Source organism: Crinia signifera, chromosome 8 (genome assembly GCF_055691185.1).
Source record: "Crinia signifera chromosome 8, ASM5569118v1, whole genome shotgun sequence".
NCBI lineage: Eukaryota > Metazoa > Chordata > Amphibia > Anura > Myobatrachidae > Crinia > Crinia signifera.
Window position 1 is genome coordinate 18,194,188 of NC_139224.1, and position 126,601 is coordinate 18,320,788.

General features: G+C 50.4%; 3 protein-coding genes across 3 annotated transcripts; 2 read left to right on the top strand and 1 right to left on the bottom strand.

The window, feature by feature from the left end:
* The first annotated feature begins 37,151 nt into the window (after positions 1 to 37,151).
* On the top strand, positions 37,152 to 67,769 carry USP4 (ubiquitin specific peptidase 4). The gene is made up of 22 exons (XM_083155871.1): positions 37,152 to 37,392; positions 39,728 to 39,855; positions 42,570 to 42,700; positions 42,783 to 42,909; positions 43,118 to 43,263; positions 43,624 to 43,682; positions 44,138 to 44,290; positions 44,629 to 44,740; positions 46,856 to 47,029; positions 47,386 to 47,544; positions 47,629 to 47,853; positions 47,939 to 48,022; positions 48,103 to 48,197; positions 49,132 to 49,320; positions 49,924 to 50,012; positions 50,090 to 50,329; positions 52,216 to 52,286; positions 53,178 to 53,293; positions 53,369 to 53,518; positions 66,791 to 66,894; positions 66,970 to 67,058; positions 67,459 to 67,769. Exons 1-22 carry the CDS (start codon positions 37,235 to 37,237, stop codon positions 67,609 to 67,611), a joined length of 2,952 nt encoding a protein of 983 aa, XP_083011997.1. The 5' UTR covers positions 37,152 to 37,234; the 3' UTR covers positions 67,612 to 67,769.
* Positions 67,770 to 80,290: 12,521 nt separating this feature from the next.
* Positions 80,291 to 92,853, top strand: C8H3orf62 (chromosome 8 C3orf62 homolog). Its single transcript, XM_083157982.1, has 4 exons — positions 80,291 to 80,405; positions 82,602 to 83,562; positions 89,215 to 89,300; positions 91,675 to 92,853. The coding sequence occupies exons 2-4, from the start codon at positions 82,607 to 82,609 to the stop codon at positions 91,899 to 91,901; spliced, it is 1,269 nt and encodes a 422-aa protein (XP_083014108.1). The 5' UTR covers positions 80,291 to 80,405; positions 82,602 to 82,606; the 3' UTR covers positions 91,902 to 92,853.
* Positions 92,854 to 114,951: 22,098 nt separating this feature from the next.
* Positions 114,952 to 116,761, bottom strand: GPX1 (glutathione peroxidase 1). Its single transcript, XM_083155873.1, has 2 exons — positions 116,503 to 116,761; positions 114,952 to 115,680 (listed from the first exon to the last, which is right to left on the bottom strand). Exons 1-2 carry the CDS (start codon positions 116,725 to 116,727, stop codon positions 115,315 to 115,317), a joined length of 591 nt encoding a protein of 196 aa, XP_083011999.1. The 5' UTR covers positions 116,728 to 116,761; the 3' UTR covers positions 114,952 to 115,314.
* Between the last annotated feature and the right edge of the window lie 9,840 nt (positions 116,762 to 126,601).

The window sequence follows — 126,601 nt, forward strand, 5'->3', positions numbered from 1 at the left end:
CACCTCTTCCTGTACTCACACTGCCACTGCTCCTCTCCATGCTCCTTACTTCCTATCAAAGAGTGAAATGGCGCCAATGCCCCTTTATATAGGGGGTGTGATGCATAATGGAGGGGACAGAGGTGGGCCAATAGGTTGGGGGGTTCTTAGTGATGCGGAGACAGTTTTGTAAATCGCACTCCGGTTGGTCCAAAACTCGCACATGACCGGCGGAAGAACTCGCACTTTTTTGTGACTTAAAATCGCACCACTTCGTTAGCTCTGAGGCAGTTAGCAACCAATCTATGCGCGATAGCCAAGCTTATAATTGCACGCTCATGGATGGCGCATAAGGGGCCTGGTAATAAAGAGTGGATAAATGTGGTTAATTCCACTATGGAGCACGAAATACACATGTTTATTTTAAGAAGGCAAGGTGCCAAATTTTATGATATTTGGAGGGAATGGTACTATTCTCAGTATCACACGATAAAGTAAGGGTATAAGCACTAATGATAAAGGTAATGACGGATGAGGGATATCCTCAAGGAAACTTAAAAAAAAAAAAAAAACCCTCACGGTATGGGGGACAGCTTTAACACTAGAAGACAAACTATATGGTATTGCACTAATGAATTAAAACAATAGATAAATGTATTGAAAGGAATGGATGTGTGTGGTGATAAGTACCGATAGGCTGCACAAAAGAATGTACAAAGGATAACACGATAGATAGATCCTACAGGTCTTAATAAATTGCAAAAAGGTGATAGGTAGATTATTAGATAAAGTAAAGTACTATGTTTAGATAGACTGCACACATATCACTAGAATGAAAACGTATATGGCTATATTATGCACTAAATAAAGTAAAGTAGGAGGCCTAGGTAGTTAAACTATAAGATACTGGGCAAAATGAGTCTGTTCAGGGTAGACGACGGATGGGAAAAATGGAGGAATACCCTATAGAACCTAAAAGAGCACCGCGCACGTTAAATAATGAATCTAAGAAAATGACTAAGGAGAGAAATGACTGGATGCTTTTAATATGTCTAGTTTGTTAGTTTGTAAGTTTCAACGGTAAATAACAAGATGAAGAAATGTTAAAGGTCTATGTTGATGTTTGTCGTATGTATATGTTATAAATACCAATAAAGAAGATTAAAAAAAAAAAATCGCACCACTTCGCCGCAAATCGCACCTCTTTGCACTTTTCAGGCTCCAAAGCGCATCACATTAAATAATCGAATTATGACTGAAAAGTGCGATTTGAAAAAGGGCGAATAGCGGCGATGTGGTGCGCTAAAAAAACATGCGCATTTATCTCAAAGCATAGAATGTCACCCATTATCTCCCATCTCGACCACTACGCTCTACACAAGATCTGCGTCTCTCTTCTGCAAGGATCACTAGCTCCCATTCATTATTACAGGACTTCCATCGGGCTGCTCCCATCCTATGGAACTCCCTTCCACGCGCTGGGTTCTCACAAAACCTTTCTCTCTGTGAATTCACTACACGCACATTAAGACTCTCCACCAGTCTCCAAACTTTCAAGCGTTCCCTGAAAACTCACCTCTTTAGGCAAGCCTATCATATTTAAGTTCTACATGCATAACCCTCCGAGGCACTTATGTATTATATAGCTTCCCTTCTGGATTTGTAACTGCTATGCTATTACTGGTGCCTGTCCTTATGTTTCCCCCCTATATCCCTATAGATTGTAAGCTTGCAGCAGGGCCCTCCTACCTCCAAGTCTGTCTGTTGTTACCCAGTTTGTCTTATCACTGTCTACTATTGTAAAGCGCAACGGAATCTGCTGCGCTCTATAAGAAACTGTAAATAAATAAATAAATATATATATATATATACAGGGGTCACAGGTGAACACTTCAGTGCTTTATACATACATACAGTGATGGTCTCCTATATACATACATGCACCCACCTCCACTCTCATCCATATATATGGAAACATACACTGCCTCAGATTTATCCATCCAATCAGTGCTGGAAGTGGGCCGGTATACAACGATATAGCATACCGGCACTTCCTTCGAGCACTGTTTTTTGGTGGTTTTTTTAACTGCAGCTTCCCTGCTTCCCCACAAGGGGGAGCTGTCACTAGCTGCCACACTGTGTTTTATTGGGGAGGGGAGGCAGGGGGAGGCGGAAGACAGAGTAATATTGTCTTTCGCTATCACATGCCTGCCCGCTCGCCCTCCGCCGGGAGGGAGGGGGGCCAGACAGTACCTGGAGCGATGCGGGTGATGCAGCAGACGTGCGCTTACTCCAGGCGCCGTCCCCGTGAAGCAGAGCCCCGGGACCGAAAGTGAGCGCAGCGCCGGGCAAGCAGCAGCTCCCTCTCGGCTCAAAGCGCGCAGGAGGAGTGTCCGAGCCACGGTCGGCAGTGTCCCCGTTTGGAGGTGCAGATGAGATCTAAGTGGAGCAGCAGGCACCGTCCGGCGATGCCCGCACACCGCCGCAGGTCTCTGTGAAATTTAGTCCCCTGCCTATACGGCGTGTCAGGCCGCAACCTGCAGGAGAGTGATGAGACTCTTCCCGGCTCCGCAGTCGACACCACCGGGCACTAGGGGGGATCCGGAGGCAGGACAGGCAGGGATGGGAGAGAATGGGGTCCAGTTAGGGGTGTTAATTGCTCCAAGAGTGGGAGCCCCACACATAATTACAAACACCAACTCCCCCCATGACAAATTTAGTGCAGGTGCATATGAATATAGTAATCCCCATACCTCCCAACTGTCACGATTACAGCGGGACAGTCCCGATTTTCGGGTCCTGTCCTGCTGTCCCACCCGCGGCAGGCATTGTCCCGCTGCGGGGGGTGGCAGTTGGGAGACCCCCCCAATCTAATAGAAAAGACGCTGTGCGCATGCGCACAGCATCTATTCTCGTAGGAAAATGAGGTTGTGGCTAATTAGCATAAGCCGCACCCTCATTTGCATACGCCCCGTCCCCTTTTCGGGCGCTTGCGCGTCCCTATTTCACCAACACAGAAGTTGGGAGGTATGAATCCCCACTCCACATTCACAGTGTGACTGACACCACCTTCCCCCGGGAGGTGACTTCAATCAGCCACTACTCCGGGGCGGGCCTCAGTTTGCAGAAAGGGTACATTACCTCCCTGCTTATGGCACTGCCGCTGCTGCTTCTGTCGATGGGACACTGCTTCCCAATCCTGCCGGCTCCCTAGTCCCTGGTCTGTTCGGCACCTTGGTGGTTGTGCTGCAGGGGCGGGGGGGGGGGGGGGGGCAGTGGCAACTGCATAGTGCACACAGGAACCTGCGTCAATTGTCACCCTGCATCCCAGCCCAGCACACCTCCTCCCGCACACTGTTCTCTGTCAAAGCAGCGCTGCGGTCCACTGCCCCGCCTCCTCGAGTCCTCTCCAGGACCATGTTGCATAAAATGAAATCCATGTATAAAATAAAAATATGAGTCCCCGGCCGTCATCCCCACACCGCATCCAGTGCACCCTGCTGCTAGATGCGGTCCCGCCTCCTCCTGCCCGCTGTTCTCCGAGTCCCAGAGAACAGAGGCAGGAGGAGGCAGGCCACATACAGTAGCAGGGCACTGTGTGCGGCGTTGCCGCCGCCGATCGGGGACAGGACTCATATTTTTATTTTATACATGATGGTTTATGGAACTATGGGGCAGATGTATAAAGCTTTAACAAGAGATAAATGCAAGGGTGATAAGGAGAGATAAACGTCCAGCCAATCAGCTCCTTACTGACTTTTTTCAAACACAGCCTGTAACATGGCAGTTAGCAGGTGATTGGCTGGATGTTTATCTCTCCTTATCACCCTTGCATTTATCTCTTGTTAAAGCTTAATACATCTGCCCCTATGGGCCTTATTCTAGTTCACTCTTTCTAACAAAAAAAACCTTCTTAGATGGACAAAACCATGTGCACTGCAGGGGGCAGATGTAAAATGTGCAGAGAGAATTAGATTTGGGTGAGTTATTTTGTTTCTGTGCAGGGTTAATACTGGCTGCTTTATTTTTACACTGCAATATAGATCTCACTTTGAAGTAAAACCCCACCCAAATCTAACTCTCTCTACACAAGTTACATCTACCCCACCTGCAGTGCACATGGTTTTGTCCATCTAAGAAGGATTTTGTCAGAAAGAGTGAACTAGAATAAGGCCCATGGTGCTGGAGAGGACTCGAGGAGGCGGGGCAGTGAACTGCAGCGCTGCTTTTCATCAGGAGATGAAGTCCAGCCTGGAATAAAGGGGCACGAGCGACGAAACGCGTAGAGAGGCCTCTACCACATCACTTTTTCACGCACTTCTGTTGATTAATGTAAGCAATTTTTTATTGTTTATTTGTTTATTTCTTTATTTTATTTTTGTACACTTTAATAAACTCCTTATTTAATTTTAATTGGAGTTTTTTTTTCCCTTTTGGTTATACACCACTGTAACATTGGAGCGACACCGTGGGAATTCGTGTTGAGGACCAATTCTGAAGGTTCATTTGACAACATCCGGGGAGATCCTGGTAAATCGAGTCCTTAAAAGGTGCGCATATTAAACACTATTATGCGGTGATGTCACATACCTTCTACACCAGAGAGCGGTGTCTCTCATTATCTTCCGGTACTTTTCGAGATATAGAGATAGATATATATATATATATAATGTCACAGCGCCCCCCTCCTGTGTAAGCACGAATGCCCTCAGCAGCATCACCCCTACCAGGTCAGTGCTGCCCTTTACCAGCACTGGGGGAGGGGGAGTCACACATGCTCTGGAACATTCCAAATACTTTCAGTAAATAGGAATCTGCAGCACAGGAGATTCTGCATTGTGCCAACAATCGGACGGAGCGGCGACCTGTTGTGTCTGCTCTGCATTCCCTAAATGTCAAATATTTACATGGCACATAGCAGTGTGATGTGTACCCAGACGTAGGTGGCAGAGGGGGGTGAGAGCAAACATTCCGGCAGCTGGAGGAGAGAGGACGAGATAACAGCAAGGACACTGATAGTGTGTGTGGTGAGACCTGACTGCGGGCACCTGTGATAGTGTGTGGTGAGACCTGACTGCGGGCACCTGTATTGGTGTGTGGTGAGACCTGACTGCGGGCACCTGTATTGGTGTGTGGTGAGACCTGACTGTGTGCACCTGTGATAGTGTGTGGTGAGACCTGACTGCGGGCACCTGTGATAGTGTGTGGTGAGACCTGACTGCGGGCACCTGTGATAGTGTGTGGTGAGACCTGACTGCGGGCACCTGTGATAGTGTGTGGTGAGACCTGACTGCGGGCACCTGTGATAGTGTGTGGTGAGACCTGACTGCGGGCACCTGTATTGGTGTGTGGTGAGACCTGACTGCGGGCACCTGTATTGGTGTGTGGTGAGACCTGACTGCGGGCACCTGTATTAGTGTGTGGTGAGACCTGACTGCGGGCACCTGTATTGGTGTGTGGTGAGACCTGACTGCGGGCACCTGTGATAGTCTGTGGTGAGACCTGCGATTGGGGCTCAGGCGCAGGTTTCGGCATTGAGGCTCGGGCGCAGGTGTCAGCCATTGGGGCTCGGTCGCAAGTGACAGCAGTTGGGGCTCGGGCCCAGGTGACAGCCATTGGAGCTCGGGTGCAGGTGTCGGATACTTGCCCAACCTACCCAGGGAATCACAAGGGAACGGCAGTGCTCGCTGGAATCTTCCAGGCTGCCATCTTGTCTTGTGGTCATACCTCCTGCCACACTCCCTAGTCCTAATCTGACTCCTATACTGTGGGCAAGGCCAGTGTAAGGGATTTAGGCAAAACATCAGCTCCCCCAGCCCCACAATGCCACCTATGCCCACTTCCCAGACCCTCAGGGGCACACGTGGAGGTGGTGTCTTAGGGCAGGCAGGGCCAAACTATGGCCCTCCAGCTGTTGTTAAACTACAAGTTCCAGCATGCCTTGCCACAGTTTTGCTATTAGAGAATGCTAAACTATGGCAAGGCATGCTGGGATGTGTAGTTTACCAACAGCGGGAGGGCCATAGTTTGGCCATGGCTGTCTTAGGGGTTCAGCACGTGCTGTTTGCATTCAGTTCAGGAAGGGAGCCTCTCTCAGAGACAACCTTCATTTGGTGTCCCCAGGTTGTAGAGCCCCTAGACAGCTGCCTCATGGCTACAGGACAAAGCTAGGGATGGTTCTCTACCACAATAAGGCGCCCTGATCTTTGCACAGTATAACTAGACGCATACTGCTACAGAGCCGCCAGGGAACCACACAATGACCCTGTCAGATACAACGTATCAGCATACAGCCCATGTGTCCCTGTGGCACGATGTGTGTAAGGGGTTCCTGTTCCTGTCTCCGGCTGAGTAGTGATCGCCTATCACCAAGTTTGTTCTACAATTGATTAACCTCTAATTTGCTTTATGTACTGCAAGACTAGAACCCTATCAGACACCCACCACATGAGCATGCACTGTGGCCCCTCGCTATTAGTGCAATTTGTTGCCCTCAGCTACACAAGTCAGAGAGGGCAGAGGAGGAACCAGAAGCAGAACTGCCAGCCTTCTGCCACCCAGTACACTGGGAGGAGGGGGCGGGACTGGGGGGGATGCGTGTATTGATTGACTTCTTCATTACCCCCAACCATCTCTCATCCTAACCTTCAGATTCTGCTCACTTCGACCCCTGCTGTGTCTGCCTGCCCCGCGCCTTCTGTGTCTCCCCTGTCTGTCTGCCCCTCCCCTTCTGTGTCACCCCTGTCTGTCTGCCCCTCCCCTTCTGTGTCACCCCAGTCTGTCTGCCCCGCACCTTCTGTGTCTTCCCTGTCTGTCTGCCCCGCACCTTCTGTGTCTCCCCTGTCTGTCTGCCACTCCCCTTCTGTGTCTCCCATGTCTGTCTGCCCCGCACCTTCTGTGTCTCCCCTGTCTGTCTGCCCCGCACCTTCTGTGTCTCCCCTGTCTGTCTGCCCCGCACCTTCTGTGTCTCCCCTGTCTGTCTGACCCGCACCTTCTGTGTCTCCCCTGTCTGTCTGCCCTTCCCCTTCTGTGTCACCCCTGTCTGTCCCTCATCTTCTGTGCCCCTAATCTGTCTGCCCCTCCCCTTTTGTGTCACCCCTGTCTGTCCCTCATCTTCTGTGCCCCCCAACTGTCTGCCCCTCCCCTTCTGTGTCACCCCTGTCTGTCTATCCCATTCTGTGTCACCCCTGTCTGTCTGCCCCTCCCCTTCTGTGTCACCCCTGTCTGTCTGCCACTCACCTTCTGTGTCACCCCTGACTGTCTGCCCCTCCCCTTCTGTGTCACCCCTGTCTGTCTATCCCCTTCTGTGTGCCCCCCATCTGTCTGCCCCTCCCCTTTTGTGTCACCCCTGTCTGTCTGCCCCGCACCTTCTGTATCTCCCCTGTCTGTCTGCCCCTCCCCTTCTGTGTCACCCTGGTCTGTCCCTCATCTTCTGTGCCCCCCATCTGTCTGCCCCTCCTCTTCTGTGTCACCCCTGTCTGTCCCTCATCTTTGCACAGCAAACCAAAAACAAATTCCTAGTATACGCAAGTATACCTGGCCAATAAAGCTGATTCTGATTCTAAAATAAGGATAATTAGTACAATACAAACATAATAACTGTGTAAAGCCCAATCATACTATCAGTATTCCCTGACATGGGAGTGGTGGGGCTCTAGTGCCACCCAGTGGTCACACTGGGCTTTATTTTGTAAAGTCTAGTCAATGGCAGCTTCTGCACTGTGCTTTTACTTTGACCAAGGCAGGGCCGGATTAAGGTGGGGGCTCAGGGGGTCAGTACCCTTGGCCCCCCTCTATGTAGGGCCCCCCTGTGGATGGCATGTATTTTTTTTTTACGTTTTTTTATTTACTTTTTAGCTAAAGATTTTGTGCATGGGAGTTGTTGCAGCTTAACCTATCTGCCAATGTGACAATGAGCATCTGGAGCGGAGGCACACTGAGTGCACAATTGTGCAGTGCATTACTGGGAGTTGACTAAGTCCCATGAGACTTTGCACAAGACTTTACACAAGAGGCTGAAAGGCTTGTGCTGAGCTCTGATTGGTCGAGCTTATCACATGCTTTTTAGGCTCATGGAGGACAGCAGCAGCAGCCTCGTTATGGGAGGGTTTTTTGAAATGCTGAGCCTGTGAGGTTTTCTACAGAGCAAGGTACAGAGGGACAAAATCGGGGTTTCCTTGTGGTGTATATATATTTTTTTCTCCCCTCCCACTGCAGTTACCCTTATGGGCACTTCCCCATTAGAGCTTTCAGATTATTCTAGATTATAGATCCCACAAGACATCTAATACCAGAAAATTTGTACGTACTCTCCCACGTCATTTTTTACCATTCTTTCTGACAACCGCCAGTTGTAGACCACATATATTATGGGTACAACTCTCAGATAATTCAGATGCCATGTCTAGCATGCTTACCCATGGGGTTACATGTACTCTCCTAACAAATTTAGAGTTTACATGTACTCTCATATCTCAATGTTTCTACCTTTGCTTTATAACATGTCCATACATTTGAACTTGCCTCCTAGTTTATAGGAACTAGTCAGTGACATTATACCAGGGTTGCCTACCCTCCTGGAATGGCCGGGAGGGTCCCGAAAATCTGGTCCCCCTCCCGGCCCTCCGGAAAAGTGGGCAATCCTCCCGGAATCCTGGGCACCCCCGCTTAGCCCCCGATTGACGCTACCTCCATTCTGCCCGTAGCAATTAAATAACCCTATCTGCCGATCTCCGCTGAGGGGGCGGGGCTAACGCATCACAAACGTGTCATTATAGCCTCGCCCCCTCCACAGAGATAGACAAAACAGGTTATTTCCCATCCTGGGGCGGGGCTTAATGATGTCACACTCAACCCCGCCCCCCGAAGTCATGCTGAAAGTCTCCTCACCGGGCTTCTCCCGGAGAGGCAACTTCAAAAGTCGGCAGACTCGGCAACCCTGCATTATACATATCTATGATCTACATCCAAGGCTTTGCTGCTAATATTGCCACTACTATCTGCTATTTTCGCGACTCTATGGACTTGAAGTTTATACTGACTGCCGTTACTCTGTGTTCTGACAGTGTAATTATCTCCCGTGCAGTTTGCAGCCAGTAATGACAAGAGGGAGAGGGCCCCCTGTGTAAAGTGACCTGGACCAAGGAGTTATTTGGTCCGTGCAGTGACCTCTAGTGGTCATGGTAGATACTTCAACTCTACACAGATAGCAGCCTGGTCAGAGCCAGGCCAGTCACATTGGGCGGTATTCAATGAGAATACCTGCAAGGTGCAGCGATTCCTTTTTAGGATTCGCTGCACATTCGCCACGTTCCGGAGCCTCGCCGGCTCCGGTATTCAACGAGTCAGGGGCTCGCTGCCCCTGACCGGCGAATATGAGCTCCTGCGGCGAACGCCGCAGGGAGCCTGAGGACTGTGGCAGGCAGAGAGATGGAAGTCTCTCTGCCTGCCCCAGAACGTTTGTGGGGGGGAGGTGGGCTCCTCGGGTGCCAGGCAGCACAGGCTGCCCCCCGGGGGTGCCAGCAGGGGAGCGTATATTCATTACACCCGATCGTAACGATCGGGTGCAGTGAATATATGAATATGTAATGAGCGGCTCGGCTCCGGCGCCCCCTGCTGGCTGCTGTGTAAAAAAAAGAATATATATTTTTTTAAATTAAATATATATTCATGTGCTTACAGCACATGAATAAAAATAGCATGCCCCTCCTCAGAATAAAATTCCTGATTTTTTTACACCAAATGTAAAAAACACAACACTTTATTTTAAAAGTTCACATTCCACTTCTCCATATAAAAATAGCGATTGCTACTCGGTGAATCATGGCGAAAAAAACCTTCAAATGTATTCGCCATGTGGTCATTGAATAGGGTGATTCACCGGTTTAGTCAAAAATTCGCCAAACAGCACAAATTCGCCATAAAAACATGGCGAATCAGGCTCATTGAATACCGCTATCTGTATTACTGTGTCATTATAATATATTCATTATTATTATTTATTAACAGTTTCTTATATAGCACACATAGTTTCCACAGCGCTTTACAGAGAATATTTGAACATTCACATCAGTCCCTGCCCCAGTGGAGCTTACAATCAGGGCAGGTGTAAGGCACCGGAGAGCCCCAGGCAGAGCCAGATTAAGGTCTAAATGGGCCTGGAGCTGAAAATGATAAAGGGCCTATTATGCGCAATAATAGGGGTTGCGGCCAGCACCTAATAATGTGGGGGCGTGACCAGTGTTCTGTATGGGTGGTCTGCTCATGGGTGTGTCTCTATTTGTGTAAATACTTTCAACTAATTATATATGCCTGGAAAAGGCAGGGGGCTGGCATAGGAAAAATGCAGGGAGATATATTGGCGGGTGCACTCCAAAGGTGCACCTGCAGTACCCCGATGTCCTAACATACTTGCAGGGTGAGGTGGCACTTCAGTCATAAAAAAAATACTGAAAGCCGAAACTTTGTAGACAACATTTTAGCACCTTTTATGTGGTCACCTAAATTTACCACACCATATACCCCCGTACAAATCATGCAACACAATAGTAACCCCCTTATACCGTACTTGCCTCTTACACATTATGCCACATGGAATGAGCCAAAATTCACACCGATTGAGCCAAAATTCACACCGATTGAGCCAAACTTCACACTATGGCACACAGATTGAGTCAAAATTCACGTTATGCCACACAGATTAAGGCAAAATTCACATTTTGCCACATGGATTGAGCCATAATACACACTATACCAGGCATGTCCAAACAGTGGCCCTCCAGCTGTTGTGAATCTACACGTCCCAGCATGCCTTGACATAGGTTTAGCACTCTCTAATACAGAGGCGTAACTAAAATTGTGGCGCCCCCCCCGCCAAAAAATTACCTTACCCCTCCGCATGCCGCCGCCGGCCCCGCATTCAGTCCGGCACCGCAGATAGCCTCCGGGCTCCGTCTCCTGCAGTAATGAAAAATGACACGACAAAATGGCTGCCCCCGTACAGCAGATGTAGGGATGTTAGAGGAGGCGGCGACCTCCTCTAGCATCCTTAAAAACTGTCTGCTATTTGGGGGCAGCCATTTTGTCGTGTCATTTTTCATTACTGCAGGAGACGGAGCCCGGAGGCTATCTGCGGTGCCGGACTGAATGCGGTGGCAGCGGCATGCGGAGGGGTAAGGGGGGGGGTCTGACCAGAGTGCCCAGGCACCGGGGGCGCCCCGCTGGCGCTTGCTCCCCCAAGCAGCCGCGGTGGCTGCCTTACGGTAGCTACGCCTCTGCTCTAATAGCAAAACTGTGTAAATGCATGATGGGACTTGTAGTTTCACAACAGCTGGAGGGCCATAGTTTGGACATGCCTGCACTATACCAAACAGATTGAGCAATAATACACAATATGCTTCATAAATAGGGGCAACGGCGCACATTAAAAATTTACACCATAATGCCCATTACATGTTAAGCCACACACCATAATCTCCATTCGGATTATACCAAACAACATAATGCCTATTAGAAATTATGCTACATAAGTGTTGCTTTCCTACATGTTCATTGTCAGGGGTTCCATGTTTATTGCCAGGGGTTACATGCTCATTGCCAGGGGTTCCATGCTCGTTGCCATGTGGAATTACATGCTCATTGCCAAGGGGGAATACATGCTCACGGTAACTGGGGGACAGCCACCGCCGGGCAGAAATTACAACCATTGACAACCAGGCAGAGAGCAGGGGGCTGCCCGGCTGTATTCAGAGCACGGCTATTTGAAATAATACCCCTTTCACACCAGAAAATGCAGGGATTTACCCGGGAATATGGTCCCAGGATCATGCAGGGACATTCTCGGACTGGCCCCTTTTACACCAGCCTAGTCTCTGCATTTTCTGGGGTGAGGGGGGAGAAAACCACACCCGCCCCCCTTTAAACAACCAGCTATATCTTCGGAACCAACTAACCCATTTACATGTAGGCTTTGAATGATTTTCATCCCGTGAAACTGGGCCGTTTGGTTCCAGAGAAATCTGTCCTCAAACAACATGAACAGCCATGAAATTACATTTCAGAAAGGAAAAAAAAAAATGGTTTACCCGCAATATCTCAAGAACCAATGAACCCATATGGACCAGGTATCAGATTGAAGGCCCAGCGATTTGGGTTCAACTGAGATCAACCTCGAGCTTCTGTGATGCCGGAGGGGGAACTGGCAGCCATTGGAACCAGGTGGAGGTAGGAATTAGTGGGTCCCATGTTATCCTATGCTCCAGCTTTGCCTGGCGGTATCTCCGGTTCCCGGGGGGCTAGAGACGCGGGGCTGGGCCTCAGCTACAAAATGGGCCTATTTGGAGAGTGGGCCTGGAGCTGTAGCTTCATCAGGCCCATTGTTAATCCGGCCCTGGCCCCAGGTGAGTCGGGTGGGGGCTCCCGATGCCTGGGGGTGGGGGGTACCTGTTGCGCCGTCTGGGGAGCGGGCAGGGGGGTCCATGCTGACGTCTGACAGGACCCTGTAGTGGTGTCCTTGCCGCGCGGGTACCTGCGGCGCTGTGTATAAAGCTGGCGGCGGCGGGCAGTCCCTGCAGTGAATAAGAAATAACTAGCGCTATGCGGCACCGCGGGAAGCGCTTCTGTTTTGAAAACACTGGCCCCACGTTGATTGGCTGAATCTCAGCCAATCAGCGTGCGGCCAGTGTTTTCAAACCCGGCAGCGCTTCCCGCGCCGCTGCATAGCCCGGTGGCTAGCGCTAGTTATTTCTTATTCGCTGCAGGGACCCCACACCGCCACCAGCTTTATACACAGCGCCGCAGGTACCCGCGCGGCAAGGACACCACTGCAGGCTCCTGTCAGAAGCCGGCATGGACCCACTGCCGGCTCCCCAGACTGCGCAGCAGGTACCCCCTTTGCACGGGGGTGAGGGGCGAACTGCCGCCCTCCAGTGGCCGGCACCCTAGGTAAATGCCTAGACCTGCCTAGTGGTGGCGCCTAGTGGTGGCCCTGCTTACAATCTATAATCATACCACATGTACACGCACATAGACATTCTAGGGTTAATTTTTGTTGGGAACCAATTAGCCTACCAGTATATTTTAAGATTATGGGAGGAAACCGGAGTACCCGGAGGAAACCCACGCAAGTACGGGGAGAATATACAAACTCTGCACAGTTAGAGCCATGGTGGGAATTGAACCCATGACCTCAGCGCTGTGAGGCAGTAATGCTAACCATTACACCTTCCCCCACAGGCTCCTGCCATATTTACCCAGCTCTGGAGGAAGACATTGCATAGCACCATGAAGAGGACATTGCACAACTCCATGAGAAGGATACTACAAAGCACCACAGGTTGACATTACACAGCACCACAAGGAGAACATTACACAGCAGCACAAGAGAACATTACACAGCACCACAACGAAGACATTACACAGCATCACATTACACAGAATCACAAGGAGGATATCACACAGCAGCACGAGGAGGATATTGCACAGGCACAACGAGGAAGACATTGCACAGCACCATGAGGAGGACATTGCACAGCACCAAAGGCTTCTATTCTACAGCATCATGAGGACATTACACAGCACCACAGGATGACACTACATAGCGCCACTCGATGGCATTACACAGCACCACAGGATGACAATACACAGCACCATGAGGAGGAAATTACACAGCACCACAGGATGGCATTCTATAGCATCATGAGGAGGACATTACACAGCACCACAGGATGGCATTCTATAGCATCATGAGGAGGACATTACACAGCACCACAGAATGGCATTACACAGCACCATAATGATAACATGGTTCAGTACTAGATTTCCCGGTGACACTATAATTAATTATATAATAAATAATATAATAACATGATAATTCTATAATGCCCCTCACCCATACTGACACTGCCCGTACTGATAATAAGAAACGTCTCTTTCCTTCCCTAATGTCATTAGTGCACCAAAGTTTCACAGTACTAGGCTCCAGCATCCAGATGTCACAGACCATCACACTTCCATAGCAGCCTGTCACTCCAGGGTAACATCTGAGAGTTCTTACTTTTGCATGCACAAGTCATTGGGCCTTATCCTGACTGACTCGCAACCTTGCAAGTCCATCAGATGCCGCCCCCCTCGCACGCAGTAACACCCCCCGCACGGCTGCGAATGGATGATTGACATAATTATCCATTCGCAGACGGGGAAGTCATGCGATGGTCGCAGTTCAGAGTGACCTATATAATCACTCTAAATTGCAGGCGTCCCTGTCCAAGGACAGGGGGGCAGCTGATATGCGGTGATGTCAGCTGCCCGCCCCCTGCATGTCCGTCATGACCTCATTAGCCTGGGAACGCCCAGCATTCTCATGGGAATGCCCATGGAACGCTGGGTGTTCCCATATGCTAATGGTGCTGGCCGGCGCCCCCCCCCCCCCCCCCCCCTTCCCGCTCTGTGTTTGGGTGCGTGCACCCGGGAAACCGACAGTTTGCCATGAGTGCACGCACCCTGTGTCTGCACATGTGCAGAAACACGCATGCGCATGTGCAGACACAAAACATCGGTCCTCCCTGCAAATTAATCAGAATAAGGCAGGGTTGCCGACTTTGAAAAAATCCTCTCCGGGAGAAGCCCGGAGAGGAATCTCTTGCGTTACTCGTTTTGGGGGCGGGGCTTAACGGTGACGTCATTAAGCCCCGCCCCATTACAAGAAATAACCGTTATCCATGGAGGGGGCGGGGCTAAAACGTCACGATTGTGCCGTTTTAGCTCCGCCCCCTCCCCTGAGACCCGCGGATTGCGGCATATAACTACCGCGATCGGGGGGCTCAGTGGGGGTCCCCCTGATTCCGGGAGGGTTGCCCACCCTTCCGGGGGCCGGGAGGAAGGACCCGATTTTCGGGAGACTCCCGCAAATTCCGGGAGGGTCGGCAACCCTGGAATAAGGTCCATTAGCCCCAATGTCGCAATTTGAACCCACTGGTTTGAACTGTCCATTCAGGTCCAACACTCTATCGTGCTTTGTTACCTAAAGGTAAGTCACAACAGGGTTTCCTCCGGGTACTCCGGTTTCCTCCCACAATCTAAAAAAATACTGGTAGGCTAATTGGCTAAAAAAAAAAAAAATAACCCTAGAATGTGTGTGTGTGTATATATGTAGTAGGGAATATACTGTGAATTGTAAGCTCCACTGGGGCAGGGACTGATGTGAATCTCTTATATATTTGGCTACATCTGTCACTCAAAGTGTGTCTGGAGCTATAACGCTGGGTGGAGCCTCTGACTCACATGACAGAGAACCAGCCCAGTGAGCCCACAGACAGTGCCAGACACCCTCTGCCTCTCCATGTTACACAGCAAAGACACAGCTGCTCACTAGACACACCAGGTGAGTGCCCCACACCTCCATACCTCCCAACATGACCCTCTCCAGGAGGGACAGAATGCACTGTTTGTGGACTTCCATCTTAATTTATGATTGTCATCACCTGTCATTTTAAACAGGGTAATTGATAAGAAAGGTGTTTAAGCACAGGTGATGGTAATCCATAAATTAAGAAGAAAGTCCAGAAACAGAGCAATGTGTCCCTCCTGGAGAGGGTCATGTTAGGAGGTATGCACCTCCCCCCCCCCCCCCCCCCCCCATTCATGGCATCCCCACGATTAAATGGCACATGCAAAACACTGACATGGCTATGGTCGACAATGAAAAAGGTTGACGAGATTTATTTTTCACTTTTTCAATGTTTTCATATTCATTCTCATGTGTCGACATGGACACCAATGAAGTGCCACACTTATGTCAACATTTACATGTGTTGACCTTTCTGTGTTGATTTTTTTCTTGTGGCGATGCTGCACCCCCCCCCCCGCGACCCCCCTCCCGCGATTTGCAGCACACCCCCCGCAATTCGCGGCACCCCCGGTGACTCCCGCGATTCGCGGCCCCACCCCCCCTCCTGCAATTCGCGGCACCCCACGACCCCCCCTCCCACGATTCACACCAACCCCCCGGGCCCCCCCTCCCACGGTTCACGGTGCCCCCCACGACCCCCCCTACCGCGATTCCCCACCCCTGACCCCCCCATCTGTCATTGCGGCAACCCCCCCGCTCCCGCGACCCAGCCTCCTGCGATTCACTGCAACCCCCTGCGCCCCCCCTCCCGCGATTCGCAACCCCCCCTCGCGCAATTCACGCCCCCTCTCACGCTTTGCAGACCCCCGCCCTCTCCCGCGATTCGCCAACACCTGCGCCCCCTCCCTCCCTTGATTCACGCCCCCCCCCGCGCCCCTACCGCTATTCACGGCACCCCTAAGCCCCTCTTTAGTCCCCCGTATACTCACACACCCCTATCACTACCCAGCTTCCTGCTCTCCTGAACCGTAACTTCCACCACTGGGGAGTCGCTGACGCTGTTTTGCCCACATGCCCCTATCATGCCTCATATCCCAGCCTCCTGCTCTCATGCACCCGAACTCCCACCCAGTAGGAGGAGACACTGACTAAGGGCCACCATCCTGTACTCTTGTACTGCCACCATCCTGTACTCTTGTACTGCCAAGCTGGACCCTCACCCACTGGCAGAAGCTGCACAGTATCTCCCACCCTCCTCTTTAGTCCCCCTTATGCCCACACACCCCTATCACTACCCAGCCTCCTGTTTTCTTGTGTCGTGACCTCCGCCAGTGGGGAGCCGCTGACTCAAAAACACCCTACTATACTATTGCACGCACACACCTAAACAACATGCACACACAGCCCCCCACACCCACACCCACAAATGTCACTGTACCCTCCACACTATCAATGTACATCTTACTCTGTAACCGCTTTTTAATTAAACAAAACAATACACACCCCTTCCAAATCATATGCTCTCTATTTAACACATTTCACCTATAACTCAAGTTGCAATACAGGCATCTTTCATACAATTCTAACCATCTTTCTCATATACAAATGTTCACAAATTAAGGGGGCGCAGCCCCTTACGACGGTGTGAAGAGCGCCCGTAGGGTGCGATGAATCACCTAGTATATATATACACACTGTGTCACCTCCATACACTAATATACACCGTGTCACCCCCATACACTAATATATACACTGTGTCACCTCCCCATACACTAATATATACAGTGTCACCCCCATACACTAATATACACCGTGTCACCTCCATACACATATATATACACTGTGTCACCCCCATACACTAATATATAGAGTGTCACCCCCATATACTAATATGTACACTGTGTCACCTCCATACACTAGGCAGCATCCCAATACAGCGCTGTTCGGCAATGACCGGGAGCAGCTGCAGTCAGTGGGGATCCCAGCTCAGCCTCTCTGGACTCGTAGCGGGCGGCAGGGGAGTCGTGGACACGTGAGGCATCATGGCGGCGACCAGATCAGCGGTGGATGGGAGACGGCGCGCGGTTCTGCAGGCTCTGCATATGACGTCGGTCAGTGGAGGCAGGGCAGGCTTGCAGCGCGGTGGCGGGCCGCGGGCAGTCAGTTACTGACTGGGGAGTGGGGAGAGAGGCTAATGGAGGGCAGGAGGCTTTTTTAGACACCCGGATTCCGGGAGAATCCCAGAATCCGGGAGACTGGGAAAGCCTCCTGGAGGGTTGCCACCAAAAACGGGAGAATCCCGGAAATCCGGGAGAGGTGGCAACCCCACCTGTGGACCATCCTCTCCTTCTCCAAATCCTTCAATCCCTTGGTCTGCATGATACTGCCATCTCCTGGTTGTCCTCCTACTTCTTTGACTGCTCCTTCTCTGTCATCCTATATTGACTCTACCTCACCCCCTCACTAACAGTAGGTGTCCCCCAAGATTCTGTTTCTGGTCCTCTCTTTTTCTCTCTCTACACCTCCTCTCTAGAACTCAATCACCTTTCAATATCACCTCTATACTGATAATGCTACAAATCTACCTCTCCTTTCCTAACCTAAAGTTGTGTCTCCAACTATCTCATATGATATATCACATGTGATCCCAGCCAAGCCAGCCCAGCTCAGATACAACCCAACAGATTGCTTCTGCAGCAGGTGCAACCCAGTAACTCCGATGTAATGTGCACAGGACCGCAATCGCATGAAAAAGGATCAACTTGCATCCAAATCGCCCTGGTGTATGGGCAGCTATAGGCCCCACATAGTTGTAGCTGTCCCTGGGAATAGGTACACCAACAGCGCAGATGGCAGTGTGCAGGGATGGGCATCAGCCACTAATGATTTCACATCATCAGTGGTCCAAGACCACTGGTGAAAACTTTTATCATCGATGGGGAAAACCAGAAGGTTTCCTGCTGTTGATGATAATTAACAACCAACTTGTAGTTCTCTTCAAGTGTTGGATACAGATGTTAGCTCCGCCCACAAGATCCACAAATGCAGGGGTGACCATTGGTGGGTAAAACCATTGATAAATTCCTTTCAGATGGTTTGACACCATTAAGGTTATGCATTACTGGTACCATCGATGGTGCCGAATCCGATTTCGATCCCTAGCAGTGTGGTGCACAAGATGCAGTAATGAATGCACAGGAGGCAGCCACATAACACCATACCTCCTAACTTTCTGAAGCCACAAGTAGGTTCAGCCGCATGCGTCCCAAAAGGGGGTGGACTTGCAGAATGTCCACGATCATCAAGCCATGATCCTATTTTCGGTACTTATATGTTAGTTGGGCGCCCACTAGTTTTACGCGTCCGCTCGCCGGGCTTTGGGCTCAGTGGCTCTGTGCACTCGCCACACTATATATATAATCAACTCCATGCCGACATGGATAGTGGGGGTATGAGCGTTCTGCAGATAAGAACCACTTGGCCCATCTAGTCTGCCCCTTTGTTAAACATGTTACCTCAAACCAAATTTGATCCTTATTTTTTTGATATCCTTACAAAAAATAAGGATCAAATATGGTTTGAGGTAACATGTTTAACAAAGGGGCAGACTAGATGGGCCAAGTGGTTCTTATCTGCCGTCACATTCTATGCTTCTATGACTTAAGGTAGGAAGGTCAACATGACTGAAGGTTGACATGTGTTTAGTCGACAATGTCATTAGGTCAACACACGCATTAGGTCGACATGGGGAAGGTCGACAGTCAAAACTTTGACGTGGGGTTTTTCACCTTTTATTTTTGAACCGACATGTGCCGACAGGCGGTATTTCATACCCTACCGTCCACTGGGGCATGGTGGGAGAATATAATAGTGAGGCACCATACCCGAAGCAATCAGTGCTATGTTTCAGTGTCCATGTCGCATGTGTCGACATTCGGGACAAAAAAACATGAGAAACCCTATGTCGACCTTTTGCCTGTCAACCTTCCCCATGTTGACCTAATGCTTGTGTTGATCGATCAGGGGCATCGGCATCGTCCTATTGCATACATTACGTATATAACCCAGGAGACAGTGGGGCCCATTTATCATGATCGCATTTACAATGCGATCTGGGCGGAATATTACCGCCCAGGATCGCATTGTAAAATGCGATCACATCGGGGGAATGTATAAATTTTAAGGGCGCAGGGACAGGGCTCCGACAGGAGGTCGTCCCTGCGAAGTCCTAACCCGGAAGCCGGGAGGTCAGCGCATGCGCGGTTATGCGCTGACCCCCGCTGACCCCTTTTACCGCACTGTCCTGCTCGGGCAGTGCGATGTGTAGCCATAGGCTACAATGGGCTATCGCCATATCAGAATGTGCGTTTTCGGGGACTTAGACACAAATATGGTTTGATAAATGGGCCCCAACGACTTACAGCTGAATACAATAGAGGACATGCTGGGATGTGTAGTGCCGGGAATGCAGAGAAGTGTACTGCAGGCATGCTGGGACATGTAATGCAGAGCATGCTGGGACATGTAGTGCAGGTGTGCTGGGGAGTGTAGTGCAGGGCATGCTGGGAAGTGAAGTGTAGTGCAAGCATGCTGCATCGTGGAAGGATGTTCTGGGAAATGTAGTGCAGGCATGCTGCTGTGTGGAAGGGCATGCTGGGAAGTGTAGTGCAGGTGTGCTGGGACATGTAGTGCAGGGCATGCTGGGAAATGTAGTGCAGCCATGCTCCATCATAAAAAGGCGTGCTCAGAAGTTTGGCTGTGTTGTAGCAGGAAAACTGGAAATTTGTTCCATGGCAGGGCATGCTGGGAAGTGTAATGCAGGTGTGCTGGGAAGTGTAGTACAGGCGTGCTGGGACGTGTATTGCAGACATGCTGGGAAGTGTAGTGCAGGCATGCTGAGACAGGTAGTGCAGGCTGCTGGGAAGTGTAGCGCAGGCGTCCTGGGACGTGTAGTGCAGGGTGTGCTGGAATGTGTAATGTAGGTGTACCGGCAAGTGTAGTGCAGGACATGATGGGACGTGTAGTGCAGATGTGCTGGGATGTTTAGTGCAGGCGTGCTGGGACGTGTAGTGCAGGCATGCTGCATTGTGGAAGGGCGTGCTGGGAAATGTAGTGCAGGCATGCTGCATTGTCGAAGGGCGTGCTGGGAAATGTAGTGCAGGTGTGCTGGGAAGTGTAGCACAGGCGATCTAGGAAGTGTAGTGCATGCATGCTGGGAAGTGTATTGCAGGCTAGCAGGGAAGTGTAGAGCAGGCTAGCGGGGAAGTGTAGTGCAGGTGTGCTGGGAAGTGTATTGCAGGTGTGCTGGGAAGTGTATTGCAGGACACACTGGGACATGTAGTGCAGGTGTGCTGGGACGTGTAGTGCAGGCGTGCTGGAACGTGTAGTGTAGGGCATGCTGGGACGTGTAGTGTAGGGCATGCTGGGACGTGTAGCGCAGGCGTGCTGGTACGTGTAGTGCAGGGCATGCTGGGAAGTGTAGTGCAGGCATGCTATGACGTGTAGTGCAGAGCATTCTAAGAAGTAGAGTGCAAGAATGCTGCGTTGTGGAAGGGTGTTCTGGGAACTGTAGTGCAGGCATGCTGCGTTATGGAAGGGCGTGCTCGGAAGTTCGGTGCGGGCAGGACAAGCTAAAAAAAGTTCTTCTGTTGAAGGGTGTGCTTGGACCTGTAGTGCAGGACATGCTGGGACGTGTAGTTCAGGCATGCTGGGAAGTGTAGTGCAGGCATTCTGGGTCATGTAGCACAGGTATGCTGGGAAGTGTAATGCAGGCATGCTGGGACATGTAGTGCAGGCATGGTGGGATGTGTAGTGCAGGTGTGCTGGGAAGTGTAGTGCAGGCGTGCTGGGATGTGTTGTGTAGTGCAGGGCATTCTGGGATGTGTAGTGCAGGGGTGCTCATATGTGTAGTGCAGGGCATGCTGGGAAGTGTAGTGCAAGCATGCTGCGTCATGGAAGGGTGTGCTGTGAAATGTAGTGCAGGCATGCTGAGTTGTGGAAGGGCATACTCGGAAGTTCAGTGTGGGCTGTTTCGCAGCAGGACAAGATGTGTTTCGTACCAGGGCGTGCTGGGACGTGTAGTGCAGGGAAAGCTAAGAAGTGTAGTGCAGGCGTGCTGGGACATGTAGCATAGGCGTGCTGGGAAGTGTAGTGCAGGGCATGCTGGGACATGTAGTGCAGGGCATGCTGGGAAGTGTAGTGCAGGCGTGCTGGAACGTGTATTGCAGACATGCTGGGAAATGTAGTGCAGGCATGCTGGGAAGTGTAGTGCAGGCATGCTGAGACGGATAGTGCAGGCTGCTGGGAAGTGTAGCGCAGGCATGCTGGGAAGTGTAGTGCAGGCGCGCTGGGACATGTAGTGCAGGGCGTGCTGGGAAGTGTAGTGCAGGCGTGCTGGGACATGTATTGCAGACATGCTGGGAAATGTAGAAATGTAGTGCAGGCATGCTAGGAAGTGTAGTGCAGGCATGCTGAGACGGGTAGTGCAGGCTGCTGGGAAGTGTAGCGCAGGCATGCTGGGATGTGTAGTGCAGGGCATGCTTGACATGTAATGCAGGTGTGCTGGGATGTTTAGTGCAGGCGTGCTAAGATGTGTAGTGCAGGCATGCTGCATTGTGGAAGGGCATGCTGGGAAATGTAGTGCAGTTGGTAGTAGAATTTTGCACAGCGCCCCATTGAGGGGGCGTGTCATGCTCCACCCAAAGTGCGTGTCTAGTTCCATATATGGAGAGATTGTGAAAAGAGATTGTGAACTTAGCACCTAGAAATGTAGGTGTGTACTGTTCAGTACTATTTTTCTGGGAAAGTACGTCCGGGAACTCCAGGTCTGGGGGTGGATCACTTAAATAAAAAAAATATATATATATATAATAGATGGAGGGAGCGAGAGATTGATGTACATATTGTATTTAGAAACAAAGGCACTCACAGATTACTTTCAAATAATACTTATCTTATGGAAAGTAGATTTTGAGTTCCTGATGATGTCATATTTAATTAGAGGTTCAGGAACTGAGTTCCTGCTGGTTCCTGCTGAAAAATAGCACTGGTACTGTTACATCTGAGAGGAATCTTCTAAAATGACTTAAGGTGCCCATACACGCTATACAATGCGCGTTCCCGCGGGCATCGCATCGCACAGTACAAAAAGTATGTGCTGCACACGCATCGCAACGCACGCAAATCACATGCAAAACGCATGCAATGCGATGCGATCCAGCCCATAAAGGGTGTGGGCACCTTTATATCCAAATGTAGAGGAGTCCCAAAGCAGTTGATTTATTAAGCTCAGTGAAGTGATAAACTGTCTGGTTTTTATCACCGGCCAATCAGCTCCTACCTGTGAAGTTACAGACATGGTTTGAAAAATGACAGGTAGGAGCTGATTGGCCGGTGATAAAAACCAGACAGTTTATCACTTCACCGAGCTTAATAAATCTACCCCTATATTTGTTAAACAAAAGTTACATACCCTCCAACATTTGAAGTTAAGAAATCGGTACACATTCAGGAAGGGGGCGTGGCCATGAACAAAGGGGCGTAGCCATGGGCAAAAAGGGTGTAACCACATCCCCTTTCCGAATGTGTACTGTGCACCAACTACTACACGTTAGGGATGGCCATCGGCACATCCCCCATCGATGGTTGCCATCGATGGCTTCTAGAGCAGGAACCATCGATGGCTATAAACCATTCTATCTCACACCATCGATGGTTCCTGCCATCGATTAGCCACGCATGCGCAGAGCAACGGGAAGGGTCGCTGCGGGCAGCCTGCTCGGCCGGGATCCGCGCGCATGCGCAGAAGAAACTTTAGCCATCAATCCAGTTTAAGTTTCTTTTGCGCATAGACGCACCTCCCGGCGGGGCGGGCCGCCTGCATCGATGCCTCTGGACGCAATGACGCTGCGCACGCAGTGCGCATGCGCCCACAACTTTTACCACCGGAAGCCATCCATCGATGGCATAAAACTATTCGACCATCCACTTTCGATGCCCAAAACATCGAGCACTAGGTTCCAACCATCGATTTTTTTGGGAACATCGATAGTCGATGGCCATCCCTACTACACGTATCATGCAGCTCATGTCACATGGCGGCTTGGTGGGCTGCTGGCATATTAAATAAATATATTTAACCCCTTCCTGACAGAGCCAGTTTTTGCGTTCCTGACAGAGCCCTTTTTTTCAAATCTGACATGTCTCACTTAAGTGGGGATAACTTTTTTTTGCTTTTACTTATCCCAGTGATTTTGAGAATGTTTTTTCGTGACACATTGTACTTCAAATTAGTGGTAAATTTGGGTCGATACAGTCTGTGTTTTTTTGTGAAAAATACCAAAATGTCGTAAAAAAATGGAAAATTTAGCAATTTGCAAAATGTTAAATTTTCTGCTTGTGAGACAAATAATCATACCACTCAAAATAGTTAATAACTAACATAGACCATATGTCTACTTTATGTTGACATCATTATTTCAACTTCCTTTTAATTTTTTTGGACACTAGGAGGCTTACAATATGAATAGCAAATTCTCAAATTTTCAAGAAAATTTCAAACACTGATTTTTTTAGGGACCAGTTCAGTTCTGATGTGACTTTGAGGGACTTGTATGTGAGACACCCCCATAAATGATACCATTTCAAAAACTGCACCCCTCACAGTATTCAAAACAGCATTTTGGAAGTTTGTTAACCCTTTAGGTGTTTCACAGGAATTAAAACAAAGTGTAGGTGAAATTTCAAAATTTCATTTTTTTTGCAGATTTGCAATTTTAATACATTTATCTAAGGAACACAGTACATTTTACTAGAGAAATGTGACTAAAAATTGATTCCCCCAATTCTTTTGTTTTCATAAATATCCTATATGTGGCCCTAGTGTGCACGTTGACCAAACCACAGGCTTCATAATAGAAGGAGCACCTACTTGATTTTGGAGCCTCCTTTTTATGAGATTATTTTTTTAGGCACCATGTAGGTTTCTAGGCACCATAAGATGCTAAAAGTTAGGAACCCCCCCACAAGTGACCCCATTTTGCAAACTACACCCCTCAGGGAATTCATCTAGGGGTATAGTGTACATTTCAAACCCCCAGGGGTTTCACCAATTGTGGTACAACTGGGCAGTGAAAATGAAAAATTATTTTTTTTACACAAAAATGCAGTTCTGGCTCCAAATTTGTCATTTTCAGAAGGTATGAAGGAGACAAAGCACCCCAAAATCTGTGCCCCAATTTCTCCCGAGTACAGCAATGCCTCACATGTGACCAAAAAATACCATTTGGGTGCATGGCAGGACTCAGAAGGGAAGGAGTGATTTTTGGATTTTGCAGCTCAGATTCTGGTGGAATTTTGGTGGGTGCTATGTCGCATTAGCAAGACCCCCCAAGCACCAATACAGTGGAACCCCCCCACAAGTGACCCCATTTTGCAAACTACACCCCTCAGGGAATTCATCTAGGGGTATAGTGTACATTTCAAACCCCCAGGGGTTTCACCAATTTTGATACAAGTGGGCAGTGAAAATGAAAAATTACATTTTTTTACACAAAAATGCAGTTCTGGCTCAAAATTTTTCATTTTCAGAAGGTATGAAGGAGAAAAAGCACCCCAAAATCTGTGCCCCAATTTCTCCCGAGTACGGCAATGCCTCACATGTGACCAAAAAATACCAGTTGGGTGCATGGCAGGACTCAGAAGGGAAGGAGTGATTTTTGGATTTTGCAGCACAGATTTTGGTGGAATGAATGGTGGGTGCTATGTTGCACCAATACAGTGGAACCCCCCCACAAGTCACCCCATTTTGCAAAGTACACCCCTCAGGGAATTCATCTAGGGGTATAGTGTACATTTCAAACCCCCAGGGGTTTCACCAATTTTGATACAAGTGGGCAGTGAAAATGAAAAATTACATTTTTTTACACAAAAATGCAGTTCTGGCTCAAAATTTTTCATTTTCAGAAGGTATGAAGGAGAAAAAGCACCCCAAAATATGTGCCCCAATTTCTCCCAAGTACGGCAATGCCTCACATGTGACCAAAAAATACCAGTTGGGTGCATTGCAGGACTCAGAAGGGAAGGAGTGATTTTTGGATTTTGCAGCTCAGATTCTGGTGGAATTTTGGTGGGTGCTATGTCGCATTAGCAAGACCCCCCAAGCACCAATACAGTGGAACCCCCCCACAAGTGACCCCATTTTGCAAACTACACCCCTCAGGGAATTCATCTAGGGGTATAGTGTACATTTCAAACCCCCAGGGGTTTCACCAATTTTGATACAAGTGGGCAGTGAAAATGAAAAATTACATTTTTTACACAAAAATGCAGTTCTGGCTCAAAATTTTTCATTTTCAGAAGGTATGAAGGAGAAAAAGCACCCCAAAATCTGTGCCCCAATTTCTCCCGAGTACGGCAATGCCTCACATGTGACCAAAAAATACCATTTGGGTGCATGGCAGGACTCAGAAGGGAAGGAGTGATTTTTGGATTTTGCAGCTCAGATTCTGGTGGAATTTTGGTGGGTGCTATGTCGCATTAGCAAGACCCCCCAAGCACCAATACAGTGGAACCCCCCCACAAGTGACCCCATTTTGCAAACTACACCCCTCAGGGAATTCATCTAGGGGTATAGTGTACATTTCAAACCCCCAGGGGTTTCACCAATTTTGATACAACTGGGCAGTGAAAATGAAAAATTACATTTTTTTACACAAAAATGCAGTTCTGGCTCAAAATTTTTCATTTTCAGAAGGTATGAAGGAGAAAAAGCACCCCAAAATCTGTGCCCCAATTTCTCCCGAGTACGGCAATGCCTCACATGTGACCAAAAAATACCAGTTGGGTGCATGGCAGGACTCAGAAGGGAAGGAGTGATTTTTGGATTTTGCAGCACAGATTTTGGTGGAATGAATGGTGGGTGCTATGTTGCACCAATACAGTGGAACCCCCCCACAAGTCACCCCATTTTGCAAAGTACACCCCTCAGGGAATTCATCTAGGGGTATAGTGTACATTTCAAACCCCCAGGGGTTTCACCAATTTTGATACAAGTGGGCAGTGAAAATGAAAAATTACATTTTTTTACACAAAAATGCAGTTCTGGCTCAAAATTTTTCATTTTCAGAAGGTATGAAGGAGAAAAAGCACCCCAAAATATGTGCCCCAATTTCTCCCGAGTACGGCAATGCCTCACATGTGACCAAAAAATACCAGTTGGGTGCATGGCAGGACTCAGAAGGGAAGGAGTGATTTTTGGATTTTGCAGCTCAGATTCTGGTGGAATTTTGGTGGGTGCTATGTCGCATTAGCAAGACCCCCCAAGCACCAATACAGTGGAACCCCCCCACAAGTGACCCCATTTTGCAAACTACACCCCTCAGGGAATTTATCTAGGGGTATAGTGTACATTTCAAACCCCCAGGGGTTTCACCAATTTTGATACAAGTGGGCAGTGAAAATGAAAAATTACATTTTTTACACAAAAATGCAGTTCTGGCTCAAAATTTTTCATTTTCAGAAGGTATGAAGGAGAAAAAGCACCCCAAAATCTGTGCCCCAATTTCTCCCGAGTACGGCAATGCCTCACATGTGACCAAAAAATACCATTTGGGTGCATGGCAGGACTCAGAAAGGAAGGAGTGTTTTTTGTATTTTGCAGCTCAGATTCTGGTGGAATTTTGGTGGGTGCTATGTCGCATTAGCAAGACCCCCCAAGCACCAATACAGTGGAACCCCCCCACAAGTGACCCCATTTTGCAAACTACACCCCTCAGGGAATTCATCTAGGGGTATAGTGTACATTTCAAACCCCCAGGGGTTTCACCAATTTTGATACAACTGGGCAGTGAAAATGAAAAATTACATTTTTTTACACAAAAATGCAGTTCTGGCTCAAAATTTTTCATTTTCAGAAGGTATGAAGGAGAAAAAGCACCCCAAAATCTGTGCCCCAATTTCTCCCGAGTACGGCAATGCCTCACATGTGACCAAAAAATACCAGTTGGGTGCATGGCAGGACTCAGAAGGGAAGGAGTGATTTTTGGATTTTGCAGCACAGATTTTGGTGGAATGAATGGTGGGTGCTATGTTGCACCAATACAGTGGAACCCCCCCACAAGTCACCCCATTTTGCAAAGTACACCCCTCAGGGAATTCATCTAGGGGTATAGTGTACATTTCAAACCCCCAGGGGTTTCACCAATTTTGATACAAGTGGGCAGTGAAAATGAAAAATTACATTTTTTTACACAAAAATGCAGTTCTGGCTCAAAATTTTTCATTTTCAGAAGGAATGAAGGAGACAAAGCACCCCAAAATATGTGCCCCAATTTCTCCCGAGTACGGCAATGCCTCATGTGTGACCAAAAAGTGGCAGGACTCAGAAGGGATGGAGTGATATTTGGATTTTGCAGCACAAATTCTGGTGGAATGATGGTGGGTGCTATGTCGCATTAGCAAGACCCCCAAAGCACCAATACAGTGGAACCCCCCCACAAGTGACCCCATTTTGCAAACTACACCCCTCAGGGAATTCATCTAGGGGTATAGTGTACATTTCAAACCCCCAGGGGTTTCACCAATTTTGATACAAGTGGGCAGTGAAAATGAAAAATTACATTTTTTTACACAAAAATGCAGTTCTGGCTCAAAATTTTTCATTTTCAGAAGGTATGAAGGAGAAAAAGCACCCCAAAATCTGTGCCCCAATTTCTCCCGAGTACGGCAATGCCTCACATGTGACCAAAAAATACCAGTTGGGTGCATGGCAGGACTCAGAAGGGAAGGAGTGATTTTTGGATTTTGCAGCACAGATTTTGGTGGAATGAATGGTGGGTGCTATGTTGCACCAATACAGTGGAACCCCCCCACAAGTCACCCCATTTTGCAAAGTACACCCCTCAGGGAATTCATCTAGGGGTATAGTGTAAATTTCAAACCCCCAGGGGTTTCACCAATTTTGATACAAGTGGGCAGTGAAAATGAAAAATTACATTTTTTTACACAAAAATGCAGTTCTGGCTCAAAATTTTTCATTTTCAGAAGGTATGAAGGAAACAAAAACCCCCAAAATATGTGCCCCAATTTCTCCCGAGTACGGCAATGCCTCACATGTGACCAAAAAATACCAGTTGGGTGCATGGCAGGACTCAGAAGGGAAGGAGTGATTTTTGGATTTTGCAGCTCAGATTCTGGTGGAATTTTGGTGGGTGCTATGTCGCATTAGCAAGACCCCCCAAGCACCAATACAGTGGAACCCCCCCACAAGTGACCCCATTTTGCAAACTACACCCCTCAGGGAATTCATCTAGGGGTATAGTGTACATTTCAAACCCCCAGGGGTTTCACCAATTTTGATACAAGTGGGCAGTGAAAATGAAAAATTACATTTTTTACACAAAAATGCAGTTCTGGCTCAAAATTTTTCATTTTCAGAAGGTATGAAGGAGAAAAAGCACCCCAAAATCTGTGCCCCAATTTCTCCCGAGTACGGCAATGCCTCACATGTGACCAAAAAATACCATTTGGGTGCATGGCAGGACTCAGAAGGGAAGGAGTGATTTTTGGATTTTGCAGCTCAGATTCTGGTGGAATTTTGGTGGGTGCTATGTCGCATTAGCAAGACCCCCCAAGCACCAATACAGTGGAACCCCCCCACAAGTGACCCCATTTTGCAAACTACACCCCTCAGGGAATTCATCTAGGGGTATAGTGTACATTTCAAACCCCCAGGGGTTTCACCAATTTTGATACAACTGGGCAGTGAAAATGAAAAATTACATTTTTTTACACAAAAATGCAGTTCTGGCTCAAAATTTTTCATTTTCAGAAGGTATGAAGGAGAAAAAGCACCCCAAAATCTGTGCCCCAATTTCTCCCGAGTACGGCAATGCCTCACATGTGACCAAAAAATACCAGTTGGGTGCATGGCAGGACTCAGAAGGGAAGGAGTGATTTTTGGATTTTGCAGCACAGATTTTGGTGGAATGAATGGTGGGTGCTATGTTGCACCAATACAGTGGAACCCCCCCACAAGTCACCCCATTTTGCAAAGTACACCCCTCAGGGAATTCATCTAGGGGTATAGTGTACATTTCAAACCCCCAGGGGTTTCACCAATTTTGATACAAGTGGGCAGTGAAAATGAAAAATTACATTTTTTTACACAAAAATGCAGTTCTGGCTCAAAATTTTTCATTTTCAGAAGGTATGAAGGAGAAAAAGCACCCCAAACTATGTGCCCCAATTTCTCCCGAGTACGGCAATGCCTCACATGTGACCAAAAAATACCAGTTGGGTGCATGGCAGGACTCAGAAGGGAAGGAGTGATTTTTGGATTTTGCAGCTCAGATTCTGGTGGAATTTTGGTGGGTGCTATGTCGCATTAGCAAGACCCCCCAAGCACCAATACAGTGGAACCCCCCCACAAGTGACCCCATTTTGCAAACTACACCCCTCAGGGAATTCATCTAGGGGTATAGTGTACATTTCAAACCCCCAGGGGTTTCACCAATTTTGATACAAGTGGGCAGTGAAAATGAAAAATTAAATTTTTTACACAAAAATGCAGTTCTGGCTCAAAATTTTTCATTTTCAGAAGGTATGAAGGAGAAAAAGCACCCCAAAATCTGTGCCCCAATTTCTCCCGAGTACGGCAATGCCTCACATGTGACCAAAAAATACCATTTGGGTGCATGGCAGGACTCAGAAGGGAAGGAGTGATTTTTGGATTTTGCAGCTCAGATTCTGGTGGAATTTTGGTGGGTGCTATGTCGCATTAGCAAGACCCCCCAAGCACCAATACAGTGGAACCCCCCCACAAGTGACTCCATTTTGCAAACTACACCCCTCAGGGAATTCATCTAGGGGTATAGTGTACATTTCAAACCCCCAGGGGTTTCACCAATTTTGATACAACTGGGCAGTGAAAATGAAAAATTACATTTTTTTACACAAAAATGCAGTTCTGGCTCAAAATTTTTCATTTTCAGAAGGTATGAAGGAGAAAAAGCACCCCAAAATCTGTGCCCCAATTTCTTCCGAGTACGGCAATGCCTCACATGTGACCAAAAAATACCAGTTGGGTGCATGGCAGGACTCAGAAGGGAAGGAGTGATTTTTGGATTTTGCAGCACAGATTTTGGTGGAATGAATGGTGGGTGCTATGTTGCACCAATACAGTGGAACCCCCCCACAAGTCACCCCATTTTGCAAAGTACACCCCTCAGGGAATTCATCTAGGGGTATAGTGTACATTTCAAACCCCCAGGGGTTTCACCAATTTTGATACAAGTGGGCAGTGAAAATGAAAAATTACATTTTTTTACACAAAAATGCAGTTCTGGCTCAAAATTTTTCATTTTCAGAAGGAATGAAGGAGACAAAGCACCCCAAAATATGTGCCCCAATTTCTCCCGAGTACGGCAATGCCTCATGTGTGACCAAAAAGTGGCAGGACTCAGAAGGGATGGAGTGATATTTGGATTTTGCAGCACAAATTCTGGTGGAATGATGGTGGGTGCTATGTCGCATTAGCAAGACCCCCAAAGCACCAATACAGTGGAACCCCCCCACAAGTGACCCCATTTTGCAAACTACACCCCTCAGGGAATTCATCTAGGGGTATAGTGTACATTTCAAACCCCCAGGGGTTTCACCAATTTTGATACAAGTGGGCAGTGAAAATGAAAAATTACATTTTTTTACACAAAAATGCAGTTCTGGCTCAAAATTTTTCATTTTCAGAAGGTATGAAGGAGAAAAAGCACCCCAAAATCTGTGCCCCAATTTCTCCCGAGTACGGCAATGCCTCACATGTGACCAAAAAATACCAGTTGGGTGCATGGCAGGACTCAGAAGGGAAGGAGTGATTTTTGGATTTTGCGGCTCAGATTCTGGTGGAATGAATGGTGGGTGCTATGTGGCATTAGCAAGACCCCCGAAGCACGGTGAAATTATGAACCTAATAATCCATAGATGTGTGGTATATTTTAAAACACTCCTTTATACATAGGCCGGGTTTGTCGGGGCAAGTGTCACACTGGAAAATAGTTTGCTTTCTTATTCCCTTTTTATAGCAAACTTTGCACCTTTTTTGTGTCCTGCCCTTTTTTCCAGTGGAGGGGATTTCATCAGGAAAATGCTGCCCTGGTACAATACGGGGGCCAGTACTAGAAGTACTGGGGCCCTCTGCCTGCTGGTTCCCAAATATTAGGCCCTTTATGACTTCCTCTTGAAAGTGCATAAATGTCCCCCTCTGGCCGGTAGAACGGAATAGCACGTAAGCGTTATACAGTGCCATCTGGATGATATACACGGCCAGCTTCTTGTACCAGATTTTTGTTTCCCGCAGGGCACTGTACGGCTTCAGTACCTGATCTGAAAGATCCACTCCGCCCATGTACCTATTGTAATCCAGGATACAATTAGGTTTTGAGGTGTGGGTACTGGTACCTCGTACAGGGACGGAGGTGGTACTGTCTCCGTGAATTGTTGTCAGTATAAGGACATCCCTCTTGTCCTTATATTTGACCAACAACATATTTTCGGTGCATATTCCCCTGCTTTCACCCCTTCTCATTACTTGGGCAATGTGCATTTTTGGGAGGCCTCTTTGGTTCTTGCGCACAGTACCGCAAGCTGCTGTACCTCTTGAACCAAGGGCCTTAAACAGGGGGATGCTGGTGTAAAAGTTATCCACATAGAGGTGATAACCTTTATCCAGGAAGGGGTGCACTAAATCCCAGACAATTTTTCCACTAACACCTACGAGGGAGGGGGGGCATTCTGGCGGTTCAATTCTTGAATCCTTCCCTTCATATACCCTAAACCTGTGAGTGTACCCTGAGGTGCTTTCACACAGCTTATACATTTTTATGCCATACCTTGCCCTCTTACTGGGAAGGTACTGGCGGAATTTAACCCTTCCTTTAAAATGTATAAGGGACTCGTCTATGCAAATGAATTTATCTGGGATGTACATGTCTTCAAATTTGGCACTGAAATGATCAATGACCGGCCTGACTTTGAATAGGCGGTCAAAGGTGGGATCATCTCTGGGTGGGCACTGTGCATTATCGTTGTAATGCAAAAATTTAAGGATCGTCTCAAATCGAGCCCGGGGCATGGCCATACGGTAAAATGGGGTGCTGTACAGAACATCTGTACTCCAATATTGCCTAATTTCTGGCTTTTTTACTATGCCCATATGAAACACCAGACCCCAAAACGTCATCATCTCTACTGCATCTACAGGGGTCCACCTAGCAAATGATGACGTGGGGTTTTGAGCAATAAACTGCTGGGCATATAAATTAGTTTGGTCCACCATTAAATTTATAAAATCATCAGAGAAAAATAATTTGAAAAAGTCAATTTCTCTGAGACCTGTGGAATCAAATTGGATTCCTGGCATGGCCAAAAACTCAGGAACCTGGGGCTCAAAATTGTCTGGTGGTGGGGTCCATACGAGATCAATTATTGGGGGGGGGGGTCTCAGCTGCTCTACGGGGGCGTCTTTGAGGGGGTCCCTCATCACCAGAGGAGGAAGAGGAGCTTAAGGCGAATCCTTCAAATTCCCCGCTTGCATCACTGGCTGTGTCAGAGTCAGAAGCAAGCATGGCATATGCCTCCTCCGCTGAATACATTCTTCTGGATGACTGGGATGACATTTGGGATGACATTTGGGATGCCATTTTTATTTTTGTGTTACTGGTAGTGAAATGTTTCAACACGTGTATAGTGTAGGGGGGGGTACAAACTTTATTTCAACCCGGGGGGTATGTAGTGTGTAGTGTGTATGTAGTGCAGAAAAAAAAAAATACTTTATACAAAAAAAAAAAATTGAAGGGGTTAAAAAAAAAAAAATTGAAGGGGTTAAAAAAAAAAATTTGAAGGGGTTAAAAAAAAAAAATTGAAGGGGTTAAAAAAAAAAAAAAAAGGTCCTGCGCCAAAAATTGAGCACAGATGTTGGTCAGTAACGTCCGTCACTGAACAGCGCTCAAAGGCAACAGGAATTTGATCAAAAAAAAAAATAGATCAACCCTGTGCCGAAAAAGATGAACAGTGATGTACGTCACTGATCAGCGCACAGCGGCCACAGGACACCCACAAAATCACAGTGTGTGTAAAAAAAAAATTAAAAAAAGACCCCACAGCACACACAAAAAAAAAAAAGGTGATCAGTGATGCGACACTGATTACCAGTGAGGGGCAGCAGGTGCACAACCTTTGGTGCAACTGACAGTGCAACTGGCAGGTATATATAAAAAAAAAAAAAAACCTCTGCACCCCCAAAAAGTTGCTGATCACCTCAGATATAGTGATCAGCACAAAAGGCGGGGGCAGCAGACACAAAATTTAGCACTCTCTATCACTCTCTGTCACTATCTCTCTCTATCTCTCTATCTCTCACTATCTAACACTCTATGACACTGCAGCAGCAGCAGTGACAGGTATATATATATATAAAAAAAAACCTGCGCCCCCAAAAAGTTGCTGATCAGTTAATTTATACTGATCAGCACAAAAGGGGGGGCAGCAGTCAGTTATATAAAAAATATATAGCACAATCTGTCACTATCTCTATCTCTCTCTCTCTATCTCTCTCTATCTCTCTATCTATAACTATCACACTGCAGCAGCACAAAATATAGCACTCTCTGTCACTAGGCCTCTCTATCTCTCTCTCTCTCTATCTCTCTCTATCTCTCTCTATCTCTCTCTCTATAACTATATCACACTGCAGCAGAAATATCACAAAATATAGCACTCTCTGACACTATCTCTCTCTATCTCTCTCTATCTAACTAACGCTATTACACTGCAGCAGCACAAGTTCACAACACAGGAAGTCACAAGTAGCAGGATCCAGGAAGCATCCAGCACACTACAAGCAGTGATGAAGCAGGCAAGATATTTGCAAGGATCAGGTAAGTATTTTGCAAGGTTCTGGTCAGTATATCGCGGCAGCTAGGCACGGTGACCGCACTGCACGCAATTCCAGACCGGAATGGCGTCTGCAGTGCAGTCACCGTTAGTTTAAACCCCCCTCCATGGCTGTGATTGGTCCGTCGGTCCGACGGACCAATCACGGCCTTTGGGGGCGGGCGGGGTGAGGTGGGGTGACACCAGTGTCACCCTTACACCCCGCGGTGATTGGTGCTGTACTTTACAGCACCAATCACCTCCGATCGCGTGTCACCGGCGAACGTTATTCGCCGGTGACACAGAAAACGCTGTAATTGGCTGTTCACACTGAACAGCCAATCACAGCGATCGCCGACGGGGGGGCGGCATCGCAGCCCCCCCTGGGCATGCACGGACATGTCTGCTGTCAGGGACAGCAGACATGTTGAAACTGTCACCGCGTCTATAGACGCGGTGACAGTTAAATGCCATGACGTACATTTACGCCATGTGTCGGGAAGTACTTCCCGACCATGACGTAAATGTACGTCAATTGTCGGGAAGGGGTTAATATACTTATTCAATAAATAAGTATATTAAATATGCTTACTTAATATGCCAGCAGCCCACCAAGCCGCCATGTGACATGAGCTGCAGGCAAAGTTGAGCAGGTGCGACAAGATGCTGGATAGAAGACACAGCGAGCTGGAGAGATTATTTAGTGCCGCCTGGCTGAGCCCATGCACTCTGGATGAGGTCAGTGATGTGCTTTGCTGTTACATTCAAACGCAGCCACACGCAGGCTCCGGCCGGCGACCTGTAGATGTCCTCCTGGAGATCATCCCCCATGCGCGCCGGGGCTGGCCACCGCACCCCTCGCTCCCTCACAGAGATTTGCGCCCTCAGTTCTCTGCCAGCGCATGCGCAGTTAGTGAGGGCACAGAGACATCCTTCCCCTGAGTGCACAGGGTGCGGTGCCGGCGCGTGACGTCATGACGCCATGCCCGCAATGCACTCATGGGAACGAAGGGGGACAGGGGAGAGCCAGTGCAGGGCAGCAAGCACAGGGATACCGCTTTCAGACCGCACTCTAGACCCGGGTTATTGCCGTGTTCTTGCGGCCCCAACACGGGTCAAGCTGCGGTCTGAAAAGGCCACCACGGGTCGAGCAACACAGGTGTTCAACCCTGGTATTGACCAGGGTTGAACACGGCTATGACCCGTGTCAAGTGCAGTGTGAACGGGTGCCTGGGTCGAGCGACACCACTGTCAGCTCCAAGTACTGCCTCCTCCCGAGCCCCCGATGACGCGCCGCCGCCGCCCAGCTCAGCCCCATGTGACGTCACCGACTTGGCAATATGCCGAGTCGGTGTCGGAACTTTCAGAACGCAATGCCGTGTTGCTCTGGGGATGGGACCCGTGTCCTAATCCCGTGTGCGACACGGCATTTGCGGTCTGAAAGTAGTATTACTCTGACAGCCAGGAGCAGAGGAGGAATGATTTTTCTGAGTTACACAAAAACGGTACATTCGGTACAAACTGACTTTGCAGGTACAGACTGTTAAAAAACGGTACTGTACAGGCAAAATCGGTACAGTTGGAGGGTATGAAGTTACTGATACGTTTCAGGGATTGTTCATCTATTATAATGTACACGTGGTTTCATATAAATGCCACAAGACCATTGTGCTTTATCTCCAATGCTGGGAAATGGGGGACTAAGTAAAAACCGGACCCGGATAAGACACCGGAACGCCGGACCAGACATCAAACTCTGCATTCCGGAGCTTATAGTGTCTGGTCCGAGGGGTGTCCCATGCGGGGGGTGTCTTGTCCGGGGGGATGCCTGTGATTGCTCACACCAGGGACATGGGGAAGGGGAGATTACAGCCTCCCCGTGTGGTCTGGAACATTCCAGTTTTTATTACACCCCCGGACCATGCGGTTAAGCTGTATTCTCCCCCCTCTCCTCTCCCAGGTGACAGGTGCAAGAGCAGCCTCATCAGATGGAGCACCCCCGGACAGGACACCCCCGGACCGGATACTACAAGCTCCGGAATGCAGAGTTTGATGTCCAGTCCGGCATTCCGGTGTCTTATCCGATTCCGGATTTTACCCATACCCGGGAAATGGTGCTGATGATTCAATGTAAATGTATCTATCTCTCATTCCTTTTTTCCCAAAAGTGTAATTCCGCCCATGCATACTGCGATTCCCGGCGGTGCGATGTGTGCTTTGAGGTGCGCGCTCCCGCGGCACCTCATCGCACAGTACAAAAAGTATGTGCTGCATATACTTTTTGTACTTGCTTTTCATCACATCGCATCACATTGCATGCACAAGGCATGCAATGCGATGTGATGGATGCAATTTAAGCCCACAACGCACCCCGGGATCGCAGCGTATATGGGCAGCTTAACAGCTACATAATATGGGCTGGGTCAGGGGTTCTCAAACTCGGTCCTCACGACCCCACACAGTTCACGTTTTCCAGGTCAACCGGCAGGTGCAAAGGTGCATTCATTACTCACTGACACATTTTAAAAGACCCACAGGTGGAGCTAATTATTTCACTTGTGATTCTGTGAAGACACCTGCAAAACATGCACTGCGTGGGGTCCTAAGGAACCGAGTTTGAGAACCTGTGGGCAAGGTGATATGAGGGAGATTGCTGTTGTTTCAGGGAGAGGGTAGGCAACTATCCACTGCAGGGCATGCTGGGAAGTTAGTGCAGGCGTGCTGGCTGGGACGTGTAGTGTAGGGCATGCTGGGAAATGTAGTGCGAGCTGTCCACGTGCCTGTACCTCAGCATCAGGTTGGGGGCGGTGTCTTTGCCGTCACGTGGCGCCTTACGACAAACGTCCTCTCCTGCGCATGCGCGCCGTCTCCCACCAACCGCCAGCAGGTGGCGCGCACCTTCTCCGCTGCCCCGTGCCCGCGCACGCAGCGTATTGCGTCAGGGCGGCTCTGAAGACGCGCGCGCTCCCGGAGTTTAGCGCAGCCATGGCGGAGGGGGGAGGCGGAGGAGAACCGGGACCGGCACCGCTGCACCGAGCAGCCCGTGTACCGGCACCGGAGTCCGCCAGCCGCCCGGAGCCCGAGGAGCAGAAGAGTGAGATGGGGGAGCTGCTTAAGGCGCCGCTAAAGAAGGGAGACGAGTGGTGAGCTGGTCCCGGAGGGGAGGCAGGGGACACCGGGGGAGGGTGCTGGGAGGTCGTTGTCTGGGGTGTGGGGGCCGGTGACCCCGGCGCGGGGCCTCTGGGAGCCACTCTGCTGTGTCATGGGTCTGGGCCTGTCATGGAAGGAGAGGGCGGAGCCCACATGGGCCCCTGGCCATCTGCAACTCCGCCCGCCGGGGGCCTTTCGCCATACCAGGGGCATCTCCCCTTACCTGCAGCCCCACCAGGGGCCCCCCTCCTTACCTGCAGCTCCACCAGGGGCCCCCCTCCTTACCTGCAGCCCCGCCAAAGGCCCCCCTGCCTTACCTGCAGCCCCGCCAGGGGCCCCCCTGCCTTACCTGCAGCCCCGCCAGGGGCCCCCCTGCCTTACCTGCAGCCCCGCCAGGGGCCCCCCCTGCCTTACCTGCAGCCCCGCCAGGGGCCCCCCCTGCCTTACCTGCAGCCCCGCCAGGGGCCCCCCCTGCCTTACCTGCAGCCCCGCCAGGGGCCCCCCCTGCCTTACCTGCAGCCCCGCCAGGAGCCCCCCCTGCCTTACCTGCAGCCCCGCCAGGGGCCCCCCCTGCCTTACCTGCAGCCCCGCCAGGGGCCCCCCCTGCCTTACCTGCAGCCCCGCCAGGGGCCCCCCCTGCCTTACCTGCAGCCCCGCCAGGGGCCCCCCCTGCCTTACCTGCAGCCCCGCCAGGGGCCCCCCCCTGCCTTACCTGCAGCCCCGCCAGGGGCCCCCCCTGCCTTACCTGCAGCCCCGCCAGGGGCCCCCCCTGCCTTACATGCAGCCCCACCAGGGGCCCCCCCTGCCTTACCTGCAGCCCCGCCTTAGTCCCCACTCATTGCCGGAAGCCCCACCAGGGCACCCCTCGTTACCAACTGTGACACGGGAGGCCCCCCTAATCCCTGGAGACACGTTATGTCACTATGCTGTGTAATAAACTGTGACCCTTTGGAATGGGTCAGTGTTTTTAACACCCCATGACCAACTGCGCGGTGTCACTGCCAGTGACTATCGGCACAGGGGGAAGGTCAGCATTGTGAAATGTTTCAGGGATTTTATCCGGCCATGGGCACTGTATAACCCTCCTTCCTTACAGGTAATACCCCTTTCACACCAGAAGCAAATTCCCGGGTTAAAGCTTTTCAAGCATTGGCCGGAAAAACCTGGGTTTTTCTTTGGTGTAAAAGGGTCAACACCCAGCAATGCAGACACCTGTACTCTGTTTTTTTTGCAGCTGGCACTGCATAATAGGGGAGGTGGTGCTGCTCCGGGCAGGATAGGGTTAAATTGTATTACATCTGGTGATCACCCCCATATTTTACAGTGATGGGGAAATCTTAATATAAGGTGAGACAATGAGGAATGTACAGCAGAGGGATAGAACTGCTGGTGTATGTAGCAGGAAGCACTGTGGTGTGTACCAGGCGGAGCTGTGATTGCAGACAGCGGAAGTCAGTGCTGTGTGATGAGACCCTGTACAGCTACTGCGGGAGGTGTCCTTGTGTGGTGTAAGATACAGCTGAGGAGAGCAGGGTGTGTGCTGGTCCCTGTGTACAGGCTGTAATCATTATTATCCTGCTGCAGAACTGCCAGTACAGGCACCAGATGGCTCATCAGGCGTAGGCGGAAGCCTTACTCCCATCATTGTGTAAGCCTATGAAGAAACACGCAGGGGCTGCTGTACTTGCATATAATTATTGTCCATGTCCGAACGCCACTATTACATATAGAACTCCCAATATATAATGCTAAGTAATACACCTGCCAACAACAGTGATATATTTCTACCCAGCTGAACATGTTCGTAAGGTATCAGCGTTTGTGTCCTCTAATGTGATCATTCCTACACAGGGCAGGGCTATGATGTCACAGCAGCTCAAATTCCTGCATCATATAGTTATTCACATGGTCCTAAAGCCCTGCGGTGTGTATAATCCTTCAGCTGGGGCCAGGGTGACAAGGAGCACTGTATGTGGCGCGCAAGGCTTTTATAGAGGTGCTCTTGGTTCAGCTGCCGTGTGTATGGGCACCAGAGAGAGGGAGGCATGGTGCCACCACCATGCTGGATGTTGTACATGGGACTTTACGCAGCAGATTAGTCCTTATACAGTGTGTCAGACAAGTTAAACCTGAAACACGCGGATAGTGGCCTTGCCTCTTCTGGTGTCATTACCCGCAGACCGAGATTCTTTATATGCAGGTGTGTTTCCCTTAATACCACATTCTATCTGCTGGCCTCTGAGATTAGAGTACTACCTTCTGGCCGAACCTCTAGTCGTGGCTCCCAGGATCCTCCAGTTAATAGTTGCACATTTTAATGTTTTTCAGGTATCTCGTTGACAGCCGATGGTTCAAGCAGTGGAAGAAATATGTGGGCTTTGACTCGTGGGACTTGTACAATGTAGGAGAGAGCAACTTCTTTCCGGGGCCTGTGGATAATTCGGGCTTGTTTACAGGTACAGTATTATAGACGGGGATGGGGGGTGTGGGCGCTATCGCTGATCATTAGTCTGGCGATTGTACATATAGAGCTTTGTATTCTCTCTGCTTTGTGTGTGCGGACCCTGTGTAACTGATGCATAGTCGTAGCACTGAATTCTGGATGAGCAGGAATCCTGAGATCATGCCGCGGTAGTTGGTGCACACACCCGGCATACATACAGCCGCACACTGAGGTAATTGGGGGACACAGACGCCTGCGTACATATACGGTGACACACTGGGGTAATTGGGTCACACAGATGCCTGGCATATATACAGCAACACTCTGGGGTAATTGGGGCACACAGACGTTCGGTATACATACAGCAACACACTGGGGTAATTGGGTCACACAGACGCGCGGTATACATACAGTGACACACTGGGGTAATTGGGGCACACAGACGCGCGGTATACATACAGTGACACACTGGGGTAATTGGGTCACACAGATGCCCGCGTACACATGCGGTGACACACTGAGGGGATTTGGGTGCACAGACGCCTGGCATATATACAGCAACACTCTGGGGTAATTGGGGCACACAGACGCGCGGTATACATACAGTGACACACTGGGGTAATTGGGGCACACAGACGTGCGGTATACATACAGTGACACACTGGGGTAATTGGGTCACACAGACGTGCGGTATACATACAGTGACACTCTGGGGTAATTGGGGCACACAGACGTGCGGTATACATACAGTGACACACTGGGGTAATAGGGTCACACAGACGTGCGGTATACATACAGTGACACACTGGGGTAATTGGGGCACACAGACGCGCGGTATACATACAGTGACACACTGGGGTAATTGGGGCACACAGACGTGCGGTATACATACAGTGACACACTGGGGTAATTGGGGCACACAGACGTGTGGTACACAGACGTGCGGTATACATACAGTGACACACTGGGTTAATTGGGTCACACAGACGTGCGGTATACATACAGTGACACACTGGGGTAATTGGGTCACACAGACGTGCGGTATACATACAGTGACACACTGGGGTAATTGGGGCACACAGACGCGCGGTATACATACAGTGACACACTGGGGTAATTGGGGCACACAGACGTGCGGTATACATACAGTGACACACTGGGGTAATTCGGGCACACAGACGTGCGGTATACATACAGTGACACACTGGGGTAATTGGGTCACACAGACGTGCGGTATACATACAGTGACACACTGGGGTAATTGGGGCACACAGACGCGCGGTATACATACAGTGACACACTGGGGTAATTGGGGCACACAGACGTGCGGTATACATACAGTGACACACTGGGGTAATTGGGGCACACAGACGCGCGGTTTACATACAGTGACACACTGGGGTAATTGGGGCACACAGACGCGCGGTTTACATACAGTGACACACTGGGGTAATTGGGTCACACAGACGTGCGGTATACATACAGTGACACACTGGAGTAATTGGGGCACACAGACGTGCGGTATACATACAGTGACACACTGGGGTAATTGGGGCACACAGACGTGCGGTATACATACAGCGACACACTGGGGTAATTGGGGCACACAGACGTGCGGTATACATACAGTGACACACTGGGGTAATTGGGGCACACAGACGCGCGGTTTACATACAGCGACACACTGGGGTAATTGGGTCACACAGACGTGCGGTATACATACAGCTACACACTGGGGTAATTGGGGCACACAGACGTGCGGTATACATACAGTGACACACTGGGGTAATTGGGTCACACAGACGTGCGGTATACATACAGTGACACACTGGAGTAATTGGGGCACACAGACGTGCGGTATACATACAGCGACACACTGGGGTAATTGGGGCACACAGACGTGCGGTATACATACAGTGACACACTGGGGTAATTGGGGCACACAGACGTGCGGTATACATACAGTGTAAAACTGGGGTAATTGGGGCACACAGACGCGCGGTATACATACAGCGACACACTGGGGTAATTGGGGCACACAGACGCGCGGTATACATACAGCTACACACTGGGGTAATTGGGGCACACAGACGCGCGGTATACATACAGTGACACACTGAGGTAATTGGGGCACACAGACGCGCGGTATACATACAGTGACACACTGGGGTAATTGGGGCACACAGGCGGTAACATGCTGGGGTAATTGGGGCACACAGGTGGTAACACGGGTTGGCGGAGTACTTAGGTGATCCAGTAATACACAGACCTACTCAGTAACCTAAGTATAGGCCTGATATACACTGGCGGAGGGCATAACCCTGTACTTTCTGCTGTAGGATGATTACGTGACATGTGATCAGTTAGAGCCAATGCGCTGTAAGCTGACCAGGACATAGCAAGTACTGCTCTGCTGTCCTTGGGTGCCTGGGTGATCCATGTATCACGCCATACATGTATGTGCCCAGTGTTGATGTTTATATGGTAGGTGAAGTCTTTCCCAGGCGCCAATCCTCCCAGAGACAGATCTGTGCCTGTTCCTTCTATTTCTCTGCCTCCTTACTGCCTCTACTATAATGCTTCTAGTAGGCTGGTCTGTATCTCAGCAGCAGAGCAGTGAGCGGCACCCCAGGTGCTAGACTGATCACTGCCCTGCCCGGCGCTCTGACCTGGCTGCCTTGTTGGTATTACATGTGATGCAGCTGTGCCCTTCATGTGTTGCTGTAGATCCTGACACTCAGGTATTGAAGGAACATCTGATTGATGAGTTGGATTATGTCCTGGTGCCCACTGAAGCCTGGAATAAGCTGATGTGCTGGTATGGGAGTGTGGAGGGCCAGCAGCCCATAGTGAGAAAGGTAAGTGTGTGGGGGAAGAAGACCCGTGGGGGGGGGGGGGGGGGGGCCTGTAACGGATTGCTACATGCTGTCTCTCCTGCAGGTGGTGGAGCACGGCATGTTTGTGAAGCATTGCAAGGTGGAGGTCTACCTCATAGAGCTGAAACTGTGCGAGAACAGCGATAGTGACAATGTGGTGTCACGTCACTTCAGCAAGGCGGACAGTATAGGTGAGTGCAGCGTTCTTCACCTGACCCCTGTCCCGCATCCACCTTCTGACTCCTCGCTCTCTGCTGCCATGACCCATGTACCCTTGCTGCCCCCTGAGCCTACATCCTTCACCTTCTGCTGCCCCATTGTGAACCCCCCGCACTACCTGCTGCACAGTCCCCTGAGTCCCGCGCCCCTCACTCCTGCATTGTGTCTCCGATAACACAGACACCATAGAGAAAGAAATGAGGAGCATCTTCAGTATCCCTGCAGATAAGGAAACTCGTCTGTGGAACAGATACATGACTAACACGTATGAGCAGCTCACTAAGCCAGACAACACCGTACAGGACGCTGGTTTATACCAGGGACAGGTAATGGTGGCAGGCGGCTCATCTGGCTCCCTGTGGGGTGGCAGCCGGTTGTGGGGCTTCCTGTGGGGGCGGCCGCCGATTGCGTGGCTTCCTGTGGGGCGCGGCCCGCCGGTTGCGGGGCTCCTGTGGGGCGGCCGCCGGTTGCGGGCTTCCTGTGGGGCGGCCGCCGGTTGCGGGGCTTCCTGTGGGCGGTTGCGGGGCTTCCTGAGGGCCGGTTGCGGGGCCTCCTGTGGGGCGGTTGCGGGGCCTCCTGTGGGGGCGGCCGCCGGGCCTCCTGTGGGGGGGCCGCCGGGCTTCCTGTGGGGCGGCCGCCTGTTGCGGGGCTAACGCTGGTTGTTGGACTTTTATGTTTTATAATAGATGTTGGTGATAGAACAGAGGAATCCGGATGGTTCGTGGCCCAGGCAGTCACAGACGAAGTAAGTAAGGTCAGGAAGAGGATGATATCATTAGTATAGTATAATACAGTGGCACCCTGGGGTGACTTGTGGGGCTTGCAGGAGAGCCCTGGGTTGGTGTTCCATGAGCAATATCCTAGTGAATCCTCCACATTACCAAATAACGAACCCCGAGGATGACGTATAAGGTTTATTTACTTCAAGGTGTTTTTTTTCTGATTTTCTCAATTAGAAACTTTTGGGCTAGGGGTGCAGGGACTGAAATACATTTGAGAATACAGTTTGGGTGTAGGCAACACTTCTCCTTCTGAACCTGTTATCCCCCGTTCATAATTGATTGATCCCTGTGCCAATCGCTCCCTGCAATAAAATGCTCCCAGACATGATTAATCAATCCCAGCTTTAATCGGTGGGCTTAGTTATAAATGACATATAATAAAATACACATATAATATTGTACAAATATGGCTTTGTAGGTCAAGTACGGCAACAAGTAGAACGTATGCTACCTCTGGGAAATCCCCGCCAAGCAGCTACTCCTCCTCCTCACCTTCCTCATCATCCACCTCATCCTCTGCCATCACTAACGGAGACACTGGTAGCACCTACGGCCTGAACAGCCCCAAGGGGTAAGTGAGAAGTAATGGGGGACTGCTGGGAAGATTGTATCTAGTGGCTGGATCTTGTAATGTGCGCCATGCCGGGTTATCAGTCCAGCACCAGGGCAGGGAAGGGATTTCCTGTGCATGCTGTCCCGTGGGTTGGAGATGGGTAACTCTATGAACTGTCAGATTCCTCTGTACTATAAATCTGTAGAAGGCTGCAGCAGGGGGGGGGGGTGAGCAGTGTCTGCAGTTATTACAGGGGGACACCACCTGATCCGGCACGTGCATGTCAATATGATGGCGCTATGGGGGAATGTATAAGGGGGTGCACATGTAATAACCTTTTCCTTTCCTCCTTATAGGGGATACGGCTCATCCTATAATTCCTACAGCTACAGGGAGCCTTCTAGTAAGCCAGGACTCTGCGGCCTGAGCAACCTCGGGAACACCTGCTTCATGAACTCTGCTCTGCAGGTAATATGGCGGCACCGGTCTCGTGTAGTATAGTCCTGAGGGTGATATGGCGGCACCGGTCTCGTGTAGTATAGTCCTGAGGGTGATATGGCGGCACCGGTCTCGTGTAGTATAGTCCTGAGGGTGATATGGCGGCACCGGTCTCGTGTAGTATAGTCCTGAGGGTGATATGGCGGCACCGGTCTCGTGTAGTATAGTCCTGAGGGTGATATGGCGGCACCTGTCTCGTGTAGTATAGTCCTGAGGGTGATATGGCGGCACCGGTCTCGTGTAGTATAGTCCTGAGGGTGATATGGCGGCACCGGGCTCATGTAGTATAGTCCTGAGGGTGATATGGCAGCACCGGTCTCGTGTAGTATAGTCCTGCAGGTGATATGGCGGCACCGGGCTCGTGTAGTATAGTCCTGCAGGTGATATGGCGGCACCGGGCTCATGTAGTATAGTCCTGCAGGTGATATGGCGGCACCGGGCTCATGTAGTATAGTCCTGCAGGTGATATGGCGGCACTAGTCTCGTGTAGTATAGTCCTGCAGGTGATTATGGCGGCACCAGTCTCGTGTAGTATAGTCCTTTAGCACCGGTCTCATGTAGTATAGTCCTGCAGGTAGTATGGCGGCACCGGTCTCGTGTAGTATAGTCCTGTAGCACCGGTCTCATGTAGTATAGTCCTGCAGATAATATGGCGGCACCGGTCTCGTGTAGTATAGTCCTGTAGCACCGGTCTCATGTAGTATAGTCCTGCAGGTAGTATGGCGGCACCGGTCTCGTGTAGTATAGTCCTGTAGCACCGGTCTCATGTAGTATAGTCCTGCAGATAATATGGCGGCACCGGGCTCATGTGGTATAGTCCTGTAGCACCGGTCTCGTGTAGTATAGTCCTGCAGGTGATATGTCGGCACCGTTCTCATGTACTATAGTCCTGTAGCACCGGTCTCATGTAGTATAGTCCTGCAGGTAATATGGTGGCACCAGGCTCATGTACTATAGTCCTGCAGGTGATATGGCAGCACCAGACTCATGCGGTATTGCTGGCTGTGCTCAGGCACCAGGCTCATGTAGTATAGTTAGTGTTCCCTCTAGAAATTGTGCCGGGCAGGGCGCCGGGGGGGCGGGCCAGGGCAGCCGACGGCACACTTGTGGGCGGTCCCGGACCGCCGGCGTCACTAAAGTGGGCAGACCCGGGCCGCCGGCGTCACTAAAGTGGGCAGACCGGGCCGCCGGCGTCACTAAAGTGGGCGGGCCCGCCCAGCGGCGTCACTAAAGTGGGCGGGCCGGCCGCGCTGAAGATGCTGGGGGAAGGTGCCTTGATGCCGGGGAAGGCGCCGGGCACTGCCGTCTAAGGCGGCGCTGGGCTTCCCCGTTCAAGGAGTGGGCAGGCACCAGGCTGTTTTAGCGGGGCGCTGCTAGAGGGGCAGGGCGCATTTTGCCCTTTAAAAAACGGGCAGGGCGCAGCGCCCCGCTAAAACAGCCTAGCGGGAACACTAATAGTCCTGCAGGTAGTATGGCGGCACCAGGCTCATGTAGTATTGCTGACTGTGCTCAGGCACCAGTCTCATGTAGTATAGTCCTGCAGGTAGTATGGCGGCACCAGGCTCATGTAGTATGGTGGCACCACGCTCATGTAGTATTGCTGGCTGTGCTCAGGCACCAGGCTCAAGTAGTATAGTCCTGCAGGTAGTATTGGCACCAGGCTCATGTAGTATAGTCCCGCATGTAGTATGGTGGCACCACGCTCATGTAGTATTGCTGGCTGTGCTCCGGCACCAGGCTCATGTAGTATAGTCCTGCAGGTAGTATGGTGGCACCAGGCTCCTGCAGGCTGGTTATGCTGAGCAGCGCCGTACAGGAAAGGAGGTTGTGTTGCGCTCAGTCCCCGGTTAGAGGCAGCACACAGGACCGGCTGACACCCGCACTATAAATGTCTGTGTGCAGTCCTCTGGATTTTTGGTATTTGCACCAGGTTTCTTTGGTTGTGTTGCATTATAAAGAGCATGTACTGTACAAATAATATTATAATATCGCTGTTCTGTTACTGTTGTGTGCCTAAGCCCCTGGCACTGAAGGCCTTTGTTCCACAGTGTATGTTATAATATCGCTGTTCTGTTACCGCTGCAGTGCCTGAGTAATACTCCGCCCCTGACTGAGTACTTCCTGACTGATGCGTATAAGGAGGAAATCAACCGGGACAATCCCCTCGGGATGAAAGGAGAGATTGCTATGGCATATGCAGACCTGATCCATCAGATCTGGTCAGGAGAGCATTCATATGTGGCGCCACGCATGTTCAAAGTAAGTGCACTGTCCCTAGCAATCCGCAGTGTGGGACGGAACATTGGTCAGCTGTCTGACTGTATTCATGTAACTGTCCAGATTAAAGCCACGCCCCCCATGCATAAGCAGTGCCTGAATTTGCATAAACCACACCCACAAATATAAGGAAAGGGTAAGCCATGCCCCAGCTCCTGACTGCTATAGTTTTGCAGGTGGCTGCTACATATTACCAGGCTAGGCTGCACCTATAGGGAACACCAGTTACTAGCCCCCATCCCATAGCAGATCAGTGGTGGGTGTGTCATTTGACTCCTGCTAGATCCCACTTGTGGCCAATGGACTGACCTCTGTATATTGTACCTCTGTCTTCTCAGACACAAGTCGGCCGCTTCGCCCCACAGTTCTCTGGGTACCAGCAACAGGACTCCCAGGAGCTTCTGGCCTTCCTGTTAGATGGCCTTCACGAGGACCTGAACAGGGTGAAGAAGAAGCCGTATCTGGAGCTGAAAGACGCCAATGGCCGGCCAGACTCGGTAAGCGGACGTTCTAAACATCGCTCATAATACACACAAGGCTTCTTTTCATTACATGGTTCCTCTTTTCTCTGCGGTCTTCAGATCGTGGCCAGAGAAGCTTGGGACAATCACCTGCGACGGAACCACTCTATTATTGTAGACATTTTCCACGGCCTTTTTAAATCGACACTTGTGTGTCCGGAGTGCGCAAAAGTCTCCGTCACCTTTGACCCCTTCTGTTATCTCACTTTACCGCTCCCCATGAAGAAGGACCGCACCATGGAGGTGTTCCTGGTCCGATCTGACCCGCAGTGCAAGCCAAATCAGGTAGGTCATGGTCTTGTATGGTCATAGGAAGAGCAGGGGGGAGGGTGACCCGCAGATAATGTTACATCTTCCTATCTCACTGCAGTATCGGCTGACTGTGCCTAAGATGGGGACAGTCTCGGACTTGTGTTCTGCCTTATCTAAGCTGTCGGGCGTGCCAGCGGAAAATGTAAGTACTTATCATGTGACATTGCTCCACACTGCACCAGCACAGTGCATGCTCTGACTTGTGTCCTGTCCCTTTACCAGATGGTGGTAACTGACGTGTACAACCATCGTTTCCACAAGATCTTCCAGATGGATGAGATGCTTAGCCACATCATGGACAGGGACGATATCTTTGTGTAAGTACAACAGAGTTACGGTGGATTCCTAGGGGGCAGTGTAGGGACCTTGTGCACAAGTCACTTCTGAAAATGAGGGTCCTTAGGGAAATGGAGGAATTATGGATGTAAACTTTTTTTTACCAAGTCATTTTATATTCATTAATAATCCTCCTATTGTTTTGGTAGATTGTAATGACGCCAATGTGGTTTTGGGCTGGTACCACCGTGTCTCTTTGATGCTGCTGTATCTCAGCGGTGCCACCATATCTCTGTGGTGCGGCTGCTAGTCTGGTGTATCGTGGTGGTGCGGCCTCTGTATCTCAGCGGTGCCACCATATCTCTGTGGTGCGTCTGGTGTGTCATGGTGGTGTGGCCTCTGTATCTCAGCGGTGCCACCATATATCTGTGGTGCTGCCGCTAGTCTGGGGGTCTCATGGTGGTGCGGCCACTTTGTCTCCGTTGCCTTTGCTGAAGCAGCTGTATCTGATGCAGTATGAAAGCTCCTGTTGTTATGCCCTATATTAGGGGTATAACCATTGAGGAATATTGTTGTGACGTGTGCTGCTTTCATTGCTCTGTTCCCCTATACCAGTATGGGGTCATGACTCCGTATTGCTAAGTCAGGCTGATGACTTCAGTGATCCAGGGAGTGTGAATAATCTGTTACATGATGTGCTTCTGCCGTGTATGTGCACTCGCTAACCACACATGGTGACCATTCTCTCGTAACTTGGGGGGGGGGCGGGGTCCTGTAATAATTGTTATTGTCTGCCTGTGGTTATGAAAGGGGATATAAGCATCCCTCCAGCTGCCACACTTTATCATGAATTGCAGGACATGCTGGTACTGGTAGTCCTTCGGCAGCTGGAGTGCCGGCCCCTTTCCTGTCTGCGTATGTGACTGGCGGTTTCCCACAAGGTCTCATCCTGTTCTCTCTGACTCTTTGGTGCAGTTATGAGGTGAGGTCTTCGAAGGGCGATGACTCTGAGTGGATTACGTTGCCCGTCTGCTTCCGGGAAAGACGTTTCCGACAGAGCACTTCAACGGGTACTATCCTGTACGGGCAACCGCTGCTCATCTCCGTACCTAGGCACAACCTGACAGTGGACATGCTGTATAACCTTGTCCTGGAGAGAATCCAGTAAGTACTGCGCATAACTGTTCTGCAAGCTGCTACTAACTGACATTTGTTTACAACTAGTTACAGCCCAACAAAATGACGGCTTAGTCCCTATCTGCTCCTACCTATAGTCTGTCTTCACAGCGCCCTTTCTCCATATCCAGGTAGTTTAGAGATCATTTTGCTTTCACTTTCTGTTAAGGAGTCATTTGGTCCATTGAGTGGCCTCTAGTGGGCACTGGTGGTACTTCACCTCAGAGTTGAGGATTTAGATAGGTAGATAAATTTTTATCTATCGATTATAGGTTGGTAAAATTATATTTATAGATCATTAAATGCTGTTTTGCTTTAAGGATGGCGCGTCTAGGGCATTGAGATGCGCAGGATGGCTTTCCACATAGGTAACCATTACAGAACATGTATATAAAAGCAGGGATAACCTATAGACCAGATTGGGAACCCCAATGACCTGGTAATACTCCAGGGCACCCAGCTTGGCAGTGGAGATGTTAGTCTCCCTCCCGGTGGTCCGGACCTTGCCGCGTTTCAGCTGCTTACCTGTACCCGCAGTCAGTTGCAAGGGAGACTGTGGGATTGGTGATGTAATGTTTTGTCTCCCTCCAGGCGTTATATAAAGTCCCCATTACCAGAAGAGTACTCCAGCTGCGCTGGCGAGAGCAGCAACTGCAATGGCTCCAATGGTATATATGACGGTAGGTGGATTCTTTATCCAGATGTTAGAAACCGGATTGTCGGAAGGTCCGTCCCTAACACATTGTTACCTGTCTAGATGAGGAAATGGACCACCAAGAGGGTGATGAGCAAGAGGAATCCCCCGAAGAGTCTAATGGCCAGTCTGACGACAGTGCCGAGTGCGAGAGTTCAGAGGGGGGTTGCAGCCCCTGTAATAAAATGCCAAAGAAAGCCCTGGACTGCCACAAGAGGCTGTTCTCCTTCAGCTTGGTGAACTCTTACGCCATGTCGGATGTGGGCTCCATGCCCGCAGAGGGCTCCTTCTTAAAACTCGCCTGTAAGTTTTCATTGTCAAGAGTCATACTAGGTTAGAGGCTGCGGAGAGGGAGAAGGGGGCCGCGCCCTGGGGGTCTGTGGTAGAGGGGGCCGCGCCCTGGGGGTCTGTGGTAGAGGGGGCCGCGCCCTGGGGGTCTGTGGTAGAGGGGGCCGCGCCCTGGGGGTCTGTGGTAGAGGGGGCCGCGCCCTGGGGGTCTGTGGTAGAGGGGGCCGCGCCCTGGGGGTCTGTGGTAGAGGGGGCCGCGCCCTGGGGGTCTGTGGTAGAGGGGGCCGCGCCCTGGGGGTCTGTGGTAGAGGGGGCCGCGCCCTGGGGGTCTGTGGTAGAGGGGGCCGCGCCCTGGGGGTCTGTGGTAGAGGGGGCCGCGCCCTGGGGGTCTGTGGTAGAGGGGGCCGCGCCCTTGGGGTCTGTGGTAGGGGGGGGCCGCGCCCTGGGGGTCTGTGGTAGGGGGGGGCCACGCCCTGGGGGTCTGTGGTAGAGTGGGCCACGCCCTGGGGGTCTGTGGTAGAGGGGGCCGTGCCCTGGGGGTCTGTGGTAGAGGGGGCCGCGCCCTGGGGGTCTGTGGTAGAGGGAGGAGGGGGGGCGCCCTGGGGGTCTGTGGTAGAGGGAGGAGGGGGGGGCGCCCTGGGGGTCTGTGGTAGAGGGAGGAGGGGGGGCGCCCTGGGGGTCTGTGGTAGAGGGAGGAGGAGGGGCGCCCTGGGGGTCTGTGGTAGAGGGAGGAGGGGGGGCGCCCTGGGGGTCTGTGGTAGAGGGAGGAGGGGGGGCGCCCTGGGGGTCTGTGGTAGAGGGAGGAGGGGAGAGCCCTGGGGCTCTGTGGTAGAGGGAGGGGGGGCGCCCTGGGGGTGTGTGGTAGAGGGAGGAGGGGGGGCGCCCTGGGGGTGTGTGGTAGAGGGAGGAGGGGGGCCCCCTTTGGGTCTGTGGTAGAGGGAGGAGGGGGGGCGCCCTGGGGGTCTGTGGTAGAGGGAGGAGGGGGGCGCCCTCTGGGGGTCTGTGGTAGAGGGAGGAAGGGGGGCACGCTGGGGTGTTGTGGTAGAGTGAGGAGGGGAGAGCCCTGGGGCTCTGTGGTAGAGGGAGGGGGGGGGCGCCCTGGGGGTCTGTGGAGGAGGGGGGGCGCCCTGGGGGTGTGTGGTAGAGGGAGGAGGGGGGGCGCCCTGGGGGTGTGTGGTAGAGGGAGGAGGGGGGCGCCCTGGGGGTGTGTGGTAGAGGGAGGAGGGGGGCGCCCTGGGGGTCTGTGGTAGAGGGAGGAGGGGGGGCACGCTGGGGTGTTGTGGTAGAGTGAGGAGGGGAGAGCCCTGGGGCTCTGTGGTAGAGGGAGGGGGGGGGCGCCCTGGGGGTCTGTGGAGGAGGGGGGGCGCCCTGGGGGTGTGTGGTAGAGGGAGGAGGGGGGGCGCCCTGGGGGTGTGTGGTAGAGGGAGGAGGGGGGCGCCCTGGGGGTCTGTGGTAGAGGGAGGAGGGGGGCGTCCTGGGGGTCTGTGGTAGAGGGAGGAGGGGGGCGCCCTCTGGGGGTCTGTGATAGAGGGAGAAGTGGGGTGCACTGGGGGTCTGCAGGGAGGCAATGCTGCCCAGGGGGGATGTGGTTTCCGGGATGGAGGGATCTGAGATTATTGCTGCGGTTCCTCTGTCTTACATTCAGGGAATTCTTGATACTGTGTGTGCAGATAACATTTTCAAGGAATTAGCCGCACATGTGTGATAAATGGGCACCGTAATCTTATGATGAAGTATATCTTTCATATCCTGACATGTGAGATTTGTTGTGTGCGGCGTCCAACATACGCGTGGTCTGTGTGGTGCGGCTGGCGTGTAACATACAGGCCTGCAGTGTGATGCTAAGAGGGGATGTGCAGATCTGACGTTTCCCATAGTTACCAGGGTCTCCTATCTCTCAGCTTACTCCACAGTTGCAATTGACTGGGACACTGAAACCAAGAAGCTGTATTACGATGATCAGGAGGCGGAGGTAAGGCCCCTGGGTGGGGGGGGGGTACCATATATTGTATGTGGCAGTATTACAATGATCAGGAGGTAAGGCCCTGGATGGGTGGGGGGTGGTTACCATATATTGTATGTGGCAGTACTACAATGATCAGGAGGTAAGGCCCTGGATGGGTGGGGGGGGGTTACCATATATTGTATGTGGCAGTACTACAATGATCAGGAGGTAAGGCCCCCGGGTGTGGGGGGTGGGTACCGTATATTGTATGTGGCAGTATTACGATGATTAGGAGGCGGGGTAAGGCCCCCGGATGGGTGGGGGGGACCATATATTGTATGTGGCAGTACTACAATGATCAGGAGGTAAGGCCCCCGGGTGAGGGGGTACCATATATTGTATGTGGCAGTATTACAATGATCAGGAGGTAAGGCCCCCGGATGGGTGGGGGGGTTACCATATATTGTATGTGGCAGTACTACAATGATCAGGAGGTAAGGCCCCCGGGTGGGGGGGTACCATATATTGTATGTGGCAGTACTACAATGATCAGGAGGTAAGGCCCCCGGGTGTGGGGGGGGGGGGGGTGATACCATATATTGTATGTGTCAGTATTACAATGATCAGGAGGTAAGGCCCCCGGGTGTGGGGGGTGGGTACCGTATATTGTATGTGGCAGTATTACAATGATCAGGAGGTAAGGCCCCTGGGTTGGGGGGGGGGGGGTACCATATATTGTATGTGGCAGTATTACAATGATCAGGAGGTAAGGCCCCCGGATGGTTGGGGGGGACCATATATCGTATGTGGCTGCAGCACACTGCACCCTGTGGGAGGGGGTTGGGTCACTGCAGTGTGACTGCTACGTGTGCCGTGTTCTTGGCCCGTCCCCGTAGTAACGCACTCTGCCCTGCGCAGGCCTTTGATAAGCACGAGTCCATGCAGCAGCCTCCGAAGAAGAAGGTGACGGTCGCGCTCAGAGACTGCATCCAGCTCTTCACAAAGACAGAAATTCTGGGAGAGCACGACCCCTGGTGAGTGACGGCCACCCCCCCTTCCCAGACTGCCTGTCTGCCGCTCTGTGTGTGACGATTCTGCCTTTGTCACAGGTATTGTCCAAACTGCCGGAAGCATCAGAGGGCCACCAAGAAGTTTGACCTGTGGTCTTTGCCAAAAGTCCTTGTGGTGCATTTAAAGCGCTTCTCGTACAATCGCTACTGGAGGGACAAGCTGGATGCCGTGGTAGAGTTCCCCATCAGGCAAGTCCCTTATTGCTCAGGATATGTAACGTCTTCTTACACTGTAATCCCTGCTCTGGGGGGACTTGGTCTCCATAGGACTAGTTATGTGACTGTCACATAGATCACAGCCATCATCCTTACATGTGACCAGGATATAGTAACGTGTGCCGGGGGAATGGGCACCTATGTAACGTGTGCCGGCTATGTCACCAGCGGGGAGCTGTGAGGTGGGGGGGAATGGGCACCTATGTAACGTGTGCCGGCTATGTCACCAGCGGGGAGCTGTGAGGTGGGGGGGGGGGGAATGGGCACCTATGTAACGTGTGCCGGCTATGTCACCAGCGGGGAGCTGTGAGGTGGGGGGGAATGGGCACCTATGTAACGTGTGCCGGCTATGTCACCAGCGGGGAGCTGTGAGGTGGGGGGGAATGGGCACCTATGTAACGTGTGCCGGCTATGTCACCAGCGGGGAGCTGTGAGGTGGGGGGGGAATGGGCACCTATGTAACGTGTGCCGGCTATGTCACCAGCGGGGAGCTGTGAGGTGGGGGGGGAATGGGCACCTATGTAACGTGTGCCGGCTATGTCACCAGCGGGGAGCTGTGAGGTGGGGGGGGAATGGGCACCTATGTAACGTGTGCCGGCTATGTCACCAGCGGGGAGCTGTGAGGTGGGGGGGGGAATGGGCACCTATGTAACGTGTGCCGGCTATGTCACCAGCGGGGAGCTGTGAGGTGGGGGGGGAATGGGCACCTATGTAACGTGTGCCGGCTATGTCTCCAGCGGGGAGCTGTGAGGTGGGGGGGAATGGGCACCTATGTAACGTGTGCCGGCTATGTCACCAGCGGGGAGCTGTGAGGTGGGGGGGGGAATGGGCACCTATGTAACGTGTGCCGGCTATGTCACCAGCGGGGAGCTGTGAGGTGGGGGGGAATGGGCATCTATGTAACGTGTGCCGGCTATGTCACCAGCGGGGAGCTGTGAGGTGGGGGGGAATGGGCACCTATGTAACATGTGCCGGCTATGTCACCAGCGGGGAGCTGTGAGGTGGGGGGGAATGGGCACCTATGTAACGCATGCCGGCTATGTCACCAGCGGGGAAGCTGTGAGGTGGGGGGGGAATGGGCACCTATGTAACGTGTGCCGGCTATGTCTCCAGCGGGGAGCTGTGAGGTGGAGGGGAATGGGCACCTATGTAACGCGTGCCGGCTATGTCACCAGCGGGGAGCTATGAGGTGGGGGGGGGAATGGGCACCTATGTAACGTGTGCCGGCTATGTCACCAGCGGGGAGCTGTGAGGTGGGGGGGAATGGGCACCTATGTAATTTGTGCCGGCTATGTCACCAGTGGGGAGAGCTGGGAGGGGGCAGGGGATTTCCCTGTGACGGGAATGGGCACCTATGTAATGTGTGCCGGCTAGGTCACCAGCGGGGAGCTATGAGGTGGGGGGGGAATGGGCACCTATGTAACGTGTGCCGGCTAGGTCACCAGCGGGGAGCTGTGAGGTGGGGGGGAATGGGCACCTATGTAACGTGTGCCGGCTATGTCACCAGCGGGGAGCTGTGAGGTGGGGGGGAATGGGCACCTATGTAATTTGTGCCGGCTGTGTCACCAGCGTGGAGCTGTGAGGTGGGGGGGAATGGGCACCTATGTAATTTGTGCCGGCTATGTCACCAGCGGGGAGTTGTGAGGTGGGGGGGAATGGGCACCTATGTAACGTGTGCCGGCTATGTCACCAGCGGGGGGGAATGGGCACCTATGTAATTTGTGCCGGCTATGTCACCAGTGGGGAGAGCTGGGAGGGGGCAGGGGATTTCCCTGTGACGGGAATGGGCACCTATGTAACGTGTACCGGCTAGGTCACCAGCTGACTCAGCTGAATATTGTTACTTGTGCTGAGGCAGCAGCTGTCCAGGAGCCATTGTGTGTCTGTTGCTTATTAGTCAGATGTGTGCAGCTCCTGTAATTCCTATGCTGTGTATTTATCCTTCAGGGCAGGTCAGGGTAGTGGAGTGGGAGAGAGCATTCCAGCACTAGAAAGGTTAAACTACTTCCTGCCTCTCAGACAGCCAGGCTCCTCTACCCCGCCTCCAGGCCAGGAAGCTCAGTTTTCTTTGGTGCTGGCAGGAGCCAACATGCACCTTACCGAGGGAGTGCACTAAGCAGCCTGACTTCATTTTTTATTTTATTCTTATTTCTCTTTCAATGGTCCTGGTGACACAGCTCAACACTGGGATGTAGGAGGGTCCGAAGGAGCCAGGCACCTATCCTAAAGTTTTAGAGGGTAGGCTCCTCCCCTACTGCATCCCTGGACTCTTCAGTTCGTGTTAGGTGCCCACTGGAGTGGGTGCTATTCTAAAGGGCTGCAGGAGCAGCCGAAGAATTAGAGTAGTTAGGGGATTTTTATTGTTTTATTAACTTTCACCCTAGCTAGGTAGGCACAGTGTGAGGATTTTCATAGTGAATCCTCACACTGCTAGCGCAGCAGGAGCTGACAGAAGCGTGTCCTGTCAGCTCACTGTGCACAGGGGAGACACTGTCTGGTCTCCCTGTGCAGCGCTTATAGCCTTTTCTAAAAGGCTGCCTGGGCTCCGGAGTACCCTGAAACCGGCTCCACATTTAGGTGGGGATCATGGGGGACAGGCGCTCCGTGATGGCGGCGGCCATTTTATGCGGAGCTTACACGCTGAGCTCCTAGATGAGAGGACAGCAGCGTTGTGACAGGCATGTTCCAAGTGATCCCCAGTTGAGGGGGAGACACTGGAACTAGGAAATCCTACCTAAGGAGCGGCTGGCTGGGGGTGGTTGGCGCCAAAAGGTCACGGACCCCGCAGCAGCAGAGACCTGTGGTCTCTTCCTTCACTCTGACTTTGGCGCCTTTCAGAACGCTTGCAGCGGAGCTGAGCTGGCTTACTGATCCTGGCAGAGTGACTTGGATTTCCTGGGCATCGCTTCCCCGCAGTTGAAACCAACAGACAGATAAGTGACTGGGTGCATTGCCTCTGTATAAACGCTTGTACATTGTTTGCACTGTGTATACTGATAGATATACATTTATCACTTGCATCATGTCTGAGCATCAGGCTGTGGTTTTGGGGGAGGGAGCCCTCAGTGCACTGAGCGCGTGCAATGTTTGCACACAAAAGTTTGTCCCTGAGCAGATGGCCAAGGGGGGCTTATGTATTACTTGCGCTGATGTGAGACCCATGGGCAGTGAACCCCATAGGGCAGAGCAGATGGAACCTGCGTGGGCCAGGGCCCTAGGCAGGTCAGTAAACGCTTTGGTGCAGCTTTTGGACAGGCAGAGTGATGGGCTGGTAGAATCACAGAGACCTATGCCATTATCTCAGCAGTCGTCCGGCTCCTTGCCTCTTACCCAGGCAGATCCTGCACTGATTCAGGTGATGCAGGATACTGCAAAAGGGATCAACAGGTTCAGTGAAATGCTGGACAAAATGGATGATGTGGCAGGGACCCCTAGAAGGTCTTATGCTTTAACTACTGTGGTAGATGAAGAGGAAGGAGAGTATACTGACATCCCCTGGGATCAGGGTGATGATTTGGAAGAGAACTCTGCTGCTGGTATAGAGGATCTCATTGTAGCTGTGAAGCAGGCTTTAAAGCTGTCTGTGGAGGATAAGACTCCTGTTAAAGGTATTTTTAAGCGACAGCGGAAGGAGGCTGTTACTTTTCCTTCAGATGAGGGGTTACAGGAATTGTTAGAAGGGGCTTGGAAAACTCCTGATAAGAGGCTTCAGATGCCTAAGCGATTCCTTAGTCTGTACCCCATGCCAGAGTCTCATGCGGAGCTCTGGCAAAAGGTCCCAGTTGTGGACGCTTCAGTGGCACGTTTGTCCAAGGCTACTGTATTGCCAGTACAGGGCGGTGCAGCTTTTAAAGATTCTGTGGATAAAAAGCTGGAGGGAAACCTCAAAGCTATCTTTGAAGGGGTGGGGTTTACCTTACGGCCCCTTATTGCTTCAGCCTGGGTCTCTAAGGCCATGATAGAGTGGGCTGGTGAATTATGCACCATGCTGCAGGCTGACCCTGGAGCATTACTGCTTGCAGAAAAGATTAAGGCAGCGGCAGAATATGCAGTGGAAGCAGAGGAGGAAGCTATTAAAATGGCAACCAGAGTGTCCACAGTCTCTATTAATGCCAGGAGAGTGCTTTGGCTTAAAGCCTGGGAAGCAGACAATGAGTCCAAGAAGGCTCTGGAAACATTAGCCTTCAAAGGAAAGGTACTCTTTGGTACCGAATTAGAGGAGATTATAAAACAGGCCACGGGCGGCAAAAGTACATTCCTGCCGGCCTCCTCAGCAAAGCAGACGTCCAGATTTTCTGCTTTTAAGCCGTCCTTTCGGCCCTCCCCTAGAGGTGGTGCGTCCTTTCGAGGACAGTCTTTCAGGGGAAGGTTTCAGTCCTCTAGAGGCAAGACACAAAAGTCAAAATTTGGCTCTTTTCACAAGAAGCCTGCCACAAAAGGAGAGGATAAACCCTCTGCATGACTGTCAGGGGCTTCGCCCGACAGTGACAAAAGTGGGGGGGCGTCTCACACTCTTCAGGGACGCTTGGGCTTCTCTAGGCCAGGATGCCTGGGTGTTAGATATTATAACACAGGGTTACAAAATCCCTTGCAGAGGGCCGCCTCCGAAGAGGTTCATCCCCACATCCTTACCAAAGGAGGCACGGCTGCGTACAGCTCTTGTGAGAGCAGCTCACTCCCTTTTGGAAAAATGGGTGGTTACACCAGTCCCCAGGGCAGAGTGGAAGAAAGGCTTTTACTCCACGCTGTTCCTGGTGCCCAAACCAGACGGGTCTTTCAGACCAATACTAAATTTGAAATCCCTAAATGTTCATTTATGGGTAGACCATTTCAAAATGGAGTCCCTACGGTCAGTACTCCTGAGTCTGGACCAGGGAGAATTTTTGGCGTCCATGGATGTCCAGGACGCATATTTGCACGTTCCTATACACCCGGAGCATCAGACCTTGTTGAGGTTTGCCATAGGAGACCTGCATTTACAATTCCGGGCGTTACCCTTTGGGCTAGCAACCGCGCCAAGGGTATTCACAAAGATAATGTCAGTAATGGCGGCGGTGCTCAGGCTCAGGGGAATCACAGTAATACCCTATTTGGACGATCTCCTGTTCAAAGCAGAGTCAGCAGCCATGCTGCAGAGTCACTTGGCAGAGGCCATCAGTTTTTTGCAGGCTCACGGCTGGATTTTAAATTTGCAAAAATCTCAGTTGGTACCGTCACAAAGGCTCCAGTTCTTGGGAGTCATACTGGACACCCATCTTCATCGGGTATTCCTCCCGGAGGTAAAGGCCAGGGATCTGGTCACCCTAGTCCAGGAGATTCTCAGGGCTCAGAGCATTTCAGTATGGAGGTGCCTCAAGCTCCTGGGGAAGATGGTGGCGTCATTCGAGACGCTTCAATTTGCCAGGTTCCACTCTCGGAGGTTCCAATGGAACATTTTGTCAGCCTGGTCAGGAAACACTTTGACCATGAAATCCGAGATGATAGTGCTGTCTTCGGACACCCGAGAATCCTTGAAATGGTGGACAGAAGTAGATTCCCTTCAGTGGGGTCGGTCATTACAGACCTGGGACTGGTTGATAGTAACTACCGACGCCAGTCTCAGGGGCTGGGGGGCAATAGTCCTGGATCTCAGGCTACAGGGCCTGTGGACGGCAGAGGAATCAGCGTTACCAATCAACATCTTGGAGCTGAGAGCTGTCTGGAAAGTGATTTCCTTGGCGGGAGACAGGTTACAGAACCTCCCTTTGAGGATTCAGACCGACAATGCCACAGCTGTGGCGTATCTGAATCACCAGGGAGGTACACGCAGCAGATTGGCCATGTGGGAGGTATCCAGAATCTTCCTATGGGCGGAACAGAATGTTCCAGCTGTATCGGCTATATTCATCCCAGGAATAGAGAATATAGAAGCCGACTTCCTGAGCAGGGAAGAGCTCAAGGAAGGGGAATGGAGCTTACACCCTCAGGTGTTTCAACAAATCACTTCGATGTGGGGAACTCCGGATGTGGACCTGATGGCATCCAGGATCAACCGTCAAGTGCCCAGGTTCTATGCCAGAACAAGGGATCCACTAGCGGAGGCAGTGGATGCCATGACTATTCACTGGCAGGGAGATCTCCTTTATGCATTCCCACCAGTACCAATGTTACCGAGACTTCTGAAGAAAATACAGGGGCAGAAGGTTCCAGTGATCTTAGTGGCCCCAGATTGGCCAAGGAGATCCTGGTACTCGAGGCTTCAGAGGTTGTCTGTGGACTCATGGCGTCTACCTCTGAGACCAGACCTTCTAAGACAAGGCCCATTCAATCACCTGGATTCAGATCGATTGATTTTGACGGCCTGGCTATTGAAACCACCATTTTGAAAAGAAAAGGGTTTTCTGAGGCAGTAGTACAGACGATGATAAAAGCCAGAAAAGCTGTATCTTCGGCAAATTATTATAGAGTCTGGAAGACTTACATTCGATGGTGTGAGAGAAGAAAGGCTCATACATCTCATTTTAAGCTATCAAGAATGATGGAATTTTTACAAGATGGTTTTTCATCGGGCCTAAGCCTTCAGTCACTGAAGGTACAGATTTCGGCCTTGTCCATCTATTTCCAGAAAAAGATAGCCATTTTGCCGGAAATTCAAACCTTTTTACAAGGAGTATCCAGGTTGAAACCTCCATACAAGCAACCAGTAGCACCTTGGGATCTATCACTGGTTTTGGAATGCCTTCAAAAGGCACCTTTTGAACCTTTAAGGTCGGCTGACTTTAAGTTTCTCACGTGGAAGCTAGTGTTTTTGTTAGCAGTAGCATCTGCTAAAAGAGTTTCAGAATTGGGAGCTTTGTCATGTAAATCTCCCTTCTTAATTTTTCATGATGACAGGGCTGTTTTAAGAACAGTGCCTCAGTTTTTACCGAAGGTGGTATCTACCTTCCATTTAAATCAGGAGATAGTTCTACCTGTGTTTCAACCCCCAGAGGGTTCTAAGAAAAGGGACAAGTTGAGAACTTTGGATGTTGTGCGTGCCTTACGCATATATGTGGACAGAGTGAAGAGTGTCAGGAAGACTGACACATTGTTGGTATTGTACGACGTACACAAAATTGGTTGGCCTGCATCTAAGCAGACTATTGCTAGGTGGTTGCGGTCTGTGATAGCCTTTGCATACACCAAAGTGGGTAGACCAGTACCGGCCAAAATAAATGCGCATACCACCAGGTCAGTTGCCACCTCTTGGGCGGTTCGACATGGGGCCACAGCTGAGCAGGTTTGCAGAGCTGCCACTTGGTCATCTGTTCACACATTTGCCAAATTCTATAGATTCCATGAGTTCGCGTCGGAGGACGCATCATTCGGGCGAGCAGTGCTGAGAGCTGCAGACCTGAGCGTACCCTCCCAAAGGACCGGCTCTGGAACGTCCCAGTGTTGAGCTGTGTCACCAGGACCATTGAAAGAGAAAAAGGGATTTTTGTAAGAACTTACCGTTCGAATCCCTTTCTCTGATATGGTCCTGGTGACACAGCGATCCCTCCCTTACGCTCAGTAAGTATGCCAGAAGTTTCATGATGTTCATGTTAAAATGGTTAAAAGTTAACAGTTTTCTGTTATAAAATGTGCATATAATATGTGCAGGCGTTTGTACTGAGTTATGTATTCCAGTGGCTTTGAAAGATTGAACTGAAGAGTCCAGGGATGCAGTAGGGGAGGAGCCTACCCTCTAAAACTTTAGGATAGGTGCCTGGCTCCTTCGGACCCTCCTACATCCCAGTGTTGAGCTGTGTCACCAGGACCATATCAGAGAAAGGGATTCGAACGGTAAGTTCTTACAAAAATCCCTTTTTTTTACACTGACTAGGAGTCAGTGACAGGGCAGCAGCATTGGAGGTCTATTAGACACCAACGCTGCTGCTCCATCACCCGGGCCCGGATACTGCAGCACCACGCACCGGTGTGTGACTGCAGCCGGTTCCAGGCACTCGGAAGACCGTAGCCAGGCACCGGGACACTGATTAAGGTTATGCGCTCCCCTGCCGGGAGCACACAATGGGACATTAGCAGCCAGGCTGCGCTAGCAAGCGGACGGCTGATCCGCCACCTGCTCCTGCTGGACCACCCGGGATGAAGGTGTGTGGGCAGCAGCGCCGGTAGCAGGTCTGCCCGAAGCGCACCGGATCCCCGCCATTTTACTGGCACTGCATGAGGTCACTTCCCTGGGGGCAATTTGCTAAGCAGGGAGAGAGGGCTCCCCTCACACAGCCCCTCCCCCGGGGACAGTAAGCGACAAATCCTCATGCTGATTCCCGCTACTGATCCTGCCTGCCTGTCTGCTGCACGTGTGGAGGGACATGGAGAGCTCGCAGTCACTCGGGGTTCCACTCCTTCACTGCCAGGACACTTGGGCCAGTCCTCCCTGTACCTCTCCTCCAAGGACACAGGTTACAGATTTTATGCTCCAGTCAGCCATAGCTCCTTAAGGAGCGGCGTGCCATCCCCCCCCCCCCCCCAACCTCCTCTCAGGAACCTGCTTGGGCAACTTCGCTTACTCAGATGATGGCGCAGCCATCCTCATCCCTGGCTGGGTTGCCCCCCCTCCACCAGCATTGGAGCCACCGTGGGTGGGTTCATTATCTGCATCCGTCCAGGGTCTCCAGAAATCCTTGCAGGGTAGGCCTGATAAGTGCAGGTCTACGGTCAGGGAACCCTCTTCATTCCAATCCCTCCTTCAGCATGACACTGATACGGAGTGGGAGGATGAGCAGGATGATGAGGAAGGGGAACTTGTAAGTGACGTGGAGGACGCCTTGACATGCATTGAATGCATGCGGTTAAAGAGGCCTTGAATCTACAGGACCCATCCGAACCGCCCAGATCCTCCGGTCTTACTCTTAAATGTCCTAAGTGGACCCTGACCATATTTCTCAAGTCTAAGGACTTGGAAGATACCATCTAAGAGGCCAGGGATATACCCCATAGAAAGTTTACACTACCTAGAAGGTTCGCCTTCCTTTACCCCCTCCAGGAAGGTAGAGTCCGCTGGGAAATGTCTCCCAGAGTAGACACACATGTCGCTAAGCTTATGCGATCCTTTACGCTCCCCATCCTGACTGCGTCCCTCAAAGAACCAGCAGATCAGACGTTGGAGAACTTCCTAAAACTCATTTATACCACTTCAGTGGTTAGGCCTGGCCTGGCATCTGACTGGGTAGCTAAGGCCATGGTGGCCACTTCGGCTGTGGCAGCATGTTGGTCCCTGTAGCTATGCTCCTGGAAGGCGGACCCTGACTCTAAGAAAACCCTAGAAGCACTTCCATTTGAGGGTTCCCTTTTATTCGGGTCCGAACTAGATAAAACCGTGGCTACGGTGGCTTCTTCCAAGGCGGCTTTCCTGCCGTCCACCCCTACTCCACGTCCCCGTGTTGCCTTCCAGTCCTTTAGTTTCCAGGACAGAGGTAGGGGACATTCTGTTTCAACAACCCAGCCCGCCAAGGGAAAGCGTCCCTGGGCCAGCAGGCGACCTGACTCTAAGTATGACGGGGCGGCAGTCCACCTGGGGAATCGCCTGCTGCAGTATTCAGACGTCTGGCTGGAATCCACAACAGATGCGTGTTCGGGACATGGTCTCTCGAGGCTACTCCCTAACCTTTCGACGTTGTCCACCATTCTTTCCCACAAGTTCTCCAAGGGACTTGGAAAAGGGTTCTAGAACAAGCCGTCCAGAAGCTCCTGCTGTCTGGCTTCATAGCTCCAGTCTCTTTGGCTCAACGAAGCTCGAGATTCTACGTCAGCCTCTTCCTGTTCCGAAAGCCCAACGGGTCATACGTCCCATTCTCCACTTAAAACAGCTCAACAAGTTTGTTCTGAATGGAGACATTGCAATCCATAGTCCTGGCCTTACATCCAGGGGACTACATGGTGTCCCTGGACGTCCAGGATGCGTACCTGCATATCTTCATCAGGCCAGAACATCAGTTTCTGCGGTTTGCACTACAGGACCGTCATTTTCAATTTCAGGCTCTACCTTTCAGCCTGTCTACCGCCCCTCTGGTGTTTACAAAGGTCATGGTCATGATGGGCAGCAGACTTTGCAACCAGGGTATCCGGGCACTGCCTGGCACAATTGGCAGACGTTCTCAAAGTTCATCTGACACAGTGGTGACAATCTTAGAACATCACGGCTGGATCAGAAATTGGAACAAGTCATCCATGTTTTCCACACAGTCTATGATCCATCTGGAAGCCCTGTTGGATACACAGTACATCAAAGGATCTTCCTGCCAGAGGAACACCACCAAATGCTACAGTCCCCCGTCCGACGTCTCCTCTCCCTCAGACGGGTGTCCATTCTCTCACATGAGGGTCCTAGGTTCGATGGTATCGACCTTCGACTTGATGGAATATGCCCAATTCCATTCCCGTCCTCTGCAGTGATAGATCCTCAAAAAGTGGTTGGGATCCTATGCCACTATCCGGTCACAGCTAATAACCTTGTCGCCGGCTGTACGTCTCTCCCTCTCCTGGCTTCTAGACCAGAACCTCCAGGCAGGGAGACCATTTTGGATCAGCCGCCTCCTCCCCTCCCCGAACAGAGCAACCAGCAGACCAGGCAACACCACAGACTGCTACTAATAAGGGGTGAGATAATCCTAGAGCCCCGCTCTACAACACTGCCAACTAACCTTTGTTTATCTGGGGTCCGTCTACATCCACTCCCAAATGCGTGTTATCCCACATGCTAATTGACTTCCGGCTCAGCGTCATATTTCTGCTTACTCACTAAACAGCTGTTTTTGGATTCCTAAAACTACTAACAAATTATTAATATCATCTGGATATCAGCATCTGTTATGTGCTTACTTACTAACTGGCTTTAACCATTCTTGTTGCTTATTAACAGAGGAGCACCCCAAATATACGTCCAGCCCTAGTTCTATCTTAGAACCAGTCATTTTAAGATATACATTTAGTATATACCCCCTTTTTATTTCTATATTTTCTTTTCTTTTTATGTATTGTATCTTGTGTATTATATGATATATATTTTAATATAAAATTCTTACTGTTTGAGCAGTGTGTCCGATTCATTCATTTTTCTGCACAGCAGTCTTTTATTTGGAGTATTTTCAAATTTAAACATTTAGTCAGCAGCGCAATTTACACCATTTTTCTCCTTTTTCATTTTGGATTCACCATGGATGCCAACCTTCTCTGGTGGGGGGCAGTATCTTGCCAGAGATCGTTCCAGGGTCTTTGGAACGCTCAGGAAACCCGACTTTCAATCAATGTCCTTGAACTGAGGGCAGTGTTCAGGGGTCGCCCTGTGCAGGTCCAGTCGGACAATGCAACAACGGTGGTTTATGTCAACCACCAGGACGGCACTCGTAATCCAGCTGTCATGGCAGAGACATCCTGCATTTTCCAGAGGGCAGAGTAGAAGTTCCCTGCAATCTTTATCCCTGGAGTGCTCAATTGGGAAGCAGACTTCCTCTGCCGTCAGCGAATTGGCCCTCCATGCAGAATTTTTCCAGATGCTGGTCCGACGTTGGGGCAGAGTTGAGGTGGACTTGATGGCATCACGCCACAAGGTCACCCTATATGGGTCCAGGTCTTGAGACCCAGGGGCCTGCATGGTACACGCCCTGTCAGCCCCGTGGCCCTTTGTGCTAATGCTGATTTTGCTCCTCCTGAGAGTGACACCATTGATCCTGGTGGCTCCCAATTGGCCCAGACGGATCTGGTTCTCTGTCAGTGGCCCCTCTGATCCCTCTGCCTCTACGTCCAGACCTGCTCTCTCAGGGACTGTCTACATCCAGACTTGCAGCGTCGGGTGGCTGTTGAGACCTCCCTGTGAAGAGCCAAAGGCTTTAACTTAAGGGTAACCTCAATTAGGCTCAGGGCCTGCAAACCTCCTTTGGCTGGCGCTTACTGTTGCATCTGGCATGCTTACTTTTCCTGGTGTCGTACTCACCATTTCAATCCCAGGACTTACCACTTAGCGTTCCCGGATGTCCGGACGTTCATGCAGGGCGTTCTGCATATCCAACCTCCCTTTTTTCCCTTTGGTTGCCCCGTGTCATCTTTCCCTGGTGCTCGCAGCTCTTCAAGCCCCACCGTTTGAGCCCTTAAGGTCGGTGGACCTTTGTTGGGTCACCTGGAAGACCGTTTTCCTATTGGCGATTTGCTTCGGCTAGGAGGGTGTCTCACCTGTCCACCCTGTCCGGTTAGTCACCTTTCCTAATCTTCCATCCTGACAGGGCGGCTCTTCGAACCGTTCCTTCTCACCTTCCCAAGGTGGTGTCCAGGTTTCATGTCAACCAGAAGATCGTGGTCTTTGATTTGGTCCGTGCACTACAGATCTGTGCGCGCCGCACTAAGACTCTGGAAATCTGACTCTTTGTGCTCTACGGGTTTCAAAAGAAAGAATTGCCCGCTGGATTCCCTCTGTCGTCCGGCTGGCTTACTTGGACGTCTCCATCCCGGTTCTGGGGGGGGGGGGGGGTTCTTGGGGGTCTGGGCTCATTCCACTAAGTCTGTGGGCGCATCTTGGGCGGTGCAACAGCTGAGCAAATTTGTGAGGCGGCGACTTGGTCGTCCACCAATACCTTCTTGCGCTTTTACGCATTTGATACATTTGCCTCCCAGGACTCGACTTTTGGCCAAAGTGTGCTTGCTGCGGCACAGACGCGTCTCCGCCCTTAGGTGGCTGCTTTAGGACGTCCGAGCATTAAGCCTGTGGCCCCTGACCTGTCCCGAAGAATAAAATGAGATTTAAGTGTTACCTATTAAATCTTTCTTTGAGGATGTCAGGGGCCACAGGGGTCCCTCCCTGCCACGCCTGCTTTAGTTATGATTAACGCTTATGTTAAAAATTTTGTTTACATAGTTCCCTGTTGCGTGTATTAATGTGTTCAGAATGTGTTTCTGTGCGGTGTTTCTCTTCCTTCTCTCTTGTCTCCTGCTTGGCTTGTTAAAAAAATGAGCTTCATGTCCTGGAGGCGGGGTAGAGGAGGGGAGGAGTCTGGTCTGCCTAGGAGGCAGGAAGAAGTTTAACCTTTCTGGTGCTGGAATGCTCTATCCCCTACTCCACTACCCAGCGTTAGCCCTATGGCGTGATGTGTCCCGAAGAAAGATTTAACAGGTAAGTCGTAAATCTCATTATCCACACGTGTGGCTCCTGTAATTATTATACTGTGTGCGTATACGCAAGCGTGTGTGCCAGATACACAGGGTGCTGTAACTTTGTTCCTTCCTCTCCAGAAACCTCAAAATGTCAGAGTTTGTCTGCGACCCGACGGCAGATCCCTACGTCTATGACCTTGTGGCGGTTTCCAATCACTATGGCGGGATGGGAGGCGGACACTGTAAGTGCGAGACACGATCGTCTGTGTACTCCTACCCCATATGCACTGTGTGACGTCATTGTGTTGTCCCCACAGATACAGCATATGCAAAGAACCAGGACACGGGGCAGTGGTATTACTTTGATGACAGCAGCGTTTCTCCAGCGTCTGAGGATCAGATTGTGGTCAGTGGGCCTTTTCCTTCTGTTATACGGCCACATTGTCTTACACCCGAAATAAGATGTCTGTGTGTTCCTATGTTGGCAGCCATTGTACGCCCCATAATTCCCCTGCTCTGGTGATGTCACTGGTAGGCCATAACACATTCTGCCCTGGGAGGAGCCCTAGCAGCTGTTTGAGGAGGGTCTCTGTGTGAGGTGGGTCTCTGTGACCTCCTCCTTTCCAGTAGACACCAGTCCTACAGGGTGAGTGGATACCTCATTCTCAGGCCACTTGGTGCTGGTTGTGGTGTATCATTGGTGGCCTCATTACCCTTGGTACAGGGCTGGGCGGGTTCATGTTAGAGTAATGTTATGGTAATGCTGGCTCTGCACCCCTATAAGTAACTTCTGTCTCCTCTTCCAGACAAAGGCAGCTTACGTCCTCTTCTACCAGCGGCAGGACAGTGGTAAATCTGTCGCCCCATCACCCGCTGCGTCGCTCAGCTCTCCCCCAGCAGAGGAGGATCATGGGGAACAGGTCAGACAGAAAGACTCGGACTTAATGGACACCAACTAATGCCGTCTTTCTGCCATGTACATAACCACATACAGCGGAAACTACTGAGGCCTCATTACAGATCATACACCACCCATAGGGAACTGTCCAGTTATAGAGCTATTGCTAATATATAGTTTGCTACACTCTGTTTATGCTCAACACGGAGTATTTCATTATCCCTGGCTCCAAATATTCTTTTCTCCATGTTTAATCTGAAGAAATGATGAACACCAGCAGCCTTTCAAAAGTCTATTTTTAATACAAGTACTTGTAGCACTTAGTCAGAAGTGTTCGCCGGCTCCTTGGGGGCTGCCTGGGATTCCTCCGCCGGCTCCCTGAGATTCCACCACCGGCTCCTTGGGGGCTGCCTGGGATCCCTCCGCCGGCTCCATGGGGGCTGCCTGGGATCCCTCCGCCGGCTGCCTGAGATTCCACCACCGGCTCCATGGGGGCTGCCTGGGATTCCATCACCGGCTCCATGGGGGCTGCCTGGGATCCCTCCGCCGGCTGCCTGGGATTCCATCACCAGCTCCATGGGGGCTGCCTGGGATCCCTCCGCCGGTCCTTGGGATTTCACCACCGATTTCTGGGGGCTGCTTGGGATCCCTCCGCTGGCTCCCTGAGATCTCTCCGCCGGCTCCCTGGGATTCCACCACCAGCAGTTCCCTGGGGGCTGCCTGGGATCCCTCCATCGGCTGCCTGGGATCCCTCCGTCAGCTCCCTGGGGACTGCCTGGGCTCCCTCCGCCCGCCCACTGGGTGCATCCTATTTGGAGCGCACGAGGCAGTAAATAGTCCACTATGCTGCATCCCTGTAGGAATCAGGGTCTTCTTTCCTCCTCTACTTTGGGTGGGTCTTATTTATTGCTCTTTGTATTACCCAGACTCCAGCACTGTACAATGTAGAGGATGCCGGGTGTAATGCAGCCGTCCGCACTCCTGAATGCTCGGTGTGATCACTACCGCTGCTCTGCCACAAGGGAGCAGTAATGAAACATGAAGCAGAATGTGCTGTGGACAACTGGGAGAAAAAGGGTTAATTAAAAGTCATACTGAAAGTTCATACGTGCAGTAATGTCAGAGAATGTGTCTGTAGCGTGTGCTGTTCTCACTCACAGACGGTGTAAATTATATCACTCGCATGTGTGCGCCAGTCCATGCACTGTGACCTTGCTGATGATACTGGTTTCTAAAGAATTGGCCGGATGCACATAGGCTGCCCATGGTGTTTGTAAGAGAGCTGGCTGGTAACCGCGTCCACGTTGTGTTGTATTACAGGAATACCAGCGCTGGGGATACGGTCGGTCGGTCGACAGTCATTAGGTCGACATGGGGTTTTTCACAGTTTTTTGAGCTGATGTGTGCCGACAGGTGGTATTTCATGCCCTACCATCCACTAGGGTGTGGTGGGAGAATAAGTGTGCCGAGCGTAGCGAGCCATGCTGTGTACTTTAACCTGTGTCCATGTCGACTGTGTTCCCTTTCGGGTAAAAAAAAAAAAACCATGGTCGACCTAATGACCTTGTCCCATGTCGACCTAGTGATTGTCGACCGCCTTTAGGTCAACCATTTCATACCCCCAGCGTTGTACACACTGATGGGGCGGGCTTCTATGCTTGTGTAATAAGTGCATGATTGTGTGCTGTATTGGTGTTACTGTTGTCACTTGCAGCACAGCATCAGGCAAGAGCCTAGTTACTGTTACTCCCCGCCTGTGTCGCACTGGCCAAGCCTAGTTACAATTACTCCCTGCCTCTTCCACGCTGGCCGAGAGCCTAGTTACTGTTACTCCCAGCCTAGACAGCACTGGCCGAGCCTAGATACTGTTACTCCCTGCCTCTTCCACACTGGCCGAGATCCTAGTTACTGTTACTCCCAGCCTAGACAGCACTGGCCGAGCCTAGATACTGTTACCCCCACCACCTGTGCCGCACTGGCCGTGCCTAGTTACTGTTACTTCCCACCTAGGCCGCGCTGGCCGAGAGCCTGGTTACTGTTACTCCCTGCCTGTGTCGCACTGGCCAAGCCTAGTTACAATTACTCCCTGCCTCTTCCACACAGGCCGAGAGCATAGTTACTGTTACTCCCAGCCTAGCCAGCACTGGCCGAGCCTAGATGCTGTTACTCAATGCCTCTTCCACACTGGCCGAGAGCCTAGTTACTGTTACTCCCAGCCTAGACAGCACTGGCCGAGCCTAGTTACTGTTACTCCCAGCCTAGACAGCACTGGCCGAGCCTAGATACGGTTACCCCCCACCACCTGTGCCGCACTGGCCGTGCCTAGTTACTGTTACTTCCCACCTAGGCCGCGCTGGCCGAGAGCCTGGTTACTGTTACTCCCTGCCTCTTCCGCACTGGCTGAGAGACAGTTACTGTTGCTCCCAGTCTAGACAGCACTGGCTGAGCCTAGATACTGTTACTCCCCACCTGTGCCGTGCTGGCCGTGCCTAGTTACTGTTACTTCCCGCCTAGGCCGTGTTGGCCTAGTTAAGCCCTGTACACATGCATTGATTTTTCCCGATTTTCAATTCAATTTTGCTTATAGAAGCAAAATCGAATCCTAAACTAAATCGAATGGTTTTTGTGTCACTTTTGATCTACATTCGATTCGATGCGCGCTCCTGTTTTCACAAAATCTAACAGAAAAATCTACTGTGCAGCCAAGGAAATATCGAATTTGATCTAGTAAATCGAATGTGTACAATGTACCATGAATGTATATCGAATGCAAAAGTACAGATCTAATGCCAAATTGAATGGAAAGATCTAATTCCAGATCTAATAGAAAATTTAATCTAACATTGAATCAAAAGCAAATCAATGTGTGTGTACAGGGCTTAACAATTACTCCCCGCCTAGGCCGCGCTGGCTGAGAGACTAGTTACAATTACTCCCCACCTGGGCCACGCTGGCCAAAAGCCTAGTTACTGTTACTCTCCACCTGGGCCATGCTGCCCGAGAGCCTAGTTACTGTTACTCCCTGCCTAGACCATGCTGGCCGAGCCTAGTTACTGTTACTACCTGCCTAGACGGCACTGGCTGAGCCTAGTTACCCTTACTCCCTGTCTGGGCCCTGCTAACCGAGCCTTGTTACTGTTACTACCCGTCTAGGCCGCACTGGTCGAGAGCCTTGTTACTGTTACTCTGTGCCTAGGCCACACTGGTCGAGAGCCTTTTAGCCTAGTTACTGTTACTCCGCTCCTAGGCTGCGCTGGCCCGAGGCGTGTGGTATGGGGTTCCAACAGTCGGAATCCTGACAGTCATTAGCCTGATGTCGGGATCCCAACTGCCTGGACTCAGACAGCATGGCGAGCGCAAAGAAGCCCCTGGCAGGCTCTCTGCACTCGCGCCTAGGCCGCACTGGCTTAGACTAGATCCTGTTACTCCCCATTTGGGCTCTGCTGGCCGAGAGCCTATTTACTGTTACTCCTCGCCTAGGCCTCGATGGAAGCGAGTAGTTGCTGGCTCCATCTGAGTGTGCCAAATGGGGCGAGTCTGTGTTCTGCCACTCCCTTTGTGTGGCAGGCCGGGTGAGTGTACAGTCATTCCGGCTGCTCCCTGTTCTGTACCACGGCCAGATGCAGGCTGGTGCTTGTTGTGACATGGCTGGCTGTCCTGTGTTCTGCACAGCATTGTCTTGTTACAATATTGTAGAGCAGTCACAGGAGTGCAGGACCCTGACGGTGCAGTGTGTCAGCATTACAGGACTGTGCAGGATTCTGACGGTGCAGTGTATCCGGGTGTATGAGGAATAGATACGTGTGCAGTATGTCGGCATTATAGGCCTTTGCTGGACAGTGCAGTGTGGCCAGGTTTAAGGAATAGATGCGTGTGCAGTGTGTGTCGGCATTACAGGACTGTTCAGGATGCTGACGGTGCAGTGTGTCCTGGTGTATGTGGAATAGATACTTGTGCAGTGTGTTTGCAATGTAGGCCATTGCTGGACAGTGCAGGTGTAAGGAATAGATACATGTGCAGTGTGTCAGCATTACAGGACTGCAGGAGTCTGAGGGTGCAGTGTGTATGTGGAATAGATACTTGTGCAGTGTGTCGGCAATGTAGGCCATTGCTAGACAGTGTAGGTGTCAGGAAGAGATATGTGGGCAGTGTGTCGGCATTACAGGACTGTGCAGGATGCTGACGGTGTAGTGTGTATGTGGAATAGATAATTGTGCAGTGTGTCGGCAATGTAGGCCATTGCTGGACAGTTTAAGGTGTCAGGAAGAGATGTGTGTGCCGGCATTACAGGACTGTGCAGGATGCTGACGGTGTGGGTGTGTTAAGGTGTATAAGGAATTGTCCCCTGTACTGTGAATATCCTCCTTGGCATTGTGACAACAGTGTTGCAATGCAGGAAAGCCCCAGCAGTGCCTTGCGGTGACTCAGCTGGTGCTGGGTAGACGACATGCACCACCTTCTCCAGTACAGGAGGCTGCAGAGAACAAACCCTGGAGAGGAGACAAAAAGCAGAACTGTGTGTCCCCCTCTTGTCCTGTGTCACGATGCTTGCACTGGGATAGGGCAGCACCAGCAGAAGGCTCTGTCTGCCCGGGCACCCTGTAGTGGGGTTTTGTGTATGTAACAGACATTCTACTACTGGATGTGATGTGAAGGTTCTGCAGGCACAATACAGCCACTCACTGTGCACCAGCCTACATTTAATATTTTTATTAACGATATTGGGATGGGGTTACTCAGCAATGTATCCATCTTTGCAGACGATACAAAACTGAGCAGAGGTATTAAATCATCAGAAGATGTCACCACGCTTCAAAACGATCTTGACAATCTAGGTGAGTGGGCAAAAAAGTGGAAGATGAGGTTCAATGTGATCAAATGCAAGGTCATGCACCTCGGGAGCCATAACCAGTTTTCCAGACATAATTCAGTACTCGAAAAGGATCTAAGAGTCCAAATTGACAACAAACTGAAGTGTAGTGCTCAATGTAATATAGCAACAAAAAAGGGGCAACAAAATTCTCGCATGTATTAAAAGGGGCATGGAAACTAGGGACTCAAAAGTAATTAGGCCACTGTACAAATCATTGGTTAGACCGCACCTCGAATACGGAGTACAGTTCTGGGCCCCGCACTATAAAAATGACATCATAGAATTAGAAAAAATCCAAAGAAGAGCAACAAAGCCATTAGGGGAATGGAGACTTTAAGCTACGAGGAAAGATTAAGCAACCTGGGACAATTTCTACTAGAGAAGAGACGTTTAAGGGGGGACATGCTCAACATGTATAAATATATTAGGGGCCAATATAAGGAACCGTCAAACACCCTTTTTTCTGCTAGAAAGGAATCTAGGACGCGAGGGCACGAGTTTCGATTAGAAGAAAAAAGATTTTGTTCATCTACAAGAAAAAAATGATTGTACTTATGTATTAGCAGGGCGCCCATTACGTAGTTTGTGTAGTGGTGTATTGAGAATACCTATACACCACTATGCTGGCTACGCAAACTACGTAACTTGTGCAAACTACGTAATGTACGTAGTTGGAGCTGTGCTAATACATAATGGTTCATATCCCCTCTATCCACGTCATAACCCCAGTGTCCACATGGGCGTGGAGTTAATTTTAAAAAGTGTGGCGAGCCCGAAGCGTGGCGAGCTCTGCGAGGGGACGCGTATGTATGTATCTCCGCCCAGCCACTGCTCAAGCCCCGCCGCCTGCCCTTCATCCTGCCGACAACGCCGGTCAAGCCCGGCCGCCTGCCTTAAGTACACCCGCCGGTCAAGCCCTCCCGCCTGCCCTTCATCCTGCCGACAAAGCCGGTCAAGCCCGGCCGCCTGCCTTAAGTACATCCGCCGGTCAGGCCCCGCCGCCTGCCCTAAGTAAGTGCACATATTAGCTGACAACGTAGCCCAAGGTACATTGTCAGCGTAGCCTAGCCGGGCGCCCTGCTAATACATAAGTACCAAATTTCTTTACAGTCAGAGCAGTCAAACTTTGGAACTCTTCCTGGAGAAGTAGTGACGGCCGACAATAAATACGTTTAAAATAAGGTTGGATAAACATTTATTGGTTAAAAACATCCATGGGTACAAATAAGTAACATAATATGTCTTTAAAATATCAGAATATACTATACAACAAGGGATAAACTATTCTAAACATAGGTTGAACTAGATTCAGCCTCACCTACTATGTAACCTATGTACAACTTCCTGTGCCAGGGGTGCACTCACCATCGCTCACCCAGCTAGTAATTCTAGTCACCATACAGCTGGAGGGTCATAGCTTGGCCATGCCTGCACTAGGCAATATTGGGCGCAGAAAGGGCTTTCTGGCATCAGTTCATTGCAGGGAGACCTTGTGCACTATGAACCATGCGTGTTCCCAATAACCACATGGGCCTGAATCTGCCTGAGTACTGACCCTTCTGCCCCTGGGCTCCTCCTCCTGTCCCCAGGAAGTGAAAGTACTACTGTTAGAGAAGAGGTCACCCCATCATCTCTACACCTCTCCCCCCCCAGCACCTCTCCCTCCACCCCTCTATCACCGCTCCATTTCTCTGTCCCTTATGACTGTTGCAAGGCTCTATTATCACACCTCCCTGTCATCCTCTGTCCCCCTCTCACTTCTCCACCCCACCTCTCCGTCCCTACCCCTGCATTTCTCCATCCCTACACTTCTCTCCACCATAACCACTGCACCTTTCTAGATGAGGTCTCACCAGTGTCTTGTACTGTGGTATAATTACATTGCCATCCCTAGTGTCCATGCCCCTTCTTATACACGCTTAGTATCCTGTTGGCGGCACCATGACACTGACCACTGCCCCCAGGTTGTTTTCAGAATAGTTATTTTTTCAGTTTTGATTTACCCTTATCCCCCCCCCCCCCATTCAGATTGTGAGTAGCTCACTAGTTTTGTCCCCCAAGATGCATAACCTCATTGAAGCTGATTTTCCATTTTTCCATCCACTTCTGTAGTTTATGTAAATCCCTCTGTAGTGTGGAGACCTCCTTGTCCGTTCTAATCACCCTGCACAGTTCTGTCATCCGCATAGATGGATACTATGCTTAGTATTCTACATCATGAATGAATATGTTTAATAGAAATGACCCTAGCACCGATCCCTGTGGTATGCCCCTTAGGACAGGTATCCAACCTGAAAATGCCCCATTTACCACCACTTCCTGTTCTCTATCTAGCAGCCAGTTTCTGACCCAGCTACAAATTTTTACCCCAAGATCCAAATTCTCAATTTTGTTGACCGACCTCTCATGTGGCACCAAGTCCAGGTAGATCACGTCTACAGCATACCCCGCATCCAGGTTCTCGCTGACCTCCTCGTAATAACGGATTTGGTTTGGCAAGAACGAGTTTTACAAACCCATACTGGTTTCTACTGATTATACAATGCCCCTCTGTGACCGGACGCCTGCCCTTAAGTTCTGGCTACGCCCTTCGGGTCCACAGATAGCGGTTCCTGGTCTCACGGGACCTGCCCAATAGGGGATTCCAGACCTCTGCTTCGGTAGCAGGCAGAGCGGAGACGCTGGATGCTATGCCCAGAACAGCCGAAGAACGGAACTATTGCAATAATTCTGTTGGTCGCAAGATGAAGCAGTCGTCTTGGGCAAAGGATGGTTTATTGCCAATAGATCTGAAAGAGGTACAGTATACAGATAATGTTACAGCATTCAGATCAGGTAGAGATGTACAAAAACCAGGCAGACTTGGTGCATTTTTATCCAAAATACAACACACATCACCACAGGGGGTAATTCCACCCTGTTCTCCCCACCCACTCAGCATTGGGCAGGAGGTGTACATGCCTGGGACATTTACATTCACATATCAATTGGAACATTTCCCTGTCATAAATAGATCCAGATTACATGTTAAAGGGTTCACTCCAATTTCCTTAGAATATTTACTAATTGGACAGGAAAGCATGGATTTGTTGACACATGACATATACAAGTTTCCGTATCAACACCTTTTACACAGGGCTTCAAACGCAGAGCCTACTCCCTGCTGTGTATTGGCCACTCACAGACCTTCTGACAGCTATTTAGCATCTAATTTCTTCATCACCATGATTTGCTAAATTCCTTCCTCCAGAAAGGTACAAAGTGCACTGTAAGTGTAGAATGCATTCCTCAATATTCAATACAATATACACAATATAGGGTGCAGTCCTAGCTCAGTGCTAAACATATATTTCATAAATACATATACTTTGTGCCCAGCATCTGGCTTCATCTCACACTGCAGCAGGGGTCCTGTCCCAGCTCAGTGCTGCTCATACAGTATAAAACATGTCAAGTGCCCTTGTTCTGAATAATGGCAAAGTACGGAGAGGTAACCCCTTCAGTGCTGCAGCCGCCATTTAACCCTGTGTGCCGGGCTCTCCGGCCACCCTCTCTAAATAATTCCGGATACCATCCCTTAAAATTCCCTCAAATAATTTCCTCACAATTGTTGTTAGGATCCCAGGTCTAATCTCTAGTGCAGATCCAGATCAAGGGGGATCTGCTATGATGGCTGTCACAGGGGAGCAGTGCCACGGATCCGCTGTGCTGCTGTTGGAGGAGGGCTCGTTCAGGGAGGTGGTCCTGTGGTACTAACACCCCCCCCCCCCTTAATCTGGCTCTGCACAGTGGATTATTTACTAAAATGGCAGTTCTATTGAAGATGTGATGTTGCTAAAATCTGATTGGTTGTCCGTAGCAATATCCAATCTTCAAAAGAACTCCTATCTCATTGAAAAAATCCCACAGCATGCAAAATGGCGGCCTGCACGTAGTGTCCTGGTGCTATCACTGCCCAATCCTACAGCAAAATGGTGGCCTGCACGTAGTGTCCTGGAGCTATACAGCAAAATGGCGGCCTGCACGAAGCGTCCTGGTGCTATCACTGCCCAATCCTATAGCAAAATGGCAGCCTTCACGAAGCGTCCTGGTGCTATCACTGCCCAATCCTACTGAAAAATGGTGGCCTGCACGTAGTGTTCTGGTGGTATCACTGCCCAATCCAACAGCAAAATGGCAGCCTGCATATAGTGCCCTGGTGCTATCATTACCCAATCCTACTGCAAACTGGCGGCCTGCACATAGTGTCCTGGTGCTATCACTACTCAATCCTACTGCAAAATGGTGACCTGCACGTAGTGTCCTGGTGCTATACAGCAAAATGGCGGCCTGCACGAAGTGTCCTGGTGCTATCACTGCCCAATCCTACAGCAAAATGGTGACCTGCATGTAGTGTCCTGGTGCTATCACTGCCCAATCCTACTGCAAAATGGCGGCCTGCACATCGTGTCCTGGTGCTATCACTGCCCAATCCTACGGCAAAATGGTGGCCTGCATGAAGTGTCCTGGTGCTATCGCTGCCCAATCCTACTGCAAAATGGCGACCTGCACGTTGTGTCCTGGTGCTATCTCTTCTCAATCCTACAGCAAAATGGCGACCTGCACATAGTGTCCTGGTGCTATCACTGCCCAATCCTACAGCAAAATAGCGGCCTGCACATAGTGTCCTGGTGCTTTCACTGCTCAATCCTACTGCAAAATGGCGACCTGTATGAAGTGTCCTAGGGCTATCACTGCCCAATCCTAGAGCAAAATGGCAGCCTGCATGAAGTGTCCTGGTGCTATCTCTTCTCAATCCTACAGCAAGATGGCGGCCTGCTTGTAGTGTCTTGGTGCTATCCCTGCCCGATCCTACAGCAAAATGGCGGCCTGCATGAAGTGTCCTGGTGCTATCACTGCCCAATCCTACTGCAAAATGGCGGCCTGCACATCGTGTCCTGGTGCTATCACTGCCCAATCCTACGGCAAAATGGTGGCCTGCATGAAGTGTCCTGGTGCTATCTCTTCTCAATTCTACAGCAAGATGGCGACCTGCACGTAGTGTCTTGGTGCTATCACTGCCCGATCCTACAGCAAAATGGCGGCCTGCATGAAGTGTCCTGGTGCTATCGCTGCCCAATCCTACTGCAAAATGGCGACCTGCACGTTGTGTCCTGGAGCTATACAGCAAAATGGCGGCCTGCACGAAGCGTCCTGGTGCTATCACTGCCCAATCCTATAGCAAAATGGCAGCCTGCACGAAGCGTCCTGGTGCTATCACTGCCCAATCCTACTGAAAAATGGTGGCCTGCACGTAGTGTTCTGGTGGTATCACTGCCCAATCCAACAGCAAAATGGCAGCCTGCATATAGTGCCCTGGTGCTATCATTACCCAATCCTACTGCAAACTGGCGGCCTGCACATAGTGTCCTGGTGCTATCACTACTCAATCCTACTGCAAAATGGCGACCTGCACAACGTGTCCTGGTGCTATCACTACTCAATCCTACTGCAAAATGGCGACCTGCACAACGTGTCCTGGTGCTATCACTACTCAATCCTACTGCAAAATGGTGACCTGCACGTAGTGTCCTGGTGCTATACAGCAAAATGGCGGCCTGCACAAAGTGTCCTGGTGCTATCACTGCCCAATCCTACAGCAAAATGGTGACCTGCATGTAGTGTCCTGGTGCTATCTCCATACCGCCCAACATGACCCTCTCCAGGAGGGACAGAATGCTTTGTTTCTGGTGCTATCACTGCCCAATCCTACTGCAAAATGGTGGCCTGCACATCGTGTCTTGGTGCTATCACTGCCCAATCCTACTGCAAAATGGCGGCCTGCACATCGTGTCCTGGTGCTATCACTGCCCAATCCTACGGCAAAATGGTGGCCTGCATGAAGTGTCCTGGTGCTATCTCTTCTCAATCCTACAGCAAGATGGCGGCCTGCACGTAGTGTCTTGGTGCTATCACTGCCCGATCCTACAGCAAAATGGCGGCCTGCATGAAGTGTCCTGGTGCTATCGCTGCCCAATCCTACTGCAAAATGGCGACCTGTATGAAGTGTCCTAGGGCTATCACTGCCCAATCCTAGAGCAAAATGGCAGCCTGCATGAAGTGTCCTGGTGCTATCTCTTCTCAATCCTACAGCAAGATGGCGGCCTGCTTGTAGTGTCTTGGTGCTATCCCTGCCCGATCCTACAGCAAAATGGCGGCCTGCATGAAGTGTCCTGGTGCTATCTCTTCTCAATCCTACAGCAAGATGGCGACCTGCACGTAGTGTCTTGGTGCTATCACTGCCCGATCCTACAGAAAAATGGCGGCCTGCATGAAGTGTCCTGGTGCTATCTCTGCTCGATCCTACAGCAAAATGGCGGCCTGCATGAAGTGTCCTGGTGCTATCTCTGCTCAATCCTACAGCAAAATGGCGGCCTGCACATCGTGTCCTGGTGCTATCACTGCCCGATCCTACAGCAAAATGGCGGCCTGCACAACGTGTCTTGGTGCAATCACTGCCCAATCCTACTGCAAAATGGTGGCCTGCACATCGTGTCCTGGTGCTATCACTGCCCAATCCTACTGCAAAATGGTGGCCTGCACATCGTGTCCTGATGCTATCACTGCCCAATCCTACTGCAAAATGGCGGCCTGCATGAAGTGTCCTGGTGCTATCTCTGCTCAATCCTACAGCAAAATGGCGACCTGCACGTAGTGTCTTGGTGCTATCACTGCCCAATCCTACAGCAAAATGGCGACCTGCACGTAGTGTCTTGGTGCTATCACTGCCCGATCCTACAGCAAAATGGCGGCCTGCACCACGTGTCCTGGTGCTTTCACTGCTCAATCCTACTGCAAAATGGCGACCTGTATGAAGTGTCCTAGGGCTATCACTGCCCGATCCTACAGCAAAATGGCAGCCTGCATAAAGTGTCCTGGTGCTATCTCTTCTCAATCCTACAGCAAGATGGCGGCCTGCACGTAGTGTCTTGGTGCAATCACTGCCCAATCCTACAGCAAAATGGCGGCCTGCACAAAGTGTCCTGGTGCCAGGGCCGGACTGGGACCAGAAATCAGCCCTGGCATTTTGAGCACACCTGTAGTAGGTGGGACCCTTGTGCGGCGAAGCAGGGGCATGGCCTCATGGAAAGGAGGTGTGGCATCACCAAAAGGTGGCATTACACATTATGGAACATGTCGTTATGCCCATTACACATTATGGAACACATCGTTATTCCCATTACACATTGCCGCACACTGTATTGCCCATTACATATTATGACACACAAGTAATGCCCATATTATGCCCCCAGTAATGTCCCCAAGTAGTGCACCTTAAACATTGCCCACATAACAGCCCCTCCAGTAATATTAATATTAACAGCCCCCTGTCCTCTTATTACAATTTCTAAACCCCTCCCCTCAGTAATAAATACAGCCAGCCCCCACTCCCCCAATAGTAAATACAGCGCCCACTCCCCCCCCCCCCCAATAGTAAATACAGCGCCCACTCCCTCCAGTAGTAAATACAGCGCCCACTCCCTCCAGTAGTAAATACAGCGCCCACTCCCCCCCCCCCATAGTAAATACAGCGCCCACTCCCTCCAGTAGTAAATACAGCACCCACTCACCCAGTAGTAAATACAGCGCCCACTCCCCCAGTAGTAAACACAACCCCTAATCCCCTCAGTAATAAAAACAGCCAGCCCTCACTCCCCCCAATAGTAAATACAGCACCCAGGCCCCACTCCCTCCAGTAGTAAATACGGCCCCCACTCCCCCAGAGCACTCACCCGCCAATGTGGTGGGGAGGAGGACGGAGGCAGCACTGCTCACTGCAGGCAGACCTAGTTGGAGTTGGAGGTGCAGATTCTGCATGCACGGGGAGCCTGTGTCAGTGTCCTGCTTGCTGCTCTGTGATGTGACAGCTGCAGGAAGTGCAGCTCGGCCACCGCTACCCACAAACTCGCAGTGGCCAGCTGTAAGGACTTCCCTGCAGGCCAGTGAGTGTCCTCAGTCCGCTCAGTCCACAAAATCGGCCCACAAGGCCATCGGCCCTTCTGGCATTTGCCAGAAGTATCAGATGGCCAGTCTGGCCCTGCCTGGTGCTATCACTGCCCAATCTAACTGCAAAATGGCGGCCTACACAAAGTGTCCAGATGCTATCACTGCCCAATCATACTGCAAAATGGCGGCCTACACAAAGTGGCTGGTGCTATCACTGCCCAATCCTACTGCAAAATGCGCTGTTTGTAGGAAACACTTTCACTTAATGTAGCTTTTCTGTTGTATATAATTGTTTCTTAGCTGCACAGCGACATCCAATATGTCTGCTGCTCTGATTGGCTCCAAGTATTGCCATGGATACGCATACTTTCACAAGGGGCTTACTCATGTTCTCCATATTGGCTGGAACTGCTGCAATATTAACTCTGTCTCATATCATGGCAGCCGGTTACAGCTACCATTGGTGATAATAACACTATATACCCTATATGTAGTTACTATAGGTGATAATAAGACTATATACCCTAAATATAGTTACTATATTTGTAACACTATATATATATATATATATATATATATACACTACCTATATATACTTATTATAGGTGATAATAACACTACATACCCTATATGTAGTCACTATTGGTGAGAATACCACTATATATCCTATATATAGTTACTATAGGTTATTATATCACTATATATATATATATATATATGTGTGTGTGTGTGTGTGTGTGTGTGTATGTATATATATATATATAGTTACAATAGGTGTAACACTATATATATCCTATATACAGTATAGTTACAATAGATGATAAAACGATATACTCTATATTTAGTTATTATAGGTTATAATAACACTACATACCCTATATAGAGTTAGAGTTACTATAGGTGATAACACTATATACCCTACAGTATATATAGTTACTCTAGGTGTAACACTATGTATACTATACAGAGGGCACTCGCAAGATTTGTATAACTGCACGGCGGCAGTATCAAGTAAAAATAAACAATGTACACAGAACTGTGTGGGTCAACGTTTCGGGCTGGTGGCCCTTTATCGAGACAATCTCTCACTTTCACCCTATATACCCTATATATAGTCAATATAGGTGATAATAGCACTATATACCCTATATGTAGTTACTATAGGTGATACTTACTAACATCGGTGTAACACAATATACCCTATATATAGTTACTATAGGCGATACTTGCATTATATACCCTATTTATTTATTCACTATAGGTGATAACACTATATACCCTGTATATAGTTACTATAAGTGTCTCTCTCTCTCTCTCTCTCTCTCTCTCTCTCTCTCTCTCTCTCTCTCTCTCTCTCTCTCTCTCTCTCTCTCTCTCTCTCTCTCTCTCTCTCTCTCTCTCTCTCTCTCTCTCTCTCTCTATATATATATATATATATATATATATATATATATATATATATATATATATATATATAGCAAGGTGTGTGTTGACCTGGCACTCCTCCAGCTGGTCAGGGACCCAGGTGCCTTCTGGAACAGTTGTGCAGGAGTAGGCAAAGAAGCAGACAGCGGCACTCTGGGAATTTTCAAAAACGTATATTAGTGCAAAAATAGCATACCAACGTTTCGGGGCATAAGGTACCCCTTTGTCAAGGTGAACAGTGCAGTAACGTTACTGCACTGTTCACCTTGACAAAGGGGTACCTTATGCCCCGAAACGTTGGTATGCTATTTTTGCACTAATATACGTTTTTGAAAATTCCCAGAGTGCCGCTGTCTGCTTCTTTGCCTATATATTTACTATAGGTTATACTGACATTATATTTATACCCTATATATTTACCATAGGTGATAGTTACACTATATACCCTATATATGGTCAATATAAGTTATAATAGCACTATATACCCTATATATAGTTACTATAGGTGATACTTACTAACATCGGTGTAACACAATATACCCTATATATAGTCACTATAGGTGATAACACTATATACCCTGTATATAGTTACTATAAGTGTATCTCTCTCTCTCTCTATATATATATATATTTACTATAGGTTATACTAACATTATATTTATACCCTATATAGTTACCATAGGTGATAGTTACACTTTATACCCTATATATAGTTTGGCCAATGCCTTATTCTGTCTGATGTATAGTATCATATTATTCTCCTTTAGGTGCCATGTCTGAGAAGCTGATGAAATGCAGGGTGGATCTATTGGACTCTATTGATAAAGCCCTGGAGGGTTATCTGTGCTCTGTCTGTTCCCTGCGGATCTACCAGCCTTCCCTGCCCCATATGTTAGAGGGATCAGGTTCAGTAGAGTGCCAATACAGCCCCCCTGGCAGTCCCACTGTCCTTCACCAGCATCCAGAGCACCAATGCAGCCCCCCTCCTGGCAGTGCCACCATCCTGCACCAGCCTCAGGAGCACCAATACAGCCCCCCTCCTGGCAGTGCCACCATCCTGCACCAGCCTCAGGAGCACCAATGCAGCCCCCCTCCTGGCAGTGCCACCATCCTGCACCAGCCTCGGGAGTACCAATACAGCCCCCCTCCTGGCAGTGCCACCATCCTGCACCAGCCTCAGGAGCACCAATACAGCCCCCCTCCTGGCAGTGCCAGCATCCTGCACCAGCCTCAGGAGCAACAATACAGCCCCCCTCCTGGTAGTGCCACCATCCTGCACCAGCCTCGGGAGTACCAATACAGCCCCCCTCCTGGCAGTGCCACCATCCTCCACCAGCCTCTGGAGCACCAATACAGCCCCTCTGTCAGTGCCACTATCTTGCACCAGCCTCCAGAGCACCAATACAGCCCCCCTCCTGGCAGTGCCACCATCCTGCACCAGCCTCCAGAACACCAATACAGCCCCCCTCCTGGCAGTGCCACTATCTTGCACCAGCCTCCAGAGCACCAATACAGCCCCCCTGGCAGTGCCACCATCCTGCAACAGCCTCCAGAGCACCAATACAGCCCCCCTGGCAGTCCCACCATTCTGCACCAGCCTCTGGAGAGCATGAGACTGAACCCTACAGAGGGCCACCTTGCTAACCAGCGCCCAAGCATCCAAAAGCCATTGACCCGTATCGAGATCGTCTTGCAGATCCGCAATGCTCCATCTCCGGAGCAGCACAGGTAGAAGATAGCACAATATGAAGTTGCTGTTAAGGGGGACATCTATGGTTAGGACACTTATACGTGTCTTCTTGCTAAGTACACGTTCCTCGTTGCATGTCAGCCACATGTCTGTAGTCCTGGGATATGACATAGCTTTGCTGTAGGCTTGGTAACAGTTACATGCAGGCGTACATAACGCACTGCGCTAAATCTGCCGGAAGGTGCAAAAAAGCAGCACTCGTCATCTGTCCAGCCGCAATCCTCATCGCCTGGGAATGGCGCTAGATAGAAGGGACGCTTATTATACACTAGCTGACCCGCCCGGCGTTGCCCGGGAAACCCTTGGGGTTTCTTTTTTTCCAAAATTGCTGAAAAATGTCATCTTACAGTATGCTGTGCCAAAGACCTAAGATTGTAATTTGTTATAGATTCCACCATAATGTTAGAATGTGTTTGCATTGATACTCAATGACGGCAATGAAATCAGGTGTGGTGTTGTTGTTTGAAACACAACGCTCCTGAGTTGATAACCTGTATGTGTTGATGAATTCCACATCCACTCCTGAGATTTAGCACCTACTGTATGACATATCCTCCAACATCTGAGGGTCAGAAATCGGTACAAAATCAGAAAGGGACGTGGCCACACCTCCATTTCTATACTTTCAAATTGTACAGTTTCTAGGGTGTGTAATTACAGGCGCTGAGTGCGAAGGGACCGGGGTGGGCGTTACTTACCCCGCCATAATTAATTAAAAATTCACTGCTCCCTGCCACTGCCACTCCCCTCACCGAACCTGCAGCAGTCCCTGAGGTCTGGGGATCTGTAAAGCACATGCACCGGGCATCTCTACCAAACAGTGGGGCAGCCTCTGAGTGTGGGAGCAGGTCCACGGGCCTGGCCACATGATGTCATGACGCAACGCACGCTACCCGCACCACTGTAATGCCCCACTGGGAATGGGTGGAATGGGTGCAATGGGCCAAATTCTTCCCTACACCCGCCGAGCCAATCCACTGATCCAGCCATCACAATCATCAATGGGTGCATTGATAAGGTTTGAGTGTAAGAAGTTGAAGAATAAGACTGAGAAAAAGAATTGCCATGTTACAAAGTGTACAATTTACTCAATAAATCGTGAAAAAAATGTAAGTGTACATAGAAGTACAATCAAGAAATGAAAGTAGGATTAAAAAATATGTTCTGATTCAAACTGATAATTGTTTGGATGGGGTGGGTTGTGAAACAAATCTATAGGTGGGAGTATGGATATTGTGGGCATAATTGGTGTTTGTTACACCTACATGGGGCCCTCAATTGATGGGATTTTCACTACAGTGTCACGGTCACATTGTCACCATAGGGGGATTCCCAATTGGGGTCCAGGTGGTCTTTTAGGGACCCTTTACAATCCTGTAGGTCTCTTCTCCTTGAGCTTACGGTCTCCCTTAATGATAGTCAATCACTGAGGGAGACCGTAGGCACCAGGAGAAGAGACCAACGGGATTGTAAAGGGGTCCCTAAAAGACCACCTGAACCCCAATTGGAAATCCCCCTACGGTGACACTGTAGTGAAAATTTCTCGTCATCTGGGTACCCCCTGTAGGTGTACCAAACAACAATTATGCCCACAATATCCATACCCCCTCCACCTATAGATTTGTTTCGCAACCCACCGCCATCCAAACAATTATCAGTTTGAATCAGAATTTATTTTTTTAATCCTACTTTCATTTCTTGATTGTACTTCTATGTACACATATTTTTTTCACGATTTATTGAGTAAATTGTACACTATAACGTGACAAATCTTCATCTCAGTCTTATTCTTCAACTTCTTACACTCATAACATTCAAACAAATGCATGCAGCGCTCATGCCCATCGACCAAACATTATCTATGAACCAAAAGAGTCTGGGAAACCCTTAAGGCAGAGCAGTGCCTGATATCCAACTGACTAACAGGGTGAGTGCAGTGTACCCACTTTGTATTGATCAATGGGTGCATTGGCCAGGACAAAGATTTCTCAGTGCAACTGGAGGACTGGAGAGACGGATATTGGGAAACAAAGTAGAAATGGTACATTAGGTACAGTTTTTATTTGCCGGTACAGACTGTTAAATAAACGGCAAATTATTTTTTATGTGTTCTGTGTGTTTGTGTGTGTTGTACTGTTTTTGTGTGTGTTGTAATGTATGTGGTTTTGTGTGTTATATTGTATGGATCTGTCCAATGCGTAAGTGTGTGAGGTGTGCTATGTATATACAGTATGTGTGTGTTGTGTCTTTGTGTATCTGTGCAAAGTTTAAATGTGTGTTTTGTGTGTGTTGCACTGTTTTTTTGGGTGTGTGTGGTGAATGTGGGTGTGTCTTGTGCTGTTAGAGGTATGTTATGTGTTTGTATGTGTGCAATGTTTAAGTGTGTGTTCTGTGTATTGTACTGTTTTTGGGTGTGTGTTGTAGTGAATGTTGGTGTGTGTTGTACTGTGAGTTGTGTGTTATGTGTGTGTGTGTGTTGTGTTGTGTGTATATCTGCCGAATGTGTAAGTTTGTGAGGTGCGCTACGTATATATGTGTGTGTAGTGTGCTGTGCATATCCTGGCAATGTATAAGTGTGTGTGCAGGGCCGTTTCTACAGGCGGACAAGCCGTGCAGCAGCCCGGGGCGCCGCACGGCTTGTCCACCTCTTTTAAACAGCCGGGGCGCCCGGCCGGCAGCTGAGCTCACCCCATTGACGCCCGCCCGTCGCCGCCTCCGCCGTCGCTGCCTCCGCCCCCTCCCTCCCCCTCTCCCTGTCCGCTACTCCGAAACGGACAGACTGAGCAGGTACAGCCGGGTGAGTGATTTCCGAGGGGAGGGGAGCGCATCGCGCGACGCTCTCCTTCCCCTCGCTCACTGTGTCATTAGGCTGTCAGCCAATCATAGGAGCTCGCGGGCTGGCAGCCAATCAGGAGCCAGCCCGCGAGATATGAATGGCTGACGGCTCAGGGACACAGTGAAAGCAGCAGCACCAACAGCACCAGCGGGGGACTGGAGGGGGAGACCCAGAGAAACAGTAAGTTGTGCTGCTGGCACTGTGGGGGCATATATGTGTCACTGTGGGGGCATATGTGTGGCACTGGGGACACATCCGTGGCACAATGGGAATATTTGGCACTGTGGGGGCATATATATGTGGCACTGTGGGGGCATATATGTGGCACTGTGGGGGCATATGTGTGGCACTGGGGACACATCTGTGGCACTATGGGCATATTTGGCACTGTGGGGGCATATATATGTGGCACTGTATGGGCATATGTGTGGCACTGTGGGGGCATATCTGGCACATCTGGCACTGTGGGGGCATATATATGTGGCACTGTATGGGCATATGTGTGGCACTGTGGCGGCATATATGTGTGACACTGTGGTGGGCATATGTGTGTCACTGCGGGGGCATATGTGTGGCATTGGGGACATATCTGTGGCACTAGGGGCATATTTGGCACTGGGGGCATATATATGTGGCACTGTGGGGGCGTATCTGGCACTGTATGGGCATATGTGTGGCACTGTGGGGGCATATGTGTGGCACTGTGGGGGCATATATGCCTCTGTGGGGGCATATTAGTAAACGGCATGAGTTGTGCGGCAGCGGCGTGTGGGGCATAATGTGTAATAGGCATTACGGTGTGGAGAGTATTGTGTAATTGCCATCACAGTGTGGGGTGTAACGGGCATCATAATGTGTAATTGTCATCACGGTGTGCGGCGTAATGTGTAATTGTCATCACAGTGTGCGGCGTAATGTGTAATTGTCATCACAGTGTGCGGCGTAATGTGTAATTGTCATCACAGTGTGCGGCGTAATGTGTAATTGTCATCACAGTGTGCGGCGTAATGTGTAATTGTCATCACGGTGTGCGGCGTCATGTGTAATTGTCATCACGGTGTGCGGCGTCATGTGTAATTGTCATCACGGTGTGCGGCGTCATGTGTAATTGTCATCACGGTGTGCGGCGTCATGTGTAATTGTCATCACGGTGTGCGGCGTCATGTGTAATTGGAATCACGGATAAATAGTGTATAATGATTCAAGTAGCCTGTCTTTGTTTGGCCTTGATCTGTGAGGCGTACTAGGTCACTGTGTGGGCCTTTATATTTTTATGTCACTGTGTGGCCTTCACACAGTGACATCACAGTACAATGACAATTCCTGCGGTAACCAATATCTGGACCTGCAGGTTGCAAAGGTGAGATGTAAGGTAATTATTTTCCTGCTAGACCACGCCCTTATATTAAGCCACACCCCCTTTAAAAATAAACCACGCCCCCTATTTTGCCGCGCGCGCCTGCGGCGCGCGCAATTTTTTCTATGACATGTTCACTTTTTTTTGGGGGGGGGGGGGCGCGCATTTTCATTCCTTTGCCCTGGGAGCTAAATTGTCTAGAAACGGCCCTGTGTGTGTGTTCTCAGTGGCGTAGATTGGTTTGGGGCGCCCCCCCGCCGTTAATGGGGGGGCGCCCCCCCTCCCCGCTGGCCTCCCCACCCCCGCCGTTAATGGGGGGGCGCCTCCCCCCCTCCCCACCCCAGCCGCCGGTGCCAAATTTGGTGTCTCTGAGTGCCACGGTGTGTCCGCAATGCGACGGACACGCACACACACACGCACACAGACTCTTCAACTTATTATATAGAAGACTTAAAGCGTTAACTCCAAGACTAAAACTTTTAAAACATTTCTCTTATAACGTCATTTAGATGGCAGTGTGGCTGGGACCCAAGTCCGGGTGACTCACAAAATCTCCAATAAGTAATAAACTAATGTCCATATTTTGGGGTCCTGTGGGTGCTGACTGTGAGTACATGGGACCATCTGAGGACTACACATGGGAGCACAGTGTCTGTCATGTTCCCTTCAGCAGGTATAACCCTCTGCTTGGGCCAGGATGAAGCTACTGTACCAGTTACCCGCTGAGACCCATATCTAGAAGGAAGCTGAGACAGACCTCATTTCTAGGCAGAAGCTGAGCGGCAGCCATGTTCATGAGGTCTGGCCCACCTACTAGAAGCTTTGGTGCATCTCTGATATGTAGGCCATGTGCCTCTGGAAGAATCAAATCTAAATCTAGTGGCAGCCCTTCCACTAGCCACAATACCACCTGCCACAGGACCCCAATAACCAAGGAGGCCCTGTAGGACCATCATGTGTAGCTGGTGGGCCGCAACCACATCTAGCTCTTCTTCTAGGTACCACCAGAGCAGCTTCAGACAATCCAAGGCACTGGGTGGTGGTCCGGCATGGTGGCAAATTCCCTCCTACTTTCTCTCTGCCTGGCGCTATATATGGGTTACGCGCTGTCATACATACAGTCACTATGTGACTTCGGCAGAGTAATCTGACACACTTGCTGTTTGCGGATTGGTTAATACATACACAGGGTTGGGCCAATGATTTAACTGCAGCTTAAATCACTGCATGCTCAGCAATTGTGGGTGAGGCTTCTGCTTTCTGCAATGGAGGATAGTACTTTATAACGGAACTGTAATATAATTATGTCAGGGTTACACTGAATCGGCTATTCTATCCTCATGGTAATTGGTCCGTTAGTTTGAGAGCTGCCACCAATGGTGAAATATCTGTACAGACCAATCACAGTGTGACATTGTTCCTCTCCTCTCCCTACAGTGAGGAGCTACAGTTACTGCATCCTGAGGATCTATCAAGAGATCTGAGTCCGCAGGATGTCACCAGGGACCTTAGAGCTTTCATTGGTGAGAAACTCATATATGTCACCAAGGTCCCCATGTGCACTAATGAGGGTGTATACAATAACTGCTGCCAATATATGGGTCATAATACCCTCTGCAGAAGAGGGAAGAAAAAGGGAGAATAATGGGGGTGTAGTCAGCAGTGTCATTAGGGGGGTGGGCCGCACGGGGTGATGCCATGCTATGGGGTTACACCAGAATACCAGAGCTGCTCCGCTGTGTTAGCGTCAGATGGTGTTATGGTGTGTGGGTCATCCACACTATGGCAGGGATGCGGCACACAGTCACACCCCCCAGAATAGAATGTATCAGGGGATATGGATTAACATCAAGAGGCCATGCTTCCTTGCCATAATGGCGGATCCAGGTGAGGGTGCCAGGGTAAGTACAGGTGATGCCAGTGGGTGTACTTGGTGCTGCGTAAACTTCTCTGGCTTTTTCTTGCTGTAGAATAAATCCTACTGAATGGTCTCTTTGTGAACTTCAAATATAATCTCTTATATATTTAGCCAAATGTGCCAATCATGTGTGTGTGTGACGCTGGCCGGAGTTACACCCCGCCCAGCGTTATACACACACATAATTGACACATCTGGCTAAACATATAAGAGATTAGCCTGATGTGTCAATCACTGTGTGTGTAACGCTTGGCGGGGTTACACACTCAACCCCGCCCCCCCAAGAGTTGTGTGTACAAGCCGCATATCCCCCATAGCCACAAGTGAACCCGCACCCCCTGGCATCTCCATCCGCAGCCACCCCACCCCCAGCATCTCAATGCGCTCCACCCACCCTCCATGCCATCATCATCACCCGCAACAACCACCACCCCCACAGCATCTCTGGCCGCCTGCACTCCCCAGCCCCCCACCCATCTCCATGCGCACACCTGCCCAGCAGTTTGGGCGCTACCCGCTAATAAACCCCTCATCCCCCACCGTCATCCCCTCCCGCCAAGCAACATCACCACCCGCCCTTCCCCAGCATCTCCATTTCCCAACTCCAGCCCGCATCTCCACCCGCCCCTGCCCGGCTGCGTCTCTATGCACCCCCCTCCGCCCGCACCCACCAGCCAGCGTCAGCCACTCCAGGCGCACCCCCCTCTGGCCTGCCAGCTTCTACACCCTCACCCACACCACAACCATCTACACCCACGCCACCTGCATCTCCACCCTCACCCCCTCCCGGATTCTTCTCCATCCCCACCATCCCCCCCCCTATCCACGTGCACAAACCCCCCCCCACCACCACCACCACCAGCCAGCATCTACGTCCGCAACCTCCTGCCCCAGCATCTGCACCCACGCTCAACTTCCCGCCCGAGCCTGGCAGCATCTCGATGCGCACCCCTTACCCCCCCCCCCCCAACTCCACACGCACGTATAATTATACTAGGTGCATCCCCTTATCAGCATCTCCACCCCTCCCACAGGTGGCAGCATCTCTACCCGCAACACCCCCCCTCTCCCACCAGCATCTCCCCACGCACATCTCCGCACACAAACCCCCCAACTTCTCCACCCGCAACACCCCCCTCTCCCACCACCATCTCCTTCTGCACTGCCGTAAGCATCTTTGCATGCACTGCCACCCCCACTCCCTGCAGCATCTTCTCCCACACCCCCACCTCCCCTCCTGCCCTCATCTCGGCCTGCAACACCTTCCTATATCTCTTGCCAGCATCTCGGCCTGCACGAACACCCCATCTCCCTACAGCATCTCCCCCCACACCATATCCCCCACCCCTCCCATGCGTATCCATGTCCGCACTTCCTTTAATTTAATGCCAGCATCCACCCCAACCCGTCCCCAGTACAATTATAATTACCACCACCGCGCCCCCCTGGCAGAATCTCCACCAGCACCGCACCCCCCCTCCACCCATCTCCCCGCAGCATCTCTGCCCCCACCCCCTCCCGCCAGCATCTCCCCTGCACCCCACCACCCCCAAGCACCTACTCACCCCCTACATAGCACCCTACCCCCCCCCCCCCATGTTCACAGGTTAAGGAGGTGCAGCCCCTTACGCCGGTGTGAAGAGCGAGCGTAGGGTGCGATAAATCACCTAGTATATTAGTATTTGTGATAACGGGCATGCTTCTGTCAGATGTACACTTAATGCATCACTTGGGTCAGGATATAATCTCTGTGGTCTTAGTGAAGAACGCATAGGTTCCCCCAGTTCTATATTCATGGTTAAGGTGGCGTCTCCAGGAGGCCTGGGGCACCACTAGCTGCAGGAGTTACGTTTCCCCATTGGTTACTAAGAACTGTGCTGATTTCTTATTTGCTCAGTAGGGGACACTGGGCTCGATGCTGGGTATAGGTTGTATGGTAGGACCGATCACCAAACAGTTAAACCTTTTGTGATATTTAGATAACACCAGCTCCCCGGTGCTGCAGGAGATCTGGAGGACCCTGGAGTGGGACAGTGACATTTGGGATGGGGACATCTCTAGCCCAGAGGAAGTTTCGCCCCTGACATTGGACGATACTCCACCAGTAGGAGGTGCAGCTGAGGCAGCGCTGGATGAGGAGCTGATGCTGGAAAAGGTTCTGGATCTAGAGGATGATTACGGTCACCTGAGAAGCTTCATCCTGTAACATATTATTGCTCAGTGTTATGTAGTGTTAAATATATATATAGCTAATATAAGCTTTTCAATGTTTCTTTAGTTTTTTAAGTACTTCGACTGGTTCCGAACGTGAACGTGTCTGTTTTAGGAGAAAATATCCGGTAATTTACTAAGCTGTCGTGTTCTCTGGATTCGTATTTTCCAATGGTAAAGTCATTTGTGTTTGGTTGCCAAGATTACCGGCAGCCAGAGACGGCCAAACATGAAGTCAGATCGGTATGATGCTTCTGTATGTAAAAGAAAGAATACAGAAGAGTCAAAAATAAAAAAAACCTGCGTGGGGTCCCCCCTCCTAAGTATAACCAATCCTGGGTTCTTGGACTGGTCCTGGTTCCAAAAGTACAGGGAAACAATGAAGGACAGTAGAGGTGCCCTGTATTTTTGAAACCAGCAGAGGACACCACTAGTCCGTAAACTATTGCCACAACCGGGGGTCACTTTTATATGAGTCCATGGCTTTAACCGCCAACGAGTTAGCCCTAGCTGTGGTCCCTGGGTGAGTGGGGACCCCACAATAAAGGGATCCACACCCTCTAGGCCCCCCAAGGGCCAGGGTTGAAGCCTCAGGCAACTCCCGGCACCCTTGTGCGGTGGATGCCAAGTTAATAGCAATTAGTGCAAAAGTAAGAATTAATATTGTGTTTTACCTGTGGAACTACAGGTCCCAACAAGCCTCCCCCACTTGCTGGTAATTGGAGAACCACAAGTACCAGCATGTGGGTCATTAAAAGGAACAATGTTTCCTGTAGTTCCACCTGTAAAACAAATGTTGCAATAATGAAATTACATAGTTACATAGTAGTTAAGGCTGAAAAAAAGACTTGCGTCCATCTAGTTCAACCTTTGTTTATAAGCTTAACCCTTATTTTATTTATTGTATACTGATATTTTATTTTAAAGACAGATTTTTATTCTTAACTGTAAACCTGGATGTTTTTAACCAATAAATGTTTGTCCAACCTTATTTTAAACATATTTAATGTGTCTGCCGACACCATTTCTCCATCTGCCGACACCACCTCACCATCTGCCGACACCACCTCACCAGGAAGAGAGTTCCATAGTTTGGTTGCCCTGACCGTGAAAACATTTTTCCTTCTAAGGCACGGGTGTCAAACACAAGGCCCGCGGGCCAAATCCAGCCCGACAGACCTCGTCATGTGGCCCGCGCAGCCGCCGCCAGCCTTCACCTTTTATTCTCTTTTTTTTAAGATCTTTTTTGAGAGGTTTATTTGCACTGCCAGCGGCCATGTTCTTGTGGTCTTTTAAGATGTCTGCGGCTACAGGAACATGGCCGCCGGACTCCGCAGCTACGTGGAGGAGGGTCCGGCAGCCTGTTCCCTCTTATCGAGGCAGTGGCAGACGCTGGGTGGGGACGTCATGACGATGACGCCTCCCACCCACGCGTCTGCAGAGAGGAAGGAAGGCAGGCCGAGTCGGGGGGCCGCAGCAGGACAGGCCGCGGCGCCAGGTATTGAAATTACTGGAGCCGCAGCAGCAGCAGCAGTAAAGGAGCCTGAGGGATAAAATACATGAATACAAAATTATGCCATGACACCACAGGCTGCTCCCCCTGTATAATAATAATGCCATGACACCACAGGCTGCTCCCCCTGTATAATATAAAAGTAATGCCATGACACCACAGGCTGCTCCCTCTGTATAATAATAATGCAATGGCACCACAGGCTGCTTCCCCTGTATAATAATTTGTGTCATGGCATTACTATTGTTATATTATACAGCGGGAGCAGCCTGTGCTGTCATTGCATTATTATTATACAGCGGGAGCAGCCTGTGGTGTCATTGCATTATTATTATACAGCGGGAGCAGCCTGTGCTGTCATTGCATTATTATTATACAGCGGGAGCAGCCTGTGGTGTCATTGCATTATTATTATACAGCGGGAGCAGCCTGTGGTGTCATTGCATTATTATTATACAGCGGCCCTTTGACGGTGACCAAACTGCTGATGCGGCCCCCGATGAATTTGAGTTTGACACCCCTGTTCTAAGGGAACAAAATTTTTTTTTCTTCTAATCTAAACTCGTGCCCTCGTGTCCTAGAATCCTTCCTTGTGGTAAAAAGGGCCCCTGACAGTTCCATATATTGGCCCCTGATATATTTGTACATGTTGAGCATGTCCCCCCTTAAACATCTCTTCTCTAACGTAAACAATCCCAATTTGTTCAATCTGTCCTCGTAGTTTATCTCCATTCACCTAATAAGCTTTGTTGCTCTCTTTGGATTCTTTCCAGTTCTATGATGTCCTTTCTGTAGTGTGGGGCCCAGAATTGTACTTCGTATTCGAGGTGCGGTCTAACCAATGATTTGTACAGAGGCATAATTGTAACACCCCATAACTGTGGAATAATAGGTGCCGTGTATTCCAGTTAACCAGGGGTTAATATACCTCAGCACCAGGCACAGCTCAGCCCTAAAGAGTTAAACACAGACAGGCTGGAGTGTGACAGGAAGAGAGAGGTCAGAGGTGACCTGAGCCAGCAGCATGAGAGTAGGAGGAAAGCTAGCACATGAAGAGGAGACTTCTCCTGCAGCTGAGTGACACTGTGCTTAAGGAGTAAGCAGTGTAGCCTGTGAGTGTGTGGAGAACTCCTGTATAGAGAGATAGAGGAGGACAACAGCGTGGCATCTGTGACCCCTGACCTGCCAGACGCTTTAGCAGCAGAGAGCTCCAGCAATAAATGACTGCCTGTGAGGCCTGTGAGAGAAGGAGCCAGTCGTGCAGAGTGCACACAGTCCAAGAGAATACAGCAGCTCAAGGCCGAGCAGTGAGAGCCCAGCACACAGCAGAGTCTGGACACCAGAGAAGACAGGAGGCAGAGACTGGTCAGAACCAGCAGCAGCTACAGGTACACTACTGCACACTGCCCCCAACTAGCACACCCAGTTAGGTTGCCTGCCTGACACCTAATACAGCCAGCAGCCCTGTGTAGCTGAGTGTGGCAACGCTGAGGCGCCCGCACTAGCAGTCCCCGGAGGGTACACAGCAATGGGCGAAGATTCACTGACCCCAGCCGGAGTCAAGACCTCCCCAGTCTTTCCCAAGACCTCCCCTTCACCGTCTTTACCCATTCCTCATAGCAGAATCCCAGAATTGCCACTGTAGTGGGTTTAGTGAAAACCCATAAGAGAAGCTAGGACAATCCCTCAGGATTTCTGATAGTTCACTTTTTCTTCACCTTTAAAGTATAGTTAATGGAACACTAGTGCCACCCGGTGGCTTAAGGACCAAACTGCGACCTCATATAGAATTAATAGGAAAAGCCGGCAACTACATTAAGTCCTATGCATAGGCCTCCGTCGGGACTGACCGGTCTTATTAACAGAGAGTGTACCCGGGTACTTAGAGTGAGTTGAGTATTGATTTTATGGTAATTCGCTAAACTATTTGTTAGTATAACAGTTGGTTGTAATGTTCACTCATACTCGGTATTATCACTGTATCCAGGTGTAAATTAGTGGACCAGCTCGCCGGTCCAGCAGCGTAGTGGAAGTAGTTTCTCAAACTGCAGTGATAGGCCGAGTATGGAGTGACTCAGAGTTACCGGTAGCTCCATTGTCCTTTTATGGTATATCGCATTTGTATGCATAGTGTGAGTTGTATTGCATTGATTGTATTCTGATATTGTGGAATTGTTGTGATGTCATTACGTAAAGAAGGCAGCCGTTCCCAATGGCCGTGTTACAATAAAAGGTCAAAGTAATTATTTTGTCGACTGTTCTGTGCCACCATCCTGTATCATGAGAAGACTCCTGACTGGAATCCGTGGTACCAGGGAAACACGACCCCCACCGCATCCCACCAGGTAACCCTATCCAGGTGTTTACAGTTCTCTGGCGTCACGAACAGGATATAGTCGACGCGGAGTATAATCCGATATCAGGATGGACACAGTACAGGTTGGGGGTGGACAGCCACCCGTTGTGCCCCCCAACGGCGACCAACAGGCTGCCCCCCCAGTGGCAGTACCTGCTCCAGCAGCAACCCCTCATGCTCCCATCACGCTACCCTACTACTTTGGGGCCCCATGGATGCTGACCTACAGCGGGGACTCCAACAAGGGAGCCACGTTCACAGCGTTTAAGAACCAGCAGAAATCCATGTCCCAGCTCTACACACCGAGCGAAGAACAGAGGGTACAAATCTTAATCGGCCAACTCACAGGCTCCGCCCTCAGTGAGGTTGAGTCGTGGGCCGATGACCAAAAGACGAGCACTGACGAGATTCTGAATCGGCTGGCCACGATCTTTGAGACCGCTACCCTCCCAGAGCTGAAGATGCAACTATACGGACGAAAACAACGGCCGGGTGAAACCCTCCGGGATTTCGCCCTGAGTCTACAGGCGACCCTGAAACTCATACAAGCGGCTGACAAAGATGAAATTCGCAATGGCGACGAAGCCCTGGCCATACAGTTCGTCGAAGGAGTATCGAACCCCACCATTAAGACCCTTCTACGGCTCCTGAAGATGCAAATGCTGGGTAAATCCTTTGCCGATTTTAAAAACATTGCCATTGCCACCGTTGGGAACCACTCCGACCCTGAGGTGGAGTATCCGGAGATGGTGGGGTTTCGAGGACCAGTGGCTATGAACCCAGAACAGTCCGGGAAGCCAAAGGACCGGGCCATACAGCATAGCCAGCAGTCATCGGGAGACCCCGGTCAGGTCCTCCAGCGCCAGGTAGAAGACCTAGCCATTGAGATGGCCGCAATGCAGCGAGAGATGCACCAGGTAGCACGGCAAACTGCGCCGGACAGCGGGGGAGCCAGATGGAAGGCAGAACGACGGCAGGCGAACCGAAACCGCTGGGAGCCACCTCGGGAGTCTGGTCGACGGGCAACCGACCAGTTTGACTACCAAGACCGACCTATTTGCCAGCGGTCTCAGGAAGTGGGGCACGTTGAAAGGGACTGTCCACCTGATCCTAAACTCCAATGCCCCGAGGGAGAGGGCCGAACCTCGGGGGGAACAGGAAGAGTAGGTCCAGGTGAAGACGGGCAGACCTACTATGGCAGACAGAGCCATATAAGTGTAGGCGAATTATCTGCCAGGTTAGACCGTGACCCTCCCGTTCGCATGAAAAGTCGAGGGAAAGTTATCTGGTTCCACGTCCAACGTGGATTTGGGTTCGTTGAGTGTATTGACCCAAAGCGAGACATCTTCGTCCACTACACTGCCATCCAGAAGAGTGACCCAAGGAAATTATACCGAAGCCTGAGGGCTGGAGAGATGGTAGAATTTGACGTCGTCAGAGGTGAGAAGGGCCTCCAAGCAGTGAACGTCACTGGCCCTGGTGGTACTCCTGTTCGAGGCAACAGATACGCTGCAAGAAACAAGTGGTATGGGAGCCACCCACTTCGCCGCAGCCATCCCCAAGACCAACCTCGGGGGAATAGTATGCACTCCAAGAAAACAGCAAGCATGGCAGGAAACACAAAGGAAGGGCCGTATGTATGTAGCCAGCGGTACTCTCATGCCCGAGTGCAGAACGAGCTGATGAAAGAGGACCCATCACGAGGCGAAGTACACCCCAAATGGAAAACCCGCCCTTATATGGCCACTAAGAGGCCTACGTCGACAACCGGGAGCTACCAGATGGGAGATCCAGATGGAACCCGACAGCAGCGGATCCATCGCAACCATCATAAGTCACACCCCAACCGAACCCAGTTGCCCCTCAAGTCAAGCAGCAAAGTGAGCGATAATGACGGCCAGAATCTCATCCTGAACATGTTGCAGAGTACGGTGGAGCTGTCACCGAATGGGGGGTGGTCAACATTCCTCCCAACAGGGGTGCCACTGTTGTGGTATAGAGCATAGTCATACTTATATAAATGTTATTGAATGTTTTGCACCATTGTTCATCCGTCGACAATGTTGCCGACACTGTTTAGTCACCTTGGTAATGTATCTGTTTGTAAATTATACCTTGATTCAAGCAACAGACTCAGTGGTTCCAGAAAGTTATCACAGCTCAGGACTTGTGTTTGTATTGGTGTGCGCGAGGACACGCACATTAAAAAGTATAGGCGGATGTAACACCCCATAACTGTGGAATAATAGGTGCCGTGTATTCCAGTTAACCAGGGGTTAATATACCTCAGCACCAGGCACAGCTCAGCCCTAAAGAGTTAAACACAGACAGGCTGGAGTGTGACAGGAAGAGAGAGGTCAGAGGTGACCTGAGCCAGCAGCATGAGAGTAGGAGGAAAGCTAGCACATGAAGAGGAGACTTCTCCTGCAGCTGAGTGACACTGTGCTTAAGGAGTAAGCAGTGTAGCCTGTGAGTGTGTGGAGAACTCCTGTATAGAGAGATAGAGGAGGACAACAGCGTGGCATCTGTGACCCCTGACCTGCCAGACGCTTTAGCAGCAGAGAGCTCCAGCAATAAATGACTGCCTGTGAGGCCTGTGAGAGAAGGAGCCAGTCGTGCAGAGTGCACACAGTCCAAGAGAATACAGCAGCTCAAGGCCGAGCAGTGAGAGCCCAGCACACAGCAGAGTCTGGACACCAGAGAAGACAGGAGGCAGAGACTGGTCAGAACCAGCAGCAGCTACAGGTACACTACTGCACACTGCCCCCAACTAGCACACCCAGTTAGGTTGCCTGCCTGACACCTAATACAGCCAGCAGCCCTGTGTAGCTGAGTGTGGCAACGCTGAGGCGCCCGCACTAGCAGTCCCCGGAGGGTACACAGCAATGGGCGAAGATTCACTGACCCCAGCCGGAGTCAAGACCTCCCCAGTCTTTCCCAAGACCTCCCCTTCACCGTCTTTACCCATTCCTCATAGCAGAATCCCAGAATTGCCACTGTAGTGGGTTTAGTGAAAACCCATAAGAGAAGCTAGGACAATCCCTCAGGATTTCTGATAGTTCACTTTTTCTTCACCTTTAAAGTATAGTTAATGGAACACTAGTGCCACCCGGTGGCTTAAGGACCAAACTGCGACCTCATATAGAATTAATAGGAAAAGCCGGCAACTACATTAAGTCCTATGCATAGGCCTCCGTCGGGACTGACCGGTCTTATTAACAGAGAGTGTACCCGGGTACTTAGAGTGAGTTGAGTATTGATTTTATGGTAATTCGCTAAACTATTTGTTAGTATAACAGTTGGTTGTAATGTTCACTCATACTCGGTATTATCACTGTATCCAGGTGTAAATTAGTGGACCAGCTCGCCGGTCCAGCAGCGTAGTGGAAGTAGTTTCTCAAACTGCAGTGATAGGCCGAGTATGGAGTGACTCAGAGTTACCGGTAGCTCCATTGTCCTTTTATGGTATATCGCATTTGTATGCATAGTGTGAGTTGTATTGCATTGATTGTATTCTGATATTGTGGAATTGTTGTGATGTCATTACGTAAAGAAGGCAGCCGTTCCCAATGGCCGTGTTACAATAAAAGGTCAAAGTAATTATTTTGTCGACTGTTCTGTGCCACCATCCTGTATCATGAGAAGACTCCTGACTGGAATCCGTGGTACCAGGGAAACACGACCCCCACCGCATCCCACCAGGTAACCCTATCCAGGTGTTTACATAATCACTTCTGAGTCCCTAGTTTCCATGCCCCTTTTAATACATGCCAGAATTTTGTTGGCCATTTTTGTTGCTATATTACATTGAGCACTACACCCTAGTTTGTTGTCTATTTGGACTCCTAGATCCTTTTCAAGTTCTGAATTACCCAATTCATCCCCGCTTAGGTTATACCTAGCACACTGGTTATGTCTCCCAAGGTGCAGGACCTTGCATTTGTCCACATTGAACCTCATCTTCCGCTATTTTACCCATTCATCTAGTTTATTAAGATCGTTCTGAAGCGCAGATACCGTATATACTCGAGTATAAGTCGACCCGAATATAAGCCGAGGCACCTAATTTTACCACAAAAAACTGGGAAAACTTATTGACCCGAGTATAAGCCTAGGGTGGGAAATGCAGCAGCTACTGGTACATTTCCCTGTATAATAATACCAGGACACCACAGGCTGCTCCCCCTGCATAATAGCAGGAAACCACAGGCTGCTCCCCCTGCATAATAGCAGGACACCACAGGCTGCTCCCCCTGCATAATAGCAGGACACCACAGGTGGCTCCCCCTGCATAATAGCAGGACACCACAGGTGGCTCCCCCTGCAGAGGACACCACAGGCTGCTCCTCCTGCACAATACACCATAGGCTGCTCAGGCTGATCCCCTGGGACACCACAGGCTGATCCCCCTGCAAGAGACACCACACATGGAGGGGGGAGGGAGCAGCCGCTTACCTCCTCCAGCGTCTGACTCCAGGGGGTTTGGGGTGCGCCGCTGACTGGCTCCACGGGGGAAGGGGGGGTACCGGCCACCGCCACTGCCCTGCCGTCCACTTCGCTGCCAGGCTCCACTTTGAACAAAGGTGCGGCTACGGCAACATGGCTGCCGGCCTCCTGCACTGAGGACATGTATAGTGCAGGAGGCCGGCGGCCATGTTGCCGTAGCCGTGCCAACGTTCAAAGTGGAGCCGGGCAGCGAAGTGGATGGCTGGACGCAGGACAGGAGCCACTGACTTGAGTATAGGCCGAGTGGGGGCTTTTTCAGCTAAAAAAAAGGCTGAAAAACTTGGCTTATACTCGAGTATATACGGTACATCCTCGGTTGATCTAATTACTCTTCTCAATTTTGTGTTGTCAGCAAAGATGACACACACAACGTGACCGTAAAGTTTTATTACACATACATGTACATTTATACACATGTAGTTCGCCAAGTCCCAGCATGCGGGGGAGGCCAGCTGGGACTTGTAGTTCACCTGTAAAAAGCAAAAAATTTTAACACTTTTAGGCGTATCATATCGGAGTCCATGGGTGGGGACAGCCCGGGGCTTCAGCCCAGGCAGGGGTACACACCCCTTTATTGGGGGAGTCCCCACTCCACCGGGAACCCCGTCCAGGGCTAACCAGCCACGGTGAGCATGATACGCCCGGGGGACCTTATGTAGAAAGTGTCCCCTGGCTTTGGCATGGCACCGCGGGCTGTTGGAGCCAGGTGCTGGTATTTTTGGAACCAGGACCGTTCGAAGAGGCTGGTTTCAGAAATACGGGGGACCCCTACACTTTTTTGTCCCCCGTTTTTACGGAACCAGTTCCGGCCCAATGAGACCGGGGCTGGGGACCCCACGCCATATTTTTTTGTAATTTGAACTTTTACACATATTTTAACAGAACCATGCACACATCTCACTGATCTGTGCATGGTCCTGTCAACTTCGCCTGTCAGAACCTGGTCTATTAGTAACGTTTACCATAAAATCACATCCCCTTCCATGTGCGAGTTGTATACTTTATAATGGGAAAACTTCTGGATGTAACTAAAAATCACATGGGGCGATGTGTGGTCTATTGCTATGGGGAGTACACATGGGGCGATGTGCGGTGTATCACTATGGGGCGTACACACGGGGCGATGTGCGGTCTATCACTATGGGGTATACACATGGGGCGATGTGCGGTCTATCGCTATGGGGCATACACACGGGGCGATGTGCGGTCTATCACTATGGGGCGTACACACGGGGCGATGTGCGGTCTATCACTATGGGGTATACACACGGGGCGATGTGTGGTCTATCGCTATGGGGAGTACACATGGGGCGATGTGCGGTGTATCACTATGGGGCGTACACACGGGGCGATGTGTGGTCTATCGCTATGGGGAGTACACATGGGGCGATGTGCGGTGTATCACTATGGGGCGTACACACGGGGCGATGTGCGGTCTATCACTATGGGGTATACACATGGGGCGATGTGCGGTCTATCGCTATGGGGCATACACACGGGGCGATGTGCGGTCTATCACTATGGGGCGTACACACGGGGCGATGTGCGGTCTATCACTATGGGGTATACACATGGGGCGATGTGTGGTCTATTGCTATGGGGAGTACACATGGGGCAATGTGCGGTCTATCGCTATGGGGCATACACATGGGGAGATGTGCGGTGTATCACTATGGGGCGTACACACGGGGCGATGTGCGGTCTATCACTATGGGGTATACACACGGGGCGATGTGCGGACTATCGCTATGGGGGATACACACGGGGCGATGTGTGGTCTATCGCTATGGGGCGTACACACGTGGCGATGTGCGGTCTATCGCTATGGGGCGTACACACGGGGCGATGTGCGGTCTATCGCTATGGGGCATACACACGGGGCGATGTGTGGTCTATCGCTATGGGGCGTACACACGGGGCGATGAGTGGTCTATCCCTATGGGGCATACACACGGGGCGATGTGCGGTCTATCGCTATGGGGTATACACATGGGGCGATGTGTGGTCTATTGCTATGGGGAGTACACATATGGAGAGATGTGCGGTCTATCGCTATGGGGCATACACATGGGGAGATGTGCGGTGTATCACTATGGGGCATACACATGGGGTGATGTGCGGTCTATCGCTATGGGGCATACACATGGGGTGATGTGCGGTCTATCGCTATGGGGCATACACATGGGGTGATGTGCGGTCTATCGCTATGGGGAGTACACACGGGGCGATGTGCGGTCTATCACTATGGGGTATACACACGGGGCGATGTGCGGACTATCGCTATGGGGGATACACACGGGGCGATGTGCGGTCTATCGCTATGGGGCATACACACGGGGCGATGTGTGGTCTATCGCTATGGGGCGTACACACGTGGCGATGTGCGGTCTATCGCTATGGGGCGTACACACGGGGCGATGTGCGGTCTATCGCTATGGGGCGTACACACGGGGCGATGTGTGGTCTATCGCTATGGGGCATACACACGGGGCGATGTGTGGTCTATCGCTATGGGGCGTACACACGGGGCGATGAGTGGTCTATCCCTATGGGGCATACACACGGGGCGATGTGCGGTCTATCGCTATGGGGCATACACACGGGGCGATGTGTGGTCTATCGCTATGGGGCATACACACGGGGCGATGTGTGGTCTATCGCTATGGGGCGTACACACGGGGCGATGTGCGGTCTATCGCACAGGTGTGTGTGTATGCGTGCGTGTGTTGTCTTTATTGCAATATGTGCTTTAGAGGTGGAACTAAAGGAACCAGCAAGCCCTTTAATGCCCCACATGTTCGTTCTTGTGGTTCTCCAAGCAGGGATGGATTAATGGAAGGGGGCATAGGGGGTCAGTACCCCTGGGCTCCCCTCTAGCTAGGGGCCCCCTGTGGTTGGCATGCTAAAAGTTTTGTGTATGATAGACAATCATTGTGATTAATGGTGCTGAGCATCGGAAGTCAAGGCACACTGACTGCACAAGTGTGCAGTGCAATACTGGGAGTTGACTAAGTCCCATGACACTTTGCACGAGAGGGCAGAGGCTGAGAGGTTTCTGCTGAACTGTAATTGGTGGAGCTCATTACATGCTTCTCTAGCCTATGGAGGACACAGCAGCAGCAGCCTCATCATGGTAGGGTTTTTAATCACAGACAGCGCTGAGTCTGTGAGGTCTCCTACAGTCCTACAGAGTAAGGTACAGAGGCACCTGATGAAAATTACATAAAGTAATTGAAACGTGCTACAGTTGGACGTCATTCTTATAAATCCGGGGAGTGCCACCTTACTACAGGTTCTAAATTGATTGCCGTCCACGCTGCCATCCCAGGTGGGCACCCAGGTATTTTGTGCACTAGTTGCCTCATCGAAGTGGAGTGATGGTCCTAGCACCTTTTGTGTATATATATATATATATATATATATATATATATATATATATATATATATATATATATGTTTGTAATGTTAGTCCCCCTACAGTTACCCATTGACCAAGTTTATACTGCCTTTACTCTGTGTTCTGACCGTGCAGTTTGCGGTCAATAATGACAAGTGCAAGGGGGTCCCCCTGTCTAAAGTGACCCCCCCTGTCTAAAGTGGTGCAGAGTTAAGTGGAAAGTAAGAATTAATATTATGTTTTACCTGTGGAATTACAGGTAAAACATAATATTAATTCTTACTTTCCACTTAACTCTGCACCAACCAGCCAGGGGTGACGGGCATATCACTGGGCTTCAGCCCTGGTGCTTGAGTGGATTGGAGGGAGTGGACCCCTTTTCTGTGGGCCCACACTTCCCCAGGGGCCACGGCCAGAGCTGACTAGTTCGGGGAGTAATAACATGGCACCAGTGGCGGTTGTTACCTGAGGGTTGCAGCCATAGGCGTGCGCAGCATATTTTTTTAGGGGGTGCACTGTCAAATCAGGCGTGCACTACAATATAAAACGTCTCTAAGCCACACCATTATATCCTGCCTATTTCAGTTTTAATCTTCTAATTACTCTGTGTAATAGTACTGTATGTGCAAATAAAGTCAAAATCATATCTGGATGACACAGATATTTATTGATATGACAATGGTGTAATACAATTAATAATGCAAAACACACATAACTTGATTCAGGGGTGCTTATTTTAATGGAATACAGGACTAAAAAGCAAAAGTCTTTGGTAAAAGGTATTGCTGGTATTTCTAGCAGCAATAAGTGTGGGGGTGGGGGCACAGCATTAGGGGGTGCCTGTGCACCCTTAACACTCAATGTGCACACGCTTATGGCTGCAGCCCCCCCAGGTAAAATCCGCCACTGTAGTAAAGCCAGATGCAGTCTGTGAGACTGCACTGGCTTCACTGTGACTGCCAGTGACTTCCTATTGGACCTGCCAGTCACCAAGGCAGTCCACTGGCGTAACTATAGCACCGCAGCCCCCGCCACCGCGGGGGGCGCTGTGCATATGGGGGTGCCGGGGGCTGCGGTGCTATAGTTACACCTCCTCCCAATCCCCCACAGGCTTACCTATTTCGCTGGTCCCGGCGGCTCCGTTCTTCTGCTGAGGACCACCACAAAATGGCCGCCCCCATATAGCACATGGTTTTCTGAAACTGTCTGCTGTATGGGGGCGGCCATTTTGTGGTGGTCCTCAGCAGAAGAACGGAGCCGCCGGGACCAGCGCGAAAGGTAAGGCTGCGGAGGATTGGGGGGGTTTGAATGGGCGGTGGGGGGCGCCCCCCCTAACGGCGGAGGGGGCACCCAAAACGTAGCTACGCCGCTGAGGCAGTCCCATTTGGAGGTGTTCCCTCCCTCCGGGCTGCCGTGCAAAATCAGCGATTGCGCATGCTGGTCCCAGGGCCTGTCATTTGCGCCTGGATCAAGATTCCTTCTATGGGCTGTTGCCCATAGAAGCTGGTCGCATGCGCAGTACAGATGTTTGTACTGCGCATGCGCCAGTCCCGGCACTTGTCATCAAAGCACAGGCGCCGGGGACCGGGGGAAGAAGCAGCTGCGGTGGCGACAGGGGGAGGGGGGTGACTGCAGCACGGTGACTCCATGGCGGCTGCGGCCAGAGGCAGCCCCCCTCCCCCAAGAAGGTACGAGCCGCCACTGCATGGCACCTATAGAATAGTAACCCTGTACTTTACTGACTAGTGGAGCCGGTGCTGGTACCCCAACATTTTCTGTCTCCTGTAGTGTTAGAACCAGGACTGACTCACAGAGAAGGGGCGGGTTGTGCTTAGGAGGGGGGGACCCCACGCAGGGTTTTAATATGACTCTTTTATTGCACAGATCTTCTATAACAGATGTACGCTGTTTGCTGGAAGGAATGTGGGTAAATGTCCGTGTCATAGTGTGTGTATGGACGGTTCTGCTTTGACCACCGGACCTCAGTGGGGTGGCATCACGTTGGCAGTGTAATGAGGGGGCACAGTTATAAGGTTATACACGTTGCACATGAGGGCTGAGATCGCACAGTGTCATATACACAGGAGGGGAAGGCCTTGTGCTGTGTGTACAACAAATCTGCAGAATCATTGTGACCCATCTTTTCCCCGTTACTTGGGAAGTGACAATAAAGTGACTCAGGCGCAAAGCTGGCAAATGACAACACACTGAGGCCGACGTCCTTGGCACAGTCTGCAAGGAGGAAATTCCAGAGATTATGGTGCAGTTGTGTAATGGGCCATAAAGAACCACAGGTTACCTCGTTCACGCACTTAACTGTTTCCTCACCACAAAGGCGCAGATCTGATAAACTTGCTGCCTGACTCCCATCCGTACTGTGAGAACCACAGATTCCTCCACAACGCCATTATCTTCAATTCACAGGGAACCATCCTCTATGTATTATTGTCCCATGCAGAGCTCCAGCCTGTCTGTATATAATTATACGTATACCCTGACAGAGAGTCAGTCCACTCACAGGCCCCCGTGTTCTATACCCACCCATTATTTATATAGCGCACACATATTCCACAGCGTTGTACAGAGACTATTACCAGTTATTATATACACATATTCCGCAGTGCAGTACAGAGACTATTATTACCAGTTATTATATAGCGCACACATATTCCACAGCGTTGTACAGAGACTATTACCAGTTATTATATAGCGCACACATATTCCGCAGCGCTGTACAGAGACTATTATTACCAGTTATTATATACACATATTCCACAGCGTTGTACAGAGACTATTACCAGTTATTATATAGCGCACACATATTCCACAGCGCTGTACAGAGATTATTATTACCAGTTATTATATAGCGCACACATATTCCGCAGCGCTGTACAGAGATTATTATTACCAGTTATTATATAGCGCACACATATTCCACAGCGTTGTACAGAGACTATTACCAGTTATTATATACACATATTCCACAGTGCTGTACAGAGATTATTATTACCAGTTATTATATAGCGCACACATATTCCACAGCGTTGTACAGAGACTATTACCAGTTATTATATACACATATTCCGCAGTGCAGTACAGAGACTATTATTACCAGTTATTATATACACATATTCCGCAGCGCTGTACAGAGATTATTATTACCAGTTATTATATAGCGCACACATATTCCACAGCGTTGTACAGAGACTATTACCAGTTATTATATACACATATTCCGCAGTGCAGTACAGAGACTATTATTACCAGTTATTATATACACATATTCCGCAGCGCTGTACAGAGATTATTATTACCAGTTATTATATAGCGCACACATATTCCACAGCGTTGTACAGAGACTATTACCAGTTATTATATACACATATTCCGCAGTGCAGTACAGAGACTATTATTACCAGTTATTATATACATATATTCAGCAGTGCTGTACAGAGATTATTATTACCAGTTATTATATAGCGCACACATATTCCACAGCGTTGTACAGAGACTATTACCAGTTATTATATACACATATTCCACAGTGCTGTACAGAGATTATTATTACCAGTTATTATATAGCGCACACATATTCCACAGCGTTGTACAGAGACTATTACCAGTTATTATATACACATATTCCGCAGTGCAGTACAGAGACTATTATTACCAGTTATTATATACACATATTCCGCAGCGCTGTACAGAGATTATTATTACCAGTTATTATATAGCGCACACATATTCCACAGCGTTGTACAGAGACTATTACCAGTTATTATATACACATATTCCGCAGTGCAGTACAGAGACTATTATTACCAGTTATTATATACACATATTCCGCAGCGCTGTACAGAGATTATTATTACCAGTTATTATATAGCGCACACATATTCCACAGCGTTGTACAGAGACTATTACCAGTTATTATATACACATATTCCGCAGTGCAGTACAGAGACTATTATTACCAGTTATTATATACATATATTCAGCAGTGCTGTACAGAGATTATTATTACCAGTTATTATATAGCGCACACATATTCCACAGTGTTGTACAGAGACTATTACCAGTTATTATATAGTGCACACATATTCCGCAGCGCTGTATAGAGAATATTAGGTACTTATGTAGTATCTGGGCTGCCGATTTTCTGATTGTATGCCTTACCTTAAGGCAGTGGTTCCCAAACTGTGCGCCTAGGCTTCCTGGGGTGCCTCAGGACACTTGCAGGGGTGCCTTGGGTTGGTGGCCCAAGATCAATTCATATTATTTATGGTCAATGTACCAGGCAAAACCAGTGCTAGAGGCTGCCATTCATAATATATGTGGACAAACAGAAGCAAATCCTGTCCCTCAGCAGATAACTGTGACATATAAACCCAATGCACTTCATTTAATATTTTATTTCTGAATTTCTCCATAAGAAGCATTTGGCCTAGGGGTGCCTTGAAAATATTTTGATGCTCTAGGGTGCCGTAATTCAAAAAAGTTTGGGAACCACTGCCTTAAGGCATACAATCAGATGCGATTCGACGCGATTTTCGGCAAAATTGCATCAAATCGCATGCGATATCGCATAGAGTTGATTTTATAAAGCGTGGCGAGCGCAGCGAGCCCCGGGAGGGGAAGTGGAAAACATTTTACGAAATCCGCGGCCGCTCGCCACGCTTTATAAAATCAAATCTATGCCCACTTGGATAGTGGGGAAATGAACAGGACTATGTTAACATTGAATCCTATGGAAAATCGCATCAGATCGCATGCGATTCGATGCGATTTTTCCGACCCGATTTTAAAATCGGGCGCCCAGATACTACATAAGTACCGAATATTATTACCAGGTATTTATATAGCGCACATCTATTCCACAGCGCTGTACAGAGAATATTATTACCAGTTATTATATAGTGCACACATATTCCCCAGCGCTGTACAGAGACTATTACCAGTTATTATATAGCGCACACATATTCCACAGCGCTGTACAGAGAATATTATTACCAGTTATTATATAGTGCACACATATTCCCCAGCGCTGTACAGAGACTATTACCAGTTATTATATAGCAGACACATATTCTGCAGCGCTGTACAGATAATATTATTACCAGTTATTATATAGCGCACACATATTCTGCAGCGCTGTACAGAGAATATTATCACCAGTTATTTATATAGCGCACACATATTCCACAGCGCTGTACAGAGACTATTATTACCAGCTATTTCTATAGCGCACACATATTCCGCAGCGCTGTACAGAGAATATTATTACCAGTTATTTATATAGCGCACACATATACCGCAGCGCTGTACAGAGATTATTATTACCAGGTATTTATATAGCGCACACATATTCTGCAGCGCTGTAGAGAGATTATTATTACCAGTTATTATATAGCGCACACATATTCCGCAGCGCTGTACAGAGACTATTATTACCAGCTATTTATATAGCGCACACATATTCCGCAGCGCTGTACAGAGAATATTATTACCAGGTATTTATATAGCGCACACATATTCTGCAGCGCTGTAGAGAGATTATTATTACCAGTTATTATATAGCGCACACATATTCCGCAGCGCTGTACAGTCTATTATTACCAGTTATTTATATAGCGCACACATATTCTGCAGCACTGTACAGAGACTATTATTACCAGTTATTTATATAGCACACATATTCCGCAGCGCTGTACAGAGACTTATTACCAGTTATTATATAGAGCACACATATTCTGCAGCGCTGTACAGAGACTATTATTACCAGTCATTTATATAGCGCACACATATTCCACAGCGTGGTACAGAGAATATTATTACCAGCTATTTATATAGCGCACACATATTCCGCAGCGCTGTACAGAGAATATTATTACCAGGTATTTATATAGCGCACACATATTCTGCAGCGCTGTAGAGAGAATATTATTACCAGTTATTATATAGTGCACACATATTCTGCAGCGCTGTACAGAGACTTATTACCAGTTATTATATAGAGCACACATATTCCGCAGCGCTGTACAGAGACTATTATTACCAGTCATTTATATAGCGCACACATATTCCACAGCGTGGTACAGAGAATATTATTACCAGTTATTATATAGTGCACACATATTCTACAGCGCTGTACAGAGAATATTATTACCAGTTACTTATCGAGCACACACATATTCCGCAGCGCTGTACAGAGAATATTATTACCAGTTACTTATCTAGCACAACCACCTTCGGTACTTCAGCATGGGCTTGTAAATTCTGGAGGGGGAACCCCTTCATTAGGGGGGTCCCCACTTCCCCAGGGTCCCTGCCCATGTTGACCAGTCAGGGGGTGAATGTTTTGGCCGGGGATACTTGTATAAAAAACGGTACTCTTTACTTAGAAGGGCGCCCATCATGGCCATCTCGGGCATTGAATGCACTAAAAAATCGGGTGCGATGCGACCGACGAGATGCCCGAGATTTCCCATAGGGAACAATGTTAAATGTCTCAATTGACCCGATTTTCCTGTTCAATGCCTCAATTGACCCAATTTTTCCATAGGAAACAATGTTAAATGGGCCACAGAGGCCAAATAGGCACCCTGAAGTGTATAAAAGCCACCCGAATTGTTAACGGCACCCCACGATCAACGTCAACCCGAAACGTGGCGAGCGCAGCGAGCCCGCGAGGGGCGGCGGTACGCGTCCTACGACCTTTCATACCCCCACTATCCACGTCGGCGTGGAGTTGAGAATAGAAAGTGTGGCGAGCGCAGCGAGCCACCGAGCCCGAAGCGTGGCGAGCGCAGCGAGCCCCGCGAGGGGACGCAGATACCTTCACAGGTATCCGCGTCCCCTCGCGGGCTTCACAGCTGTCCGCGTCCCCTCGCGGGGCTCGCCACGCTTCGGGCTCGGTGGCTCGCTGCGTTCGCCACACTTTCTATTCTCAACTCCACGCCGACGTGGATAGTGGGGGTATGAAAAGTTCGTAGGACGCATACCGCCGCCCCTCGCGGGCTCGCTGCGCTCGCCACGCTTCGGGTTGACGTTGATCGTGGGGTGGCGTTAACAATTCGGTTGCCCATTATACACTTTAGGGTGCCTATTTGGCCTCTGTGGCCCATTTAACATTGTTTCCTATGGAAAAATTGGGTCAATTGAGGCATTGAACAGGAAAATTGGGTCAATTGAGACATTTAACATTGTTCTCTATGGGAAATCGCGGGCATCTCGTCGGTCGCATCGCACCCGATTTTTTAGTGCATTCAATGCCCGAGATTTTTTACTAACGATGCCCACGATCAAAATCGTGGGCGCCGTTCTAAGTAAAGAGTACCAAAAAATCTCCCCCAGGCTGTGGCATTGTTCTGCTGGCTGGTTGGGCCTGGTGCTGGTTCTTGAAATATGGGGGACCCCTACTCATTTTGTCCCCCATATTTTTATTTGGGGAACCAGGAGCGGCCCTTGAGCCTGGTGCTAGTTTTATAAAATCAAGAGGACCCCTATGTGTTTTGGACTGTAATTTTATGAAACCAGGACCTGCTTTTTGAGCCCAGGGCTGGTTATGCTTAGGAGGGGGACCCCATGCTGTTTTTTTTGTGGGGTTTTTTAATACAATTTTTAACACAGAACCATGCACAGATCTCAATGATCTGTGCATGGCTCTGTCAAATTCGTCTGTCAGAACCTGGTCAATTAGTTTGGTGTTTTTAGTTACGTTTACCAAAAATCGCATCCCATTAAATCTGTGAATTGTATACTTTATAATGGGAAAACATCTGGATGCGAGTTGAAGTGTGACTAAAAATCGCCAGGTCAGAATGTGCAAATTCGCGGGCAAAAAGTGTTTTTTCTCCTCGCAAATTGCATCCTATAAAATGTGCGAGTTTTGGAAAACATTTGAAAATGGACGGTTTTTGCGGAAAAAGCAGAAAAATTACAACAAAAAAAAAGATTCCTATTAAATGTCACCCAGAGGGTGACATTTAATGAGATGTGATTTTTAGTCATTTTTTTAAATCGCACCTTATCACACTTTTTCAACTCAATTTCAGTAATGAAAATGTGCGATTTGGGCGACATGGTAATGTGTGTTTTTTTTTTTGTTTTGTTTTAAACGGCGTGCCCCCCTCCTGTGCATAACCAGCCCCTAACTCATTGAACCGGAACTGGTTCCAAAATTACGGGGGACAAAAAGCGTAGGGGTCCCCTGTATTTCTGAAACCAGCCCCGTACTCTTGGACCAGTCCTGGTTCCAAAAATTTCAGGGTACAAAAAAACTGGAGGTCCCCAGTATTTTGGAACCAGCACCGGGATCCATCAGCCTGCAGTGTCATGCTACAGCCAGGGGACAGTTTTTACATAAGGTCCACCGGTCGTATCATGCTCACCGTGGTTGGTCAGCCCTGGACGGGGTACCTGGGGGAGTGGGGGCCCCCCTAATAAAGTGGTCCCCCCCAGGCTTCACCCATCCAGGGTAAAAGTAAAAAAATAAATTGCTTTTAACAGGTGAGCTACAAGTCCCAGCAGGCCTCCTCCGCATGCTGGGACTTGGAGGACCTGGGTAGAAGTCCCGTGTAAAGGGACACTGCGTTAGGGAATTACACCGCCAAAGGTCCGGGTCTGACCCGCCGCTGACCCGGATTTTTCGGCAGTGTAAAAGGGGTATTATCAGTGTGACAGAGGAAGGATCAGAGACAGCAGGGGGATCAGTGTGACAGACAAAGTGCCAGAGACAGCAGGGGGATCAGTGTGACAGACAAAGTGCCAGAGACAGCAGGGGGATCAGTGTGACAGAGGAAGTGCCCGAGACAGCAGGGAGATCAGTGTGACAGACGAAGTGCTCGAGACAGCAGGGAGATCAGTGTGACAGACGAAGTGCCCGAGACAGCAGGGGGATCAGTGTGACAGAGGAAGGGCCAGAGACAGCAGGGGGATCAGTGTGACAGACAAAGTGCCCGAGACAGCAGGGGGATCAGTGTGACAGAGGAAGGGCCAGAGACAGCGAAGGGATCATTGTGACAGACGAAGTGCCCGAGACAGCAGGGGGATCAGTGTGACAGAGGAAGGGCCAGAGACATCGAAGGGATCATTGTGACAGACGAAGTGCCTGAGACAGCAGGGGGATCAGTGTGACAGATGAAGTGCCCGAGACAGTAGGGGGGATCAGTGTGACAGACAAAGTGCCCGAGACAGCAGGGGGATCAGTGTGACAGAGGAAGGGCCAGAGACAGCAGGGGGATCAGTGTGACAGACGAAGTGCCCGAGACAGCAGGGGGATCAGTGTGACAGAGGAAAGGCCAGAGACAGCGAAGGGATCATTGTGACAGACGAAGTGCCAGAGACAGCAGGGGGATCAGTGTGACAGACAGAGTGCCAGAGACAGCAGGGGGATCAGTGTGACAGAGGAAGGGCCAAAGACAGCAGGGGGATCAGTGAAACAGAGGAAGGGCCAGAGACAGCAGGCAAATCAGTGTGACAAAGGAAGTGCCAGAATCAGCAGGGGGATCAGTGAGACAGAGGAAGAGCAGGTGACAGCAAAGTGATCAGTGTGACAGAGAAAGGGCCAAAGAAAGCAGGGGAATCAGTGTGACAGAGGAAGGGCCAAAGACAGCAGGGGAATCAGTGTGAATGAGGAAGTCCCAGAGAGAACAGAGGGATCAGTGTGACAGAGGAAGGGCCAGGGACAGCAGGCAGATCAGTGTGACAGAGGAAGGGCCAGAGACAGCAGGGGGATCAATGTGACAGAGGAAGGGCCAGAGACAGCAGGGGGATCAGTGTGACAGAGGAAGATCAGGTGACAGCAAAGTGATCAGTGTGACAGAGAAAGGGTCAGAGACATCCAAAGGGATTAGTGTGACAGAGGGAGCGCCAGAGACAGCGAACGAATCAGTGTGACAGAGGAAGGGCCAGAGACAGCAGGGGGATCAGTGTGACAGAGGAAGGGCCAGAGACAGCAGGGGGATCAGCGTGAAAGAGGAAGTGCCAGAGACAGCAAAGGGATCATTGTGACAGAAGAAGTGCCCGAGACAGCAGGGGAATCAGTGTGACAGAGGAAGGGCCAGAGACAGCAGGGGGATCAGTGTGACAGAGGAAGTCCCAGAGACAGCAAAGGGATCATTGTGACAGAAGAAGTGCCCGAGACAGCAGAGGGATCAGTGTGACAGGAAGTGCCACAGACAGCAGGGGGATCAGTGTGACAGAGGAAGCAGAGGGATTCAGCTGTAAATCTCTGCGGTTCCCTTGTTCTCCTCCCCCTGATACTTATGTCAGTGTCCTCTGCTGATACAGCTATGGTTATGTGCCCTGTACTTGTCCTCTATTATATTCACCTGTAACTCATGGTCTCCTGGGTTATATACTCTGAAATACGATGCTGCAGATCCCTTGTTTTCTGCCCCCTGATACTTATGTCTGTGCCACCTGCTGATGCAGCTATGGTTATGTGCCCTGTACTTGTCCTCTATTGTATTCAGCTGTAAGTCACTGTCTCCTGGGTTATGTACTTTATAAGAAGGTGCTATGCGAATCCCTTGTATCCTTATGTCAGTGCTGCCTGCTGATGCAGCTATGGTTATGTGCCCTTTATTTTTCCTCTATTTTATTTAGCTCTAAGTAACTATCCCATGGGATAGATACTCTGTAATAGGACACTGCAGATCCCTTGTTCTCTGCACCCTGATACTTATGTCAGTACCGCCTGCTGATGCAGCTGTGGTTATGTGCCCTGTACTTGTCCTGTATTTTATTCACCTGTCAGTCACTGTCTCCTGGGTTATATACTATGTAATTGGGCGCTGCGGATCCCTTGCTCTCTGCCCTGATACTCAGGTCAGTGTCCTCTGCTGATACATCTATGATTATGTGCCCTGTACATGTCCTCTATTGTATTCAGTTATGTCACTGTCTCCTGGGTTATATAGTCTGTAATAGGACGCTGGAGATCCCTTGCTCTCTGCCCTGATACTTATGTCAGTGTCCTCTGCTGATGCAGCTATGGTTATGTGCCCTGTACATGTCCTATATTGTATTCAGTTGTAAGGAACTGTCTCCTAGGTTAGATACTCTGTAAAAGGGTGCCACGGATCCCTTGTTCTCTGCCCCCTGATACTTATGTCAGTGCCACCTGCTGATACATCTATGGTTATGTGCCCCGTACTTGTCCTCTATTGTATACATCTGTACACTGGTCTCCTGGGTTATGTACTCTGTAATAGGGAGCTGCGGATCCCTTGTGGCACCATACAAATAAAAGGAAACGCCAAGCATAAAACTTGAAAATGATTTTGTTTTATTAAAGGTCTCATCAGATCCCCCTGATCACTGCTCCATTCAGAAACCCCCGCAGGCCAATTACAGGGTTATCAGCTCTCCCTCTTCAGGTTTCAAGAGAGAGCATCATTCGTAATAGTCTGGGGGTGCTTGCAGATAGGACAAGAGATTCTGGGGGTATAATGGGATCTCGAGGCAACAGCAAAACAGGACTAGTCGCACAGCTTCTGCGCCAAGTACCCTCATACAGCACCTGCCTCTGCTGTACAGAGTATACAGATAACATATACCATATACAGAGAATCACAATATCAGGCAGCAAGGAGATGACCGGGAGCTGTGCGAATACGGTGGCATCTCGTCAGTTACAACTTATCGTCCAGAGACACATCACATATTAGCTTCTCTATGTCCTTCTGGATGTCGATGGTCTCAAAGCAGCGGCTATATCTCTTAAACGGGACGCCATCTGCACCAATCAGAAACTTCTCGAAATTCCAGGAAATATCACTGCGCCGCACCGGGGACCAGATGATGTTCTTTGGGTCAGTCATTAGTGAGACAGGGTCGTCGCTGGGGAATGGGAGCTGCGCCTTTAGGAAGGTAAACAGGGGGTGCTCTTTCTCCCCATTAACCTCGCACTTCTCAAACATGGTGAAATTAGGCTCAAATCCACCCCCTGGACGCACATGCTTCAGCAAGTTCAGGATCTCTTGGTTACCGGTATTCTCCTAATAGATGGAGACAGAAGGCATGTTACACACTGTTACATTATACATGTTACTGTCTGCCTACAGAGGAGACAGCATATAAGGGTATGGGGTGGTGTTACAGTGTGATGTAGGCAAAACGCAGAGGGCAGGAACACTGTGACAAAGGGTAAATGAAAAAGACACAGGGGTGGGGGGTGTACAGCGGTACAGGAGAAGACGGGGGTGCACGGCGGTATAGAAGGACAGGGGGAACAGCAGTATAGGAGCAGGACAAGGGGGGCACAGCAGGTTAAGGTGCTGGTGACCAGGTTTATAAATTTCCTGTGCTACAAACACCAGACACCTCCCTTGACCAGGCACCTTCCCCACAGATAACACCTCCATGGGCACCCACCACACCATGCACCTCCATGGGCACCCACCACAGCAGGCATCTCCCTGGGCACCCACCCACACCAGGCACCTTCATGGACATCCCCCATACAGCAGGCACCTCCCTGGGCAACCACCACACCAGCCACCTCCATGGGCACCCCTCACACAGCACCTCCGTGGGAACCAACCCACATTATTTAGTACATCCCCACATCAGGCACCTCCATTGGCATCTCCCACAAAGCAGGCACCTCCCACACCAGGCACCTCTTTGGGCATCCCCTATACCGGGCATCCCCTATACCGAGCATCCCTATGGGCACCCGCCACACCAGGTACCTCCATTGGGTACCCACCACACAAGGCACAACGGACTCGGGTGTGGGACACCTCCGGTAGCTTTATATAACGTAGCAGCCCACCAGCCCCAGCGATAGCAGAGAGGTTAATACATAGGTGAGTCACCTGGTGGCCGAACTGGTTGCAGGGGAAGCCGAGTACCCGCAGCCCCCGGGACCCGTACTCGCTCTGCAGCCGGCACATCTGCGTGAAGTCCCGGACGGTGGTCCCTCAGAGCGACGCCACGTTCTCTATGAGCAGCACCTGCCCCCGGTAGCGGGACAGCGCCAGGGTCTCCCCGGAGGAGAGCAGCCGGGCAGAGAACTCGTACACGGTGCGAGCAGCGGTCATGGCGACAGCAATAGAAGGGAATGCGTGCGGCTGTTGCGGGGAGGAAGTCTTATATACCCCGGGGCGGGCCTATTGTCACTGCGGATACACCCACCGCCCAATCACAGCGCAGGGGGGGGGGAGACACAGGACACACCCGCCACCCAATCACATCGCCGGAGGACATACCCACCGTCCAATCACAGCACAAAGGGACACACCAACCATCCAATCACAGCGTTGGAGGACACACCCACCGCCCAATCAGCGCGGGGGGGACGAACGGACGCGCGTTACACACTCGCCATCCAATCACAACACTGTCACTGACTTACATATTGAGGAGTGGTGAGGCCTTTCCACGCCCAGGGGAAGGAGCAAGGCCGGGGGCTGCAGGGATGGCCATCGGCACATTCCCCATCGATGGTTGTCATTAATGGCTTCTAGAGCAGGAACCATCGATGGCTATAAACCATTCTACCTCACACCATCGATGGTTCCTGCCATCGCTTAGCCGTGCATGCGCAGAGCAACGGGAAGGGTCGCTGCGGGCAGCCTGCCTGGCCGGGATCCGCGCGCATGCGCAGAAGAAACTTTAGCCATCAATCCAGTTTAAGTTTCTTTTGCGCATAGACGCACCTCCCGGCGGGGCGCCCTCAGGGACGCCGCTGGACGCAATGACGCTGCGCCCCCAACTTTTACCATCGGGAGCCATCCATCGATGGCATAAAACTATTTGACCATCCAGTATCGATGCCCAAAACATTGAGCACTAGGTCCCAACCATCGATGTTTTAGGAACATCGATAGTCGATGGCCATCCTTAGGCTTGGTCCTTCACTATCCACGCCACCACTGGTTGCCTTTAGTAACCAAGTGGCGAGCGTAGCGAGCCCGCAACGGTCCGTTTGGGACCCTTCTTCCAACCTTGCTCCTCTTCTCTCCACCCCCTCTCTTCCCCTGTGAAGTCCTTTAGCCCACTACAATTTAGAGATAACCCTGACGGTTACCTACAATAAGGAACCCCGATCTAATCTCTACCGGAACTTCCTTCCTGCCTAAACAGCACTAAACATAGGTAAAAGAGCACCCAGCCGCCACCAGCCGTCCCGCTGGCTCCTACACAGCAACTGTCACGGAGCTTTCAACAAGAATATACCGCAGGGCCTGTCTGCAGCCGCTCATAACTGTCCGCAGCCGCTCATAGCTGATCCACAGCTGCTCATAGCTGATCCACGGCTGCTCATAACTGGCAGCAGCCACCCAAAACTGGCCACAGCTGCCCATAACTGTCCACAGCTGCTCATAACTAGCCAAAGCTGCAGCCGCTCACTGTCTGCAGCCGCTCATACCTCTCCATAACTCGGTATCCTCTGACCCCACGCTTAGGACAGGTAATAATTACCTATAAATATCTGTGTGGATTGGTCCCATATATAAAAAGGCGCAACACAAACAACAACTACAAAGTGACTGCACAGTGTATTTGATAAATAAAGGGGCAGGTCTGCTATTAAAATAATATTGATGGTTTTGATGAGATTTTTATTGATATCCATTTTTCATATTTTGTAAAGCTACGATTCACCTCATGGTTATTGTAATATATATATATATATATATATATATATATATATATATATCTTATTTGGCTACATCTGTCACTCAAAGTGTGTCTGGAGCTATAACGCTGGGTGGAGCCTCTGACTCACATGACTGACTCACATGACAGAGAACCAGCCCAGTGAGCCCACAGACAGTGCCAGACACCCTCTGCCTCTCCATGTTACACAGCAAAGACACAGCTACTCACCAGACACACCAGGTGAGCGCCCCACACCTCCACACCTCCCAACATGACCCTCTCCAGGAGGGACAGAATGCTCTGTTTGTGGACTTCCATCTTAATTTATGATTGTCATCACCTGTCATTTTAAACAGGGTCATTGATAAGAAAGGTGTTTAAGCACAGGTGATGGCAGAGGCGTAACTACTTTTTTTGCGCCCCCCCCCCCCCGCCGGACATTTCGGGCGCCCCCCCCCCCGAAATATTAACCCCCTCCTTACCCGTCCCCATTGCCGCCGGCGCTTCTGCCTCTAACCCGACACGCAGATCTGTGTCGGGTGACGGGCGGTCCCCGGCTCCGGCTGCAGTGCTAATATAATAACAGACACTCGGAAAATGGCTGCCCCCATACAGCATTATGGGGGCAGCCATTTTCCGAGTGTCTCTTATTATATGAGCACTGCAGCCTGAGCCGGGGACCGCCCGTCACCCGACACAGATCTGCGTGTCGGGTTAGAGGCAGCAGCGCCGGCGGCAATGGGGTAAGGAGGGGGAGGGCAGGAGTCGGGAGCCGGGACCAGGTGGTAACTATAGTCCCGCAGACCCCCCAGGCGCCCACACCTGCCTAGCGCCTCCCCGCCACCGCGGGGGCTGCGGGACTATAGTTACGCCACTGGGTGATGGTAATCCATAAATTAAGAAGAAAGTCCAGAAACAGAGCAATGTGTCCCTCCTGGAGAGGGTCATGTTGGGTATGCACCTCCCTCCCTCTCCTCCCCCCCATTCACGGCATCCCCACGATTAAATGGCACATGCAAAACACTGACATGGCTATGGTCGACAATGAAAAAGGTTGACAAGATTTATTTTTCACTTTTTCAATGTTTTCATATTCATTCTCATGTGTCGACATGGACACCAATGAAGTGCCACACTTATGTCAACATTTACATGTGTTGACCTTTCTGTGTTGATTTTTTCTTGTGGCGATACGCGGCACCCCCCGTGACCCCCCTCCCGCGATTTGCAGCAAACCCCCCGCAATTCGCGGCACCCCCAGTGACTCCCGCGATTCGCGGCCCCACCCCGTGACACCTCCCCCCTCCTGCGATTCGCGGCACCCCGCGACCCCCCCTCCCACGATTCGCGCCAACCCCCTGGGCCCCCCCTCCCGCGGTTCACGGTGCCCCCCACGACCCCCCCTACCGCGATTCCCCACCCCTGACCCCCCCTCCTGTCATTGCGGCAACCCCCGCCCCCGCGACCCACCCTCCCGCGATTCACTGCAACCCCCCGCGCCCCCCCCATCCCACGATTCACAGCACCCACACCCCCGCGACCCCCCCTCCCGCAATTCACGGCATCCACCCACGACCCCTCCTCCCGTGATTCGCGGACACCCCTCACCTCCTCCCTCCCCCCCCCCACCCCCGCACGCGATTCACGGCAACCCCAGGATTAAATGGCACATGCAAAACACTGGCACGGCTATGGTCGACAATGAAAAAGGTTGACATGAGTTTTTGAAGATTTATTTTTCTTTTTTTGAATGTTTTCATATTCATTCTCATGTGTCGACATGGACACCGATGAAGTGCCACACTTATGTCAACATTTACATGTGTTGAACTTTCTGTGTTGATTTTTTCTTGTAGCAATTTTTTTCCAGTGACAACTATGACCTATGTGCACGTCAACCTACACATCATCAACCAATTCTTTGTATAATATATAACACCTGTTCAGTTTTACTGTAGGTGTTTTAAGTCAGCCCTTTTTCTGCTACTATTACTGTTTATGTAAATGCATTCTGAATGACAGCAACATCCTACCATCCTTCTACAAGAATATATAACCAACTAGGTGATTCATCGCGCCCCGTGCCCCCCCCCCCCCCCGCAATTCACGGACCCCCCGCGCACCCGCCCTCCCGCGATTTGCAACCCCCCCTCGCGCAATTCACGCCCCCTCCCACGCTTTGCGGACCCCCGCCCTCTCCCGCGATTCGCCGACACCTGCGCCCCCTCCCTCCCTCCCTTGATTCACGGCACCCCCCGTGCCCCTCCTGCAATTCACGGCACCCCTAAGCCCCTCTTTAGTCCCTCGTATACACACACACCCCTATCACTACCCAGCTTCCTGCTCTCCTGAACCGTAACATCCACCACTGGGGAGTCACTGACGCTGTTTTGCCCACATGCCCCTATCATGCCTCATAGCCCAGCCTCCTGCTCTCATGCACCCGAACTCCCACCCAGTAGGAGGAGACACTGACTAAGGGCCACCATCCTGTACTCCTGTACTGCCACGCTGGACCCTCACCCACTGGCAGAAGCTGCACAGTATCTCCCACCCTCCTCTTTAGTCCCCCTTATGCCCACACACCCCTATCACTACCCAGCCTCCTGTTTTCCTGTGTCGTGACCTCCGCCAGTGGGGAGCCGCTGACTCAGAAACACCCTACTATACTATTGCACACACACACCTAAACAACATGCACACACAGCCCCCCCCCCACACCCACAAATGTCACTGTACCATCCACACTATCAATGCACATCTTACTCTGTAACCGCTTTTTAATTAAACAAAACAATACACACCCCCTTCCACATCATATGCTCTCTATTTAACACATTTCACCTATAATTCAATACAGGCCATCTTTCATACAATTCTAACCATCTTTCTCATATACAAATGTTCACAAATTAAGGGGGCGCAGCCCCTTACGTCGGTGTGAAGAGCGCCCGTAGGGCGCGACGAATCACCTAGTATATATAAATAATATATGTAGATATATACAACATGAACATTTTTGGAGTGCGCAAACCATATCTATACAGTACCACCCAAAAAAATAATAAGTACAATCAGAATTCACTCTGGCAATGATCTTCATATATCTATCCTTGCACGTTTTTCGCAAGAAGATGCACGGTCCGTTAAGATAAAGTTACTTGTGTAGTTTCACAACGGCAGGCTACGCTACGCTGTCAGTGTAGCCCAACAGCAGCCTAGTGTAGTGTCCCAGCAGCAGCCCTGCGTAGTCAGCGTAGTGTCCCCGTCAGGCAGCATAGTCACCGTACTGTCCCCGCAAGCTGCAGCTCTGTCCCCGGCGTCCCTGGCAAGCCTAGTAAGTGCCTCTCACACAGCGCCGGTAACCGCCAGATCCCCTGTGCCGGCAGAGAGGCAATCATGAGGGCGCCGGCGGGGAGGCGCTCCATCTGCCTGAGACGCACGAGCGTCTCATACGCTTGTGCGTCTCAGTAATTTGTGCGGCAGGATTAGGAAACCCTGCCCATGTCCGCTTTAGGGAGACGGCAAGTGCATCTCATGCACAATAAAGGACGCATTTGCCAGTGCTCCATATTACATACTGGCAAATGCCTCCATTTCAAACCCCCATTTCAAATCCACGTCAGCCCAAAGCGTGGTGAGCAGATGGGGTAAGTGTCCTCCCAACCTGTTCATACCCCCACTATCCACGTCGGCGTGGAGTTGATTTTATAAAGTGTGGCGAGCCATCGAGCCCAAAGCGTGGCGAGCGCACGCGTAAAACGAGCCCGAAGCGTGGCGAGCGGACGCGGAATACACATCAAGTAATCCACGTCTGCTCGCCACACTTTATAAAATCTACTCCACGCCGACGTGGATAGTGGGGGTATGAACAGGTCGGGAGGACGCGTACCTCGTCCTCCCGATCTCGTGGGGCTCACTACGCTCGCCATGACGTGGATAGTGGGGGTGTTTCAGGAACACATTCACACCTGCCATGTCAGGTAGGTGAAGAATTGTCAATGGTTTTCACACAATGTAATAAGCGCTGACACAACGCTGACTGACTACGCTAACTACTTAACGCTAACTGACTGCGCTATCTGCGTAAGTTCCGGTTAGGCACGAACGTACACACAGTCGCAGACACAAGATGACTACGCTGGTCGCGGGAACACTACGCTGATTCTGACAGGGACACTACGCTGACTACGTAACTGCCGCCATGAAACTACACAAGTACCGATAAATCTTTTATTTCAAGAGATACCCGGCGTGTTTCGTCAGAACGACTTCATCACGGGTAAAACTAAGGGTGGTACAGAAAAAAAAAGGAACTATAAACATTTAAAAATTCATAATTCAAAATTTCTAATAAAAATAAAATGTTCAGTATATACCCTAGTATACTGAACGTGTAGTATATTGACCATTTTTTTTTTTATTTGCATTAGAAATTTTATATGATTTTTTAAATGTTTATAGTTTTTTCTTTTCTGTACCGCCCTTTGGTTTATCCCTGATGACGTGGTTCTGGCGAAACGCGTCGGGTATCTCTTGAAATAAAAGAATATTTGGTACTCTTTACCTAGATGGGCGCCAGCGATTGAAATCGCGGGCGTCGGGGGTAAAAATCGCGGTCATCGCGGGTAAATCGGGATGCCCGCGATGCCCGCGATGACCGCGATTTTCCCATAGGGAACAATGTTAAAAAGGCTGATTGACCGCGATTTTACTGTTAAATGCCTCAATGGACCCGATTTGGCCATAGGAATCAATGTTAAATGGGCCACAGAGCCCAAATAGGCACAATTAACCCTTAAATGTCCCCCCCAATTTTTAACGCCACCCCACGATCCACGCCAACCCGAAGCGTGGCGAGCGCAGCGAGCCCGCGAGGGGCGGCGGTACGCGTCCTCCGACCTTTTCATGCCCTACTATCCACTAGGGCGTGGAGTGAGAATAGAATAGTGTGGCGAGCGCAGCGAGCCACCGAGCCCGAAGCGTGGCGAGCGCAGCAAGCCCCGCGAGGGGACGCGGATACCTTCACAGGTAGACGCGTCCCCTCGCGGGCTTCACAGGTGTCGGCGTCGCCACGGACACCTGTGAAGCCCGCGAGGGGACGCGTATAACTGTGAAGGTATCCGCGTCCCCTCGTGGGGCTCGCTGCGCTCGCCACGCTTCGGGCTCGGTGGCTCGCTGCGCTCGCCACACTATTATATTCTCACTCCACGCCCTAGTGGATAGTAGGGCATGAAAAGGTCGGAGGACGCGTACCGCCGCCCCTCGCGGGCTCGCTGCGCTCGCCACGCTTCGGGTTGGCGTGGATCGTGGGGTGGCGTTAAAAATTTGGGGGGACATTTAAGGGTTAATGGGCTCTGTGGCCCATTTAACATTGATTCCTATGGCCAAATCGGGTCCATTGAGCCATTTAACAGTAAAATCGGGTCCATCGGGCCTTTTAACATTGATTCCTATGGTAAATCGGGAGCATCGCGTCGCGGGCATCGCGGGTACATTTATGGCCGGCCGCGACGCGACCGACACGATTTCCATGTTTAACATGGGTTTCAATGGGAAATCGCGGGCATCGCGTCGGTCGCGTCGCGGCCAGACATAAATGTACCCGCGATGACCGCGACGGGCGCCCAACTAAGTAAAGAGTACCGAATATTTATCTTAACGGATCGTGCATCTTATTGTGAACATGTGCAAGGATAGATATATGAAGATCATTGTCAGAGTGAATTCTGATTGACCTTATTATTGTTTTGGGTGGTACTGTATTGATACGGGTTGCGCACTCCAATAATTTTCTTGTTGTGTTTCTATTTGCTGTCCCTCACTAACAGGAGGGATGGAGGTGCTGCATCTAAAGACTAGTACAATACAGACTCTTACCTGTGCCCCATCCAGTGATGTATCTATAATGGGTCCTCTGTGTGCTGTGCACATGGGCCCCTGAGTCCCAGGGGGGCCCACAGTGCCAACACTGCACCCATTTGGTAATATTTACCCTCCGGAGTCCTGTGGCAGGAGCGTTGCAGAAATTGCTGGAAAAATGTTGCGGTGACCATTTTACTGCAATCTGCACAGGTGCAGAGAAGTCTGCACCTGTGCCCCATCTATTACACCAGAGTACTTATTCCTTGTCCCCCATCTATCACCCCCGGGTACTTATTCCCTGTCCCCATCAATCACCCCAGGGTACTTATTCCCTGTCCCCATCAATCACCCCAGGGTACTTATTCCCTGTCCCCATCAATCACCACAGGGAACTTATTCCCTGTCCCCATCAATCACCCCAGGGTACTTATTCCCTGTCCCTATCAATCACCTCAGGGTACTTATTTCCTGTCCCCCATCTATCACCCCAGGGTATTTATTCCCTGTCCCCATCAATCACCCCAGGGTACTTATTCCCTGTCCCTATCAATCACCCCAGGGTACTTATTTCCTGTCCCCCATCTATCACCCCAGGGTATTTATTCCCTGTCCCCATCAATCACCCCAGTACTTATTTCCTGTCCCCCATCTATCACCCCAGGGTACTTATTTTCTGTCTCCCATCAATCACCCCAGGGTACTTATTTCCTGTCCCCCATCTATCACCCCAGGGTACTTATTTCCTGTCCCCCATCAATCACCCCCAGGGTACTTATTTCCTGTCCCCCATCAATCACCCCAGGGTACTTATTTCCTGTCCCCCATCAATCACCCCAGGGTACTTATTTCATGTCCCCCATCTATCACCCTAGGGTACTTATTTCCTGTCCCCCATCAATCACCCCAGGGTACTTATTCCCTGTCCCCATCAATCACCCCAGGGTACTTAGTCCCTGTGCCCCATCTATTACCCCAGAGTTATTTTTCTGTGTTCCCCATCTATTGCCCAGGATTACTTATTCCCTGTCCCCCCAACTATAACCCAGGGTACTTATTCCCTGTACCCCATCAATCACCCCAGGGTACTTATTCCCTGTCCCCATCAATCACCCCAGGGTACTTATTTCCTGTCCCCCATCTATGACCCTGGGGTATTTAGTCCCTGTGCCCCGTCTATTACCCCAGAGTTACTTTTTTGTGTCCCCCATCTATTGCCCCGGATTATTTATTCCCTGTCCCCCCCAACTATAACCCTGGGTACTTATTCCCTGTACCCCATCTATCACCCCAGGGTACTTATTTCCTGTCCCCCCATCTATTACACCGGAGTACTTATTCCCTGTCCCCCTTCTATCACCTCACCCCAGGGTACTTATTTCCTGTCCCCCATCTATCACCCTGGGGTACTTAGTCGCTGTGCCCCATCTATTACCCCAGAGTTATTTTTCTGTGTCCCCCATCTATTGCCCCGGATTACTTATTCCCTGTCCCCCCAACTATAACCTGGGGTACTTATTCCCTGTACCCCATCAATCACCCCAGGATACTTATTCCCTGTCCCCATCAATCACCAGGGTACTTATTTTCTGTCCCCCATCTATCACCCCAGGGTACTTATTTTCTGTCCCCCCATCTATCACCCCAGGGTACTTATTTTCTGTCCCCCATCTATCACCCCAGGGTACTTATTCCCTGTCCCCCCATCTATTACATTGAAGTATTTATTCCCTGTCCCCCTTCTATCACCCCGGGGTACTTATTTCCTGTCCCCCATCTATTACCCCAGAGTTATTTTTCTGTGTCCCCCATCTATTGCCCTGGATTACTTATTCCCTGTCCCCCCAACTATAACCCGGAGTACTTATTCCCTGTACCCCATCAATCACCCCAGGATACTTATTCCCTGTCCCCATCAATCAACCTGGAGTACTTATTCCCTGTCCCCATCAATCACCCCGGGGTACTTATTTCCTGTCCCCCATCTATCACCCCCCCGGGGTACTTTTTCCCTGTCCCCCATCTATCACCCCCCCAGGGGTACTTCTTTCCTGTCCCCCATCTATCACCCCCCCCCCCCGGGGTACTTTTTCCCTGTCCCCCATCTATCACCCCCCGGGGTACTTTTTCCCTGTCCCCCATCTATCACCCCGGGGTACTTTTTCCCTGTCCCCCATCTATCACCCCGGGGTACTTAGTACATGTCCCCCATCTATCACCCTGGGGTACTTAGTCCCTGTCCCCCACCTATCACCCTGGGGTACTTAGTCCCTGTGCCCCATCTATTACCCCAGTTATTTTTCTGTGTCCCCCATCTATTGCCCCAGATTACTTATTCCGTCCCCCCAACTATAACCCGGGGTACTTATTCCCTGTACCCCATCTATCACCCCAGGGTACTTATTCCCTGTCCCCCATCTATTACACCGGAGTACTTATTCCCTGTCC

Excerpts from the sequence above, each read along its gene's own strand:
- USP4 (XM_083155871.1), top strand. The coding sequence starts at position 37,235 with ATGGCGGAGGGGGGAGGCGGAGGAGAACCGGGACCGGCACCGCTGCAC. Across the intron at positions 43,683-44,137 it reads CCCAGGCAGTCACAGACGAA|GTCAAGTACGGCAACAAGTA; the intron begins GTAAGTAAGGTC and ends ATGGCTTTGTAG. Across the intron at positions 50,013-50,089 it reads CTCCAATGGTATATATGACG|ATGAGGAAATGGACCACCAA; the intron begins GTAGGTGGATTC and ends TTACCTGTCTAG.
- C8H3orf62 (XM_083157982.1), top strand. The coding sequence starts at position 82,607 with ATGTCTGAGAAGCTGATGAAATGCAGGGTGGATCTATTGGACTCTATT. Across the intron at positions 83,563-89,214 it reads CCATCTCCGGAGCAGCACAG|TGAGGAGCTACAGTTACTGC; the intron begins GTAGAAGATAGC and ends CTCTCCCTACAG. Across the intron at positions 89,301-91,674 it reads GGACCTTAGAGCTTTCATTG|ATAACACCAGCTCCCCGGTG; the intron begins GTGAGAAACTCA and ends TGTGATATTTAG.